The sequence below is a fragment of the Gossypium hirsutum genome, chromosome D01 (assembly GCF_007990345.1).
Source record: "Gossypium hirsutum isolate 1008001.06 chromosome D01, Gossypium_hirsutum_v2.1, whole genome shotgun sequence".
NCBI lineage: Eukaryota > Viridiplantae > Streptophyta > Magnoliopsida > Malvales > Malvaceae > Gossypium > Gossypium hirsutum.
In genome coordinates, this window is record NC_053437.1 from 59,347,706 (window position 1) to 59,491,884 (window position 144,179).

The window sequence follows — 144,179 nt, forward strand, 5'->3', positions numbered from 1 at the left end:
GCTTATTGTCGTGTAATGGAAACGAAACAAAGACTAAAAATAGCCAAATTTTTCCGGTTGTGCTAGACCTTGGTGCTCTTCTTCTTCCAGTGGCTCCATTCCATCCTACTCCATCTTTAGAGGTATAGGAATTGCTTCGATCCGCTCCACTGTAATATTAGGGAGATAGGATTTGTAACTCGTAACTTTTGGAAAGTAAGATTCACCATTATGGCTTTAATCTTTTTAACTTCAATATCGGGGAAGCAAGATTCACCGTTGTGGCTTTACTCTGTTCCACGGTATCGCCTAGGAGGTAAGGTCTGTAATTCTTCAGTCTATTCCACTGTAATCTCAGGGAGATAAGACCTGATGTGATCTACTCTACTGTAACTTCAGAGAGATAAGATCCTTTATTTTAATCCGCTCCACTGTAATCTCAGGGAGATAGGATTACTAGCTTCAATCTGCTCCGCTGTAATCTCAGGGAGATAAGATTTCTGGTTTCAATCTGATGCGATCTACTCTACTGTAACTTCAGAGAGATAAGATCCTTTATTTTAATCCGCTCCACTGTAATCTCAGGGAGATAGGATTACTAGCTTCAATCTGCTCCACTGTAATCTCAGGGAGATAAGATTTCTGGCTTCAATCTGATGCGATCTACTCTACTGTAACTTCAGAGAGATAAGATCCTTTATTTTAATCTGCTCTACTATAATCTCAAGGAGATAGGATTACTAGCTTCAATCTGCTCCGCTGTAATCTCAGGGAGATAAGATTTCTAGCTTCAATCTGCTCCACTGTTGCTTAGGGAGACAAGATCTGCAATTTCTAACCTATTCCACTACTGGTCAGGGACATAAGACGTGTGGCTTAAATCTGTTTCCCTACTCCCGGGGAAGATAAGATTCGCCATCTTCAATCTGCTCCGCTACTACTTAGGGAGACAAGATCTGTAATTTTCAACCTATTCCACTACTGGTCAGGGACATAGGACTTGTGGCTTAAATCTGTTTCCGTACTCTTGGGGAAGATAAGATTCGCCGTCTTTGATCTACTCCGCTACTGCTTAGGGAGACAAGATCTGTAATTTCTAACCTATTCCACTGCTGGTCAGGGACATAAGACGTGTGGCTTAAATCTGTTTCCCTACTCCCGGAGAAGATAAGATTCACCATCTTCGATCTGCTCCGCTACTGCTTAGGGAGACAAGATCTGCCATTTCCAACCTATTCCACTGCTGGTCAGGGACATAGGACTTGTGGCTTAAATCTATTTCCCTACTCTTGGGGAAGATAAGATTCGCCGTCTTCGATCTGCTCCGCTATTGCTTAGGGAGACAAGATCTGCAATTTCTAACCTATTCCACTGCTGGTCAGGGACATAGGACTTGTGGCTTAAATCTGTTTCCCTACTCCTAGGGAAGATAAGATTCGCCGTCTTCGATCTGCTCCACTACTGCTTAGGGAGACAAGATCTGCAATTTCTAACCTATTCCACTGCTGGTCAGGGACATAGGACTTGTGGCTTAAATCTGTTTCCCTACTCTTGGGGAAGATAAGATTCGCCGTCTTCGATCTGCTCCGCTACTGCTTAGGGAGACAAGATCTGTCATTTCCAACCTATTCCACTGCTGGTCAAGGACATAGGACTTGTGATTTCACCGATCTGTTCTCTGGGGAACATGACCTGTATAATTCATTTATGAACTTAATTATGCTTAGTGATTAGGATGTCATGATCAGAATGAATCAAATGGTCCTAACTAGACATGTGTGAATGGTGTTTGCATGTGTTGACACCATTTTTTGGATGAAAAACGGGGTCGACTTGGGTTTTAAAAAAATGAAAATAGGAGTCGCCACCAATCTTTTTTTTGATGAGGTGTGATCGGATCACCTCAAAAAGTGGTTGTTTTTAATAAACGGTTTGATTTTATTAAAACAACAAGTTTGGTCACGAAATTCAGAAAAATGGGTTCGGGAGTCGGTTACGCACGAGGAAGGATTAGCACCCTCGATACGCCCAAAATTGGTACCTAGTTGATTACTTTATGCCTTAATGTCGAAAATTGAAAACTTTGAAGAATTTTAAAAATACGATCCTTGTATTAAAATGTTGAAAATTTTGGGAAAAGGGGGCACGTTCCACATTAATCGAGAAAGAAAGCATCATATCCAGTAAGTTAGGACACAATGTCTCGAATTCCCGATACGCGAATGAATGTCAAAAATTACTTATTTAAAAGATGTTTAACTATCTCGAATATAAAAAAGGGGATCAAGTCCCGTAAGTTAGGACTCAATCTTTTCTTAATTTCCGAGATCATTTAAAACTTTGGTTAAAAAAAACTCGCGTATTTAGATTTATCGTGAAAATCGAAACCCAGTAAGTTAGGGTACGACCTTCTCGAGTCTAAACATGAAATTTTGTTTATTCAAAAGTCATAATTTATACATTGAATGAAAAATAATTTAACGCGTAATAGTAGAAATAAAACACGATGTTAATGCTCGTAACAAAACAATAATGAATTCGATAATGTAAGTATGAATAATACGAGTAACAACAAATAAAAGATAAATAAATAAAAAACGAATTAAACATGCAAAAGAATAAGCAAATAAACTATTCGAATGAAAGTGGGCATAAATAAATAAAAGAAAGTAAACACCACGCGAAATAACGAAACCACAAAAGAAATAAAAATATATAAATACATGTATATATATAATTTAGAATTATGAAAATATAGAAAATATTTAAAAATATGTATACATATATCTATGTGTAATAAAATACGTAGAAATAGATATAGGTATGTGTAAGTATGAAAAATGAAATATAAAAATATATTTATAATAACTTTAAAATGTATGTGTATATGTATTAGGAAAATGTATATATTCACACAAAAAAAAAAATATGTACACATATATATTATAAAAAGTATGCGTTTGTATATGTAAATATATAACAAGAATTTTAAAATTAAAAGAGTATAATAATAATAATAATAATAATTTGAAAACATGAAAAGCTAGAAGTAAATAATAAATAATAAAAGATACAGTAAGATAAAATATATATATAAAAACTAAAAAACTAAAAAATATATATAATATAATATAATATATAAAAAGGTAATGCAAAATTAGTTTATATAATAATGATGAATAAATAAATAAATATAAGGGAAAATAAAAACTAATAATAAATAACAATAATAATAATAACATCACATTTATTTATTTAATAATAAAACAAACAAAATAACAAAAAAATGGGCTAAATTAGATATTAAAACAAAATTCGGGGCCAAATCTATAAATAAATAAAAGAGGAAGGACAAAGTTAAACGCGCGAACAACAAGAAGGGATCAAGAGAGCAATTTTTCCTTCTTTCCCAAAACGCACAGCATCATAGGACCAAATTGTAAAGAAAAATAAACTAATGTGCGAATTTAAAAAAACAAAAGGGCCTTGATTGTAAAATTATTTAAAAGCGGAAGGGCTAAAGTGGCAAATATACCATTGAACGAAAACACGCGGATCCCCCTGGAGCGGGTCGGGTCGCGCGCGAGTCTAAGGCAAAACGGCGCCGTTTTGGTTCTTGAGAAGGCTGCTCAAAACGACGTCGTTTTGGAAGCTTATTTAAGCTAAATTCTTTTCAAAATTTTCATTCTTCCCTTCTTTTCTCCAAAAAATTTCTGAAAATGCTCTCAATTCCCCTCCCCCATTCCGGGCACTGCCCAGAATCCGGTGAACAACGCCGCCGCGCCGGCCACCGTGTAATTCAAAAGGTATGTTTTTTTTGTTTTTTTTATATGTTATAAATATATAGTTTTAAAAAATAAAAGAAACAAAATAGAATACAAATAGTTTCGAAAAGAGAAAAAAAATAAAGAAAGAAAAATAGAAAAAGAAAATAGATATACCGAAAAAGGGTTTTTGAATTTGCTTTTTTTTTAATTTCTTCCAATCGTGAAAGAGGGGTCGAACCCCTCACATTCCTTTGGTTTCGGCTTTTATAGCCGATTTTAACATTTTTTATCTATGTCTACTGTTTGTTGTTACGTGTTGGTTTCTCTTCTTGCAGGTGCAAGTGGCCGACGTGACAGTGGCGGGTGGAGCAGGTGGCGCTAGTCAGACGCGTCTGAAGGCTTGCTAGGGGCAGCGGCAGTACTAGGGTTTCAGAAAAGCTGAAACCCTAGTTTGACAAATTGGTTTTGGGCCTGTGCATTTTGTGTAACACCCCTTACCCGTATCCAACACCGGAATAGGGTACGAGGCATTACCAAAACACATACACTTGTAAACGTATTTAACCGAGTTATAAAATTTCATCAAAATTAAAACTTTCAAAAATAATTAACATGTTTCTATAACTTTTCACAATATATCCTTAAAATATTATAATCATAATAATTAGGGCCTGCGAGACCCGATACATACTCATGCAATTTAATGCTTCATTTCCATTTCATTCAATTCGCAATTTCTCATGCTCATAATTTAAATCATATCACTAGAAATTTCCATTTAATTCACGTACAATTCAATGACATCAAATTCAAAACTAATACGTATTTACCATTTAACTCAATGTTTATTGATTATACCATTCAATAACACATTTATGAAATTCTCAATTTAGCAATGAAAATATCACTTTAGTTTGAATAACAACATCGTCCTGATATAAATACACTACCACTTATCCATTTACTTTAATTCTTTTGGGCCCATTTGTCACTTACCATCTTTAATCAAATTAGGGAACGGTCACGGAAAATTGAGTACTTCACTTTCACTTTGCCATAGTATAACTATGGTCTTACGTATGATCACTTATCACTTGTCCCTGATCAGATAAGTGTAGCCACCTATCACTTTGTTTCTTGATCACATAAGTGTAGCCACTTATCACTTTGTTTCTTGATCAGATAAGTGTAGCCACTTATCACTTTGTCTCTTGATCAGATAAGTGTAGCTAAAGCTATCACTTATCACTTTGTCTCTTGATCAGATAAGTATAGCCGAAGCTATCACTTATCACTTTTCACTTGTCACTTGATCAGATAAGTGTAGCCGAAGCTATCACTTATCACTTTCCACTTGTCACTTGATCAGATAAGTGTAGCTAAAGCTACCACTTATCACTTTATCACTTGATCAGAAGTACTCAAATCCGGCGTTCCGCTCAATTTGATCATTTATTCATATATCAGGCTTACCAACATGTGTAAATTCATAAACCATTCATGGTATTATTTCATGCCAAATCATATACTGAATATACCATACACACATACTATGAAACTTTATTTTCACACATGAGCTTAAACCATGACCAATAATGCACAAAAATAAGCATCATTCATATTTCATCGTTTATGAGTTATAATCAAACATATGACCATTTATACACGAATCATTCATATATTTCCCAATTTTCCTCCTCCTCCTCTCCATTCCACATCCTTAATGTGTATAACACACTTAAACAACATTAACCATAATTTCAATATTCACTAACATGTATATTCAAAGCTGTTTATCCGAGTCAGAGTCACTAAATTATTTTTATCCGGAGCTACAGAGCTCCAAATTAAGATCCGTTAATTTTCCCTGAAACTAGACTCACATATCTTCATACCATAAAATTTTCATAATTTTTGGTTCAGCCAAATAGTACAGTTTATTCTTTAAAGTTTCCCCTGTTTCACTGTCTGACAGTTCCGACCACTCTTCACTAAAAATTAATTATCTCATTGTACAGAATTCGGATGATGTTTTAGCTTGTTTCTTCTAAAAATAGACTCATTAAGGATTCTAACCATATAAACTATAACTCATAATAATTTCTGTACAATTTTTAATGATTTTCCAAAGTCAGAAAAGGGGAACCCGAATTCATTCTGACCTTGTCTCACAAAATCTATTATATCTCATTATTTACAATTCCATTGCTCACATAATTTCTTTTATAAGAAACTAGACTCAATAAGCTTTAATTTCATATTTTATTCATCCTCTAATTCAATCTCTACAATTTTTGGTGATTTTTCAAAGTTACACTACTGCTGCTGTCCAAAACTGCTTTAGTGCAAAATGTTGATTTCCATTTTGCCCCAAATTTCACAGTTTATACAATTCGGTCCTTTCTCAATTAACCCCTCAATTAATCTAATTTTCTCAATTAGTATTTTACTAGACATTATAAGTTGTTACACAACTATTGAAATTCAGAATTTCCACATATAACTCTATCTTCAAACTCTTTTACTATTAGGTCCCAAACATTCACTTTCTATTCAATTCTTTCAATAAAATCAGCATATGAACAATTTAAAGCTCTAATTTCATGCTAAATCATCATATACTTCCAGCACATATTCATATCAACTTTCAACTTCTTTCATAAAATCAAAAACTAATGAATTTAACAAGTGGGCCTAGTTGTAAAAGTCATAAAAATACAAAAATTTCAAGAAATAGTCAAGAATTGAACTTACTTGTAATAAAAATATGAAGAACCAGCTTGAAAAAGCCCTTCCATGGTGTTTTAGCTGATGAGAATTCAGAAAAATGAAGAGAAATCTAGATAATTCCACTTGGGTCCTAACTTTATTAAGCAAATTTTGCAATTTTCCAATTTTGCCCTTAATTCTCCTTACTTTCTTGCTGATTTCATGCCTCTGCCGTACAGCCCAAATAGACCTTGGGTCTATTTGCTTTTTAAGCCCTCTTCCTTTTATCATTTAAGCTATTTAATCATTTCCCAAAATTTTGCATTTGTTACAATTTAGTCCTTTTTGTTCAATTAATTATCGGAACTTTAAAATTTCTTAACGAAACTTTAATACTAACTTTTTAACACTCCATAAATATTTATAAAATATTTATGGCTCAGTTTAAAATCCCCGAGGTCTTGATACCTCATTTCGATTCTAATTATTTTAATATTTATTTCTAGTGCACTATTCACTATTTCAAAAATTTTCCTAACTTCATATTTAACTTATACTTACTAAATTAATAATATTTTCTACCCATTTGTCGAATTTAGTGATCTCGAATCACCGTTCCGACACCTCTGAAAATTCAAGCCATTACATTTTTTTTCGTCGGATTTGTGGTCCCGAAACCACTGTTCCGACTAATCCTAAAATCGGGCTCTTACATTTTGGGCTTTGGGTTTTGGGCTGTATTTGGGTTAGTTTTAGGTAGGTTTGGGTTTAATTTGTTTAAGGTCTGTTGTTTATGTTTTGGGTATTGGGTTTTGTAATTGGGCTTGGGTAGGTTAATTGCGTTTATGGTTTGGGTTGTAATTGGGTTTTGCTCAAAATGGGTCTGTACAGCTGCCCCTCTTTTCTCGTTGTCGTGTAACTATAAAAGAGCAAAGACTAAAAAATGCCCATTTTACCAGGCCTCGTCGATTCTTGACTTTGTTCTGGTGCTTCTCTTCTTCAAGTAGCTTCATTCCAGTCCACCGTGTCTTGTTGCGTTAATCCATTCCACTACAACTTCGGGAGGATAGAATCTACAGTCTTCGATCTATTCCACTGCCAACTAGGGAGAAAGAATTACTGGCTTCAATGTACTCCACTGTAATCACAGAGAGGTAAAATATGTCATCTTCAATCTACTCCACTTTGGGAAATAAGATCTAAAATCTTCAATCTATTCCACTGCCAACCAGGGAGATAGAATTATTGGCTTTAATGTACTCCACTGTAGTCACAGGGAGGTAAAATCTGCCATCTTCGATCTTCAATCTATTCTTCTGCCAATCAGGGAGATAGAATTATCAGTTTCACTGTACTCCACTGTAGTCACAGGGAGGTAAAATCTGCCATCTTCGATCTGCTTCGCTGCTAGTACAGGAAGGCAAGACTAGCTTCTTCGATTTTCTTTGCTGCCAGTGCAGGAAGGCAAGATCTGTTGTCTTCAACCAGCTCCGCTACAACTGAGAAAGGCAAGGTTTGTGTCTTCGACCTGCTTCACTGTCAATACAAGAAGGCAAAATCTATTGTCTTCAACTAGCTCCACCACAACCGAGAGAGGCAAGGTTTGTGTCTTCGACCTGCTTCGCTGTCAATACAGGAAGGAAAGATCTATTGTCTTCAACCAACTCCACCACAACCGAGAGAGGCAAGGTTTGTGTCTTCGACCTGCTTCGCTGTCAATACAAGAAGGCAAGATCTATTGTCTTCAACCAGCTCCACCACAACCGAGAGAGGCAAGGTTTGTGTCTTCGACCTACTTCGTTGTCAATACAAGAAGGCAAGATCTATTATCTTCAACCAGCTCCACCACAGCCGAGAGAGGCAAGGTTTGTGTCTTCGACCTATTTCGCTGTCAATACAGGAAGGCAAGATCTATTGTCTTCAACCAGCTCCACCACAACCGAGAGAGGCAAGGTTTGTGTTTTCGACCTGCTTCGCTGTCAATACAAGAAGGTAAGATCTATTGTCTTCAACCAGCTCCACCACAACCGAGAGAGGTAAGGTTTGTGTCTTCGACCTGCTTCGTTGTAAATACAGGAAGGCAAGATCTATTATCTTCAACCAGCTCCACCACAACCGAGAGAGGCAAGGTTTGTGTATTCGACCTGCTTTGCTGTCAATACAGGAATGCAAGATCTATTGTCTTCAACCAACTCCATCACAACCGAGAGAGGCAAGGTTTGTGTCTTCGACCTACTTCGCTGTCAATGCAGTAAGGCAAGATCTGTTGTCTTCAACCAGCTCTGCTACAACCGAGAGAGGCAAGGTTTGTGTCTTCGACCTGCTTCGTTGTCAATGCAGGAAGGCAAAATCTATTGTCTTCAACCAGCTCCACCACAACCGAGAGAGGCAAGGTTTGTGTCTTCGACCTGCTTCGCTGTCAATGTAGGAAGGCAAGATCTATTATCTTCAACCAGCTCCACCACAACCGAGAGAGGTAAGGTTTGTGTCTTCGACCTACTTCGCTGTCAATACAGGAAGACAAGATCTTTTGTCTTCAACCAGCTCCATCACAACCGAGAGAGGCAAGGTTTGTGTCTTCGATCTGCTTCGCTGTCAATGCAGGAAGGCAAGATCTATTATCTTCAACCAGCTCCATCACAACCGAGAGAGGCAAGGTTTGTGCCTTCGACCTGCTTCGCAGTCAATGCTGGAAGACAAGATCTTTTGTCTTCAACTAGCTCCACCACAACCGAGAGAGGCAAGGTTTGTGCCTTCGACCTGCTTCGCTGTCAATGCAGGAAAGCAAGATCTTTTGTCTTCAACCAGCTCCACCACAACCGAGAGAGGCAAGGTTTGTGTCTTCGACTTTCTTCGTTGTCAATGCAGGAAGACAAGATCTTTTTTCTTCAACCAGCTCCATCACAACCGAGAGAGACAAGGTTTGTGTCTTCGACCTGCTTCGCTGTCAATGCAGGAAGGCAAGATCTGTTGTCTTCAACCAGCTCCACCAAAACCGAGAGAGGCAAGGTTTGTGTCTTCGACCTGCTTCGCTTTCAATGCAAGAAGGCAAGATCTTGTGTCTTCAACCAGCTCCATCACAACTGAGAGAGGCAAGGTTTGTGTCTTCGACCTGCTTCACTGTCAATGCAGGAAGACAAGATCTTTTGTCTTCAACCAGCTCCATCACAACCGAGAGAGGCAAGGTTTGTGTATTCGACTTACTTCGCTGTCAATGCAGCAAGGCAAGATCTTTTGTCTTCAACCAACTCCATCACAACCGAGAGAGGCAAGGTTTGTGTCTTTAACCTGCTTCGCTGTCAATGCAGGAAGGCAAGATCTTTTGTCTTCAACCAGCTCCATCACAACCGAGAGAGGCAAGGTTTGTGTCTTCGACCTGCTTCGCTGTCAATGTAGGAAGGCAAGATCTTTTGTCTTCAACCAGCTCCATCACAACCGAGAGAGGCAAGATTTGTGTCTTCGACCTGCTTCACTGTCAATGTAGGAAGGCAAGATCTTTTGTCTTCAACCAGCACCATCACAACCGAGAGAGGCAAGGTTTGTGTCTTTGACCTGCTTCGCTGTCAATGCAGGAAGGCAAGATCTTTTTTCTTCAACCAGCTCCATCACAACCGAGAAAGGCAAGGTTTGTGTCTTCGAGCTGCTTCGCTATCAATGCAGGAAGGCAAGATCTTTTGTCTTCAACCAGTTCCATCACAACCGAGAGAGGCAAGGTTTGTGTCTTCGAGCTGCTTCGCCGTCAATGTAGAAAGGCAAGATCTTTTGTCTTCAACCAGCTCCATTACAACCGAGAGGGGCAAGGTTTGTGTCTTCGACCTGCTTCGCTTTCAATGCAGGAAGACAAGATCTTTTGTCTTCACTGATCTGTTCTCTAGGGAACATGACCTGTATGTTCTATTTTATGAACTTATTTATGCCTAGTGATTAGGATGACATGATCAGAATGAATCAAATGGTCCTAACTAGATGTGTATGAATGCAAAATGTCATGAAAATGATTCATTAATGCTTAGGTTATCATCATGCAAAAGCATATTAAGGCTTTATCACTGACGTGCTACAACGCCTTCTTGCTCGGCAGATGTATCCAAAGAAACACTTAATCTGATTGCCCTCCATTGTGGACGTCAAAGTTCAATCCACTTGATGCAAAATTTGAACCATCTTTCTCTCGCTGTAACCCAAGGGTAGAAAGATATGACTTTTCTCAATCTTCTTCTATCGTAATTTAAGGATACAAAATGTGAAGCTCTTTGGTCCTTTACCCCATTCCCAAGGTGTCATACCAAATGCTCATGCACAATTGCAAAATTTATTCTCCAAGAAAACCTTTACTTATCACTCGGTGATTATTGCTTGTTTGTTCATTGAAGCTTTGTCACTAACACAGCATCTTGTCATTTTGTTCAATCAATGTTTTGACGACAAAATCCAAAAGGATGGTCTTAATTTAGACTCTTCCTTCTTAGATATTTCAACCTTTAAACTTGGTGTGTTCTAAACAATAGTCCTGTTTTAGGTTCCTGTATTATTTAAAAACTTTTAGAGTAATATGCAAAACTTCCATTGTGAAAGTTTTATTAGTCCATTAATAATTATTCCAATACAACATGCTTGCAAAAAAGAACATAACGATGGATAAGATAGAATTAATTTTAGAGCATAGCCTGAAGTGGATAAATTATCAAGGATAGTAAGCATAAAAAAGAAATTAATTGGGAACACGTATCTTGAAAAAGAATGAAGTATTCAAAAAAAAATTGAAAAAAATTCAATACAAATAGTATGAAGGTTAGGTGCCCCATATATCGCAGCTTGAACTTCTCTGTACAAACTCTTTGAAAGACCATTCTGAGTTTGACATGTGTTTAGGAGATCTACAAGACTTTGTCGATGCCCCAAGATGTTGCCTACCCTTTCCTATTGATTCAGGTATAGCAAGATCATCACATGCCCAGATCTGATCAAAATTTGAGCTGCTCTGATCACCTCATGCCCCAATTTGATCCAAAATTTGAATCGTCCTTTTCGGGTTTTCAACTCAAGCCCCTTTGGTCTTAAGGCGCCCTTTGCGGGTTTTCGCCTTGGCCTCTCCTTTTTCTTTTTCTTTTTTCTTCTTTTTTTTTTGAAATATTCTTTGATTGCAGCTAAACTCATAAGATTAGATATGTCCTTGTTATCCTTTCTGATCAAGATTGATGTTTTTCCAGGTAAGGCCATCCACACAAGGTTATTTCCAGCTTAGCATGAAGTTCTTTTTGTATGGGAATGATCTTCCTCAATACCAGGTCTCTTTTCATGGAATTCTCTAGGGTGAACCTTTTTTGTGAGCTCGCATCATTTACTTTTAGCGCATTTGACCGTGATGGATAACTTTGAACACTCCTCTTCAATTGGGATTGAATCCAAAAACTCAAAGAGAAGAAAATCTCGACCTCAATAGGTGAAACCGTGATAAGCCAAAAAGAGGGCGTTGCCCCGACAAAGAGTTTTTTTTTGGCGATATGGTGTTAATCTTGAACAGACTGCAAACTTCTGATATAGTGCTCTTGTTTAAATTTAGTGCATTGTCAGATATGATCCTTTTCGGCTTTTCATGTTGACATGATTTTTCCAAAAATTTACTGTCGACTTTGTGACATTGGCATATGAAGCAGCTTCTTCCTGCGAAGATAAACTGATGACCGCCAGAATCTTTTGGCGAGATCGACCCAACAACTTTCATGCCCCACATAGGGAGAAGTCATGGATTTCATTGATTCTTTGTAGGGTAGGTTCTGTTTTTTCATCTTGTTCTATCATCCTCAATAAGTCCGGAGATAGGCTACAATCTATGTCATCTTCAAAGTTGTGGGATCCCTCTAAACACATGTCTCGCTCAAAAGGAGATTCTGAGTCTGTAGCAGTGTCATTTATGTCATTGATATTTAGAGACCTATTGTAGGTACCAAAGAATATATAAAGTTATGTACAATATGATTATGAATGCAATAATGATTTGGAAGAAAGAATAAAAGAATAATCATTCATAAGAAATGAAAGAATATTGGTTCAAAAAGATCGCAAAGATGCATTTCCATTAAAATAATGATGTTCAGACATGAGCCTATTTCATAAAAAGGTTCTTGTTGCCTCTTGGCTAAAAGCAACAAGTGTATTCTGAACATTACTCTAAACAAGCCCTAAATACTACAGGGATTACTTAGAACACTCCCAAATTTATAAGGGTAGACATCTAACAAGGTCCCTTCTTCATACATGTCACTGATGTGAACACTTCCCAACATCTTTTCGTACATCGCATTCACTTTATTGTCAATCATGATTGGGTAGCGAATTTTCTGTGCTGAGTGAATCCTTAAATTTGACAATGCCAATATTGATAAACCTTTCGACCAGCTTTTTAAAGGCAGTGCAATTTTCTATAGAATACCCCGTAATTCCTGCATGATAGTCACATTGCGCATTTGTGTCGTACCATTTAGGGTACGGAGGTTGTAAAGGCTTCAAATAGAAAGGGGAGACAACACGTGCGTCAAATAATCTCTGATACAGTTCCTGGTATGTCATTGGGATTGGTGTAAATTGAGACTTCTTACTGCTTTGCTTTGTGCTGGATTCTTGTTTTGGGGATATCTGATGGCTAGTAGCAACCAACCTTTACTGACTTGCGGTAATCAGCTTTGAATAGCCCTCATTATGCCTACCCGCATTGTTCACCTCATTTTTCCTCTTCCTCGAGACCTTTGAAGTATTGTTTTAGGAGTTCCATTCTTGCCCTTTCTGTTTGTAACGATCTTCGAATTGTCTTGAGAACTCTACCCTTGCCTGTTTTGTTCCCGCTAGATCATCAAGGACAACAGGATTAGTTAGATTACCCCTCAGATTGGAACCTGAACCTGTCGCGAAATTCACCGGTGTCGAGGTATTGGTCTGGTATTGTGGTCGGATGTTAACAATTACCCTTTGTGGATATGTGTTTGGTTGTGCTTGGATGTTGGTTGGGGTAAAGTCTGTAAGATATGCAGGACCTTCATTATCATTCCCAAAGTGGACCACTGGGTTTTTCTTTTTTTCTAACTCTCCAGCTAGCAAACGGTTGAACTGGCTCATCATGGTTCTCCGTAATTCTAGCATCTGATCTCTCATCTCCTGTTGAAATTTAGTCAATTGCTCCTGCATCTGCATTTGCATTCGCTCTAATTTTTCTAACCTTCGTTCCATTTCTCTAGTCTTTGCTTGGATATCGTAAGGGTATTTGGTTGGTTGGTTTTCCAGGTTAGCTAAAATAAATTTACTCGTTTAGACTCTTTCAATGGATTTTAATGCATGTAATGCAATGTAATGCAAATGCATGAAATGAATGCCTAAAGAGACGTTGATTCTGATTCAATTACATTTAGGAAACTTTTCTAGAAAGTAAATTCCCTTACATAAAACGGATACATGTACGGCCTCACCCTTATATTCTAAGAAACAACATCGGTCTTTTTCTTCATACGCATGTTTGAGGTAATCTCGCCAATAGATGCCATTGCTAGCTCATTCTCTTGATCTTGGTCGCGATCCATCATCTGCCCATCTTCATAAGGCTCGTCAGCTTGTCGAAGGCTTTTGGACAATCGTCTCGAACCCTTAGGCCACGAAGTAAAGATCACGAACTCTTCCATCGCCCTTCTTGTGTTTCTTGGAATGTATTTGGGAAGTTGTATTATTTTCCACTTTATCAAGGAATCCATATTCCACGACAAGCTTTATAATTTAGTAATCGGACTTAAATCAATATCTCTTTCCTAAGATGCAGATGCGATGCAATCATTATCAAAGCACAATAAGAGGGGTTAGTACAAACACAAACAAGGAAAACAGAAAGTACTTAATCGGGTGACTACTAAGAGTTTGAAGTGGTTCTACCTAGGGTGGGCTCCTAAAGTTTACTACATGAGGTTTGGATCTACAGTAAGGGTACCCAAACCAGCAGATTCCTCGATCCTTACCCATTATAGGTTCATACGGGCCGAGTTCGATTCAAGGGAATACATTTCCCTATGGCTGCACAGAGATGAAAATCTCACGAAGACATAGGTACGAATGTATCCCGAAAGTGATCCACTATCCTGCACGGAGGTGAAAACCTCACGAAGGAGTAGCTTCTCACTCCCACCTAAAAGGGTGTGACCAAAGGTCATGCAATGCAATGCAAAAAGATACCAAAACTTAAACTAACATAACAATTATAAACCACAACAATGAAAATTGTATACAGACAAATGAAATGCAATGAAAGGATCGTAAATTTAAACCAAATTTTCAATTTTTGACAAAAAGATAAAAAGTAATCAACTCGTGGCTTAACTCTCTTATTTTGGGTCCCCAGTGGAGTCGCCAAGTCGTTGACACCATTTTTTGGATGAAAAACGGGGTCGACTTGGGTTTTAAAAAAAATGAGAATGGGAGTCGCCACCAATCTTTTTTTGATGAGGTGTGATCGGATCACCTCGAAAAGTGGTTGTTTTTAATAAACGGTTTGATTTTATTAAAACAACAAGTTTGGTCCACGAAATTCAGAAAAACGGGTTCGGGAGTCGGTTACGCACGAGGAAGGATTAGCACCCTCGATACGCCCAAAATTGATACCTAGTTGATTACTTTATGTCTTAATGTCGAAAATTGAAAACTTTGAAGAATTTTAAAAATACGATCCTTGTATTAAAATGTTGAAAACTTTGGGAAAAGGGGGCACGTTCCACGTTAATCGAGAAAGAAAGTATCATATCCAGTAAGTTAGGACACAATGTCTCGAATTCCCGATACGCGAATGAATGTCAAAAATTACTTATTTAAAAGATGTTTAACTATCTCGAATTTAAAAAAGGGGATCAAGTCCCGTAAGTTAGGACTCGATCTTTTCTTAATTTCCGAGATCATTTAAAACTTTGGTTAAAAAAAACTCGCGTATTTAGATTTATCGTGAAAATCGAAACCCAGTAAGTTAGGGTACGACCTTCTCGAGTCTAAACATGAAATTTTGTTTATTCAAAAGTCATAATTTATACATTGAATTAAAAATAATTTAACGCGTAATAGTAGAAATAAAACACGATGTTAATGCTCGTAACAAAACAATAATGAATTCGATAATATAAGTATGAATAATACGAGTAACAAAAAATAAAAGATGAATAAATAAAAAACGAATTAAACATGCAAAAGAATAAGCAAATAAACTATTCGAATGAAAGTGGGCATAAATAAATAAAAGAAAGTAAACACCACGCGAAATAACGAAACCACAAAAGAAATAAAAATATATAAATACATGTATATATATAATTTAGAATTATGAAAATATAGAAAATATTTAAAAATATGTATACGTATATCTATGTGTAATAAAATACGTAGAAATAGATATAGGTATGTGTAAGTATGAAAAATGAAATATAAAAATATATTTATAATAACTTTAAAATGTATGTGTATATGTATTAGGAAAATGTATATATTCACACACAAAAAAAATAAAATAAAATATGTACACATATATATTATAAAAAGTATGCGTTTGTATATGTAAATATATAACAAGAATTTTAAAATTAAAAGAGTATAATAATAATAATAATAATTTGAAAACATGAAAAGCTAGAAGTAAATAATAAATAATAAAAGATACAGTAAGATAAAATATATATATAAAAACTAAAAAACTAAAAAATATATATAATATAATATAATATATAAAAAGGTAATGCAAAACTAATTTATATAATAATGATGAATAAATAAATAAATATAAGGGAAAATAAAAAGTAATAATAAATAATAATAATAATAACATCACATTTATTGATTTAATAATAAAACAAACAAAATAACAAAAAAATGGGCTAAATTAGATATTAAAACAAAATTCGGGGCTAAATCTATAAATAAATAAAAGAGGAAAGACAAAGTTGAACGCGCGAACAACAAGAAGGGATCAAGAGAGCAATTTTTCCTTTTTCCCAAAACGCACAGCATCATAGGACCAAATTGTAAAGAAAAATAAACTAATGTGCGAATTTAAAAAAAACAAAAGGATCTTGATTGTAAAATTATTTAAAAGCGGAAGGGCTAAAGTGGCAAATATACCATTGAACGAAAACACGCGGATCCCCCTGGAGCGGGTCGGGTCGCGCGCGGGTCTAAGGCAAAACGGCGCCGTTTTGGTTCCTGAGAAGGCTGCTCAAAACGACGTCGTTTTGGAAGCTTATTTAAGCTAATTTTTTTTCAAAATTTTCATTCTTCCCTTCTTTATCCAAAAAATTTCTGAAAATGCTCTCAATTCCCCTCCCCCATTCCGGGCACTGCCCAGAATCCGGTGAACAGCGCCGCCACGCCACTGCCATGCCGGCCACCATACACAGTGGCCGAAAAATTCAAAAGGTATGTTTTTTTTTTGCTTTTTTTTATATGTTATAAATATATAGTTTTAAAAAATAAAAGAAACAAAATAGAATACAAATAGTTTCGAAAAGAGAAAAAATAAAGAAAGAAAAATAGAAAAAGAAAATAGATATACCAAAAAAGGGTTTTTGAATTTACTTTTTTTTAATTTCTTCCAATCGTGAAAGAGGGGCCGAACCCCTCACATTCCTTTGGTTTCGGCTTTTATAGCCGATTTTAACATTTTTTTATCTATGTCTACTGTTTGTTGTTGCGTGTTGGTTTCTCTTCTTGCAGGTGCAAGTGGCCGACGTGACAGTGGCACGTGGAGCAGGTGACGCTGGTCAGAGGCGTCTGAAGGCTTGCTAGGGGCAGCGGCAGTACTAGGGTTTCAGAAAAGCTGAAACCCTAGTTTGACAAATTGGTTGGGCCTGTGCATTTTGGGCTTCGGGTTTTGGGCTGTATTTGGGTTAGTTTTAGGTGGGTTTGGGTTTAATTTGTTTAAGGTCTGTTGTTTATGTTTTGGGTATTGGGTTTTGTAATTGGGCTTGGGTAGGTTAATTTGGTTTATGGTTTGGGTTGTAATTGGGTTTTGCTCAAAATTGGCCTGTACAGCATGAATGCAGAATTTTATTTTTCTGAGAATGATCCCGCTTAGGTTGTCATTACTCGAAGTTTGTTAAGACTTTGTGACTGACGTGCTATAATGCCTTCTTGCTTGACTGACTTTTCTGAAGAAACATTTAGCCAAGTTGCCCCTACTGTAGACCTCAAAGTTTAATCCATTGGGGCGCAAAATTTGTACCATCATTCTCCCACTGTAATCCAAGGGTAAAAATATGGATTTTCCTAAATCCTCTCTTATCCAATTCAAGGATACAGGATCTACATCGTTCTGGTTCCTTACACCACTCGTAGGGTGTCGTACTCATGTGCAAATGAAGTTTCTCTTCTCCAAGGTAACCTCTTCATATTGCCTGATGATCATTACTTGCTTGTTTGTAAGATTTGTCACCAATATGGCGTATCGTCAATCAACGCATTTGACAACAAAAATCCAAAGAGAAAGTCTAAATTTAGACATTCCTTCTCAAATTTCCAACCTTTAAACTTGGTCTGTTCTAAACAATAGTCCTACTTCAGGCTCCTATATTATTTAGAAACTTTTCAGAGTAATATGCAAAACTTCCTTTGTGAAAGTTTTATTAGTCCATTAATCATTATTCCAATGCAACATGTTTGCAAAAAAAAGGTCATAACAATGGATAAGAATAACGTTGATTCTGAGCATAACTCGAAAGAACAAATTATCGAAAATAGTAAAGAAGGATGACAAAGGAATTAATTGGGAATGTTTATCTTGGAAAAGAAAAAGGTATTCCAAGAACAGCAAATAATATGATAATTGAGTGCCCCAGATATCGCAGCTTGAACTTCTCTGTACAAACTTTCTGAAGACCATTCTGAGTTTGACATGTGTTTAGGAGATCTACAGTGCTTTGTCGATGCCCTAAGATGTCGCCTATCCTTTCCTGTTGATTCAGGCATAGCAAGATCACCACATGCCCCATCTGGTCAAGATTCGAGTTGCTTTGATTACCTCATACCCCACTTTAATCAATATTTGAGCCACCCTTTTCGGGTTTTCAACTCAAATCCCCTTTGGCCTAAGGTGCCCTTTGCGGGTTTTCCCTTTAGCCTCTTCGTCATTACTTTTCATTTTCATTTTTCATCTTTTTTCTTTTTTTTTCTTTTTTTTTCTTTTTTTTTTTTTTGAAATCAAGGCACCCTTTTAAGGTTTTCACCTTGGTCCTTTCTCCTTCTTCAGGTGAGGTAATGCTCGACTGAATCATAGTTTGCAGGATTTGGCGAGTTTTTACCATCTATCCTACTCAAGATCAGAACTCCTCTGGAAAAGGCCTTTGGTGTCCATTTTCCTCTAAAATCCTTTTGTATAAGAAAAATCTTTTTTTTAGCACCAAGTCTCCTTCGCAAAATTCTTTGGGGCGAACATTTTTATCATAGGCTCGCACCATTCATTTCTGGTACATTTGACTGTACTGAATAGCTTTTAGCCTTTTCTTTTGATCAGATTGGATTCAGTCTGCTCAACTAAAACCCAGAGAATAGGGATTTCTACTTCAATTGGTAGAACTACTTCCATCTTGTAAACTGGAGAAACAGTGTTGCCCCAGTCAATGCTCCGATAAACGTTCTAAAAAACAAAGAAGGCAGATGGTAACTTCACATGCAAACCCTTGTAAGTCTCAGTCATTTTTGCAATTCATTGTTTTGCAATACAGTGACAAACCGTGGTATCTGATTTTGAATTGATTTCAGCCCTCGGCTATCGTGCTGTCATTCAAGTTCAATGCATTTTCCAATACCATCTTCTCTGGAATAAGCATATGATGACGTTGGCTTATGAAACAGCCTCGAATTATCTCAAAAATGAGGTAATGCCCATTAGAAGTCTTCGATAATGGTGATGTCCATGCCCCATTTGCCTAAAATTTGAGTTGCCCTTTTCAGTTTTTCAACTCAAAACCACCTTTGGTTACAAAGCGCCCTTTGCAGGTTTTCGCCTTAGCCTCTCCTTTTCTTTTCTTTTTTCATACTTTTATTTTGACTTTGATTGATTTTTATTTTTGCTTTTGACTTTGATTTTTCCTTTTCTTTTTGATCTTGATTTTGATTTTGATTATTTTTTTTATAGATAAGATTTCTCACTTTCATCTTGTATGCGAAAAACCTTCATTTATTTCATAGAGCCTTTTGGGGCGCAACTACGATAGAAGACATCTTGAAAGGATGGAAACTCGACTTCAAATGGGCAAAGCTATGCTGACTCAACGAGAAAGGCATTACTCCGACAAAGAATTGTATCGTTCATACAAATTTTGTCATCATGCTGTTGTACAGATTTCCTATTCAGAGGTAACTCAACAAGGTCTTGCTTCGTTTTTGTGGTCAGGTCAATTCTAATATTCACCAAGCCCACAATTCCTAATGATTCCTTGTGAGGCAGGATCTGTCTATCCTCTTGTTCAACCATCCTCAACAAGTCCGGAGATAAGCTGCAATCTTTGTCATTTTCAAAATCATGAAATCCCTCTAAGCACATGCCTCGCTCAAAAGGAAAATCTGAGTCTGTAGCAGCGTCATTCACGTAATTGATACCTGAGGACCCATAATAAGTACCAAAGAATATACAAAAGAATGTATAAATTTAAGAACAATTATTTATACAATATGATTATGAATGAATGAATGATGTAGAAGAAAATCCTAAAGAATAAAATTATCAGTATAATTATTCAAAAAGAATGAAATAACATTGGCTCAAAAGTGATCGCAAAATGTATTTCACTAGAATAATAACGTTCAGACATGAGCCTTTTCCACAAAGGAATTTCTATCATCTTTAGGCTAAAAATAATAAATGTTCTGAACATTACTCTAGATAAGCTCTAAAAACTACAGGGATTTCTTCCACAGGCCAATTACTTAGAACGCTCCCAAATTTATAAGAGCGGACATCTAACAAAGTCCCTCCTTCAGTTGCTTTTCATCGATGTGAATATTTCTCACTCTTCTTCATGCATTGCATTCACTCCATTATCAATTATAATTGGGTAACGGATTTTCTGCACAGGAGTCATCAAACTTGACAACACCCATGTTAATGAGTCATTCAACAAGCTTTTTAAAGACAGTGCAATTTTTTATCGAATGTCCCCCAATTCCCGCATGGTAATCACACTGTGCATTCGCATCATACCACTTGGGGTACGGAGGTTGCAGGGGCTTTGAGTAAAAAGGGGCGACAATGCGCGCATCGAATAAGCGTTGATACAGCTCTTTGTATGACATCGAAATTGGTGTGAACTGGAGCTTCTCAATACTTGGCTTCACTCCAGACTCTTGTCTCAATGAACCTTGTTGACTAGTGACCCCTTTACCTGGATGACTTGCTGACCTTGAATAACCTATGTTATTCACCTCATTTTCTCTTCTCCTTGGGGTTGACCTCTTATCACTCTCTTCCGCGTCAATTTTTTCGGCTCTTATAGCATTCTTAATTATTTCCCAATTCATAACTATGTCAGAAAAGCTTTTTGTTGCGCTTCCTAACATATGCATAATGAACGAGGCCTTCAGTGTATTGATGACTGCAACCTCCCTCTACCTCTGTGCATACTGCCTAAAACTTTCGCTCGATTTCTTTTCCAAATTTTGCAAGGTGATTCTATCGGGAACCATATCCGTTACATGACCGTATTGTTTCATGAATGTCTGTGCTAGGTCCCTCCATGAACCAATCTCAGTACGGCTCAACTGATTGTACCATTTCGACGTTGCTCCAATGAGGCTATCCTGAAAACAATGTATTAATAGCTGGTCATTGTTAATATACCCAGTCATTCTCCTATAGAACATGGTGATATGGGCTTCTGGGCAACTGGTCTCACTATATTTCTCAAATTCAGGCATCTTGAACTTGTGAGGGAGTACTAAGTCTGGAACCAAGCTCAGATTTTTTGCATCAATTCCATGGTGACTATCAGCGCTTTCCAGGGCTTTGAATTTTTCCTCCAACCATTTACACCTATCCTCCCATTGTTTCGACAGTTCAACGTTTGCCTTCTCTTTTTCAACCATTTCATCGAAATTAGGAATAACAAGATTCACTGGGTTTCCTCTTAGATTAGAACCTGATCTAGCCTGAAAGTTCATCGGCATTGAAACATCAGTTTGAAACCGCTGAGGCTCAATTGAAACAGAGGATCTGCGCGGAGGTACCTCGGTCTGAATCTGCGCATACAGAGGCGTAAGGCCTAGAGGATAGATAGGTCTATCCTTGTCTTCTCCTTCATCATTTACCATAGGGCCTTTCCCCTTATTTATTCCTTTTAGTAATTGCGTCAGCTCAGTCATCATGTCTTTTTGAGACTCCCGCATCTTTTCTGTCATGTCATGTTGAATTTTTTCCAATTGCTCCTTCATTTGTTTCTATAGCTGATCTTGCATTTCTTTTTTGCATTTGCTCCAATTTCTATAATATTTGATCCATTTCTTTGGCTTTGCGACGAGTACCGTAAGGATGTTTGGTTGACTGGTTTTCCAGATTAGCTGAAACAAATTTACTCGTTTAGACTCTTTCAATGGATTTTAATGCATACGATGCAGATGTATGAAATGCATGCCTAAAGAGACGTTGATTCTGATTCAATTACATTTAGGAAACTTTTCTAGAAAGCAAATTCCTTTACATAAAACGGATACATGTATGGCCTCACCCTCATATTCCAAGAAACAACATCGATCTTTATCTTCATGCGCATGTTTGAGATAATCTCACCAATTTTCAATAGACGCCATTGCTAGCTCCTTTTCTTGATCTTGGTCGCGATCCATCACTTGCCCATCTTCATAAAGCTCGTCAGCTTCTTTAAGGGAGTTGGAACGTCAAAGGCTCCTAGACAATCACCTTGAATCCTCAGGCTACGAAGCAAGGTCGCGAACTCTTCCATGTGTTTTTCAGAATATATTAAGGTAGCCGTATTGTTTTCCACTTTATCAAGGAATCCGTATTCCATGACAAGCTTTCTAATTTAGTAATTGGACTTGAATAAATATCTCTTTCCTAAGATGCAAATGCAATGCAATCACAATCAAGACACATCAAAAGGGGTTAGTACAAAACAGAAGTAAACAAGGAAAACAGAAAGTACCTAATCAGGTAACCACTGGGGATTTGGAGTGACTCTACCTAGGTTAAGTTCCTAAGTCCACTATATGAGGTTTGGTTCTAAGGTCAAGGTACACGAACCAGCAGATTCCTCGATCTTCACCCATTATAGGCTCATACAGACCAAGTTCGATTCAAGGGAATACATTTCCCTATGGCTGCACGGAGATGAAAATCTCACGAAGACATAGGTACGGATGCATCTAGAAAGTGATTCACTATCCTGTACGGCGGTGAAAACCTCACGAAGGAGTAGCTTCTCACTCCCACTTAAAAAGACAAGACTCAATAGTCTTATGCAATATGATGCAAAAATATTCAACTCAATAATTATACAAACAAATGCAAAGAAAAGATCGTAATTTTTCAAATCAAATTTTCAATTTTTTACAATAAGACAGAAAACAATCAATTTTACGGCTTGACTCTCTAAAGTCCCCAGTGGAGTCGCCAAGCCGTCGAAACCATTTTTTTGAAAAGGGGAATCGACTTTTAAAAATGAAAAGTAGGAGTCGCCACCGATCTTTAATTAAGGTGTGACCGGTTCACCATTAAAATGATTTTAGGTCTGCGAATTTTGAGAAAACAGGTTCGGGAGTCGGTTACACACGAGGAAAGGTTAGCACCCTCGTGACGCCCAAAATTGGTACCGAATTGATTGTTTAATGTCTTAATGTCAAAATTTTGAAAAGGTTTTAAAATGCGATCCTTTGAAAAGAAAATTTTGGTAAAATGAATTGGATGGTAAGGATTACTTATTTCGAAGATATAAATTGTCACATTTAGTGAGATAGAGTGCGACATTTTAAATCCCCAAAATTAAGTTTATTTTTTGACCTTTAAAACTTATGCATTTTGAGAAGGGTATTTGACTATTTGGGTCAAATGAGAAAATCAAAACCCAGTAAGTTAGGGCTCAATTTCACAAAATTCCTAAATATCGAATATTGCCTTTATTTTCATTTATTAGAAAAATTCTCGTCTCGAGAGAACAATATGTCATATCCAATACGTTAGTACACCACATATCGAATTCTCGAGAATGAGCATTTTATTTATGTTAATTAAAAGGAATATTCGGTCTCTTAGATCCCGAAGAAGATTGGAATCCAATGAGTTAGGACACAATCTTTCGAGGATCACAAATCTCGAGTGTCGCGTTATTATTTTATTTTAAAACTTTTTGAATAAAAAAGCTCTCGATACTTGAATGATATTAAACGTAATCTTTTAAACAAATAAAACAATCAAATAATAACATACCACGCGGAATGGTGATTCGTAAATTAAAATGTACGCGAATGAACGACAAAAAAGCGATAGATGTGAGCAAACAATACAATACACGTAAGAGCAATTATCTCACATCACATACAAATAATAGCTTTAATATTCAAAAGCTAATGAACTAAAAACTAATCTTAAACGAAGCTCCAAGCAAATTAATACAAAAAATTTGCAACAAGTTTTGAAAAATAAACAATAACATGAAAGAAAGGAAATTATATATTAGAATAAATTTAAAATAAATAATATATATAAAAATTTGAAATAAATTTTTAATACGGTTCAAAATAAATACTACATAAAATAATAGTATCCAAATAAATTTTAAAGTAAATATTATATAAAAATAAATCAAAACACATTAAATAATATACATATATTAATTTAAATGAGTAATGCATAAGGATTGAAAAACTTCATATAATGGTATATGTATAATAGTACGTATAAAAGGTTGGAATAAATAAAGTATAATAGAGTATTTCAAATGAAATAAATTATGTATGAAATAAGTGGAAATAATATAATAACATGTAATCGATAATATATTATGTCGAATAAAATAACACATTATAAAATTATAATAATAATATAACTAAAACTCAAAATGATAATATATGTAATAAAATAATGCACAAAAACATAAATGAAAATATGATCGAATGTACTAATAATAATAATAATATAATTAATGAATTAATAAATAAATAAAACAAATGTCAAAAAGGTTAAATCGCAATTAAGTCTAAATTAACAAGAAATTAATGTAATTAAAACAAAGCCGGGGACTATATCGCAACGCGCGAATTATATGGGGGCGAGTGGGAAATATTCCCTCCCTTCCAAAACGCAACGTTTTATGCGAAGGACTAAAGTGAAACAAAAATACTAAAAAGCGGGGCAAAATTTAAAGGAAATAAAAAGATCTATTTAAACACGCTATAAAAATCAAGGGACCATTTGCGCAAATATCCCTCTCTATGCCATAACACGCGGATCTATCAGTGTCTAGGTCGGGTCATCGATTTTGGTCCAATACGACACCGTTTTGGTGCCATCGAAGCAAGGCCCAAATGGTGCCGTTTCACTAATATAAATGCCATAAAAAACCCTAAATCATTAGTCCCCCTAGCCACTTTAGACCCGAATCATTCCTCTCTGTCGCCTCCGAATGTGAAACCCCTCCTACCTCGATTTGAACGGAGCAAACAGGGCTTCATCGGCATCCATGCGAAGGTGAGATCCTCGCCTTTTCCTTTTTTATTTCAGGTATATCCCAAAAAGAAACCAGAACAGAACGATAGATAAAGAAAAAAACTTTAAAAAGAAATCACCTTCCAAAAACTCAGCTTTTGTTTTTCTGATTTTTCTATTGATATTCTGTGTGTGTATAACCCTTTTACAGTGTTGAAAAAATGGCTTTATATCACCAAAAATAAAAATGAAAGTTACAAAAGAAAGTCTTTTTTTTTCTTCTATTTTTTTTGTTATTTTCTGCTACTTTTTTTTCTTTCTATTAGCTGGCCCCTTTTGTTTTCTGCTTTGCTGTTCCTTTGTTGCAGGTACACGCTCAGATGGGGCGTAATTCGATTGTAGAGCCTTTTTTGCACAGTTGACTTTTTGTTAGGTTATGTTGTAATCATTTGTATTTTGTTCAGCTAAGGTTTAATTGTGTGCTTAGATGATTTGGTAGTCACTTAGGTTGTCATTATGTTGATGTAATACTTTAGATACTTGAACAAGCAAGCCATGTTTTCTTTCTATGTAATTTGAACTACTTATGTACGTAACCAAGTACTTATTCAAGTAATGATGTTAATCTTTGTTCATTCTCATCAAAAACCTTTTTTTGCTTCTATTTTAATCTTTCAAACACAAAATATTTATTTTGTTCATGTGCTGTTGATCGAATAACCAGACAAATGGTATCGAGAGCCTGTTATCTTTGAGGGCCTCTTATTGTGTGATGTGCTTGTGGGTGACTCATGCTTGAAAGAGAAGAAACAGAAGCTACCTTTGTTGACTTGTTTGGAAGCTGCGTGAATATGAGTTTTTCACCATCACCTCCACCTATTTTTGTAGGTGAAAGCTACAATATTTGGGTTGTGAAAATGAAAACATATCTACAGGCTCATGACCTGTGAAACGTTGTTCAAAAATGACACAGAGCCACCACCTTTGAGATATAATCCAACAATAGCTCAAATCATGCAGCACAATGAAGACTGTGCCAAGAAGTATAAGGCTATGTCATGCATTCAACATGGAGTTTCAGATGTGATTTTCATAAGGATACTGGCTTGTGACACTCCAAAGCAGGCCTGGGACAAACTCAAAGAAGAGTTTCAATGGTCAAATAAGACCAGGCAACAACAGTTGATCAACTTGAGAAAGGACTTTGAGAATTTGAGAATGAAAGACTCAGAAACCATCAGCAGTATGCTGACAGAATTATGGCCACTGCCAACGACATAAGACTTTTTGGGGATGAGTTTAGTGACCAAAGGGTAGTTGAGAAAGTCATAACAACTTTACCAGAGAAGTATGAATCAAAGATTTATTCTTTGGAGGACTCGAGGGACCTATCAGTCATTCCCTTGACAGAGCTGATAAATGTTCTCTACGCTCAAGAGTAGAGAATAACAAACAGAATGGAAGAGCATTCTGAGGGAGCTTTCCAGGCCAGAAGCAGAGAAAGCTAAAGCTCGAGCTCAAATTACAAAGGCAAGAAGCCTTGGACAGAGAAGAAAGAAAAAGAGAAGAAGGAAGCTGCCAAGAAGAAGTTTCCACCTTGTGCTCATTGCAAGAAGATCACTCACCTTGAAAATACTGCTAGTACAGGTCGGATATTCAGTGCAGATGCTGTAAACAGCTTGGCCACATTGAAAAGGTGTGCAAAAATAAGCCAAAAGCACAGTAACAGAACCTGAATCAAGCTCAGGCTGCTTTGGATATTGAGGGACAAGAAGAGCATGTCTTTACAGCTTCTTGTTTTGCAAGCTTGAGCAAGGTCAGCAAGATTTGGTTGATTGACAATGGATGTACAGACCACATGGCCTCAGATGAAAGCATGTTCAATGAGCTAGATATCACTTTTGTGTCCAAAGTCAGAATTGGGAATGGTTAGCTTCTCATGGCCAAAGGCAAGGGCAAAGCTGTGATTGCCACCAAGTTAGGTAACAAAACCATTTCTGAGGTTCTTTATGTATCTAACATTGATCAAAATTTGCTGAGTGTTGGTCAGCTACTGGAAAAGGGTTACTCTCTCTTTTTTGAAGGGAAAACCTGTATGATTAAAGATGCTACTGACCAAGTGTTGATAATAGTAGATATGCACGATAGAACTTTCATTGTAGATGTGAATCAGCTGCAAGCAAAGGCACATGTAGCTCAAGCTATGGGAGCAAGCTTGTGGCATAGGAGGCTGGGGCATGTGAACTATAATTCACTTAGCCAGTTGCAAAAAATGAATTTGGTTGAAGACATGTCCAAGTTTGAGCCAAAGAAGAAAGTATGTGAGGTCTGTCAGCTTGGCAAGCAGACCAGACTGCCTTTTCCAGTCAACAAAGCATGGAGAGCCCAAGAGAGGCTCCAACTAGTTCATACAGACATTTGTGGACCTATGAAGACCTCCTCCTTAAATGGCAGCAAGTATTTTGCTCTATTCATTGATGACTGCACCAGGTTCTGCTGGGTAAGCTTCTTGAAACAAAAGTCAGATGTTGCTAACTTCTTTTGCAAATTCAAGGCTTTGGCTAAGAACCAAGCTAGTTGTAAGCTTAAATGCTTAAGGTCAGATAATGGAACTGAGTATGTGTCTTAGAGGTTCCAAAAGATCTGTGATGAAGCTGGGATTCTACACCAACTGACTACCATTTACACACCACAGCAAAACAGTGTTTGTGAAAGGAAGACTAGGACTGTCCTCGATATGGCCAGGTCTTCTGTTTGAGGCCAAAATGCCCAACAACTTTCGGGCTAAAGTAGTAAACACATCGGTTTACTTGCTGAATAGACTGCCAACTAATGCAGTTAAGGGCAAAACACCCTTTGAAGCCTGGTTTGGATCGAAATCAATTGTGTCACACTTGAAGGTGTTTGGTTGTTTGTGCTATGTACTGGTACCAGCAGAGAAAAGAACTAAGCTGGAAAGGAAGTCCATGCTAGGAGTTCTTGTTGGCTATAGCAATGTGAAAAAAGGATATAGGATCTTTGATCCATCTACCAAGAATGTTGTTGTGAGCAGAGATGTGAAGTTCAATGAAGGGAGCTGTTGGAAATGGGATGGAACATATGCAAGCTTAACTGAGCAAGAATAGCATGATATTGATCTTCGGCATGCTGAAATTGAAGATGTAACTGAAGATGACTATGATGATATACCTGTTAAAGGCACTAAGACACTGGCAAACATCTATGAAAGGTGTGTTGTGACCATGGTTGAGCCTTCCTGCTATGATGAAGCTGCAAAAGAAAGCTACTAGCAAGCTATGGAAGCTGAGCTAAGAATGATCCATAGGAACAACACTTGGGAGCTGGTTGATAGGCCAGAGAATAGAAAGATCATTGGTGTCAAATGGGTGTTCAGGACCAAAAATAATGCAGATGGGTCACAGAACAAACACAAGGCCAGATTGGTTGTGAAGGGGTACAGTCAGCAGCAAGGAGTCGATTTCTTTGCAACCTTTACACCTGTTGCAAGGCTGGATACCATTAGGCTGCTATTTGCTTTGGCAGCTCAAAAACAATAGAAGGTGCATCAATTGGATGTCAAATCAGCATTTCTGAATGGATTTCTAAAAGAAGAAATCTTCATAGAACAGCCTGAAGGTTTCAAAATTCCTAGTAAGGAACAGAAAGTCTACAAGCTCAAGAAGGCCTTGTATGGCCTAAAACAGGCTCTAAGGGCTTGGTATGATCGAATAGATGCCTATTTAACAACGCTCGGGTTCACAAGGAGAACTAGTGAGTCCACTCTTTATGTCAAGAAGGCTGGAGAGGAGACTTTGCTGATTGTGTCACTGTATGTTGATGATTTGTTAGTCACTGGTTGCAAAAGTGAGCTAATTGTGAATTTTAAGAAGCAAATGCAAAGTGTGTTCGAAATGACTAATCTTGGCTTGATGACATACTTCCTTGGTATGGAAGTGAATCAAAGTGAGCTTGGTATTTTCACAAGCCAGAAAGCTTTTGCATTGAAGGTCTTGAGCAAGTTTTGCATGACAAACTGCAAGTCTGTTAGCACTCCTGTGGAATTAGAAGAAAAGTGATCAAGCTATGGTGATCAAGATCGAGTGGATGAAAAGAGCTACAGAAGCCTGGTTGGTTGCCTACTCTACTTGACAGCAACAAGGCCAGACATCATGTATGTTGTTGGCCTTCTATCGAGATTCATGCACTACTGTAATGCTGCACATTTTAAAGCTGCTAAAAGGGACCTAAGGTATGTCAAAAGGACTTTAAACTATGGAGTGAAGTTTGAAAGAGCTGAGGAACAAAAGCTGGTTGGATATTCAGACAGTGACTGGGGTGGCTCAACTGATGACATGAAGAGCACATCAGGCTACTTCTTCACTCCTGGCTCAAGTGTTTTTTGCTAAAGTTCGAAGAGACAACAGACAGTAGCTCAATCCACTACTGAGGCAGAGTATATTGTTGCTGCCTCTGCTGTGAATCAGGCCATTTGGCTTAGGAAGATGCTATGTGACTTGAATGTTTATCAGAAGGATGCAACAAAAATTAAGGTGGACAATCAACCAGTTGTTGCCATTGCCAAAAATTTGATTTTTCATGGCAAGACTAAGCATTTCAAGATCAAATATTACTTTGTGAGGGAAGAAAAAATGTCAAAGGAAGTGAACTTGATTCACTATTGCTCAAAAGATCAGCTTGCTGACATACTGACCAAACCATTAGCTGCTACAAGATTCGAGCATTTGAAGAAGAAAATTGGAGTTTGCTGCTCTGTAGCCAAAGAGGTGTGTTCAAAGGTGGCAACATAGTAGCAACATGGAAGAAACCATGCAAGACAGTTTCAGCATGCAAAGGACTAGGAACACAGCTGAAGCATGCTAATGTCCATGGTGTAATTCGACTGTAGAGCCTTTTTTGCACAGTTGACTTTTTACTAGTTTATGTTGTAATCATTTGTATTTTGTTCAGCTAAGGTTTAATTGTGTGCTTAGCTGATTTGGTAGTCACTTAGGTTGTCATTATGTTGATGTAATAGTTTAGATACTTGAACAAGCAAGCCTTGTTTTCTTTCTATGTAATTTGAACTACTTATGTACGTAACCAAGTACTTATTCAAGTAATGAAGTTAATCTTTGTTCATTCTCATCAAAAACCTTTTTTTCTTCTGTTTTAATATTTTAAATACAACATATTTGTTTTGTTCCTGTGCTATTGATCGAATAACCCAATAATCATCAACTCCACAGAAAATAGCATTTAAGGCCTTGAAATTTGGATTGGTCAACTTCTCTTCCTCAATGGCCCAAGTAAGTCTAGATTTGGGAGTTTTAACTCCAAAGACATCAACTACAGTGGTGGCTTCATAATGAGCAAAGTCAACACTATGATCACCACTTACTATGCCAAGTGTGTCAGATCCCAAAATTTGGTTTAATGGTTTTAGGTTAGTGGTTCGAATAGTCAATTTGGGTCCCGAAATTAAATTCAGAGTGAATAATAAGTATAAAATAATAATAGTGGCCTAAATTTAAGTTAGGGAAATTAAAATTAAGAGTTTGGAAATCAATTGCCTTAAAACTCTTTTTTAAAAAATAAAATCAGATTTTAAAAAAATTAAGGGAAAGGGTTTTTAATTGAAAGGGGGCTAATTTGTAAAATGGTCAAACTTGAGAGTTTCCCAAAAGCAATTAATCCGAGTTTTGAAATCAATTTTTTCCTATTCCACTATAAAAACCCCTTCCAAGTTTCTTCACTCCTTCATCCTTCTCATTTGAAATTTTTGCCAAACATAAATCACACAATTTTCTCTCCAAACAACTAAACCATTTTGATTTTCTCACCAACCAAACACTTAATTTTCTCTCAATTTCCTCATCAATTTTCTCATTCTTCTTCAAAGGATTTTCAAGGAATTCAAGCTTTAACTCATTTTTCTTCTTCAATCAAGGTTAGAATCTGATTCTTGATGATGTTTTCATGCTTGTTGATTTTTCAAATCAAGATTTGATCACTTATAATGAATTTCCTATGAATCTAAAGTTTTAAGCCAAAATTGAGCTTAAAAATGGTGAAATTCAGATTTCTAAGTTAAATTACTCTTTCTAAATGATTTTAAACTTTTTTTGACATGATTAAAAGGTTTTTAAACTCAATGTAACAAATCATTGAAGGAGTTTAAAGAATTGATGATTTTTCCCACTTGAATGCCCATGTACGATGATTTTTTTTGAAAAATTGATATTTGAATTTGTAGGTATTTAAATTGATTTAGATCTATTCTAAATTTATATATAAGATATTTAGAATAATTTTTAAGTAATAGAAACAAGAATTGATTAATAAAATCGATTATTTCGATAAACTAGTCAAATTTTCTATTTAAGAGGGGAGTGGATGGATCTGTGTTTTTATTGATGTTTAGATGTGTTTGTGACTGTTAGTGGTCAAATGACTTTGCGTTTAATGTGTTTGTAAAGCTCTGGATCCATTGAAGCCTTGTACGAGTAAGGCGAAAGGCAAAGAGAAGCTTGTTTAAGCTTTTGGCAATCAAGCGAAAGTTAAGCAGTGAGTGGACTAGAATGTTGCTTGTAGCATAATTACTTGACTTAATTGGGGGCTTAGGTTAGCCTAAAAGCCTATCCTAAGTTCTGAGTATAAGCTTTCCTACTCAATCTTATCTTATTTTACCAATAATGCATATATGATGTAATATGTGATACATGATAAGCCATTATAGCAAAGTGAGATGTGTTTATGTCAGAATGTGATATGTGATTTGTTTGTTTATGCACATATATGAGATCTATACTAATTGTGGCTCATTAAGCATTGTGTTGGCACTTGAAAGTGCATTAAAAGTGAATTTTATAGTGTCATGAACATGACAAGTGAAAGTGTGCATAAAACAATAAATAAGTGTGTATAAGTGAATATGTTGGCCTTGTGATCTATTGAAATCATTGGATATAGTTGGCATGCCATAATATTTGAGTACTCACACGTGTTTTGATTATGGACGTTGAGGCCGCGGGATATGTTAGAAAGATAAAGGAATGTTGAGTTTTGACTCCATTCAATTGGACATGTTGATGTGTTTGGAGAGTGTTAGCTTTGTGATGCACTTACATGGGACATGTTAGACTCTTTGAGTCTTTGGTGTGTTGGAGACCCTTTTATCCAATGATATATTTGCATATATGTTTTTCAAATCATAAGTAGCCAATATATCAATTGTGAATTGATTGAATTATGCTTAAGAGTGCCATGATTATTTGTCTTAGTATAATTTCGTTTAACCTCAGATATTGTGTTTTATCGTGGCATCCTTGAGTACTCATTGAGCTTTGTAAAGCTCACACTCGTGTTTCAATATTTTTCAGAGGAATAATGATCTTGAGGTGAGGGGAGTAGGCAATAAGGGTGATTTATACAAGGTATTGTGTTTGAGTATGTGCTGAGGTTTTTGATCTCTTTTGATAAAGACAATGTGGACTGGTTTTTTAGGACTAGACTATTCATTTTGGTATTGTAAAATGGACTCGATGGGCTGTTGTTAAAGACTTTGAACATTGGTTTGTGATGTTTTGATGATTGTGAATAATGATATTGATGCATGACATGTCTTGATAAATCCTAAGTGTTAGAATTGCATGAAGCTTGATATCTAAGTGTTATGAATGTTTAAATTGTATTTTGGAAGTTGTGGAATGCTTAAAATGACCAAATAGTTCAATATGAACATATAGGACCTTTAGAAATACATGATAGGCTGAGTTGATATGTTGAGTAAATGACTTAGAAGTTATCACTTGTATGATAGCATGATCATCTACTTTAAGGCTCAAATTTTGTTATTGGATGTCATATGTATTTGAACATGTTTTAAATGATATATGCATGTAATATGACTTGTCAGAATTGTGAAAAAAGCCTAAATGCACAAGGTGGTATGTTTGGTAGTGACAAAAACATGAAATTGCAGATTTTTGGGCTGCTATTGTAGAAAATGCAGCCCACGTTGTGACAACGTCTGAATGATGTCACGACAAGGAACTGACATCGGGACACCCTTTATTGTGTCATCATGACGAGATGCCTCCTCCAGTTCACGTCATGATGTAGGGACTGTGCCGTCATGACATGACACACTATTTGTTTTTGGAATGTTTCGCCAAATTTACAATTTAGTCCTAAGTTTTATGTAATGTAATTAGAGGTCTGAAATGCCATAAAACATTTAGAAAATTTGCATGACTAAGTTTTATATGTCTAATCTCATAAAACCATAACTAATTTTGAAAATTTTTATTTTTTTATATTATAAATTTCTTTCAATTTAGTCCTTAAGATCCTTGTTTTAACATTTGATATGAAATATTAATCAGTTTGAATCGAATCTTCAAATTATGATTTTAATAGAACCTTAGAACTAAAATTTATATCTAATTTGTTGTTCTATGGATCTTCTCGTATGTTGATAGTGAAATGATAATTTTGCCCTTAAATGTCGTTTGAATGATTTTGTTAGAAAAGCATGCTATTAGGGTTCGTATGATTAAACTTAATTGTTTGATTGATAGTTATGTATGATAATGTTGTGGTGTGGACACGTAAGTAACTAATGTGATGGTCCGGATTCGGGTCGGACCATCCCGGACGAGTTTGGGGCGCCACAGAGTGTTTTTTCTTTTATTCCAATTTGAAGTAACATTTGGTATGTGAGTAGATATACAAGCAATTATAATTAACACAACTAACAAGTGCATAATAGGAATACTAAAAGTTTGGTTACTGTTGGAAAAAATCTAGTTCGAAAATGGTTTTCTTGTACAGCAAAAAATAAAAATTTTGAAAACTGACACGATCTGTGATATTTATAGCAATAAACCTTAGACCAAATTTGTACTTGTGCTTTTGGATAAACGTATCCTTTTCGTTCTCAACTGATGGCGTTGAAACCACCAAATAAAAATTCCTACGACAAATTAACTCTAGATAGTAGTAAAGAGTAGTAGGGTCGAACCCACAATGATGGTTATTGTTATCCAATTTTGTTTTTTCTTTTGAACAGGATTTCTGTTGTGGCAATAGTCGTGCCCGCAACTTGAAAAGAACTCCCTGAAAAATAAACAAAAATAAATAAGTTAGGGGAGTTGAAAATGTTTAGAAATTAAATAAGTAAGATAGTAGAAATAAACAGTTATATTAATTGAAAATAATATAAAATAAGAAAGTGATTTGAATTTTGTAAATAGAAATATAAAGCCTTAGCCTTAGACTCGATGAATTTCAATTTCTGAATTGATCCTCGAAAATAGATTCTCTCTTCCAAACCATAAATTATTTATAACGATCAAAAACATCCTAATCGCCAATTCTTCCTTTCATAGCTGATTCTGATACGACCTGCAAATCAACCCTTACCAATTATCTAACTGCGATATACGCGTTCACAATCCAAGACCCCGATAGCCTTTTGTTTTGAAGAACACAACTTGCATTAACAGCCTCAACCACGCAGGATGTTTAAATCCAATCACTATCTCCCTTGACGAAAACCCCACTAGTATGACCCCTCCAGGATACGCCAATTTGTTCGCGGGAATCCAAATACAACACGGCTGACTAAACTTCCCAACTATACGCCAAACAACTTCAACCAACCTAACGTGGGATTTTTGAACTGAAATTGAATTGACTTTAAGGGACGAATTTATATCATCCCATATTTCGGACAGATGGTAAATATCGTTATGAAAGATTTTTAGTCTGGATTCATTTCTCACGATTCTTGACCGGAAAAAATATCGTCCTAAAGCTAAGTTAGAAGTTTAACTAAGCATGAAATTGGTCATACTTAGTCGATTTATGGAAGTGGATTTAATGGAATGGTGGAAGATGGAAAGGGAAGGGACTTGGAAAACAATTAAACCAAAAATGACTAAAATGAAAAAAGTTGGCAAAATGTCTGCAATTGGTTCTGACATTGAAAGAAAAAAAAAGAATAAATTTTATTCATTCAATTTCCAAGTGAGTTCAAGTATGTGTCTTTCAAAGGCCACCATACACCCTATTTATACACAAACCATATACTAAAATTAGGCTAACCCATCTACCCACTAATTATATGAAATAAAATATCATGTTTTCTTTTCTAAAAATGGCTTTTACAAAGTCAAAAATCTGATCAACTCTTAAATGTCTCCAAATTTCTAATTCGGCTCCTCTTCTATTGCTCATGTTCCAATTTAATCATTTTCTGCTTGTCTTTGAATTAAAGCATCCGAATTTCGTTCTTGACGAAATTTAAACATAAAATCACCAATTTAGCAAGAATTATTTTAAGAATTAATTGATTTGAACACGTAAAATATGCAAAATAAACATGTCATCACCGACTTTTAACCAAACGATCTTCTCCGCTATTCTTATACCACGAATTGCCTCGAGTGTGGACTCGATCAAATCAAATCAAACACAGAAATTAGAAATAGTTTTCTTTTCTTTTAGGGTGAAAATAAAAATTCTCTTCTCGAATAGAAACTGGTAGAGCCGTTATTCCAAAAAATATATTTAATACTTAGAGAATAAAAGTCTTTCTATTTTTTAGTAGTCTGAAAGTTGTGTAAATAGCCCTACTGGTGTCATATATTTATAGGGAGAGAAGGTAGAACCCTTATTGAATTATAGAAGTTTATTTCAACTAGAAAAATGAAGTCCCAATTCAACTAGGATATAGGGGCGGCAACCCTAGTTAATTATATTAGGGTTTGTCGTCCCCATTTATTACATAAGGAGCTTTTAGGCCTCTTCCATATCGAGTCCAATTATAAGTACATTTCAAGCTTTTAACCTAATACTTTATAATTTGATCCAACCCAATATTTGTTTTTCTATTTCTCAAAATAAACTTCAATATTTATATGAAATAATTTTCTCATCCCAATTTTATACCCGGTAAATATGACAATTTTACCCCTAATAAAAGTTTCAAGAAAATATATTTAATATTTCACCATTCAACTTGTTCACTATAATCATATGGTTTGTTTTCACTTTCAAGCTTTAAAATAGCTCAAAAATATAAACTTAATCTTACGATCAATTTTGAGAAATCCTTATTCATTTCTAAATGAATTCATTTCTTATTTTCATTTTCATTTTCAGTTCCATTTTGGAAAAAACCGCATTAACTTCCAAATAATTTCATTTCTCTATTTTCATTTTCATTTTCATTTTGGAGAAAACCTTAATCATTTCTAAATGTTTCATATTTCTACATTTCACCATTTCTATTCTTTTTGCTCATTTGATTTAACATGCAATTCATTTCTAATTTCAACGAGCTAGCGGAGGGACCGATTGGACATATGCAATTGAGGCTCAAATAATTTACCATTAAGTTTCAGCTTTTCTTCTATCAATTATAAACTCATTTAGTCACGAAGTCATTCCACTATCATTATCATGACTTAATTAGTGCTCGTCCAATGACCTTGTCATAAGTGTGTTACCCTCATAGAATATCATTAATCTCTTTAGAATAATATTCGTTCTCCCAATATGATCCTATTTTATCTCATGGTAATCATTACATCTTCCTTCATGAAAAGTCAATCATCATCAAATAGTGATCAAGTCATTCATCACAAAGACGAACGACCTGTGGTCATGTTTAGGTTTCATCAATCATGTAATGCCAATGATAGGATATGATTTATCCATGTCTTGAGCTATGAATTTCATTATTGTTAATGACGCTACATATTGTAGAAGTCGTACACCCAATGCACCAGCTTTCGATTCCTTATCTATTCGAACTAAGACTTTTACTTACATCAAAGTGTACGAGTTACGCATATATAGTCCATCATCCACTTAAGATTTAAGTATGTTACACTATGAACGTCACAAGTGAATAAATCCATAAACAGATTCAGGATCTATTCTTCTTGGGTCCAGTCCGATGTACTATCAGTCCAGTCAGTCACATCCATGTCTCTATCTTCTGAGAGTCATCCACTCCGATGCTTAAGACAAAGTATCTCCCAAATTGGATTTGATAGACAACATATTAGTCTTTCAATCAGTTTTCTCATTTTCGATTAGACTAATGACATGTTTAGGTTCGTCTATTAATAGAATTGTCTTTCCGTATTATGATCCAACCACATAATACTATTTAGTATTAATTTAAACATTATACAACCAATGAGCAACATTTACTTCTATTTTATTTTTCATGCAAAAATCATGTGAGGACAATATACAAAGTATTAATGTAATTCATTAATAATTTTATTAACCAATCTATTCAAAAAATTACAAGTGTACTTAGACGAAAATACTACACTTAGGGCACCAAATCCAACAGTTACACAGTTTAATTTCCACCTGTCTGCGGGCCTTACCTAGAAAGTTAATCCACTATGTTCAAAAAAGTACAAGTGATGATTTAAGTCTTGCCACTCACTGTGTAAGATGTAGTAACCTCACACCCAAACAAAATGCACTCACAAAATGGTTCCTAATAGAATAGTATAAATTGTTAATTCTTTCATACTTTTTACCTAGACAAGCTTAAACTATATGTAAGTTTAAGGCTTGCTAAAATATAGATCAAATACTATATCAATTCCCACCAAAGTAGCCTACAAAACTATACTACAATTATCCTAATAAAGACTAAGATAAAGGGAAAAAAAATCTTCAAGATATTCTTTTATGTCGCCTGATCCAATCTTCATAAAATAAGGATTTCCATTTGTATGATCTAGTTGGATCCAATCATTTGTGATTTGTTCCTCCATTAGATCAATCTTCAAATATAAGTTGAGAACACTTTCAACATATTACAAGTTCAAGATCCAAACAAATTTTGTTCAAAAGATAGTCTACTCTAAAAGAGACAAGTTATGATTTTAACTCATCAGAAATTGCAACTGCTCTTGTAATTTGAACTATAATTGCTCCAACACATTTTATGCATAATTTAATGTCTTTTTCCGTTATTATATGTGTTTTAAGGATAATTTAGTAAAAAAACTGTTACTAGATTATCTTCTATTCTCTCAACCTAAAAATATAATTCACATTCCAATCAATCAAATAATAAAATAAAATTTAATAGTGTCAGTAATATTTGTTTTTCTTTTCTAAATTCTACCAATAATATTTTAAGTAATATAAATAAAGAATAATCATATTACTAGAAGTAATCACACCTTCCTTAACTCAAATGTCCAAAGATTTGAACATTATATTATTACAATGATTTAACTTTTTAAGTCAATGATATATAGTTAAAATTGAATTATTATAATAATTTATGCAAAACATGAAAGAAAATTAAACATAACATAAGAAAAATTATTAAAATATGACAGAAATATATGACTATGTAAAATATAGGTAATGGTCTTATAATGCCTTGAATATGATAATTACACCAAAAAAAACATAAAAAATACAAGACTTTTTTTCTTTCTTCTTCCCTTTCCTTCCCTTTTTTTTTTCCTTATTCCTTTTGATTTTTTTTTAATCAACATATAGTCAAATAAAATTGTCGCATTTTTTATTGAAAAAAAGTTTCAACTATAACTTTTCATTTTTTATTTCTCAAAAAAAAACTTTTCATTAAAATGTCAACTATAGTTAGGTGTCTTAAGCAGCATTATATATATGTATATTTTTAGGCTGTTGCCATGTCCATGACTTAGTGGGCAGTAGGCCGGCCAGATGCATAAGCCCATCGAGGCTTTATTACTTTATTTGCTGTTTGATTTTATCTATTGTTTCGACGGTGTGAAGACGGGGTAGAAAAACGGACCATTTATGTAGCTTATCCAAATCGAAAGTACAAAGAAATGGCTCTCCTCACCTTTAATCCACTTACCTGTCTCTCTTCTTCTCCGGTTCGTTCTTGCTCAACGTCGTTGCCCATCGTTGTTTTACCAAGTAAGTTCGCTTTTCATTTAACGTCATCTTCTGTGTGGTTTTTCATCGAACACTTTGTTGTCATTGATGTAAACATTCTTTATCTTGTTTGAAATCTTTTGTATTCGTCGTCAGTTTCCAGGTTGCGGGTGAATAGAATCGATGACCATTGTTCAAAATGTTCAATTGGCACACAGTTTGTCCCCAGCAAGAAAAGATCGGTGATGACTGTGAAAGCATCTTCTGCAAGTACTGATGGCGAGGAACAGGTTCCGGCGGAAAGCAAGAAGGAAGATTTACCAGTAGGGCAACTTCCTTTAGAATCAAAGATGCAGCAGATGGCGGAGCAGAAGATGAAGATGAAGATGGCGAAGAAGATAAGGCTTCGTAGAAAGCGACTTGTCCGCAAGAGAAAGTTGAGGAAGAAGGGACGATGGCCGCCTTCTAAGATGAAAAAATTGAAGAATGTATGACCTTTTGCTTACTCGTTTCAACTTTCCTCTTCCTACTTTGTAGATCTTATATACTGTTATGCAGTGATGACCTTAATGAACTGAATCTGCTGTTATTCAATTTCATTATGAAAACTGAAAGATAAATGCCTAAAGTGCTTTCCTGATTTTGGCATCTCTTATGCGAAATGATGCTAGCTATACGTTCCTTTGATTCTTGAATGCATCTGATTCCGAAGCATATATATATGATAATCCTGTCATTCCATTTCACTACCCTGAAACTATTTTATGAGACAAAAGAAAATGAAGGAAGTTGATTCATTCTTTGTTATTAGGATTTGGGTGAAGAATATGGTAAGCTATGTTCTAATGCAGTTATCTTACAATCAAGTATGCCCAAAAGATGAGATGCTTGTAATAATATATTTATTTACCTTGTTTTTGTATTAATAATAAAAATTTTAAAATAATATAATTATTTTTAACTTATCCTCATCGGGTATTATTGTAGATTGAAACAACAGTAATAATACATAATTGATGGATAAAAAGATATTGTCACGAGTATGAAAAATATCAAATCAATACATGGGTACATTATTAGTAAAACAATGTAATGGACTAATCCATTATAAGAAGAATGCTTTTTGAATTATTATGTGTTAATCATAACAATTTTCATAGTGATAATAATGTAAGTGATTCTTGAACTTGAGGTCACTATAATTCCAAACATCAAGAGGCGTATACTTTGACACAGTGAAAAATCTTCTGTTATGTACTCTAAAAATTGTTGTTAGATATACTATAAATTATGTAATGGGAATTGAGTGACTGATAAGATTTGTTCCTCCTACATAATAAGAGCGATGTCTTGCACCTTCTTATAGAATTAGAATAAAAATGTATAATCATACTCAAATTAATCGATATAAGATATCAAACTCATTTGAATATTTTAATCTACTCAAAATTTAGTATATAAAATATTGGACTATTCAAATCAAATGTGATTGTTCCCATATATTTATCACGCTTTTAAATGCACTTACAATTAAAAAATTAAATAAATAATGTGAGTCTCTTTTTTTTAATGGAAAACCGAAAATGTGAAAATCTCTTAAATGCACTTAATCTCTTTTTTTTTTAATCAACTATTTTTAACTTTGTTTTTAATAACTCTACTTGAATAGATTCCAGTGATGTTTTTAAGAGACCCAAATAAGAATAAATAGAGGATAATAAGCTACTGAAAACCGTTGAAGTGATACGATATACCAATGATTCATTTCCTCCCATTTGTGAAAATTAAGGACTAAAATAAAAGGGGGAAAGTTATTTTATGATTCAGGGACATCGTCAAGGACAAAAGAACCAAGTTTACCTGACCTAAATAAAGTAAGAAACTTCTTTGATACCATCAAACGGGATTCAGATGACTTATGAGGTATCCTCAATACTTTCTGCAGCACTTCATATTGATGTTCAACAAGGCACTCCATATCATTCTCATCTTCGATATTACCACCAAATTCGGACAGAGTTACATAGAGTGCATGTCGAACTTCTGCTACAAGATCCTGAAATTGAGAAACAACAAAGAGTGAGAACATTGAAATAATGATAAATGAATAAGGTTTTGTAGTTGATCCTTTTCTCTGAAATCTGAAAGTCGTAGAACTTATAATATCAAATAGGACTTAGTAAAAAGAATGAGGATTCAATTATGGCAAGCAGACAGAATTAAACCCAAGCTGCCGACATGTCGTTATAAATCATACATAATGTTCAAATATTTTCTCAAGAACGTTCTTTAACCCTTGTAAATTTATGAAAAAACATAATTACAGGTAATATCTTTTTCAAAATAATGACGAATATATGCACACACAAACAGGATTCTGATTAAATGAAACCTTTTGTAGTCTCCAAACTTATAAAACCTATCCGACTCTCAACTTTTTTACCCTATGCGTGTATATTCATAAGCAATTGGACTGCACGAGATGAAAGTTCCATGACATTTTCTCTAAACTTCGCACAATCTTCATAAACATAGCTGGAACAACTCTGTAAATCTTTTGCTACGCAAATAAGAGACTAAGCAACTCAACCTAAGAATATAATTCGAACTTTACATGGAATGGAAGAGACAGGCAACTCACAAAATATTCTAGTTCGAACTTTGCAACCCTGCATACTGGAGACTAAGAAACTCGACCTAAAAATATGGTCCAGACTTTGCTTCACATGCAAGATACCAGCAACTCCCAAAAGAAATTAGTTCAAACTTTCCCCATGTTTTAAATACAGACAGAAAAGGACAGCAGCAGTTTCCATTAAAGACAAACTACCTCTTACAGCCTACGTCTATTGCATTATACTAAGACTGATACTTATGCAATCAATATATTACATATATAAATCACACCATTTTCCTGGTGAATGTATAAATCACATTCTTTTAGGACATATGTCTAACCCATTGTGGAATCCAATAGAGATAAAGCCTTATTATTACCTTTCATTTCAAAGTAATTTTTAAAGGATAATTTCAGCTACACTACTCTAGACTTTGTTAGATGCTATAATGAGTGCATCCAGAAGATCCTAGTCAAATCGAAGTGTTTCTTTTCTTTTTAATTATTTTTTCAAATGCTATTACTATAACTTGAGACTTCAAGTGCTAAATTCCAACGTACTTTTATTTGAGTTATAGACCAGATGATCTCTTACAGAGTCAACACTTATTGTTATCTATTGTCATGGGTTACTGCCTGTGACTATAAGCCTCAAGTATAATCCTTTCTTGGAGAGTCACAGTCTACTGTGTACAAGTGTTGATGCCTTGTGTAAGGAGATTTTTGTGTGAAGGATTCAAGCATAGTGGTTATTGAGCTCCGAACAATCACAGATTTGAACATCCAGATTCATAAGAGTAACTATGCAATTCCACTTAGCCTTATTATCAGATTTCAACCTATCTATAATTTTGTCTTAAGATTAGTCAAACTAGTAATGCTCACATAAGGATTTGCTAAATTTGAAAGATCTTAATGAAACCTAATGCTGACCAAACATAAAAACTCAAAACAGTGAAATATCTAACAAAAACAAAAAACAGTATCATATCTAAGCACCGTGGACTACAATTAGACTTGACGACAAAACTGTAAAAAGCTTCTCACAGACTTGAACATCCTGAATAAGAGAGGAGAGAGTGTTGACCCTTACTACCTTGACATACAGCAGATCAGATGCATCGGGCAGCTTCTTCATTTTGGGCCGTATATCTTTTGGATTGTAATCTGGTTTGTCCTCAGAAATTTGGGTGGTCTCTTCTATTGGGTTAGCTAAATGCTTCCAGTGAAGTGGAGTGCCTCGAGTATTCAGCACAGTCAGTAGATATTGTACAATGCGATCCTCACCAACTACTGAATCCTTTACAGACCCTGCAAGTGCATCGAGGTAGTTGAAATTCTTTCAATAGCTAGGGTCAAATGCAGAAAACTGAACTTACCACTTTTATATTAGCCAAAAGGATTGCACGCAAAAAAAGCATGCCTCACTAAATCACCATTCTATTCTCCTATTTACTTTATTTTGACTTTTAAAAGAAAAATATAATATAATATAATATAATATAATAAATGATTTTTTAATTAATTACTGACCTAATTTTATTATATAAAAACCTAGTTAACTCCTAAAAGTTCAAACTTTTTAAGAGAAGATGAAGGAAATTTAGAGATAGTTTCTGACGATGATATTTAATTTTGTTCTTATGGTGTTTTATTTTACAATATATTAAGTAACTTATTAAAATTAAACTATTGAACAATGTTTCGAATTTATAAATTGAACTATATTAAAATTTATCTTTCTTTTACTAACTAATTAATACTTATTAATTATATGCATTAGTTACATATGTTTTCAAATACATTTTACATATATATTTATATTTATATGCTTGCGCCTCGGTTTACTCGGGCGAGCGCCTCTTTTGCACCTTGCACATCAGGCTATATAGAAGTCCTAGTGCCACGAGTGCACCTGGCGCCCTTGACAACATTGATCCTATCTCTTAAGAAAATTTTGAATCAACAATATTCAGAAAAAAAATGGTGCAGAAAAAATTGTCATAACAACTTCCCACTTGCATAAATGCAGCAACTGTCCAAATTCCTTTTGCAAAATGAAGTCTAAAACAAGATAAACATTCAAGAAACAGCAGAAACACTCCATATTTTGAATCCACGTATCAGAACCCCCATTTGAGTATAGATCTATTACAAAAGGAGCACATGCTTATATGATCCATACAGTGCGATAAAGGAGAGTGCAAAATATGTACCTGCCAGAGCTAGCTTTAACCCTATCTCTATGTTTGGGATGTTTGGGACTAGTACACCTGGTGTATCAAGCACATAAATGCTTGGTTGATGAGCAATCTGTAAGTTTGTGAGGACAAGGTATATTAAAACATAAGTCCTTAATATTATGTTGAAGTTACTATTCATGAATAAGAATGGAAGACAAAGTACTTTAATTGCAAATTACTGAAAAGAGAGAAAATGGAAAGGGAAAAAAAGATGGAAATGATTGTAGCAGAAGTAATAGAGAAACACGGGAAAATCTAGATAGTTCTTTAGAGAAATCATCATTATTAACTGTACATAAATCAAAAATAAAAACCAAGAAATTTTCTAAATGACCAAAAAAATTATGTTTGTTCAACTTTAATGCTCAAGACATCACCAAATCAAACCAATAGCTAGAGAAAGGTGACAATTTCTGTTGGAAGGACATGACTGCATCATACCAATGACCAAAAATGAAATTGAGAAAAAAAGGATTTAGTCATTAATCACATTAATCCTCTACATAAAAAACGACTAATATTACAAAGGTTAACGTGGCTGATATATCCATTTAAACAAGTCATAATAAGTTGATACGCATATAATTTAAGATTAACATGCTCAATCAAACAATGCCATTGTAATAGGAAATCTATTTTATTCAACATAACGATTGTGACAACAATTGTTATAACTTAAAAAAATAATTAAAAATATTTTCACAATTGAATTTGTATCAATATATTTTAAAAACGAAAGATAAAGATTGAAGATTTAGTAAAACTTCATAATATAATTAAAAATATCTTATATTTCTGCTTTACTTGGTAGTTAAGTGGATCATAAATAGATATGTATCTAAACAAGTGAACCAGCCATTATCCTTCATTAGTTTCAACATGGAGTCAATTTCACATTAACTGGGCCCAATATGACAAGTTCATTAATTGTCTTGAACAGTGACCTAATTTTACTAAATGCGCCAAAACCCACAAGGTATCTTAACTGGGAGTCGTGTTTGCAGGCCATGTTGGGCACTACGGTTCAAAGGCTAGACTTACTAGTTACAACCAGATTAAAAAGAACACGACGAAATGAAGTTCACTAAGATGACAAATCTTAGCCATGGCTTGGATGCCATAAAATACCTAAGTCCAGCTTGTATCTGGATTCATCAGGCACATGTATGTACAAAAGAGAGAGGGAAGTAGAACACTTGACCTTGTAACCAGCAATATCTTGAGTAACACCAGGCAATGGACCAACAGTAGCTCGTTTCATCTTCTCCTGCACTATGCATAAAACTCTATACTATTATTAATCAAGTCAATGTATCTGGATTAATCAATTTCCATGCTCAAAGATATTCTGTCTTAATATCAGATCTAAAAAGTAACTTCTTACGAGGAAAGCGAGTTGATGCAATTTGATGGATTGAATTTATCAAAGCTGATTTCCCCACATTAGGAACGCCAACTACCATAACAAGAAGGGTAGGCTCTCTTGAAATCACTTCCTTCAATTTCAACTCCACAAGATCAAGAAGCTAGAGCACATGAACCATCAAAGGGGAAAAAAGGAAAATGATAAAGAACAACATAAGTAATGGATGAAGCTGGAGAGCAATGTGAAGAAATAATATTTCAAGATCATGCAAATACTGCATGAATAAGTACATAAGCAACCAATCATAAGGAGATACAATACAGCAAGGTTTATTGACTGACAAGCATAGTCAAATATATTTAGCTCATGATTCAGATCATTCTAAATCAACATTAATAGAAAGTCTAGAAAAATAAAGTACTCGTATCTATTTAATAAACCCATGCGAAAAGAAAAAAATCATATTGAACAATCAATATCATAGGGTGGAATAGTAGAAGTGAGAACGTAAAACCACAGCTTTTATCTTGTCTAATCTAATCAGATACCAGTTCTTGGATAATAGCATACTACATTACCTGAAATGGCATTATCCAATGGAGACAATGTGCATAGAACCTGATCTTTCCAGTATAGACTTCAACCAGACATCAGCTTAAGTTCTGAATGCCCCAGAAATTAGGTTTACATTTTTAGTCCTCTTTTAATTCTAACAAATAAGAAGAAATATTTGTAACTTAAAATCAAGATACACGCATTTCATTGTTTATTTTATAATACTTCTTCCCTTGGAAATCTCTTCGTCCTAATGTCTCCTTCCCCAGCTCCCACAAATTGAAGGGAAATTTTCTAAGCATGCAGAGATAGCCCCCATTATCCAATGTAGAATGAAAAGGATAATCCCTGCACTTTAGGGCTTAGTTTCTCTAGTTTCCTAGTTTAAATAAAGAGATTAAGAAGGCTTTTCCTAGAATATATCTTGTTTTAATTTGATTGTCAGAAGCGATTTTTTGTTTTGTCGCTGCGCCTAGGCATGCATCTTGACATCATTATCTACATCTTTTTTCCATTGTTATATAAATTTCAAGTCTAAAAGATCCAATAGAAAAAATCATTTTATAAATTATAATCATGTCGGAAAAGAAACAACCTTCAGAAAAGCCATGGACGTTGACAATCATGTAATTATACGACCCTATCCAAAGACTAACTTCAAAGTGAAGATTTCAAGAAAAGAAATTGAATTGGTTCTCTTCTATATCAATTTGATCAATTTACATGGGTATTTGATACAAAATCAAGGGCAAGGATGTGCATCAAGAATTAACTTTTCTGAATGGTCCCATTACAAGGTCTAAAGCAAAGCAATTGAAGATAAAGTTACAAACTTTCGTGCAAGAATTTCTCTTTAAACAACTTGTAGAAGCTTGTGAAACTTCAAGAGACATCAAAGACAAGCATTGGATCACTTATCAAAATTTGGAGAAGAGCCCCAACTGAAGTGGGATTTCTGAAGGTCCCAATTGGAGTAGGAGAGTTTCAGTTGAAGTAGGGCTCTTCATTTTTAGAGTTTTAGTTGTTTTAGAATTTTTTTTAATTTAGGAAGCATTGAAAATTCGGTTGACATGAATAAAATATATTCTTAAACCGAGTTTAGAAGAGTTTTAGTTTGAGTAGAACTCTAGGACTTCTAGTTAAAGTACGATTCTATTATTTGAAAGAGTTAATATTTTATTAAAGTTTTGATGTAATTAGTACTCCTCCATGTCATGGCTGGTCAGAAATGGTAGTTTCTAGAATAGTCCAAGTCATACTAGGATTCGTGTAAAGGGTGACCAAAGTTCTTTATTAATCTTATTCACCCACGGCCCGCCCTTAATTATGGTTTCTGGATGTTTCTTTGGGATAATTGATGAGGTTCTCAGCACATATTTAGTACGTAAAGGTTGTAAATGAGATGTTTAGTGCGTTCCAAAATTGCCTATAAGGATACAGAGCCACTAAAGTTCATAGTGGAGCTGATTAGCTAATCTAAAAGGCTAAGAGAAGCTTACATGATGCAATTATGATTGTAAAAAGAGCTTTAGAAAAGTCTACTGGTGTTACTAGAAGTGGTGAGGTAATAATACTAGAGGCAGCATGAAGGTGCAATAGATGGGAAGTCTAAACTTTTTATTAGTTTTATGGCAAAGTTATTGAGGTTTTCACACAACAGGTGACTAACAATGCTGGGTTTCATTCAACTGATGTGCTAAACAAATTGAAATTGCATACTCACTCATTCTTCTTCACTTCAAGTTTGTAGCTCATGTAAGATGTTTGTAGGTGTCAATGCCTCTCAAGTGATGATCTTTTCAAGAAGGCAGAGGAGTAATCTCTTCAGTTACATCCTTGAGGACAAGGATGTTGTTAAGGGGAGGCTCCTTATACGTGCCTAATATTCTATTGTGCTGTTTTTAGTTTATGGTCATCGTTTTAGTCTAACACTGCATTAGTTTCTTTTAATTAGTTGTTAGCTTGTAATTAGTTACAACTTAGCAATTGCAAAATGCCATTCAAAGCATGTAACTTTGGAAGGGCGGTACACAAAATAAATATTCCTCTTTCCTGAAAACTCCCTAACAAATTCTTCTATTCTCTCATTCTTCCCTTCTTTCTCTTTCTTTTCTTCTCTGTTGGTCAGCCTAACCTCAGATGGCCCATATCATCCACAAGGGAAAGGAATCAAATCAACTAACCTTTCTGACAGAACTTCTGCTATGTGCACTTATAGGAAGGCAATCTTGCTTACACGAATCAAAATAACGGACCCATTTCTGCAGAAAATAATAATATCCCAATAAGCATCATATTCGCATCATATTCCAAAGACATAAGCTAACTGAGTTCATTTACACAAAACACCACATAATCTCAATACTGAAGTTTTCATTCGAAATAGAAATACAAAGAATTAGTAAAAACTATGTTCGGTTATTACTTCTGCTACAACTTTCTCACTGGTAGCTAAATAGCAAAACAAAGTTCGAGTAACTAAATGAATGCTTTTGTATCTTAGGGGGGTTTTTTTTTCTTTCTTTCTTGTAAAAACAAAAGGCAAATCAGCAAAAGCAACAATCAGACACAGCCAAAGGCTAAACAAAAAAAGGGAAAAGAAATAAAGGAAAGAATTGAATGCAAATATGTACGAACATTGAGGACATTGGAGTTGGCTAAATCTTTCTTGTTGAGAGCAATGACAAGTCTTTTAGCTGAGAGCTGAGGCTGCAAGTCTTGATTAGCAGACGAAAATGGAATCTGCAAATAACTATTTCTTTTTAACTAAAAACAACAGTAGAAAGAATTTTTGAAAACTTGAGGAGGAGTAATTGAAGCAAAATGAATAAAGAGAAAGGACTAACACGGGCATCACGAACTTCGATGACGAGGTCAGAGAGCTTGAGGCGGCTACGGATGGCGCGAGTGGCGGCGGCCATGTGGCCTGGGAACCAGTTAATGGCTCCACCATCTTTGCTGAATCCAATTTCTCCCACCTCCATTGCTTTCTTTATTATTCCTTTTTTTCCCATTTATTTCCTCAAAGTTGTCCCTCTTCTTCTTCTCTGCTCTTTTCGAATTTCGACAGAGATTATCACCGGCGAACTTCAAGTGAGATGAGAAAAACGAAACACTACTCTTTTTCTTTATTCTATTTTAGATGTTGAGCCCAAGTTTGACCCTAAATGAATTGGGTCTAAGCCCATTTTATCTAATATTAAGCCCAGAAATACTCCACACCTTTTTAGGCAGCTGCTGCGTTTGTTATTAATAAATCAAAATTAGGTATAATTTGAACTAGTGATTAATTTCTTTAATTGCTTTTTTTTAAAATTAATTAAAATTAAATAGTTGCAATTTTTTAAAAAGGTTTAATTAATTCATTTAAAAAAATGGCAGGATTGGTACAGAAAAAATTGCAATTACTCTGATTAAATAAATACATGCGTATTTGAACTTAATTAATTAAAATTGATTACAGATATATAGCTAGAATTAAGATTATTTGGGATTAAGTTATGAATTTGTCTATTAATAAAGGATATCATTTACTCTTTTATGCAAGTTATGATTCTGTTGTTGTGAATAAAGTCATGTCATGCACGAGACATGTATCTAACCTACCAACTTTTGACCCACTATCCTAAGAGTACACATTTTCAATATATTAAAGCATGCGAGTTATACTCATATGGCCATTCACTTATTCGGAATTTAGGTAAGTTACATCATTAACACCACAAATAGATAAATCGACAAACGAATATAAGATAAATTAAAATTAGGTATTGTCTGATGTATTGTTAATCTAAACAATTACATTTGTCTCTATTTTATGGAGTCAATCGAACTTTGATACCCATGCAAGTTATCTCCCCAATTAAACTTATAGGCAACGTAATAATCCTAACATGAATAATTTGTTCAAACTAATTTCATTGACCATGGATAATTTGGATTACCTATTGATATAAGTTATCTTATTGCATTATAACTCGATCATATATAACACAACTTCATATGAGTTAAACCATGTGTAATCGCTAAACCAATATCTGCTTATTCATTTTGCTTTATATGCAAAAACAAAAAACAAAACAAAACCATTGAGGACAATCATACAAAGAATATTACATAATCACGTGGTGATTTTATAATTTATTCAATCAATTTAGACAATTACAAGTAGGCTATGACAAAAGCATTGCAGTAAGGGCACAAATCTTAACAATCTCCCACTTGCTTGATTGAAGTAATTGAGTTATATTTTGCATTCTCATACCTTCATGTTTCTTAAATCTACTAGCCACAAGATTCAATGTAAACACATCCACATGATTGTTTTCAAATGCGATTTTGATTACATTTTACTATTCCATCACCTACCGCATTTGGTATGATATGATATTTGCAATTTATGTGTTGTCTTTTTATGATTTTTTTTCCCTTAGTATTTGTTATGGTCGCATTGTTATTGCAATACAATGCCTACGCTTTTAGAAAAAAATCTCATAAATATAAGTATATGTTATTTGATCGAAGTTTTAAGCATTTGCTTAAAGTTCATTAAGTTGGTGATTAAACCAGGATAGTTTGTTTGAAGAATAGTTTGGCGTTCGAACATGAATTCCCTGTTATAGTGCGATAGCTTTTACGTTACTAATTTTATAAAATGTTGCTAACACTTGTAAAGTTGCAATTATTTTATTAGAGAATTTTTTTTCAATGGAATCTGACTTCACGTACGTTGAGATTTAAGAGGACATGTTTCATAAACAATTTTCCAACAAAAATTTCTAAGTGCTGAAATTTCATTAAGAATCGAAGAAATTTGACAAAATAAGTCTACTAGTGCCATAAGAAGGAGCTAAGATATTGACAATTGAAAATGAGGCTTGATAAACCGTAGAATTAACTTATAACTTTTTTAAGAAGCCATTGCAACTTTGAATGTGGTGGTTGAAGAAAGATTATCCCATCAGGTATGCCATAAATTTATATAAACAAATTTCAAGTCGACTAATAACTTGAAAATTTGAAGACGAATGTTAGTTATCAACTTTAGAAGTTAAAATATTTGAATACTTCTTTAATTTAATATTACATTAAAGCAGTTAGCTTCCAAAGTGATTGAAATTTAATAGTAAAAATGGGTTTAAAGAGTTGCTTTCTTGAAGAGATTGATTCAAAGCTTGATCTTGAGTTGACAGGATCCACATAAAGGGTCTACGGCATTAGACTTTGAAAACAAGATTTTATCTTCCTTCTTTGAAGAATTAAGATCAAGAAGTAGTTTTTGATAATTTCTTGATCCAGCAAACTTAGAGTTCTTCTAATTCCTTCAAATTTATCCTAGAGTTTTTGAATCTTGCTCTTCTAAACTTCTAAAATTATTTATCACTTAATTTAATTTAATTAATATAGTTCCTCACCTTCGCTTAGGAAACTTAAATTTGAAATTTAGTTATTGTACTTTTATTTTTATAAATTTAATCTCTTCGTCTTTTAGATTTCAAATTTTAGGTCAAATTCTTAACACTATTAAACTTATTTTGTTAAATTTAAATTCATTACAAAATCATTTCTTTTAGTTACATTACCATCAAGTGAGTATTTTTTTTTATTTCAAAATTTCACATCAACAAATTTAACAAAAAAAATATATTATTACCAATGGAACCAGAATTTTGAAATTTGAATATAAAGGAATGAATTTCCTAAAATTAAAAGTATATGGATCAAATTCTAAATTTACGAAAAATATGAGAAATTATGAGATATTTTAACCAAAATTCTATAAATGATAAATGATGTGTGTCGACACCATTTTTTTGGTAAAACGGGGTCGACTTGGATTTTGAAAATGAAAACGAAAATGGGAGTCGCTACCAATCTTTTTTGATGAGGTGTGATCGGGTCACCTCATAAAACTGTTGTTTTTAATAAACGGTTTAGATTTATTAAAACAATGATTTTGGTCTGTGAAATTCAAAGAAACAAGTTTAGGAGTCGGATACGTACGAGAAAGGATTAGCACCCTCGTAACGCCCAAAAATTGGTACCTAGTTGATTAATTAGTGTCTTAATGTCGAAGATTGAAAACTTTCAAGAGTTTTAAAAAATACGATCCTTAAAAAAAACTTGAATAACATGGATTGAAATTTAAGATTCTCTTGTTCTGAAGGAATATCACATCTAGCACGTTAGGATACGATACTTTAAACCCTCGAAACTAAGATCACCTTATGGTTTCAGAAACCCATACTTTGAAGTTTTAAGAGGATATTTGGCTATTTGGTCAAACGAGAAATCGAAACCCAACACATTAGGGCACGTTTTCTCGAATTTCTAAATGCAAAATATTGCCTTTATTATTTTTTTGAGAACTCCTCATATCGAGGAAACAACATGTCATATCCAATGCGTTAGGACACAACGTATCAAATTCTCAATTTGAGAATAAATGCCAAAAAATTTGTTTATTTGAAAGATATTCGATTCGATTATCTCGGGTTTGGTAAAGAAATCATGTCCCGTAAGTTAGAACACGATCTTTTATTAATTCCCGAGACCGCTTAAAAACTTAAATTTGAAAAGATTCATGTATTTAGATTTATTGTGAAAATCGAAACTCCGTAAGTTAGGGTACGACCTTCTCGAATCTAAACACGAGATTTTGCTTATTCAAAAAATCATAATCTATACATTGAAATTAATCTAACTCGGAATAGTAGAGCATGGCGTTAATGTGCGTAGCAAACAATGATGAACACGATAATGGAAGCGTAAAAAATAGGTGCGTCATAGTAAACGAGATAAATAATAGGAGAGACAAATCGATCATATCACAACAAATAAATAAATGAATAGCTAAGACATTCTTTTAAAATAATAACGAACATATACGAAAATAAATAAATAAATATCGAGTGAAACAAAAATGCAATAAATAAAATTAATAAAACCATAAAAATTATAAGAATATGTGTGCATATATATATTAAAAATTGTCAAAAATATAACAAATATATATGTATATAAATTATAAAATATATGTACATATATGTATTATAAAATGTATATAAGTATACGTATATTTTAAGATAGTATATACAAAAAAAAAGAATATATGTATGTATATATATAGGAGTTATAAAATGTAAAACACATATATATTATAAGAATGCATGTATATATATTTTTTAAAGTTATAGAATATAAAACACATATGTATGTATAAATATATAAAACATAAAATATGTGCGTATGTATATTATAAAAATGTGTGTATGTACGTGTATAACAAAGTTTTAAATAAAGATGTAAATAAGCAAACAAATAACTAACTAAATAAATAAAGAATTAAGATAGAAAGGGCTTAATTGTAGCTTAAATTAAATTAGCAGGATAGATTAAAAAAATAAAAAATAAAGGGACCAATTTCAAATGCGCAAAGTAAAGCGGGGATTAATTGGGAAAATATCCCATTGACCTCCTGTGCTGCGTTTCAATGGACGAAAATGAAACGAGCGGTAAATCTTATGGCCCAAATCAAAAATAAAAAAGAATTAGATTACACTATGTTGCAAAAGCAGAGGGGCTGAACATGCAATTAGCCCCTCCCAACAAAACACGCGGATCCTGGTTATTGGGCAGGGTCAATTTTAGGTCTAAGACAAAACGGCGTCGTTTTGGCCACTGATGCAAGGGCTCAAAATGGCGCCGTATTTACCCCGTATAAAAGCCAAAAAAATAGATAAACAAATCAGTTTAGCCACCCCTTTAAAAAAAGAAACAGAGAGTTTGAAAACTCTCTCTTGTCCTCCCCAAGTCTGGCCAACAGGGCCGTAACTCGTGCCGTCGTGGCCGAGGGCTGGTGACGCACGAGGGCGCTCCTGATCAACGCGTTGAAGCGCATTCAAAGACCAAAGTGTTAGAATGGGGAAACAAGGAGGGAAAAAAAGTCTTGGTCCTTCCCTAAACCCGAATCCGACGGTGACGAAGGACCGATAACGACGGATCTAAAAGCCGATTCAGGTATGTTTCTTTCTACTTTTCCTCCCTTTTTATTATCTTTCGTATTTTAAAGAAAATAAACAAATAAATAAAATGGAATCAAAATAAAACAAAACAAACAGAGAAACTCTAAAATAAGAGGTAATCCTTTCTTCTTCTTTTTTGTATTTCTTTTTATGTGTTTGTAGCCGAAAAAGAGAAAATACAAAATGGCTCTTGTTGTTTTTTTATAGGCCATTACAAACTGTTTATTTTCTATCTTTTGTTTGTTTCTCCGTTGTATGCTTCTGCTGTTTACATTGATTTCTCTTTGTAGGTGTCAGGCGCGCGTGGGGGAGGCGTGCGGCGGTGGCGACAGAGGCAGTGGCAGTGGCAGGCCTAAAGGCGACAGAAGACCTAGGTGCGACGCACCTAGGGATTTTGCTTGCTGAGATTTTTTAGTTTGTAGGCTTAGGGTTTTTTTACTATTGGGTTGTTCTGATTGGATCTGTTACTGGGCTTGTAATTGGGTTACATGGACTGCTAGCCTTTTTTTTTAATTTTAATTTGGTCTGGTTTGGGTTTTGGGCCGGGCAAAATTTGGGTTTTACAGTTGCCCCTCTTTGCTCATTACCATATAACGGGAATGAAGCAAAGACTTTTAATAAAGACAAATTTTGCCCGGTCTCGCCGAGTCTTGACTTGCTTTGGTGTTTTTCCTCTTCAAGTAGCTTCGTTCTAGTCCACTGCATCTTATTGCTTCGATCCATTTCACAGCATCTTCAGAGAGATATAACTTCAATCTATTCTGCTGCAACTCTATAGAGATGGTTTTGGTCTACTTCATTACAACGTCAATGAGATAAGACTTGTTGCTGCAACCTGCTCCATTGCGGCTTCAGGGAGATAAGGTTTGACATGATAAGATCTGCTATCTTACAGTTTGCCCCACTGCAACTTCAAGGAGATAAGACTTGGAACTTCAATAGATTTGATCTGACCAACTGCAACTTCAGAGGTATATGATTCATCCTTTTAATCCGCTCCACTGCAACTTCAGAGAGATAGGATTAGTAGCTTCAATCTGCTCCACTGCAACTTCAGGGAGATAAAACTTGTATCTACAACTTGCTTCACTGCGGCTTTAGGGAGATAAGGTTGGTGGCTTAAATATGCTTCCCTACTACCTTGGGAAGATAAGATTTGTCGTCTTCGATCTGCTCCACTACTGCTTAGAGAGACAGGACCAGCTTTCGATCTACTTCACTGTCAGTACAGGAAGACAAGATCTGCTATCTTCGATCTACTTCGCTACCGATACTGGAAGACAAGATCTACAATCTTCGACCTATTCCACTACTGCTGAAGGAGACAATATATACTATCTTCAGTATACTTTGCTGCCAATACAGGAAGATAAGGTTTGCTATCTTCGATCCACTTTGCTGCCAATACCGGAAGACAAGATCTGCTATCTTCAGTCTACTTCGTTGTCAATACAAGAAGACAAGACTTGCTATCTTTGATCTACTTCGCTACCAATACAGGAAGACAAGATCTGCTATCTTCAGTCTACTTCACTGTCAATACAGGAAGACAAGACTTGCTATCTTCAATCTACTTCGCTGCCAATACAAGAAGACAATATCTGCAATCTTCAACCTACTCCATTGCTGCTCAGGGGGACAAGATCTGCTATCTTCAGTCTACTTCGCTGATAATACAGGAAGATAAGACTTGCTATCTTTGATCTACTTCACTGCCAATACAGGAAGACAAGATCTGTAATCTTTGACCTACTCCACTCCTGCTCAAGGAGACAAGATCTACTATCTTCAGTCTACTTCGCTGCCAATACAGGAAGACAAGGCTTGCTATCTTCAATTTACTTTGCTGCCAATACAGAAAGACAAGATCTGCTATCTTTGATCCACTTTGCTGCCAATACAGGAAGATAAGATCTGCTATCTTTGACCTACTTCGCTGCCAATACAGGAAAATAAGATCTGTAATTTTTAGTCTACTCCGCTGTAATTCAAGGATATAAGACTTGATATGATGATTTCAATCCATCCCACTACAACTTCAGGGGTATGGGCAACTTCATTGATCTGTTCTCTAGGGAACATGACCTGCAAAATCCATTTTATTGACCTATTTATGCCTAGTGTTTAGGATGTCATGATTAGAATGAATCAAATGCTCCTAACTAGATTTGAATGATTACATATTTGTATGAATGCAGAATGCCATTTTTAGAGAATGATCCCTCTTTATCGCTTAGGTCGTCATTGCTCAAAATTTATTAAGGTTCTATCACTGATGCCTTCTTATTCAGTCGGTGTCTTTGACAGAAAAACCAAAGAAATAGTCGTAATTTAGACTATTCTTTCTCCAATGCTTCTAACCTTTAAGTTGGTTAGTTCTAAACAATAGCCCTATTTCAGGTCCTCGTACTATTTAGAAGCTTTCAGAGTAATATGCAAAACTTCTTTTGCTTGAATATTATCAGTCCAGTAATCGTTATTTCAACAAAAAATGCTTGAAAAAGATTATCAAAATGGACAAGATTAAATTTTGTTGAGAACAAAGCTCAAATGAATGAATCAATCAAGATAGCAAATTTTGCTAGAATACAAAATGAGAATAAATTAATCAAGATGACGTATTTTGTCAAAAATACAAAAAATGAAAAAAATGGAAATAGGTGCCCCAAATATCGTAGCATGAGCTTCTCTGCCCCAAACTTCTTCAGGATCCTTTTGAACTTGATATGTGTTTAGAAGTCGTAGAAGACTTTGTTGATGCCCCCAAGATGTAGCATCTCTCCTTTTTATTAATTCGGAGAGGACAAGACTACCGCATGCCCCACCTTCAATCAAAATTTGAACTGCCCATTCCTGGGTTTTCAATTCAAAACCTCTTTGGTCTCAAGGTGCCCTTTGCGGGTTTTCACCTTGGCCTCTCATTTTTCTTTTTATTTTTTCGTTTTTATTTTATTTTTTTCTTTTTGTTTCTTTTTCAAATGAAAATTTATTGTTTGAGTCAGAATTCACAGGACTAAGCAGGTTCTTGCCGTCCATCTTGGTCAATATCGACGCTTTTTCAGATAAGGTATTCCACATAAGGTCCTTTCCAGTTTGGCATCCACTTTCTTCTAAAGTCCTTTTGTATGGGAAGGATATTCTTTGCTATTAGGTTCTCCTCATGAAATTCTTTGGGCGAACCCTTTTTTTTGTGAGCTCGCATCATTTGCTTTTGGTGTATTTGATCATAACGGATAGTTTTCAACATTTTCTCTTTAATCAACTTTAACTAATCATATCGGGCTTGGATCCATTCTGCTTCATCCAACTTCAGCTCTGACAAGACTCGAATGGTAGGAATATCAACTTCGATGGGTAAAACTGTCCCTATTCCATATATCAATGAGTTACCCCGGTTGAGGTTTTTTTCTTTTTGTTATTTTTTTATTTTTTATTTTTTATTTTTTTCCACTTGTACCGTTCATTTTGGGGTGACATGATGTTAATCTTGAACAGACTGCAAACTTCTGATATCGTGTCGTTGTTCAAATTTAGTGCATTGTCAGATATGATCCTTTTTGGCATTCCATACCGACATATGATTTCTTTTTTTCAAGAATTTACAGATTGCCAGCTTTGTGACATTGGTATATGAAGCAACTTCCACCCACTTAGCGAAGTAATCGATGGCCACAAAGATGAACCGATGACCACCAGAAGCTTTTGGCGAGGTCGGCCCAATGACATCCATGCCCTTCATAGAGAAAGTCTATAGAAAAGTCATAACATTAAGAGATGAATGAGGCATATGAATCTTGTCTCCATAAATTGGCACTTATGGCATTTCCTGGTATAACTGATGCAATCCCCTTTTATAGTGGACCAACAGTACTTAAATCTCATGATTTGCTTAGCCATTGCAAAACCATTAGCATATGTTCCTCAGACACCCTTATAGACCTCTTCCAATATCTTCTCAGCCTCAAGAGCATCCATACATCTTAGTAGCTCAGGCATATCTTGGTACGACCATGCGAAAACATTTTTGAATTGTTGGAGTAGCTTAATGGCATCTCGCTTTGTAAAGTAGGATATGTTTTTCGACTTGCTCTACCATCCTTAATAAATCAGGAGATAAGCTACAGTCTCGATCATCTTCGAAGTCTTGAGGTTCCTCTAAACATATAACTTGCTCAAAAGAAAGTTCTGAGTCACTAGCAGTGTCGCTCATATCATTGATATTTGGAGACCTGTTATAGGGACAAAACCAGATCCAAAGAATCTAAGAATATTTATCTGTATAGTATGATTATGAATGAAATGGAAACAATAAAAGAATATTTGCTCGAAGTGAGAAACAAAGATGCATTTTATTGAAATAAAAATATTGACCATAAGCCTATCTCACAAAAGGATTATTATTGCTCCTAAGCTTAGAGCAATAAGCATGTTTTGGACATTACTCCGAATTAGGTCTAAAAAATACAGGGATCTCCTCCACAGCCTCATTGTTCAGAACGCCTCTGGGGATATAGAAATAAATTCCTGATAAGTTTTTTATTTATTTTTTAGTTCCTTCTTCAAAGGCACAAACACCTTTCTTTTCCATACCATCGATATCTTTAAAGAATTCCAATTCTTTATCATTTATCTGGCTCTGTACTAGAGTTCTGAACTCAATGCACGTTTGGATTTTAGGAAATTTATTGTATGCAATGAAATGTAATGTTAATGAATGAAAAGATGCATGCAATGAATTGTAATGCAGATGCATAAATGCAAAAAAAAACGTTAATCTTGATTCAATTCTATTAGAACAACTTTTCTAGAAAATAAATCTCTTTACATAAAATAGATATTTACATATACGACATTGTCCTAATACTCGAAGTAAAGACATCGATCCTTTTCTTCAAATCCATATGTAAGATTGAATCTCGAAAACTCTTCAAAGGGGCACCTCCTCTATCTCCTTTTTGCTTGATCCGAGCTGCGACCCATTGTTCACTCATCCTCTTGATACTCATTGGCTTCTTTAAAAAAGTTGGCGTCAGTAGCTCTCGAATAGTCTTCGTCAGCTTGAGTCATCGGGCAACGAGGCATAGTCGTGTACTCATTCGCCAGACTATCACATTTCCCTCGTTAAGTTTTCTCGGACCATATTCAGACAACCGCATTGTCTTCTATTTTATCAAGAAACTCATTTTCTTATGAAAAGCTCTCTATTTAGATATTTGAATGTGAATCAACACCTCTTTTCTATTTGATGAAAATGCAAAGCAATTATTAACAAAACAAAACAAAATACGTCAGTACAGAAGAAATAAACAACATAATAGAACACCTATCTGGGTGACCACTAAGGTTTGGCGCGGCTTTACCTAGGGTAGGTTTTCAGGATTTACTATATGCGGCTCGGTTCTAAAGAAAGGGTACCCGAACTTGCAGATTCCTTGATCCTCACCCATTATAGGCTCATATGGGCCAAGTTCAGTTTAGGGGAATACATTTCCCTATGGCTGCACGGGGATGAAAATCTCACGAAGACATAGGCTCAGATGTATCCCGAAAGCGATCCGTTATCTTGCACGGAGGTGAAGACCTCACGAAGGAAATAGCTTCTCACTCTCACTTAAGACGGTATAATCGAGCGGTTATGTAATGCAATATGCAGAAACATATCAAAAAATCAAACCAATAAAGTGATTATAAACCAAAGTAATAACAACAAAACAGACAAAATGTTACAAAATGATCGTAGATTTACCGAATTTTCGGGTGACCTTTAGGGATTCGGTGTGGTTCTACCTAGGGTAAGCTCTTAGGGCTTATTATATGCGGTTCGGTTCTAAAGTAAGGGTACCCGAACCAGTAGATTCCTCGATCCTCACTCATTATAGGCTCATACGGACTGAGTTCAGTTCAGGGGAATACATTTCCCTATGGCCATGCGGAGATGAAAATCTCACGAAGACATAGGTACGGATGTATCCCGAAAGCGATTCACTATCCCATGCGGAGGTGAAAACCTCACGAAGGCGTAGTTTCTCACTCTCACTTAAAAAGGTAAGATCGAATGATCATGTAAATGCAATATGCAAAAACTATATCGAGACTTAAACAAATAAAGCAGATATAACAAAACGATGCAGACTATGTGCAGCAAAAGGATCGTAAATTTGAACCAAATTTTCCATTTTCGACAAAAAGACAAAAAATAATCAACTTGTGGCTTGACTCTCTTATTTATTCCCCAGTGGAGTCGTCAAGCTGTCGACACCATTTTTTTGGTAAAACGGGGTCGACTTGGATTTTGAAAATGAAAACAAAAATGGGAGTCGCCACCAATCTTTTTTGATGAGGTGTGATCGGGTCACCTCATAAAACGGTTGTTTTTAATAAACAGTTTAGATTTATTAAAACAATGCTTTTGGTCTGTGAAATTCAAAGAAACAAGTTCGGGAGTCAGTTACGTACGAGGAAGGATTAGCACCCTCGTAATGCCCAAAACTTGGTACCTAGTTGATTAATTAGTGTCTTAATGTCGAAGATTGAAAACTTTGAAGAGTTTTAAAAAATACGATCCTTAAAAAAACCTGAATAACATGGATTGAAATTTAAGATTCTCTTGTTCTGAAGGAATATCACATCCAGCACGTTAGGATACGATACTTTAAACCCTCGAAACCAAGATCACCTTATGGTTTCAGAAACCCATACTTTGAAGTTTTAAGAGGATATTTGGCTATTTGGTCAAACGAGAAATCGAAACCCAACACGTTAGGGCACGTTTTCTCGAATTTCCAAATGCAAAATATTGCCTTTATTATTTTTTGAGAACTCCTCATATCGAGAAAACAACATGTCATATCCAATGCGTTAGGACACAACGTATCAAATTCTCGATTTGAGAATAAATGCCGAAAGATTTGTTTATTTGAAAGATATTCGATTCGATTATCTCGGGTTTGGTAAAGAAATCATGTCCCGTAAGTTAGAACACGATTTTTTATTAATTCCCGAGACTGCTTAAAAACTTAAATTTGAAAAGATTCGTGTATTTAGATTTATTGTGAAAATCGAAACCCTGTAACACCCCTTACCCATATCCGTCGCCAGAATAGGGTGCGAGGCATTACCAGAACACATACACTTGTAAATGTATTTAACCGTATTATAAAATTTGATCTAAATTAAAACTTTCAAATTTTTAACATGCTTTTGTAATTCTTCACAATATATCCTCTAAATATTATATTCATAATAAATAGGGCCTACGAGACCCGATTTATATTCATGTAAGTCACAAGTCTTAACAATTCAATGCTTCATTTCCATTTCATTCAATTCATAATTTCTCATGTTCACAATTCAAATCAATTTCTCAATCCAATATACATTTCAATATCACAACAATTCTTTTAATTCAAATCATATCACTAGCAATAGGAATTTCTATTTACTTCTCATACAATTCAATATCATTAAGTTCAATACTAATACGTATTTACCATTTAACTTAACATTTATCGATTATGCCATTCATTAACACATTTATGAAATTCTTAATTTTGCAATGAAAACATCGCTTTAGCTTTTAATTTAGCTAAAATTAGATCATCATCAATCTCATAGTAACTATTTGAAATAAAACATTACATCATTTCTAATTCAACATTTATCGATTATGATTGAATATATGACCGATTTATACACAAGTCATTCATATATTTTCCAATTTTCTGCCTCATCATCTCCATTCCACATCCTTAATGTATATAACACGCTTAAATAACATTAACTATATTTTCACTATTTAATTATAAGTAAATTTAAATCTGTCTATCCGAGTCAAAGTCACTAAATTATTTATATCTTGAGTTACGAAACTTCAAATTAAGATTCGTTAATTATATCTGAAACTAGACTCACATATCTTTTAACCATAAAATTTTTAGAATTTTTGGCTTAGCCAATAAGTACAGTTTATTCTTTAAAGTCTCCCCTGTTTCACTGCTAGACAATTCCGACCCTTATTCACTAAAAATTAATTATCTCATTGTACAGGATTCAGATGATGTTTCCGTTTATTTCTCTTGAAAATAGACTCATTCAAGATTTTAAATATATAAATTTAAGCCCCTAATTATTTTTCTTCAATTTTTTTATGATTTTCCAAATTGGGAACCCGAAATCATTCTGACTGTGTCTCACAAAATTTATTATATCTCATAATTTACAATTCTATTACTTACACCGTTTCTTCTATGAGAAACTAGACTCAATAATATTTAATTTCATATTTTATTCATTCTCTAATTCGATTCCCACAATTTTTGGTGATTTTTCAAAGTTAAACTACTGCTGCTGTCCAAAACTGTTTTAGTGCAAAATGTTGATTTCCATTTTGCCCCAAATTTCACAGTTCATACAATTCAGTCCTTGCTCAATTAACCCCTCAATTAAGCTAATTTTTCTCAATTAGTACTTTACCTAGACATTATAAGTTATTCATAATTATTGAAATTCAGAATTTCCTCACAAAACCCTAACTTGTTTTACTATTAGGTCCAAACATTCACTTTCTATTCAATTCTTTCAATAAAATCAGCATATAAACAATTTAAAGCTCTAATTCCATGCTAAATCATCATATACTTCCAGCACATATTCATAGCAACTTTCAACTTCTTTCATAGAATCAAAAACTAATGAATTCAACAAGTGGGTCTAGTTGTAAAAGTCACAAAAATATAAAATTTTCAAGAAATAATCAAGAATTGAACTTACCTGCAGTAAAAATGGGAAGAACCAGCTTAAGGAAACCCTTATATGGTGTTTTTGCTGATGAGAATGCAGAAAAATAAAGAGAAATCTAGATAATTCCACATTGGTCCTAATTTTATTAAGTAAATTTTGCAATATTCCAATTTTTCCATTAATTCTCCTTACTTTGTTGCTGATTTCATGCCTTTGCCGTCCAGCCCAAATAGACCTTGGGTATATTTGCCTTTTAAGCCCTCTTCCTTTTATCATTTAAGCTATTTAATCATTTCTCATAATTTTGCATTTGTTACAATTTAGTCCTTTTTGTTCAATTAATTATCGGAACTTTAAAATTTCTTAACAAAACTTTAATACTAACTTTTAACACTCCATAAATATTTATAAAAATATTTATGGCTCGATTTAAAATCTCCGAGGTCTCGATACCTCATTTTTTCTAATTATTTTAATATTTATTTCTAGTGCACTATTCACTATTTCAAAAATTTTCTTAACTTCACATTTAACTTATACTCACTAAATTAATAATATTTTCTACTCATTTGTAGGATTTAGTGATCTCGAATCATCGTTCCGACACCCCTGAAAATTCAGGCCATTTTATTTTTCCTCGTCGGATTTGTGGTCCCGAAACCACTGTTCCGACTAGACCTAAAATCGGGCTTTTACAAACCCCGTAAGTTAGGGTACGACTTTCTCGAATCTAAACATGAGATTTTTCTTATTCAAAAAATCATAATTTATGCATTGAAATTAATCTAACTCGGAATAGTAGAGCATGACGTTAATGTGGGTAGCAAACAATGATGAACACGATAATGGAAGCGTAAATAATAGGCGCGTCATAGTAAACGAGATAAATAATAGGAGAGACAAATCGATCATATCACAACAAATAAATAAATGAATAACTAAGACATTCTTTGAAAACAATAACGAACATATACGCAAATAAATAAATTAACATCGAGTGAAACAAAAATGCAATAAATAAAATTAATAAAACCATAAAAATTATAAGAATATGTGTGCATATATATATTAAAAATTGTCAAAAATATAACAAATATATATGTATATAAATTATAAAATATATGTACATATATGTATTATAAAATGTATATAAGTATACGTATATTTTAAGATAGTATATACAAAAAAAAAGAATATATGTATGTATATATATAGGAGTTATAAAATGTAAAACACATATATATTATAAGAATGCATGTATATATATATTTTAAAGTTATAGAATATAAAACACATATGTATGTATAAATATATAAAACATAAAATATGTGCGTATGTATATTATAAAAATGTGTGTATGTACGTGTATGACAAAGTTTTAAATAAAGATGTAAATAAGCAAACAAATAACTAACTAAATAAATAAAGAATTAAGATAGAAAGGGCTTAATTGTAGCTTAAATTAAATTAGCAGGATAGATTAAAAAAATAAAAAATAAAGGGACCAATTTCAAATGCGCAAAGTAAAGCGGGGATTAATTGGGAAAATATCCCATTGACCTCCTGTGCTGCGTTTCAATGGACGAAAATGAAACGAGCGGTAAATCTTATGGCCCAAATCAAAAATAAAAAAGAATCAGATTACACTATGTTGTAAAAGTGGAGGGGCTGAACATGCAATTAGCCCCTCCCAACAAAACACGCGGATCCTGGTTATTGGGTCGGGTCAATTTCGGGTCTAAGACAAAACGGCGTCGTTTTGGCCACTGATGCAAGGGCTCAAAACGGCGCCGTATTTACCCCTTATAAAAGCCAAAAAAACAGAGAAACAAATCAGTTTAGCCACCCCTTTAAAAAAAGAAACAGAGTTTGAAAACTCTCTCTCGTCCTCTCCAAGTCCGGCCAACAGGGCCGTTGCTCGGGCCGTCGTGGCCAACGGTCGGCGACGCAGGAGGGCGCTCCTGATCAGCGCTTTGAAGCGCGTTCAAAGACCAAAGCCTTAGAATGGGGAAACAATGAGGGAAAAAAATCTTGGTCCTTCCCTAAACTCGAATCCGACGGCGACGAAGGACCGATAACGACGGATCTAAGGGCCGATTCAGGTATGTTTCTTTCTACTTTTCCTCCCTTTTTATTATCTTTCGTATTTTAAAGAAAATAAACAAATAAATAAAATGGAATCAAAATAAAACAAAACAAACAGATAAACTCTAAAATAAGAGGTAATCCCTTCTTCTTCTTCTTTTTTTGTATTTCTTTTTATGTGTTTGTAGCCGAAGAAGAGAAAATACAAAATAGCTCTTGTTGTTTTTTTTATAGGCCATTACAAACTATTTATTTTCTATATTTTGTTTGTTTCTCCGTTGTCTGCTTCTACTGTTTGCATTGATTTCTCTCTGCAGGTGTCAGGCGTGCGTGGGGGAAGCATGTGGCGGTGGCGACAAAGGCAGTGGCAGTGGCAGGCCTAAGGGCAACAGAAGACCTAGGTGCAGCGCACCTAGGGTTTTTGCTTGCTGAGATTTTTTAGTTTGTAGGCTTAGGGTTTTTTTACTATTGAGCTGTTCTGATTGGGTTTGTTATTGGGTTTGTAATTTGGTTACATGGACTACTAGCCTTTTTTTAAAAAAATTTTAGTTTGGTCTGGTTTGGGTTTTGGGCCGGACAAAATTTGGGTTTTATAATGTGAAGAAAACAATTAATACCAATAATGAAATATGAATAATTTTCATTCAAGCATACTTTTTTATTACTTGTAAGGCATATATATTAGTAAATATTAGTTTGTTATCTCCCACTTATTTCAGATAACTATATAATAACTTATACCAATTAAATTAAATTATTATTATTTAAATATTAATAGATATGTGGCAAAATTTTAATCCCACTTTTATAGTTAAAATTTTTCACCTTCTAAATAATTACCCTTTTATTAAATAAAAAACTATTAATTGTGTTAAACATAGATTGTTTTAGATCAAATTACGGTTATGATCTCTCTACTATACTAAAATTTAGAATTTAGTATCTATTCTTTAATTTTATATAATTTGGTTCTTCTACATAATATAATTAGTTAGTTGAAATAGTTGATACCCTTAATTATTTTGGTTAAAATGTTTATGTCAAATTTTTTTAAAAAATACCCAATCCAACTTCACCTAGAAATATATATTGTGTTAAGAAGGTGTTTTTAAGAGAAATTCACGTAATCATTTTAATCAATATAGCTAAGGATGTTAATTTTTTAGAATAACTAATGTCATCATAAAAGTAGATGATTAATTAAAATATAAAGACTAAATCTCAAATGTGAGCATAGCAGAGATCAAAACTAAAAATTTATCATTATATTATAATGATTAAAATATAAAAAAAGAGTCATGTTATTAGTTAATCCAAATAATTAGCACAGTTAATATTTTTAGTAGCTAATATGAATTTTTTTAATGACACTTGTTCCAATTCATTATGCCAAAATAAATTTTTTGATTGAATAGGATTTTTTAAATGGACAGAAAAATTTAACCAGAATAGCTAAATATGTTAATTATTTGGACTACCTAATATCATTGTAAAAATAGAGAACTAAATTATGTCAAATAAAAATATAAAGATTAAATCTTAAATTTTAGTTTACCAGAGGGATCAAAACTGAATTTTTACCATTATAATTGAAATGGCAAGCAAAAGCATGTAAAAATATAAAGATTAGATCTTAAATTTGAGTTTAATAGAAGGATCAAAACTAAAATTTTATCATTATAATTGAAATGGCAAAAAAAGAAGAAGATAAAAATATAAAGATTAAACATTATATTTGAGTTTAACTATCAAAACTGAAATTTTATCATTGTAATTGAAATGAAAAAAAAAAGAACTTGTGTTACAAGAAAAGGGCTTCCTTTTATATATAGTCTATGGATTTCTAATAATATAATTATTATTATTATTTATCTATTGATTAATTTAAATTATTTAGAGAAAAATAATAATAATGTAACATGCAATGTTATCATTTTTTAATACATAATAATTTATGTTTGACACATGACGCTTTATAATTAATTTTTTCACTAAAAAACAATAAGTCGATGCCTAATAGGGGCTACCACATGGCAAAGCATAAGGCATTTTAGTAAAAATAATCATATGTTTTTTTGGTAAAAAAATGAAAATTATTTAGAAATTTGTCAAAAAAAATTTAAAACTTAGAATTTTAAGGGTAACACATGTCTCATTTAAGTTAGGGTAAAAAATTCCAAAAATTGAAAAAAGAGCACATGCAACCATAATTGAATTTTGCTTATGAATTAAAATATTTCACTAACAATGTGTAATTTAAAAAAAAATAAAATCAAATGTTACTTTTTTTCTATACAAAATTTACTTCTACCCATTATTTGCAAACCGGAAGAAAATACATGTTTATGCCTATTCAAACCCACATCATTATTATTGTTGTAATAGTAATAATGTCAATTGAGTTAAAACTTAATCCATAAATGATATTATTTATATCTCAAGGTTTTAATATTTTAAATTTATGTTTTTTTAACATTTTATCTTTTATATTTTAAAATTAATAAAAATATCAACATTATTTATATTTTTAAGTGTTTTACTGAGTTGTTATCATTAGTCAACTAAATAGTCATCCAGTTAGAAAATTACTAAAAATATTTTTTTATACAAATTAAATTATATTTTTTACGAAGATATTTTTATTTATTTTTATAATAAATCAATAAAAAATTGATCATATACATAATGAAATTTGAAATAAATAATTAACTTTACCCTTATATTTAAAACATCAATTAATTTTTTTGTGAATTTTTATATGTTTAGTACAAATTTTAATAAATATTTTTTAAATTCCGTGAAAATTAGTGCAACACCAATGATTGTTGTACTGGAGAGAGTAAAATCCTAAGTTTTTTTACTTATCTTTGTAAGAATGCACATACCACAAACCTCACGCGCATATGTTGTACGTGCTATGCACGTACATTAATTCTCAAGGATGTGCCCACCACGCCCTATTCAAATCATCGCCAAAACATTTCTCCAACGATAAATCTCATCCGTAGGTTCAGGTATTCCACGTGGCATAAACAACGGATAGGATTATCCCCCGCGTGGACCTACGTATTTGAATTCAAATTTCTGCTCAAAAAAGTTAACGTTACGATTTTGAAGGCCTGAGCTTCGGATCCAAGCCAAACACCGAAGCCAAGGCCATAGGAAGAAACAAAATTACAAGATTGCAAAATATCAAGGCAGACACAAAGAAGAGAGGGATCCCACAAAAAAGAATTAAACATCCTTTGATTTTTTTATCCTCATTTGACTGCGACAACACCATTTTTGCTCCTTAAGTTCCTTTTCTTTTTTCTGGGTTAACTTTAGTTTTTTTGTTTTTGGTTTTGGTTAAAAAAGGATACCTAGAAAAGATTATCAAAGTATGTTCCTTTTCCTCAATTTTTTGGTCCAAGTTATAGTTTTTAATATATAGGGAGATAAATGAATTAATGGGTATTTATTGGTTTTTATATGATATGATTTAAAGTTTGGGATATATTTTTTTCTTTATTTTCAACTTGTTCTGATGAGTTTGATTTGATATGTGAAAGGAAGAATAGAAAAAAGGGATTTGAAATGGAGTATGTTACAAGAACTGGGTTCCATGACCTCAATTTGGCTTCAAGAAAAGCTGAAGAAGCTGGTTGGTTTCCTTTACTCATTTCTTTCTACGTTAGCAAAGAGATTGAAAAGAAACAAGAAAGTGAAGTTTTCATACATATATTTTTCCATTGCAAATAAAGTTTCCTTTTTGTTATGAAAAAAGTTTGATACTATTCAACCCTTTAGTTCTTTTATTATTTTAATCAAAGAAGTTGATGAACATTACCATTTTGTTCACTGGTTTTCGTAGCTTTGAGAAGATATGTGGCTGTTGCTTGGTTAGAAACCTTAGTTGGTCCACTGGGGATATCAAGCCAGCCATCAGAAAAAGAGTTCATTTCTTGCTTGAGAAATGGTTTGATTCTTTGCAATGTAATTAACAAGATCCATCCTGGTGCAGTACCCAAGGTATCACCAGATTTACTATCTTTTGTTTAACGTATAGTTAAGTTAAGCTAAGCCTCATCCTTATCTTTTAAAATTGCACTCTTCCCACGAATTTCAAGGTCGTGGAGAGTAATTCACATGCACAATCACTCAATCGGGAGTTTCAGCCTCCAGCAGCCTATCAATACTTTGAAAATGTTAGGAATTTTCTTGTTGCCATTGAAGACCTTAAATTGCCAGCCTTTGGAGCTTGTGATCTCGAAAGGGTAAATTCGGTTTCCACATTGAATAACTGTTGTAGTTTCTGGTTGCAAATTTACGTTGAAACTTTGGAACAGGATAACTTGGACGCAGGGTCTTCAGCTAAGGTTGTAGACTGCATATTAGCCCTCAAGTCATATCATGAATGTAAGCAGATTAATTGCGGAACTGCAAATGGATATTATAAGCTTACAAGGTCCCCCATGGTAATGCATTCTTCCACTAAGATCAACTCGCGAGCCTCATCAGAATCTTGTAGGCGCTTGGACATGCCTGCTGCTTGTGATAAACGACCGCCTGCCAATGGCGAAGTCTATAAACTTGAAGGTTCTGATTCATTTTGTTTGAGTTGCCCTTAAAAACTTTTAAACTTTCTACAGCAACATTGTTTGTTCAAGCTGTTGGCAAATAGTGCATTTGACGCGGTCAATATAGGAATCCTCTTAATAAAAGTTATTGGTCCTGTAGTGTAAACGCTAAATAAAAGGGAGGCACATTTATTTCTGGCTACTTGTTTTTTTTTTGTTGTTGTCTTTTTACCTTAACATATGTATTATCCGAAGCAAACATTGTTGTTTTAGAGAGAATGTTAATCAAGTTCCTTATTAATTGACGTTTATGTGATGCATGTGCTTGTAGATACAATTGTGAAGTTACTAGCCGACTACATGGTTGACACAAAGGAAAACTTTGATGACAACTTTTTGGGTTCTTTCCATAGTAGAAATCCGGTAATATACAGATATATATGTTTTGTATATGGACCTTGTTCTTATTCAACAAAATGAATGTATAGACTTCAGTTTCTGTATTTAATTCTCCTCTGATACAGGATTCAGTCAAAGTATTGAGCAAGATGATTTCAAGTTGCCTGGAGGAGCAACTTGTAAATAAGATCCCAGAGGTGAGCTCAGAGCAGCCAAGAAAAAATTCTTATCTTCTCCAAATGAAAATTCAATATAATCTATATTTCTGAAAGAACACCTATAAGAGTGCTTTATGTGGACTAAATTCTGAAATTATGGATTTGAAACTTATAATAGAGTACCAGCTGATTCCTTTCTGTTTTCCCCCTCTTTCCTTATTAGTGAAGTGTTTAAGTGAGTGTAGTCATGCCCTTTATGTTCTAAAACAGCTGAAATCCATGTTTAAAGAATTGGTGAGGCCTGTATATAATTTATAAAGAATTGATGAGGCCTAGAAATTTAAATGTCAGTCTGCCAGAAAATTAACATTTTGACCTATGTTAGGATATAAGTATGTGCCTCAAATGTGTAAGTGTTTTAAGAAAAATGATGAATAGGATGATATAGATTTTGTCACCGCATAAGTTAGTAATTACCTTAAATAACATTAACCTCAATTTAGCTATCAATTTCAGCATTAAAATGCAAAATCTTAGGGATAAATAGTAATTTTTAAAACCCATCATTTAAGTATCTGGCAAATACTGCAGCTTCTAAGTTAAACATTGTTTGTAAAATAATGAACACTTGAGAATCTGAAATTATTCATTAAAAGACTGTTGGTAGTTTTGGTTCAGTATCATAATATGGAGATATTTAGGTCTCCATATGATTTGTGTCAGTCTGTATAACAAGTTTTTCTGTTGCTTTGGCATTGATTACCATGTCTGATGTAGCAAAATCTGATGAGACCTTCATCGTTTTTACAGGGATCAAGGGCTTGCACGAAGAAGGCTAATCAAAACCACATAAATTTATTGAAAATGCAGGAAAAGGAACTTTCAGTATGTATTTCGTTTTCTTCATCTATCCTGTATTAGTTGCAAAAACATTATGGAAAACTATGTTACCTGCTGGCTGAGTCTAATACATGCATGTGTCAAATACGGGTATGCTCAACTTTTTAAAATATCGTTTATTTGGTGGATCATATCCATATTTATGTCCAAACATGTCTTGTGGACACAATTTTTGGTTACGGGTTCGCTAGGAAAAATGGAGAGTCCGTCTATGTTGCATTCTACCACTTGGATATTCCAGACGGCAAAAAGTGCAAGGATTCCTTCTCATTTTTAGACTATTCTAACATATGAGGTGTCTAACAGTGATGGAGTAATCCAAATATATTGAATCATTTCTCTATTTTAGCTGAAAGATCAGGTCTGAAATCTTTAACCAACCTGATAACAAGAAATGCTCATATTGTTGTTAATCATATATTTTTTTAAAATTTTATTGTCAGGACCTCAAGGATTTGTTGTTAACAGCAAAAAGAGAGTTTGAAGACTTACAATCACAACTGCAAATAGATTTGAAAAATATAGGTATATTACGTTAGCAATCATCTTGTAGCTAAATTGAGTAACCCTTGTTGAGATTATTTGCTCCATTTCCTACATGCTTTGTCATTTAGATTTTTCTTCTAAACTTTTTAACTTCAAATGCATATGTTTTAGTTTGTTCTTAGATTTTATGGCTTCTCCATAGACATCTTTTTCTCATGATGAATTCAGCTAAACTGTATAAATGCAAAAAATAGTTGTATCATAAATTGTACTTCCCAATTTTACACATGGAGCTTACCGGAGTAAATGCATGAATTCTTCTTCTGAGAATTTTTCCCATCATTACTTGCACGGTCTCAGGAAGTCAAGTAGAAGAGATGTCCACTGCTGCAGTTCAGTATCACAAGGTGGTGGAAGAGAACAGAAAGTTATACAATATGGTACAAGATTTGAAAGGTACAAGTTCAATGTTCATCATACTTTTGTTTTAATTTGGAGCTGCACAATCATCATGTCCTGATAAAAAGTTTTACCTTCTAGGAAATATCCGGGTTTTCTGCAGAATTAGACCTGCTTTCTGTGCTGGAACTAGAAATGTAATAGATTTTATTGGAGAGGATGGTTCACTTGTGATTTCGGACCCATTGAAACCCAAAAAGGATGGAAGAAAAGTCTTTCAGTTTAATCGTGTTTTTGGTCCAAGTGCAACACAAGGTAAATTGTAACAAAATTCAGTCTAGTGTGTGTTGGTTATGATGTCTTGTCTTGTACATGGATTTGATTTCTTTACACAATCTTATTTCAGATGATGTGTTTAATGACACTCAACCTTTGATTCGATCTGTCATGGATGGTTATAATGTTTGTATCTTTGCATATGGCCAAACTGGATCAGGCAAAACTTATACTATGGTAAGACCTTTGATTTGCTTCGTATCATCTTGGTCTAATTATCTGAGTTAGACTTAGTTTGGTTCATATTCATATGGTGACAGAGTGGTCCATCAGGTGGATCAACCAAGGATTTGGGGATTAATTATCTAGCTCTCAATGATCTCTTTGAAATTTCTAATCAAAGGAAAGATATCATAAGTTACGAGATTCAAGTTCAAATGGTGGAGATATATAATGAACAAATCAGAGACCTTCTTTCAGAAGATTCATCATCCACCAAATATCCTTTCTTACTGAATTCTGTCTTGGAAAATGATAATTTGCTTATTCTTGCAATTTCTAAAGCATTCATGTAAATGGTATCCTTAATGTGCACAAGTTAGAGATTCGTAGCTGCAGTAATGATAATGGCTTAAGCCTTCCAGATGCTACATTGCATACAGTGAAGTCCACAAGTGATGTGCTAAATCTAATGAAATATGGAGAGGTGAATCGTGTTGTCTGTTCCACTGCAATCAACAACAGAAGTAGCCGCTCCCACAGGTCAGTTTCAAAGGTTCAATTTCTTTATATAAAAAATTACCTTATATTTTCTATGTTATAGCAATGTTACCTGGTCTTGAGAGTGATTGTCAGATAATGAGCATGTGTCCGAGACAGATATCACGAGGATTGTGTGTTTCACTTTGCAGTATCCTGACAGTACACGTGCATGGGAAATATACATCTGGAAACATGCTTCGTAGTTGCTTGCATTTGGTTGACCTTGCGGGAAGTGAAAGGGTGGACAAATCGGAAGTTACTGGAGATAGGCTAAAGGAGGCTCAACATATTAATAAGTCTCTTTCTTGTCTTGGAGATGTGGTCACCGCTTTGGCTCAGAAGAACTCTCACATACCCTACAGAAACAGCAAACTCACGCTTCTCTTGCAAGACTCATTAGGTTGTTATCAAAACCTCCAGTTTATTAGTTTCAGAATGGCACACATTGTTCTTCATTTAGATTATGTTTTTTGTTTTTCTTTTCTACTGATATTTTTTATATGGAAAATGTCTAGGTGGACATGCTAAGACATTGATGTTTGCTCATGTGAGTCCGGAAGAAGACTCTTTTGGAGAAACATTAAGTACCTTGAAGTTTGCTAGGAGAGTTTCAACAGTGGAACTTGGTGCTGCTCGTTTAAATAAAGAAAGCAGTGAGGTTATGCAGCTCAAAGAGCAGGTAAGCATATAATTAATTGTGCCATTTACTTGAGCGATTCAACACTGGACGTTTTGGTTTGGGTTACTCAAATCTACTACTCTGCCTGCATGTAAATTATATTCAATTGACCCTGCTTTTGTAACTATTGAATAAATTCTTGTAGATTGAGAACCTCAAGAAGGCATTGGCAAATAAGGAAGCACCGAGCACACCTTCATACAAAATGAAAGAACCTAAATCTCCATTTGAGAAACAAATGGCAGCGATTGAGAAAACTCCCCCACGTACTCGAAGGTTGAGCATTGAGAATGGTAGCACCATGAAGTCTGAGAAGGCAATGAAAGCAGAAGACAGGAGAGGACCAAAAATTCCATCTTCTATAACTCGGGCAAGGAGGTTGAGCTCGGAAGGCTCAAGAAATGAGGACAATAGTCAGATAAAAGTATCAGCAGATGTTAGTAGGTCTTTACATGCTAGCACAGTATCCGTACAGAAATACAGACAGTTTCAAGATGAAGAGGCAGTTACAAAACAGTTTGGGAATCTCAGCAACGGCAGCTCAGTGATGGAGGCTTATCATTCTAAGCCTCCTCGAAGCCCTACTAGTTCATCCTTCCAAAAGCAAGCACTAAAGACTGATTGTCGAACACAAATTCCTAGACTTGAGCTACCAAGTACTCCTGAGCCTAAAGTATACACTAGAAATGACATACAGAATCTCATGCAAACAGTAATTTCTACAGAGTCCAGAACGGCAAATGGTAAAGGATCTCAAGTAAGAAAATCGCTGCGAACAACCATCGGGAAACTGATTAGTGGCTCTGAGAAAAGGTAGGCAAAATTCAGTTCTTATTAACTTAAGACTATAGTTGTTGGCCCATGCAACATGGATCATAATGAAGAATACTGACATATACATTCTTTTAGAAACGTCTAATATTGTATGCAGTTGTGTCAAGATGTGAAAAACCTTAATAGGATAAGCGTTCTTGACTGTAATTCAATGTGAACATCTCTGCATAAAAATTACAGGAACCTACAGAAGACATTAGAACTAAAGTCACCTGTCAGGGGGGTGGGCAATGTGCATGATCTCAAGTCACCACCTGTCATGGCTCATGCAAAAGCAGCACGTAGGGAATCACTTACCGGTGTCCAAACATCAGGGTCAAACAGGTCCCGCAGATCTTCCCTTGGAGAGAAGCCAATCGAGTTGAGTAAGTACAATTATTGGCATCATTCTGGTCTGTTTTTGTGTTCCCAACACATTTTTTCTGTGATGATGATGGAAATTTGTTTTGGTATTTTCATATGTAGGTACACCTATGAGCAATAACAGGAATGCCAGGACACCGCCTCCTGTCCACCCATCATCAGCAAAGACAACAAAGCGGTGGTTGTAATCTTGTAATGGTTGAATGCTAGGCTCCATTGATGCCTTGACTTCAAGCAATATCGAGTTGCTGACATTTATAAAAACGGCTAGAACAAGTTAACTACTAGAATGAGTTGATGTGTACATAGGAAATAATAGGATGTCAGTTGAAGCAGGTTGATATAGATCAGCCAATCTCTCTACTTCATATATCCACTTCGCTATTCTTCTATTTCTCACAATTTTTCCACACCCAAGTTGGCTTATACTTTAATTTAATCCCTGTCAAGATCTGGTCGCCTCAACTTGTTAATATCTTTCATGTTTCTGATTAATAAGCAGCAGTTTAGGGACCCTTTTGGCCTTTCTCCCTCTTGACAGCCTTACATTTTGGGATGCGGGGCAACTCCCTTGCTTGTCTTTTAACAGTAACGACTCCATGTCCTGTGGAGGAGAGTAAAGAATATTCAGCCAGTGCAGTGTGCCAGATTGAAGCCTTGCCATGAAGTCTGCTGCCGAGTTTGCTTCTCGAAACACGTGCTTAAAACTAAAAAGCAATGATTTCTTACATAACTGTTGGTGTTCAAAACTTGCCACCAAAGTAATCAACACTATCACATTCAACCTCAAGTCTTTCAGTTCCACCCCTATACTCCACGCCACAGTAAGGCCATCTAAAAAGAAAGAAGTCAGCCAAAAGCTATCTGGTATGGTCGAGTAAGGGTCCCTTGGTGCTTTGCTTACGTGATTGCCAGGAGCTACGTGAGAACCTCACCATCACAAAATCTTATATATATGGTCATTTAGTTTTGGTGCCTTTATACCGTACTTTTGAATACTGAAATGATGAATATAAATTAGGGTATAAAAGAGTACTGTCATGAAATAGAATAGCCACTAATGGAATCAACGATGTGCTAGCTGGGTGCTCAAGGGTAACCATGTCCAGAAATTCAGATGAACTTGGACGATGTTCATATGTCGAGGTTCACCCTGAACTTGTAATTTTTTATTTTTTAAATATACATAACGCGGTACTGTACAGTCTACATATATCGTCAGGCGAATTAATTTTCTTTTATCACACAATTGATTTTCTTTTTGAATTTTTTATTGAGTATTTATTTTTATTCCTAGGCCTAAATTTATGGTTAAATTAATTAAACTCAACAACCCAAACTTCTAACACCATACACGTGTTCCATTGTTGTAAATATTATAGGTAGCACTAACACTAAATCCATCCTTAAATTTTATGTATTTATGGTTGTTTTTTTCAAAAATATATTTAAACTATCATCTTATTCTTTTTTCTCAAAAATATATGATGTCATATTTAAACTACGGCTCAAAAAAATGAGGATTTGAATAAAAATATAAGCTTGAAAAATATGTTTAGGCAAAAAAACAATGATTATTTTCTAAACGGGCGGGTCTTAGGTAAGCTTTTTTGATCTAGGCTTGGTTCGAATTTGCAAAAAAAAAAAAATCTTACTGTTGTTTCCATGGTTTTGTTGCTATCATTTCTTTATAATATTGTTATTATTGTTTGGATATTATATAATTATTATTTTATTGTTAATTTTACTACTATTTTAGAGATATTTGTTTGCTAAGTTGCACCTATCTTAATGTTATTTAAGCATAAATATTAAATACTTTTTAATTTATTTTTAATTTGTTGGAAAACTTTTTTTTTGATGTTTTCAGTATACTTTTAAATTTGTTTTTATGTAAAAATAAAAAAATAAAAAAATTTAATACGAGTGAATTGGGCTGGACTTAAAACAAAATTTAAGGTCCACTTTTTAGGTGGACTTGGTCCCTAGCCTAAAAAATGTATCTAAAATTATATTAAAACCAAACTCAAACCTGACCCGACCTATAATTACCTCTACTGATCTCTTTATTTGCTAGTATTTTTTTAAAAACTAAGATAAACTTGATAATTATGATAAAAAAAACTTTAAGACAAAACTAGAAATTGAATGTAGTTTTAGGTCCATTTGCTACTGGAGCTTATTAATATATATACGGGAAACAGAGTAACGCTAACCGAAAATTTCGGCCTTGGGTTTTTAGGGTTTAAGGCTGGCAAGTCCTGGCTGCTGAGAGTTTTGGGGGTTTCTAAGACTGAAGAGTGTTTGCTTTCGGCATTTTCTGCTTCGTATATTCATCATGTGGGCACTACGCCGAGTTCCTAAGCCGCTCAGGTACCTTTTTCTTTCTCTCCTTTTATGCTCTGCATTTTACTTGTATTTCTCTTTTTCGTCTCTGTTTGTTTACCGAGAAAACCTGCAAGGAGAAAAAGAAGGAAAGGCAAAATGTTGTTGGGTCGTTATATATGTATCTGTTTTATTTGGTAGAGATTAATTAACCTAAGCTGAATCCAACTAGCCCTGCCCTTACTTTCCTGACTATTTCTTCCATAGCTAAACAGCCTGTGCTACAGTTTGACATGAAAAAAATGTTTACTTTCCAGTAATACAAATCCGCTGAAAATTGCATGATATCATTTAGTTGAGTTGATCCTACGTTGTTCAATTTCCTTATTACCAGTTGAAGACTCTGCATTTGTTCGCACACGTAACTATCAAACAATTATAATAATCCCTTTTTCATATATCATTTTGTCACTATATTGAATTCTAAAATACCCTGGAAGCCAAATATGTGTATTTGCTATGTTTGGTTGTGCTCTCGATTTTATTTAACCGTGCATTTACAAAATATCTATAAAAAGTTCATCAATAGTCATTTCTCTTGTCTCTCTTTGTTAGTTCTACATTTAGCTTTTTGAAATTAGAAAATTAATTTTCTTTTTCATGTTTTTTGGTTTGAGATAATGATCCATGAATGTTTTTTGCCTGGTTTCCAGAGATACAAGTATCAGAACTGGAGCTTCTTTTTCTGCTTCTGCTAGATTACAAACTTCAAATACTTCCATTGAAAAAAATGCTATTTTTTCTGGTTCATGTCCATCTTTATTGAGATTTTACCGATCAACACATGCTTCCTCTAATTTCTCTGTTTGGAGATGTGGCCTTTCTTCCCAAGCTGGTGCTGAAAGCAGTGGGGAGGAAGATGACTTGGAAGATGGTTTTTCTGAACTTGAAACAGCTGGTAATTCTGAGAAAAAAAGAGATCATATTGCTAAGGATGAAACTGAAGATGGACTGGATTCTGATCAAGAATTTTCTGTTGATGTCGAAGAAACTGCCTCAAATGAGCTAGAATTGTTTGGGGCTGAGACTGATGTCAGTGATAAAAAGTCATCTGGAAGGAGGACTACCTCAGGATTATTCAAAGCTCTTATCTCTGCTCCAGGTCTTTCTACTCATAAGGTTCTTGATAAGTGGCTTGAGGAAGGAAAAAATCTAAGCAGAGCTGAGATTTCATCAGCAACGCTTAATCTTCGCAAGCGCCGAATGTATGGGAGGGCATTGCAGGTGATTTGAATTATCATTGTATCTATTTTGAGAATTTATGTTGATTAAACTAAGGTCAACTTATTGGGTATGAAATTACCTTCTCTGCATATAAGTGTATATGCAATGCGATTTCATGATTCAAGTAATTTTATCCATTAAAAAATTATTTAAATAATTTCTTATGAAAATATTAAATAAATTGTAAGCACTATTCTTGTATTGTTTGTAAGTGCATGACGATAAAATACATATGGTTTAGGCAAATCTGTTTCTCCTTTTCCCTAATGTTTTGTTTTAAAATTTTCTATTTTAGGAAGGGCTTTTGATTTTTTGGTAAGTAGTACTAGTAGCTGCAGATTGGAACTTCCAATATCATTCCATCATAGGGTAACTGGGAAATATAAGATTTTCTGGTTTTCTTTGTTTTTCCTTTTCTTCAATATAGCAAGGAAGAGAACTTTTCTTATTTTCTTCTAATTGTGTATCTTATTTGTCACTGTAAAACCAAACAGTACTTGATTGTTTAAAGTTCCTTGGTATTAAGTTAAATAGAAAAGTATACAAATTGAGTTTTCTGTCAGAAAAATGAGCTAAACAAGAAATCAACTTTGTGCTGATAGTATGTCATAAATGTGCAAGCAATCAATCACTGGATTTTGTAAGCATATGTGTAAAACTTCTTGTTTGGATTTTAACTCGATTACAGACCATTTCAAATAAAATATTTGATAAGTACCCACCTCACTTTTTGATGCATGTTGCAGGAGTATATCAAAACTTTGGTTTCTTTCTATCGTTTATTTTACCTGATGTATTAGTATATTTCTTTGTCAAAGGAGTACTCATTGTGCTTTCATCAATCATGCCTGCAGGATGCATTGTTTGTTTGTGCATTTGTCAATCTTTTGCTCTCAATTAAAAAATATAACTGATCCTTAGAATCTTTAGATGCTCATCTAGTTGTCTAGTTGGAGATGTCCTTGCAATAATCTGACATCCTATGATAATCTGGTAGTTTTTGTAATTAGAAATTTGGTCTCACAAATTTGGCACAAAAAAAGTTCTAAAATTTCTTCCTTTAGTTTAATGTTATTTCTCCTTGGAATTGGCTCACCTTTCATTTTCCTTTAGTCAGGAGACAGTTGGATACCCTCTTGCGAAAAAAGTGATTTTTTCCTTTTTGTGCCGTGCTTGCTATTACCAAAGGCTCAAAGATTTGATTGCAGCTTCCTTTAGCTTTCTTTGGCTTCTAGTTTTTACACTGCATGTTTAGCATTCTCACACAATGTCAACTGCAGAAATGGTATGGATTTTCTAGGTCGGTTGATAAAATGATTTCTAATATTAGAATATTACCAATACCCTGCTTAGGCACTTTTTTCCTTAATCCATTTTGCTAAACTACTTGATATATATATAAATGCCTAAATTGGAATGATATTCTATTGTGTATGATTTTAGTCATGGAAGTTGTAGGTTTTTGGAAGTCGTAGGTTTTTACTTTGCATTTGTTCTTTCCTTTCTGTTTGCTTATGGATTGATTGTTTGCAGCTCTCTGAGTGGCTGGAGATGAAGCAGCAGCTTGAATTTAATGAGAAAGATTATGCTTCTCGTCTTGATTTGATTGCCAAAATACGAGGTCTCCAGAAGGCAGAAGACTACATTCAGACTATCCCAAAATCTTTCAGAGGAGAGATAATCTACAGAACCCTGCTGGCTAACTGTGTTGTATCTAACAATCTGAAGAAAGCAGAAGAGGTCTTCAACAAAATGAAGGACCTAGAATTCCCAAGTACTGCTTTTGCTTGCAACCAGCTGTTGCTCCTCTATAAGAGGCTTGACAAGAAAAAAATAGCTGATGTGCTGTTGTTAATGGAGAAAGAAAATGTCAAACCTACGCTCTTTACTTATAGAATCTTAATTGACACGAAAGGTTTATGTAATGACATATCTGGGATGGAGCAAATTGTTGAGACAATGAAGGCTGAAGGTATTGAACCAGACATCCAGATACAATCTGTCCTGGCTAAGCACTATGCCTCAGCAGGCCTAATGGAAAAAGCTGAGGAAGTTCTGAAGGCAATGGAAGGGGACAACATAAAAGAGAATCGTTGGGTTTACAGGTTTTTGCTTCCTCTGTATGCTGGTCTTGGAAAGGCTGATGAAGTAGAAAGAATTTGGAAGATCTGTGATTCAAAACCCCGCTTTGAAGAGTTTCTGGCTGGTATTGAAGCCTGGGGAAAGTTAGGTAAAATTGAAAAATCAGAGGAAATTTTCGAAAGGCTGTTAAAAACATCAAAAAAGCTTCCTGCAAGGTATTATACCCATCTCTTGAAGGTCTACTCAAACCATAAGATGCTGGAAAAAGGGAAGGATCTTGTTAAGCGAATGGCTGGTAATGGGTGCCAGATTGGCCCATTCACTTGGGATGCTCTTGTGAAGCTTCATGTGGAAGCAGGGGATGTGGAAAAGGCTGACTCAATCTTGCAGAAGGCATGCCAGCAAAATGAAATTAAGCCCATGTTTACTACTTTCATGGTTGTGATGGAGCAGTATGCTAGGAGGGGTGATATCCATAACGCAGAAAAAATGTTACATAGAATGAGACAGGCCGGATATGTAGCTCGAGTTAGTCAATTCCAAACTCTAGTCAGAGCGTATATAAATGCCAAAGCTCCAGCTTATGGGATCAGGGAGAGAATGAAAGCAGATAACATATTCCCTAATAAGTCCTTAGCTGCTCTGTTGCCTCAAGTTGATGCATTCAGGAGGACTTCAGTGTCTGATTTGCTCGACTAAGGATTTCAATGGTTACTTCAGGTATCCATTTTAATGGCAACCTCTATTTCTATGCACAGTTCTTATATGTTTCATGTGGTCAAATATTGGTTGTCTACTTCTAGACATTCTGTTCTGTTCAAACTTCAAACCGTACTAAGCTTTTGAGAAATATGTTATTAAATTTTCTTTTATTTGTGCTCACATCACTAAAGTTGATATATGATTGTAGCAGTTAGTTCTCAAAAGCTTGTTAAGCCTTTCCAGCAGTTAAGAGCCTACTTTTTTTTTTTTTTCTGAACAAGTTAAGAGTGTACTTCTGGTTCATGGGTACTTGATCTCAATGCATATTTGATTTGGAAAATATGAGAATACAAGTTTTCTACCAAATTATATGTTAGGATCCGTAATCTCAAATACAGTATCGAATATATAGCTATATAAACTATTGTCTCTTGAGAAGTGAGAATTTGAGTTTTCATGTTCTTGGTGGAAATAGGATTTTGACAGATTTGTGTTAAGAAAAACTATTTTCTTCAAAGAAGAAAAAATGTTCACTAGAAAAATTTACAGAAAAATAGAAATGTTATTATATAATATTCATGTTATCCTTCACAGAGCTATATATGTATTATTTGGTGTTCAGTTACTATGGTGGAAAGATTATAAAATCCAGTTTTATTGTTAGTCATCTTATTTGTGAATTTTTTATTGGTTTGGATAATACGGTTTATTTAAATTTTAATATTTTAACTAGCAGATTCAGATATTACTTGACTTGGATAATAATATCCACATTTAAAGCTGGATTTCAAAACGAATATATTAAATAAAATTCATTTAAAAGCTATAACAAATTTGATTTAAACTCATTTAATTAAATTTAGTAAAATCGTTTTTACAGTTAAGTAAACCCTTACAACATATTTTACATGATTTAATGTGTCAAATAGACATTAATGTTAATGTCAAATACATATTAAAATATATTGTATCAACATTTCATATAATTAATATATGCAACAAGTTGAATCCCACGTGTTGGCTTAATGGTCAGAGTGTTTACGTGATCTAGGATCGAGTCGCACTAATCGTGTTGTTGTTAGGGATTTGCCCTCATTTTAATTTCACCAAAAGAAAATGTATTTTGCATTTAAAAAAAAAAACCACGAATGGTGAATAGAGGTTAGTTCCATTTTTCTTTGTCTATCTATTATTATGAGTTTCTCTATTTTTGCATGAAACTGTCAAGGATGTGCAGGTCGTAAATTCCCGTGTATTTTTCGTGAATATAATAAGGAGTTTAAGCTGAACATTATTGGACTTTAAGAAATGAGAGTTAGTTGGTGTAAAGCAGATTTAATCATGCAAAAACTTGGTTTTGAGTTTTCACATCAGGCTAAATCTATTGATTTTTCGGGAGGAATTTGGATTGATTAGAAGGATTCTGTTTGTGTAGAGGTTATTAAAAGTCAACCCCAGTTTATTTTAACGAGGGTATCAGATAATTCTCCTAGACATCCAGCTTTAATTGCCTTTGTTTATGGTAGTCCTGATAAACAAAACCGAAGATTTCTTTGGAAAGTGTTGAGTTTGACCATACAAAGTGAAAGGATCCCTTGGTTAGCAATTGGAGATTTAATGCTATTCTCTCAACTGATGAAAAAAAGGGTGGGCGGGGCATTGGAAGGAGATGTTCATTATTTGGTGATTTTATGGATTTATCTAATCTTCATTACTTAGGTTTGATGGGTCCAGAGTTCACTTGGGCAAGAGGAGGAATTGTAGAAATGTTGGATAAGGCAATGTGTAATAAAGCTTGGTTTTCTGCTTTTCCTAACAGCTTGGTAACCCACCTTCTGAGACTCAAGTCTGATCACAGGCCTCTACTTCTTTCTCCTAAACTAAAGTTTTGAATTGAATATAGTACACTTTGATCATCTTTTGCAATTAAAAATGGAGGTGCGTGAAGAGTTGGAAAGCGTCTTGTATCATGAAGAGCTTTTTTGGGAACAGAAGGCGAGGTGTGATTGGTTGAACTTGGGAGATTGTAATACCAAGTTTTTTTGTAGGCGCATTTTGCAAAAAAGGAAGGTTAATAAGATCAATGCTTTGGAAAATGATAAAGGGGATTGGATGTATGAGGAAGAGGAGCTCAAACATGAGGCTGTTACTTTTTCTCAAAAACTTTATGGTGAGCAACCAAGTCCGATGAGAGGCCTTCCCCCAAGTGCTTTCCCTAAGCTTGATGAATTTGATATCTAGTTTTTGAGACAACTGATTATGGATGAGGAAATTAAGAGGGCAATGTTCGATATGGCCCCCTGAAAGCGCCAAATAGTGATGGTTTTCATGCCTCTGTTTTCCAAGATCAACGGGATCAAATAGGGGGCTTTGTGTGTGAATGGGTTAAGGGGATATTTGTTGGGAATCCTATTGAATTGAATTTAAATAACACCTTAATTGTTGTTATTCCCAAGGTTAAAAGTCCTAAAATTTTTCTCAATTCTGATCAATCAGTTTGTGTTCAGTTCTTTATAATCTGGTTATGAAAATCATCGTCAATTGATTCAAAGTGGTCTTCCCGAAAATAATAGCTTAGGAATAGGTAGGCTTCATAACTAGTAGAAACCTCACTGATAACATCATCATTACGCAGTAGGTTGTTCATTCTATGAAGAGTCGACAAAAGAATAAAAGATTGCTGGCCGTTAAAATAGATTTGGAAAAGGCATATGATCGGGTTCGATGAGTCACCAAAGAGCATGATTTTCTCATTAATGTAATTGTGTCTACTATTACGAACTCTACTTTGTAGATTTTATGGAATGTCGTTCCTATACAAACTTAAACTGACTAGAGGTGTTCATCAAGACTGTCCTTTATCTCCGTGCTTATTTGTCTTATGTATGGAGTGGCTTGGTCACAACATTCATGCTCACATTGATTGCAATCTTTGGGATCCGATTAATTGACCCATTTGGGTCCACCTCTTTTTCACTTATTTTTTACAGATGATCTCATGCTCTTTGGTCAGGCCAACGTTCAACAAACCCAAATTCTGAAAGGCATATTGGATAGGTTTTGTAAGTTTTCTGGACATCGGATAAATTCGCAAAAGACCAACATCTTTTTCTCAAAAGAGGTTGATGAGAATCTAACGTGGAGGATTAGTAATTTCTTGGGCTTTCATAGAGTGAATAATCTAGGATCTTACTTGGGCATGCCACTTTTTCATGAGCGAGTTACCAATAGCACCTTAAGGTTTGTGGTAGACAAAATTCAAAGTAAGTTGAATAGTTGGGATGCACGTAAGTTTTCACTAGTGGGAAGAGTCACACTTGCTCAATTGGTTCTTTTAACAATCCTAAGTTTTTTTTATGTAGCCTATGATGATTCCTAAGGGTATTTGTGATGAAATTGAATGTTTGATAAGGCAGTTTATCTGGGGATCTTCAACTAGTGGCAAAAAATGACATTAGTTTGCTGGGAGGTTATTTGTCAACCACGACCCAATGGTGGTTTGGGATTAAGGCGGATACGAGATCATAATATGACCTTCATGATGAAAATCGGGTTTAAGATTGTTTCAGACCCAAAAGCCCTTTAGGTTCGTGTTCTTAAAACAAAATATAGGATCCAAAATGGTTTACCGGAAACCTTGATTCAAAGTAGTGGTTCTTTTCTTTGGAAAAATCTATCAAATTTATGACCATTCATTTGAGAAAATTTAATTTGGTCGGTGGGAGATGGTAGAAGTATTAATTGTTGCAAAGATTCTTAGATTCCTACTGTTGGCCTTCTTTGTAATCGTATGCCTTCTTATTTTAACTTGATGATGGATTGCCCACTTAGAGAAATGGTTACTGAGGAAGGTTATTGGAATTTTGATTTTTTTCGACTCTAACTCCTAGACGAGATCATTTGGAGGATTGTGGGAATCCTCCCGCCGCATCCAGTAGTCGGTTCAGACAGTCATATGGAGTGGCTCAACATCAGGTTCCTTTATGCTCAAAAGTGCCTATGGAAGAATCCGAGGTAGGTCATGGAACCCAAAAGAGATAGTTTGGCAGCTTTCGTGGAAATTTTCGAGGCCTCAGAGGGTTAAATTCTTCTTTTGGCTTGCCCTTCAACATCTAGTAGTCGGTTCGAACAGTCATACGGAGTGGCTCAACAACAGGGTCCTTTATGCTCAAAAGTGCCTATGGAAGAATCCGAGGTAGGTTATGGAACCCAAAAGAGATAGTTTGGCAGCTTCCGTGGTAATTTTTGAGGCCTTAGAGGGTTAAATTCTTCTTTTGGCTTGCCCTTCAACAGCGTATGCGTACTAACGTGAAGAATGAGGAGATGTATTAGTCTGGATAGTTTGTGGATTCTGCCATTATGAGTTGGAGATGTGACTCACGTTTTAAAAGATTGCCCTGCAACTAGAGACATTTGGGAGCTCGTTGTCCCTGCTGATAAGTTGTCCCTATTCTTCTCAGGAGATCTTCTAGAGTGGCTAGTGACAAACCTACAAAACCATCATCAGATTCACTTGGGAGATGTTGATTGACAATGTTTCTTTGGTCTCATTGTGTGGCGGATCTGGAAAAATCGCAATCTCCTTTTATTTCAGGGTATCCCATGATTACATCAAGTAGACAGCCCCATAATTTGCAGGGTGTAAGTGGGGTATTACTTGATGCAAATGTAGCAACAAGTTCAGTTGGTCAAGGTAGTTATTCAGCTGGCCAAGGAAGCCCACCTGCCAACCGTTGAGTCACCTTCAACAATACAAGGGCATACTAGGAATTCACCATTAGTAAACGTTGCTGCTGTTGGAGCTGACGCATCTTGGTGCCCAGATTCCGGTGCTACACATCACTTGATCAACAATGCCTCGGCTGTTTCAGTTTTTCCTCTTCATACACGGGATTAGGTAAAATTCTTGATGGTCATGGTTGTGGTTTATCCATTTCTCGTGTTTGTATACATTGCTCACTGGCTCTTAAGGTTTTGATGTTTAGCAATGTAATTGGAAATATGAGATTATAAAGGTGATCAAAATGTTAAAACCCAAACACATAATTTTATTCAGGGATGTGAGATTACGGAATGTTATGTTATATTTGATGAACCCTAAAATGAAAACCAAATGGCAGAGGAGACTTTATATACATAGCTGATTGAATGCAAAGACTTGATATCCACCAGAGCGCTGGTGAACTATCATTATTTTAATATATATAGACCCACGCATCTTTTACGTTTTGCATATTACTACTTCCCATTAATTTATTTCAGATGGAAGATACGAGAGAAGAATCATCTTCTGTAATTCTAAGATTCACAGACTCTTTTAACAAATCAAATGAAGTGAAAGAATGTGGTCGCAGTAGCGCACTCATCTCTTGCGCATCTTCCAGCAGTGTTTGATTAGGAGCGACCTGCATGTATCAACCATGAAAATTTAGTCTTAATGTTTTTATGATCTAAATTTTAAGTATCAACAAAGGTGAGAATGAGGACCAGAACATATGCAAACCAAGCAGTAGGGTTGCATTAACATGAACATATGCAAAGACTTCAAGGACTTTTTTGCAAAAACAGAAGATGAAAAGTAATAAAAATGGCTGTTTAACCTTCTTTGGCTCCTTGAAGGAATTCTCATCCATCAGATTAGCAGACGTGAGAGTGGTCTTTGTTGATCCAGACAGCTTTACAGAATTTGGATCCAATCCATCAACAGAAATTTGGAGGTTGACTGAATTGCTCCCAAAGTTTACAACCTGGATTCATCATATATATATTTGAATGTAAGAGGAATATATGCCAAAAGATAAAAGGCAATCAATAACTTTTCAATTAATAAGATGATGGTAGAATTAAGCAAGTGGCAGAGACTTTTTAGATTTAAGGATTTTAATTTATGTTAGGTTTGATCCAAGAATGCCTAACTTGCATTCTTTTTTAACTTGAGAAGTAGCTTTTTGTGTTCTCTAAGGATATTTTGATGTAGCCAAGTTCAAAATTTAAGCTACCAACTTTACTTCCATCTTTTGATAATGAGAAATCATCTGTTAAATCTTTATTATCAATTCCATCTGAGAGCCAAATAGCCATAAGAAACATAAGGTCAATATATATGCAAACACATGTATGTGAAAATACATGCAAACAATGCAGTCATTTAATGCATGCCTATTTACCAAGAGGCCATATATATATATAACCAACAAAGTTCTTCTAGGTCCTGCACATTCAGGGAAATCAAGCAATAATCCTTTTTTAAATATGTTTAAATGTATCTATATCGATACCTATGCTGTGGGTTGATTGATAAGCATCACAGGCCCTAGATAACTAATGAGATCTTGAAGCACATGGACTTCTTGTTAGGCAAAAGGAAAAATGAACAAAAAGTAGCCATGGGAAAACAGTTGGAGAAAAAAGTCAAGATCTCCATGTTACAGACCTTTATCCTTACGTAGGTTTGACCATCCTCTGAATTTTTCCAAGTAATTGCAGATGCAACAAGGGAATTAGATGAATCTTTTTGCAGTGTTGCATTAAGAAGAGTTGCTCCACTTGATTCTGTGAAAAAACGTTGCACCCAGTAGCTAGGAGTTCCATACACCTGAAAGGAGTTGAAGACGATTGCATCTGGGTTCCACCTTAATAACAATTTTTTATCAAAATCAGATTTACAACATATTTAAGAGAGAGATTACATTTTAAAAAAATAGTGAGAAAAATACCGTCTGTCATTGGAATTCACAAAAAGTGGTGCATAGCTAGCCATATGCACAACATCGCTGCAGTATAACAAACATAGATTCAGTAGCTTACACTGAGGAGGATTATATAATGATATTTAAGCATAGTTTAGGTATATAAACAATTGTGAGTCAGAATCACTTCTAATAGTTATACAAAAACCATCAAAATCACAGCACAGCAATTTTTTGCCAATTTCCCATTTCAATGAACAAATTTAAAGAGTCCTCGGTGAAGAGTCAAATGTTTTAAAACTTCCCAAGATCAGTAAAACAAACACTTAAAAACAATTAATAATGAGCCAGCCAATAGGGCTTTTCATGAAGATACTAGGGTAAGCCTATTATAAAGAATTAAATGAAAGAGACCAAATAGAATATGTTGAAGAGAAAGATTAACAAAAAAAAAAAAAAAGAAACAAAACCTGTTCTTTTCCAGACCAATAAGGAATGCAGCCTCAGCAAGTGCTGCTAAAAGACTTCCAGTGCCAGCATCTTTCCCAGTCACAGCATATTCACTAACAAAGGCCTGGAATGTGTTGAAGAAAAAAAAAATAAGAAAACAAACAAATCCAAATATCACTCATTACCACCTTCACATACCTTTGGACCCTGTCGTGTTGTACGATCAAATTTATGGGACATAGAAAACAAGTTGTTGGCAGATGTATAAACCTATTAAGATATCAAGGAAAAAAATTCATCCTGCCATCCATATTCTTAACAGAAAATGAAAATGAGAAAACAAAAGAAACAAGGAGATAAACTAAAAAGTCATTCTAGTGTCATTATGCTAGCTTTCAAGAACTTTACATGAAAATCATAAAGATCAGTTGGGTGGTCAAGCGGGAGAGAAGATCCATCACAGTTTGTAATGATTTTGATATCTGGGTAGGTCCGCTTTATAGCATCATAGAACTTGAGGTAATTTCCTGTTCAATCCAAAATAGGAAAAGAAAATTAAGCAAAAAAAAGTGTCTCCATACTCTGATATTTCTAAATGAAATAACAATTCACTAATAATACTCCGGTAACTAATCAAATAAAAACAGTGGTAGAGTGATATGACCAGCAATACTTGAGCGAAGGATAAAACTTTTCCATGTCTCCCAGAAAAGCTCTTTTTCCAAAATTTTGCAACCAAAAAACTCGAGGACTCTTTTTCCAAAATTTCGCAACAAAAAAACTCAAGGGCTGGACTCTACATCCACCTTCTTATGGACAATACAAAGAGAATTTGCCTTCAATAACTAAATAACTTTTGACAAAAGGGATATTAATGAAATGCATTAAAATGTTACAGAAGCTATAAAAGATTCCCATTTATAACTGCCATGCCACTACCAAATTCACATGCATATGCATGTGCAAGCATGATTTTGCTGACCTCGATAATTCTTCTTCCCACAATCCTCATTCCCAATAGCAACATATTTCAAATCGAAAGGTTCAGGGTGTCCCATTGCAGCTCGAACAGCACCCCATGTAGAACTAGCATCACCTCTAGCAAACTCAATGCCATCAAGGGCCTCCTGCAATCAGCACATTATAAAGAATATCATAAAAAACAAAACATAAAGAATGACTCAGTAAAAAACCAAAGTATTCACATATAATAAGATCAAAATTTATTTTTTTCTTATAATCTAATTAAAGCTCTCATTGGAAAGTTCTCAAAATACATAATTAATTTTTTTTTAAATGTATATGAAGCATATAAAATTTAGTTTCTAGGAAAAGAAGAGAAAAAAAAGAAAAAGAAATTTTTTGAGCTATTTGTAAACTCTAAAATCCCAACCCAGCTACCTCTTCCCACCAATTAGATTTAGATACCTTAAATTTCCAGCAAATCAAGTACAGATCCTCACCCTTTTCCAGTTAAGCTTAAGCTAAGGTATCTCTAGATATCAAGTTTTAGAAACAAAATAGATTCAGGTTATCTTAAACAAACACTAAACCCATGTGGGATTAAACCAACTTCAGTCATATCATCAGACAACAGTTATTAACCAATATCATTGGCAAAAGGAAGAATTGCATAGACATACTTGCACAAAAGGCAGAACACTGGATGTATCAACTTGATCATTATGACTAATTCCTGTAAATTTTGATAAAGCCCAAGGCAAAAGGTAAAGTGACCGGAAGCATTAGCCACTAGTATATTAGTTATAACTCTAAAAAAATAAAAATTAAATCATGAACAGAATGGTGTACATGCACAGTACCATTGTTGAACACCCATATTGGCAATGCACCAAGATCCTCTGCTAACTGCAAGAAGATAGTACTAATTTAGAATGCCAAGAGTTAAACAGCATAAATTGAAGTACTCCATGTTCAGGAGAAATCTATAAAACCCTACAAATGAATAAGATACCCACTTGAAGAAACTCAAAGTAACCAAGTCCATCATCAGTCCAGTACATCCAAACGTCACCAAAGTGCCCTGGTCTTTCTTCCCAAGGTCCAACACTTGCTTTCCAGCGAAAAGCATTTCTTAACCATTCACCTTCCACAAAACAGCCACCTAATGCAGTACAATTAAGAAAATACATCATTTTTATGTTTATAACTCATGATATATATGTATATATGTGTGTATATATGACGCTAGTGCTTAAAAACAAAACCAGGACAGCAAGTGTCAGATAAAACTTACAAGACAAACAATCAGCAGAGTATAATTCAATGATCTACTAACATACAAAAACAAATTTTGTATGGTAACCTGGTACAAGAGACACCGTATAATATGTTATTGAGAGAGTTCCATACTGAAATAGATCAGAGGTTGTATCTCAGCAAAGGTTTCTGAGATTTTAAACAGGCATTCTGAGATTCTAAACAGCCATCTAATAAAATTTTACATCAAGACCAAGTGAAACATTTAAGCAAACAGTGCAGAAAAAGTAAAAAAATAGCAAGTACAGATAAAAGTAACAAGACAGATAATGCATTAGGGAATTAGGCTAGTGGTTGAACTCAATCATTCTAAAATTTCCATGATTCTAAGCATCCACAACTATGGTTCGTTATATACTGTTGCATCCGTGAGTTTGGGATTGAGTTCCAAGCAATGGACAGAAAATCACTCAAGTTAGGGAGCCTGAAACCTTTAGGACTCCTTAGAGACAAACCTAGATATCCTTTTAGGGTTTTGATAAAATTCAACTTGCATTTGTTTTATTCATTGTCCCTTTAAATAGAGATTACAATAATTAAAGGAAGTATATCAAACTAAATGAAGTCCTACCAAACACATTCTATTTTAAGAGTCCTAAAACCACTTCATCTGAGAGTCCTACGTAACAACTACTAAGCGTCCACAACAATACTTTCCTCCTGGAAAAAGAGATTGTCATCAAGCTCAGAGTTGGAATAAACTTGGCAAAAGATACCTTCCTCAATAGTAATCGACATTTGCCCGACGCTCATACATCCATCGATCATCAATGTAGTCAAAGGAAATTTTATTAAATAAATCGAACACTACCACACCATTATTCCTTCTCTTTACTAACAATCAAAACGATAGGTGTCACAGACCTCACAAACTGATAGGTGTTTGCCCTAGAGAGGTACTAGAATGTGCATTTGTTACCTCCACCAAAGCGGAAAAACCAAACAAAATCACCAAATCAATATGAAAAAACTATTACTTGCTAACTTGGCTCAAATAAATAAAGCACTCTATGTTACATGTATTATCACTTTACCCTGGTAGAGCTGTCTGACAATTCATGGACAGTAAACTACTCTATGGATATTGCACTTAAACCATCAAGCTCAGTGCATAAATTGCTAAGAACATGGTCTGCCATCTCAAAGACATACCCTTCTCAACCTATCCAAAGTCCTTGTAGCTAGAAGGCATAGAGGGGAAAAATAATGAGATGGATATAGAGCTAGCAAGCTAAATGAACTCGAAAAGAAACACCCAAACCTTACCTTGAGCCAACCTGCTTTAGAAAAGAAATCAACTTGAACCCACCTAACCCCAGCCTTATCCAAATTTACATTAGCTATAATTCCATTTCCCTTTCAAACATTAATTTGGTTACAACTAATAAATTTAACAAACTTTTAGCAAGATTAGTAAACCAAATCATATAAACCAATGCATCAAAGATGAATATTAAAAATCAATAAATAATTAATGATTTTTAGGAGAAATCTGTCAATATCCAACGTAGTATAACTCTAAATTAGTAAATGGCTTTCAAGTTACTGCTTTTTGTTCTTTGATATGATCTAATGATATTTTAAAAGAACTTATCTTCTGATATTAAAAAAGGAAAAAAAGTGTTTAAGGACTGCTACCAATTGAAAACAAAAACGCCGGCTTAATTAAGGTTGATAAATTCTAACTCAACTTCAATGACTTGCCTAATCCAACTGAATTTGCCTTTTAAAATTCAATAACTTTGACCAAAAATGGTTTGAAAAATTACTCAAACCCAAAATGGAACTAACCTGAACCCACCCGCCCAATTGCCACCTCTAGGAGGTAGCGACTATTAAGGAAGGTCTAACCAAAAGAAAATTATCACAGATGGAGCAGTCTTAGTATAACAAAATTAGATAACCAAGACACTGAAGTTTAGAAATCATCACCAGATTGAAAAATAAAACAACGCGCCACCCCCCCCCCAAAAAAAAAAAAGAAAAAAAAAAAACCTCAGCATAGTGACTATATACAAAACAATTTGACCTAAGCTGTCAAGGTGCATAACATAGCACACACCTGGAAATCTAATAAAGCGAGGTTTGATATCTGCAAGCATTTCAGCAAGCTCATTTCGGAAACCATGCCCCTGTTGCAAAATCATTACAACACAAAAAATTAGATTATATAATATATGTATTGCAGTTTGAAATTGTGAAACAAGTTCATGCAATAGCAAACCCGCAAAAATATAAACTAATGTTTTTGCAAATCACTCGCTGTAATCAAAGAAAATAGAGAAGCTAGTATTCCATCAAGTTAGAGTAGTTTCCTACTTCTGTTTCTATTTTTGAAACTAAAAAATTGTTCGGTAATGACTATATTTTTTCTGAAAAAAAATCCAAAAGGTGCTTTTGGTGTTGTTAACATGCAGATGAACAGTGCCTACAGATGAGAAGTGCCACTTATTTACTCAAATGTATGACAAGTTGAGAAATGGCATCTAAAACTTTGAAGAACTATTCTGATCATATTAGGCTTTGATTGGTATGTACAAGTTGCTTGCTGATCAAAATTATTTTAGACATGGATTTTCATTAAATGTACATGCTTCTTCAATTATATTTATAGAGTTTTGAAGCCATTAACTACATATTTTAATTTAGAAATCCTCATCATCATTTTAGAAGACATATACAAACATATGCCTGACAGGACAGCCAATTTAAACATGCAAAGCAATTGTCATACTCTAAATCTCATAATAATCAGTTTCTATATAATCAAGGAATGTTGGCAGTTTAACCAATCAAAAACATAAATTAGTCACTTTTCAGTATGTCATGATTAAGAAAGAAACACAAACCTTGTAAGTGTCCAAAGGCATAGCTGAAACTTGATCAAACCATACCACACCATTTTTCGATGTTGTTAGTTGCAGCCTTGAATTGTGATTTGTTTCCTTGGCTTCCAACAGAACCTCCATCTTTGTCCAGTTTGAAACATCAGAAGCAGAAGCTCTGCGAGGACAAGAAGATGAACTCCACGGCATCTCAAACGATAATTCTTGTATGAAGGAATCATTAAGTGGACAATATCTTTCAGAGTATGAGAATATTAATTAGGTTCTTACTTTATGTTGGTGGAGGATAGTGTCTGCAAGCCATCTGAGCTCGTAAAAGATACAGAAATGTCAATTGCTCCTGTTGAGCGAACATAAAATACGATCTTGTAGCTCTTCCCTTGCTCAATATTCTGCATGAGAAACAAGGTAGAAACTATATAAATTGTAGAACAGCAGACAATGTAAAAGACTAAAATTTGCAGATAAGCTGCTTGAGATTTTGCAATCTTGTTGTTTAAACAACTAGGGAAAAATAGAGTATGGACTAAGAAAGCATTTGGCAGAGAAAAGTTTCTTCAGCAAGAGGGATAGAGAGAGAGGGGAAACACACACACTACATAATATATTTGATATAATGCCAGTTTATCCTCACCATGCCCCAGAACCCTGGGTTATATATACCAACTCCTCCAGATGGACAGATATGAGTGCCCTCACTATTACAGAGCACCTCCATTTTGAGAGCCACCTTGTTACGTTCAAAACATGACGACCGGTCAGTTGACACAATTATAGATGACTCGTCCCCAATTATGGACCATGGGTCAATGTTTGAAGGAATATTGGCACCCCCAGCTTCAAACCCTGGAGGAAGAAAAAAACAGGAGAAAGATATCATTATGATAAGTCTAAGCATTAGCAACTGCAGATGGTTTACTGATAATTTATATTTTTAGAGTGGGACTACAAGGGCCTATCCCAGAAGTTTTTTTCTGTGACTCGATCATTTGTAGTCAACCAAATCTGTTGAAGCGAGCTAGCTCATGGCCATCAAACTTGAGGGAGAAAAAAACAAACAACTTGAGCAGAATACCAAAAAAACAAGAACTTGAGCAAGAACGTAAACAAAAAGACAAACGTGCATATCATATTGAAACTTCAGCCTAATAGGAATTACACTAGGCATCTAGTTATGAATTGAGTTCTCCCAAATGACTGAACAGATCAGGTACCTTAAAAGCCAATCAAACCAACAAGTTCAGAGAAGTCACATCAATAACAAGAGGGGAGAACTTCATTGCGTAAGAGAGATTAAAGAGAACGCAATAGAAAAATCAAACAGCCTAAATGGGGAAAAGAATAATTTCTAGACAAAATCCACCCAAAAGGTAAATATCTCTTCCATGAAAATGGAGTATGACCCATCAAGTGATTAAAATTTTTTATTTGCTCACCATCTCCTACACACCCTCCAATGTCTAATCCCCTCCCAAAGGGCACACATTTGGACCCTAAATTTATTAGTCAGAACAAGTACTTTAGACAAGAAAAAAAAACCAAATATATCCTTGAAAATTTTGCAATCTAAAGATTCTGAACCTCATACTTCTCTTCAATAGTAGGGTTTCCACCAATTATGTAATTTAAACACAGAAAGAAAGAATATCCTCTTATATTATTTCTCTCTACTTCTTATGATTATAAGGTTCTCAAACAAACCTCTGTTGCTTACAAGCTCTGCCCACAGCCCACCAGCACCAGCATGGTTGATCTCCTGTAGGGCAAGGAATTCAAAAGGATCATTTGCTCGGCAATAAATGAAAATGTTACAACATCGCTAAATGAGGTAAGTAATCAAGCACTGCAGAAATGCAGAAAGCTGTAAACTGAAAGTAATTCAAATTGTTAGTTTTCTCATTAATGGCATCTTTTTGGTAAGTAAAACTATGTATCATTAGATGACATCTTAGTATGTCATGGATTGATATGTTGAAGGCCTTTTCCTTTTAAGAAGAAAACATTCTAGAGCAATCAAGTGATTTATGTAACCGTCTGTAATTTTAGTCAAATATTAATTGAACTAACCTCAAAGAATATTCCAAACAGTGTTTGAGGTATTGGACGGCTTGACTGTTCGGAAGCATCTATAAACAGCTGAGCTGTCAGGTTTTTGTCAACCTCATCAGCCAACAATTGACGGGGAAGGCAGAAACTGATGAAGAGGCATAGTAAAAACACACAAGGAGCCTTGCAATAACCCATTGCCTACACCACATCCAGCATGAGGAAACAGCATTCAGAGCACTGATATAAAAATACAATGCGTGACTCAAACACTTGTTTGTATAGAGGATTTTGGTGTAAACAGTAAAAGAACATAAATCGGTATAAAGGGAATATTAAATCATTTGACGATAATTGGAAGTTAAACGAAAACAAGTAAAATAAAAATATCAGCTCAGCAATCATGAAAAAAGTAGCTAATTCCTATTATTGATTGACAGCTATTCGATTCAAATCCGAGGTAAAGATTCACTAATATCAGACACTATACTTGCTTGCAGGTACCACGATTGACCGTCGAAAAGAGATATGGTCAAAGCAAAACAAAAACTGCACTTGATTCAATTAAACTCTTAGGTCAAAGCAATGAACAGGGAAACAAAAACAAAAAGAAGAGCATAAAAACAGTCTGTTATTATGCCACTATCGAAAACCCATCATTGGGCAAACCTTAGAAACTGCACAGACAGATTGAGAACGAAAAAGAAAAAGAAGTGAAACCCAGATAAGATGAAAGTATTGGGAGTGATGGGATGAAGCAATCAGAATTTTATAGTGAAGAAATCAAAACAAATGATCCAATGCAATTTCAGAATCAGTGATAGAGTAGAGATAAGAGTGTTGAGGAAGGAAAAGATCTACCTCCAACGAAGCTGACGCGAGGACAGTAAAGTGTTAGCGGAAAAGACAGGACAAGTGTTTTGCTTCCACGGTTCGGTATGCGGGTTGCCTTGCTTTCACGACAGCAAAAAAATGTACTTTACACTTTGTAAGTTCCAGCCTTTGTAATGTCCGCCTCTTCTAGCAATCCTACAATAGTAAAAGATGACGATTTTGCGACTTAGAAGCAACTCACTCAATAAAGGAAAAAGTCCACTTCGAGTTTCCGCTCTATCTCCCCCTTTGCTTACTTTAACAATTTCTTGTGGTCCCTCTCCTCGAACTTATCCATTTCCAAGACCGGCAATTAATTATTATTATCATGCTTAACACAATAATTAGGTTCGGTTAACTATATCATGTTTAATTCTCTTTAAAGTGTAACTATACCAAAAACAGTAAAGAGCAAAAAGAAATCTTAACCCCCTTTCCCAAGTACTTTTCGCTTTATTTGATACATGGATTTTTAATTTGTTATGGCATTGATATATGTTTTTTCTTTTTGGTGGTGAACAAACTCTCTGGCCAACTATAAGATACTCTATAACGAGATTCCATGGTTGTCATCTTGTTCAATCGTGATTGTGTCGTATTGCTATTGTGCACGCTCGCTATATGAACTTCTGAAAGGAGTGACCTTATGTCCCTTTCTTTCGTGAGGCATCCTTGGAAATATTGCCTCTCACCTGCACATTCCTAAGCCTAATCAAAACCAATTCGAGAAAGAGAATTCTACAGTATAATTTTGATGCTCCTTTCACTGTTCTCCAGAATATGAACTGGTTCTCCTTAGTAACTTGTGCAATAGCAACAACACTATGCATCCTTGTATTTCAATTGGTGGCAAATTCATGATGAACTTGGATCTCCATAATTTCTTCTTAACGGATAGATCTTCCCTCACTACCTCTAAAGTGAGTTCAAAAGGCATTCCATATCTTTGCCACCATTGTATGAATCTAGGCAAGAGCCTGTAATGGTGGTTGTTTACATCCTCAAAATATTTTCATTCCAATTTTTCTAAATGATTTTGTAACAGCCCTTACTCGACTCGATCACCGGATTCAAGTCACCGAATCCTAGAATCATTGTTAGAGTAACTACATCAATCATACAATTTCCGACCATTTAAACATGTAATTCAATATGAAATGTATTCACAACATGACACAATCATTTTTGGGTCTCACACAAACTTATCAAAGCTTTTTGCTACCGCGAGTAAGAATTAGGACCAAAAGGTAAAGTTTTTAAAAGTCTCAAGCCGACCTCGCGACTTTAAAGCTTCCTCGCCACGGCGACGTCATCTCAATGAGTCACGTTGCGACGACATGCGCCCCATGTCGCAATGTCACTCACTGTCAAATGACATTGCGACGTCAAATACTTCTCTTCGCAACATTGCCTTTGTTTTTACCAAAATGCACATTTGATATCTAATTCAAATAATTCCAAATCATTTCATACATGTTTTCATCCAATCTTCACAAAAATAAAATCATTAAATCAAACCAATTGACAACCAACTCAAGTATAAAACCAAATAATCATTTTAGTGTTCTTTCTGCATATCCTGGTTGTTCAGTTAAGTCTACTATGGGCCAAAAGAAAAGTGTTAAGTGAAAATTAATATTGATTAAGAGTAAGTGAAATATAGTAAAATTGTAAGTGAAAATGAGCATTTAATGATCTTTTAATTAAATTCATTGGGTTATATTTAAAGTATTGACATGTTAAATTTAATTAAGGTAATAGTAAGTTTAATTCTTAATGTACTTACTAAACTTTTATAAGCTTAACACGTTATTTTTCAATACATAAGTGATAGAGACTCGAATTAAAGCTTTAGAGTGAAGATATAATTTCAATTCATCACATCTCAAATATTGGAAAAGGGTATGATTTTGATCTTTTAACAATAGATCATGACATGTACATAAGTTAAAATAAAGCATCTGCACAAGATTCCTAGTGAAAATTGTAATAGCCCATTTTGCCCAGGCCAAAGCACAAATAAATAAAATCCAAAATAACAAAAATATTCATAAAGTCCAAATTACAAACAGGCCCAATATGACCCAAATTAGAAAAACCTTGCAGCCCAAAATGGCCCAAAGCTTAAGCTGTTTCAGAAAAAAAAAAAACCCTAGGGCACCATGTGCGCCGCACTGCTTCTTCGTGCCCTTGCAGCGCACTCGTCGCCCGAAGCATGATAGATATCAGCGGCCTTGCACCAAAATGGCCAGGGTTATCCCTCCAACGCTCGTTGACCTTGCCAAAACCTGCAAACAGGGCAAAAAGGAGACAAACACGGAAGCAAAGCAAAAGCAAACAAAAACAGCGTGTAAATCGGCTATAAATGGCCTGAGAAAATATTGTAAAAAGGGGAGGGGGATTTTTGTATGAAAAAAAAGATTGAAAAAATAAAATACAAAAACAGAGGTGATTCTAAAAGCTTTTTTCAATTTTTTCCTTTCTGTTCTTATATATTTTTTCTTGATCTATTCTTTTCTTCTGATATACATTCGAAAATAAAATAAAAAAACAAATAAGGTAGAAGCGATTTTCGATTTCTTTTGGGGTGTTCTTCGATTATGTTTTATGCATAAGATAAAATAAAGAGAGGGAGGGGAGCGTACCTTGTCGTCGGAGCCGTCGAACTCCATCGTAATCAAAGCCTTGGTGAGCCCGAAAGCAGAAGAGCGGGGTAGAGGAGAACTTTAGGGCTATTATGTTTTTTTAAAAGGGGGAGTGTCTGCTGAGGCTTAGGGATTTGTTAGAATCATTGTTTCTTATTGAAACAGTGCCGTTTAGACTCTGTTTCAATGGTCTAAGACGGCGCCATTTAAGTTATTCAATATCAGCAACCCGCATGACCCGACCAGCACGCGTAGGATCCGCGTATTTCTAGTGGAGGGGATATTTACCCTTATGGTCCCTCTGATTCTCAAATATTTTTCAATTTGTCTTCTCTGTGCTTCACTTTATTTCCAGATTTAATCGCACTTTTTAAATTTGTTTCAATCTGATCCGTACTAAAACTCAGCGTTTTGAGGGACGGGAATATTTCCCTTTGATCCCCCTGTTATTCGCGTATCTCGTTTTAGCCCCGCATTTTGATTCATTTCCATTCGTTACCTTTAATTCTGCTTTAAATTCAAATTTGGCCCTTATTAAGTTGTTTTATATATATATATTAAATATTCATTATCCCATTATTATTTAAATATAGTTAACTTTAAATCTAATATTATTTTTAATATTTATACTTCATATTACTTTAAAGTTATTATACATAAGATTTATCGTATAATATTATTATGTACTATATTTTAAATTTACTACATATTATTATTTTAAACCTATCATGCATTATTTTTTTTAGGTTCATCATGTATTATGTATTCATATTTTTTTTTAAAAAAGAGTTATTGTGCATTATCATTCTAAAATTATTATGTATTATTACTTAAAAGTTATACTTTTTTTTTAATTCGTACACATTTTTAACGTATTTCATTTTATTTATAAAATTTTCCTTTACATTTTGTTGTGCTTTTTTAACTGTTCTTCATACAAATAAAACTCTCAATTCATTTTTTAATATCGTTGTTAATATTTGTATAATATGTGATATCAAATCATGGAATTCATGTGTTTTGTCTTGCTCACTTGTACTTATTGATTGTTTGTCGTTCGTTAGTATACGTTTTAGCTTGCGAATTATCACATCGTGGTCTAATTTATCATTCATTTACATTTTATTTCGTTTAAAGGGTTGTATTTGGCTTAAATATCGGAATCGATTTATCCATAAGTTTTCAAATACTCGGTATCCAATATTCACGAGAGGATTGTGCCCTAACTTACTGGGCTTCAATTCTCCTCGTTGAATTTAAATAACCGAATATCCCTTTTTCAATTTAAATGTAGAAATTCCAAAATTAAAGCTTATCTCAGGAACTTGATAAGTTGTGTCCTAACGCATTGGATATGACATGTTGTTTTCCCGAGATGAGGATTTTCCTAAAAAATAATAAAGGCGATATTCCGTATTTGGGAAATTCGAATGATCGTGCCCTAACTCACTGAGTTTTGATTTTTCTCCTTTGATCCAAATAATCGAATATCCTTTTGAAATTTAAATGCACGAGTTTTGAAAATTAAAAGATAAGCTTGTTCTCGAAGATTTAAAATGTTGTGTCCTAACGTACTAGATGTGACATTTTATTACTCTGAGACAAGAAGGTCTTTAGCATCCACCTCGATTTATCCAAGCATCGTTTATAAATTTAACATTAATAAAAAGGAAGGATCGTATTTTAAATTATTTTCGAGTTTTCAACTTTCGACAATAAGACACTAATTAATCAACATGGTACCAATTTTGGGCATTACGAGGGTGCTAATCCTTCCTTGTATGTAACCGACTCCCGAACCTGTCTTTTCAAATTTTGTAGACCAAAAGCATTGTTTTAATAAATCTAAATCTTTTATTAAAAACAACCGTTTTACAAGGTGACCCGATCACATCTCATCAAAAAAAGATTGGTGGCGACTCCCATTTTTGTTTTATTTTCAAAATCCAAGTCGACCCCGTTTTATCAAAAAAAATGGTGTCAACAAAGATATTTGAAAAAGATTAATCATTTTGTTAACCTTACAAATTTAATTAAATTTTGAATTTAGTTATACGTGGAATTATATAACATTTTAATGGAGAATTATGTTGTATAATGCTTAGAAGTGATATGGAATGATTGGTGACATAGTATTGGAAATAGATGGAATAAAGGTGAACTGTTTTTAGTGTCGCGACATCAAAACTTAATGTCGTGACACAAGATGTCATTGGAGCAATTTGCTCCAAGAGTCGCAACTTCCATTCTCCGATGTCACAACATTGACCCTGCTTATCCTATTTTTTTACCCGAAAAGGCCCGAATGATTCCCATTTGTAACCAAACTTTAAAGGAAGCCTAGAAATGATTTGATTAGCTTCAAAAGAGTATTTATGTTAAACAAGTTTTGAAAATTGATTTTTCAAGTTAAGTAGTCTTAGTGACCAAATGTGACATCCTTTACTCGAGATGTATCGGTTCATTTGGGTGAGGAGTGTTACATATCAATCAATAAAAAATAAATAACTTTTCCCTCTTTATAATTTAATCCTTAGTTTCATAAAAATTCACTAGTCATTAAATTATCACTTTATCATATATTGCATAACTAACATACCTTTAATTACAAATTCACTACTAAATTCAAAAATCTTAATCATATATTATTTAATTATTTCATATTAAAATTTAAATACTCAAATATTCAAATTAAAATAAATTAACTTGAATTCAATTAAGTACTTACCTATTTCTTCTCTTTAAATTAACTATTCTCTTCACTTTCCCAAGCTTTCCCTTCCCTCTCTTCTTCATCTAAGTTGTTTCCATGATTAAAATATTTCCATAGCACTCTAGGATATGAAATTAAGCTATTGTTTTAAGGAAAAACTCAAGAAAAATGCAGGAGAGATTTTTTTTTCCTTTTCATTCTTTTCTCCCTTTCTTTCTTTCCTTTCCTTTCCTTTTATTTTTGTTGCCCCAAGCTGATGTTGTTCAGCCTTCCAATTGTGTAAAAAAATCTACATTTTTTTTCAATTTAGTCCATTTATTCCATCATCCAATCAAATTTCAACTCTTTTCAACCTTAATTTCCATAAATTCTCTCTCTCCTTTACATCTCATTGCTTAGAAATTTTAATCTCATCATTATGTCTCCAAATATCAATTAAAAATGAGATTAAAATTGCACTTTAGTCATTATACTTTTTCACTTTATTTAATTTAGTCATTATCTCGATTTCCAACTTCACATATCAATATACATATATATCTCCATGTCACATTCATAAAAAATATTTCTTGAATTTTCTCCCCTTTCTTCAAAATTTTGAATTTACACTTTTAGTCATTCAACTTTAAAATTTTACAATCTAATCCTTAGTAAATTTCATTATTCATACTTTCTCTCCAAATATTTACCTTTAAAATACTTGTCCTTTCTTAGAAACCAAAATTTTAGGGTATTAAAATTATCTCATGATTGGTACACCAACAAACATCTCTCTCTCTCTCTCAATGATTGTAGATCCTTTCACTAGCAAAAGGCACTATTCAACGCTTTCACGCCTCGTCCAGGAGCCTCATCGCAGATGCAACTTAAGCTTAAATAATCTACATTGCTATCGTACTTGGTTTATTTATATTTGCTTTACTTATTCTTGTCACATAGATTGACTTGACTATTAGAGTGCGCCCTAGAAGACAACCTCAAACATTTCCTTACAATTGTTTCCTCTTCATAAGTGTTTGAGGAACGCTCATCAGGAAGGAAGGGCTTAACTTTCACTTATACTCTTCTGAAGATCTTGTTGCAACTATTGTCCACTTCCTTGATGTTTTGTTAATGCCCCACATCCATCCGAGGACTTTACCTTGACTACTGCACACTCCTTTGTCGTCATACCTTGTTTGAAGGTTTCACTTCAACCGCAGTTCACTCTCTTGAAGCACTATTGACATTCACCACCCTCCAAAGGCTTTGCCATGATCACCGCTCTTCCTTTGAAGCACCCACGACGCTTATACTTGTTCAAGACATCATCGCAACAATCCGTAGCCTCTCTCTCTCAGTCGGGCGTAGTTGTGAGTCTCTATCCGCTCCACCTTCACCTATGGTGCACTTTGTTCGTGAACCCTCACAATCACAAGTCTCCATCCACAACACTAGGTTAAGTTTGTAATTGTACTATTGACTTATTAAGAGATTATTCTATTAGCAAAGCCTCACATACATAAATATATTCACCGATCTACTTAAACAATTTATATATATGTGTATTTGTGATTTTATTCTTCTATCTACAAGGTGTCATACATGATATTACAACACGTCATCCAACAATACGAACAACACTTCAATAAATTAATATACTGGCCTTAAGAGAGTGTCTTCAATTGATTTGATTTTTCTATATTAAAATCCAAATAAATTGACTAAATTATACAAACCCAATAAATTGAACCGATTATAATCCTAAAATCAACTAAACTGAATAAAAAATCTTTAGTTCAATTCAATCGATTTTTCAAAAAACAAAATTCTACTTTTAGTGATTGTGAATGGTGATAGTGAAAATGAAATATCACATGGCGCAACACCGAATTAGGCACCTTCTTACATAAATAATTGTAATTAATAATTGTTTTGTAGTTTTCCCTTTTCATAACGTGTTAAGAATTTCCTTTCAAATCACTCTAAATTATGATTTGTCTTATTTTTTGTTTTTTTTTTAATTTAGACATTTTAATTAAAATAATTGTGCAAATTAATTACAAATTGTTTACGTGATACATTAGTTCAATAGATTGGCATGTGGAATTTTTAACAATAGTAACTTGTGACTAATTCGCATAATTATTTTAATTAAAATAACTAAATTGAGGAAAAAAAGAAAAATATTTTGATTAATTATAGAGAGGTACCTAAGCTTTAGTAAAAAAAAAAAAAGAATTGCCACCTGTCAGTCACTAATATGCCATGTCAGCAGTCTGTTAATGGCAAATAAAATTTTTAACGACAATAACTAATTCATACAATTATTTTAATTAGGATAACTAAATTAAAAAAATATTTTAAAATAACCAAAATAAAACCAATCTTATTTTAGAGTCACCTTGTACCCCAATTTTATTTTATAAAACTACTCTTCATTTAATATATGCCCCTTAAGCTTAAATTAAAGCCAATGATACATGTTTTTGCAATCAATTTAATTTGGGATAAATATAAAAAAATATACATAAATTTTGATTTAATGTAAAATATCATACAAAAAATTTAATTTTGTACAATTTTATATATGAAAATTTAATTTGATTTAATTTTCACAAATTATTGACAACATTATAGAATTAATACCATTTTACATTACTATATGACATACATAAACAATTATATTAATAATTATGAAAATAAATGAATGTATTCTTTGTTTTGAACAAAAAAAATATATGTATTCATTTATTTAAATGTGTATAATTGAACCAAAATAAAAGTTTCATGTATATATATAAATCGCAATTCAAGTTCTATATATAATTGTACCAAATCAAAATTCATGCATCAAATTGTAAATTGAATCAAAGTTTATATATAAATTTGATATTTATCCCATTTAATTTAAATTAATTGTAATTTTTATATTTAGTTATCTATTTGTTGGTGTAATTAGTTCTATTTATTTATTTGAGTAATTAAGCTTACTTTGAAGTAAGGTTTGACTTTATACGAGTATTGTTGGGTGTTAAGATATTGAGTATTAAATATTTATTTTATTTTGGGCTTTGTTATGAATAGAGATTTTGGATTTAATAATTAAAATTTTATTTAATTTATTTGATTAAAATTGAAAATTGATGGAACAAATTAATTAAGATTAAATTGATTTGGATTTAATGGGTTTAAGAAAGTGGGTAGACTTTAAAATAGTTACTTTTACATTTTCGTCACTTATTTACCTCAGGTTATATTTTAGTCACTTATGTTTGAAATATTACATTTTCGTCACTTACGTTAATGCGTCATAACATTTTAGTTACTGAGCTGTTAATTGTCGTTAACGGTGTAACGATAAGCTGACGTGGCACGCTAAATCATAATTTCAAGTAAAAATATTAGGTTAAATTATATAATTAGCCCCCATATTTTTTTATTTAAAGCTAAAATTTAATCTAAAATTTTCATTTGAAATGATGATTTAACATGCCACATCAACTTACCATTACACTGTTAACAGTAATAAACGTCCAGTGACTAAAATGTTACAACAAAATAACGTAATTAAAATATAACAATTCAAGCGTAAATAATTAAAATATAATATAAAACAAATAAAAATAACTATTTTAATAATAAATTTTACTCCCTCCTCCCACCGGGAGTGGTGGGGGTTGAGAAGAAGAGGAAGGATAGGGAGAGATATTTGGGCTATGGAGTAAAATCAAGCGGCGTGAAAGGTAGACCACAAATCCTTAGCCATACAGCCCATAATCAGAAACAAACAGAGTAATCAAGAACAGCTATGGGATATCACACGTGTCAGGTTTCGATTCACAGACACAGATTTCGTTGGATGAGATACAATCAACTGTTATTCCACTATAAAACAAAATAGCTTAACCCACTGTCCTCTGCTCTGTTTCTTCTGTCTCTACCACTGAAAGCAAAGAAAAAATGGCAACGGAGATGGCCCTTGTAAAGCCTATCTCCAAATTCAGTACAAGCAGTCCAATTTTTAGCAACTCCCGATATGGGAAGTTCACGACCGTCAGAATGTCATCTACTTCCCAATCAACAGCAAAGGCCGCCGCGAAGGGTGGCAAGAAAGCTGCCAAAACCGCCATCAAAGAGACCCTTTTGACACCAAGGTTTTACACCACCGACTTTGATGAAATGGAGGCGCTTTTCAACACTGAGATTAACAAGAACCTTAACCAGTCCGAGTTTGAGGCACTGCTGCAAGAGTTCAAGACTGATTACAATCAGACTCACTTTGTAAGGAACAAGGAGTTTAAAGAAGCTGCTGATAAGATTGATGGTCCTTTGAGACAAATCTTCGTTGAGTTCTTGGAGAGGTCTTGTACTGCTGAGTTCTCTGGTTTTCTCCTCTACAAAGAACTTGGAAGGAGGCTCAAGGTAATATTCATTTTAGTCTTTCACAACCCTCTTTTTCTCCCCTCATATTCATTTGTTTCCCCTAATATTTGATACTACAGAAAACCAATCCAGTTGTGGCTGAGATTTTCTCTCTTATGTCAAGGGATGAAGCCAGGCATGCCGGGTAAGCAAAGTCATACTTTTCCCTTTATTTATGGCCAATCCATTAACAAAAAACCCAAGTAACTTTACCATTTGATTGACTACAGGTTTCTTAACAAGGGTTTATCCGATTTCAATTTGGCATTAGACCTTGGCTTCTTGACAAAAGCTAGGAAGTACACTTTTTTCAAGCCAAAGTTCATTTTCTATGCCACTTATTTATCTGAGAAAATTGGGTACTGGAGATACATTACTATCTACAGGCATCTGAAAGAAAACCCAGAGTACCAATGTTATCCTATTTTCAAGTATTTTGAGAACTGGTGCCAGGATGAAAACCGTCACGGCGACTTCTTCTCTGCATTGCTCAAGGCACAACCTCAATTCCTTAATGATTGGAAGGCTAAGCTATGGTCTAGATTTTTCTGCCTCTCGGTAATCCATTTGTTTCCATATCACCTTTGATCGCATACAGCTTTTTTGTTATTTATACCAATACTACATAGCCTTCAAATTTAACAAATTTGTCCTGCAGGTGTATGTTACTATGTACCTCAACGACTGCCAGCGCACTGCTTTCTATGAGGGCATTGGACTCGACACCAAAGAATTTGACATGCATGTCATCATTGAGGTTAGATTCTGGTTCCACTGTTATTCTATAAGACCTTGGCATATAACTTTTAATGAACTCTAGAGTTTTGGGCATCATTTACTTGTTAATAATGAAATTTCTTGCATACAGACAAACCGCACAACAGCCAGGATTTTCCCTGCTGTGCTGGATGTGGAGAATCCAGAGTTCAAGAGGAGGTTGGACAAAATGGTTGAGATCAATGAACAGTTGCTTGCTGTTGGGGAGACCTCTGATATTCCATTGGTGAAGAACTTGAAGAGGATTCCATTAATTGCAGCATTGGCTTCAGAGCTCCTAGCTACGTATCTGATGCCGCCGATCGAATCTGGATCTGTTGATTTTGCTGAATTTGAACCACAACTTGTGTACTAGAATGTTTCTTTTGTAGGATTTCCATTTTTTGGTGTGGTACATTTTCAGCTTTAGTCATGCTGCCTGTCAAGTTATATGATCTCAAGTTTTAGCAAATGAAACTGAAACAATTTTAGTGCCGAATGACACCCTTATATATGTTTTGTAAATGTCAAAGTTTATGCCATTTTGCATTAGCTTTCTCACTTGCATGCTTTTTTTCCTTGGTTAATGTTGGGAATGGTATAGTCTATATAACCTATGAAGTTTCGCATCAACAGATTTTATAAGTTGTTTATAAATTCTTATATATGATAATCTTATTTGTATATACATAAACATAAATATGAAGTGCTTTTCTAGTGAAATGATTAATCTTAGATTATGCTTGGTTTTATGCAAATGTGTATATATCTTGTTTATATATATATATCAATCAATTTGTGAAATTGTTGTATCTACACTTGGTTTTAAAAATCTTCTATATAAGTCGATAAAGTCTTAATTCGACTGGTATGAGCATTGTTGCCAATACAAGAGGACGTGGGGTCAAGTGCGTTGGAGTGCATTTTTTCCTATTTATGGGTTGAGGAGGGGCTATGTGTAGTTCTAATCATTGTGTCAAAAAGAGTAGATATGGTCTGAACTTATAACGAATTCATTATAGAAGAGATAATTGTTTTAACTTTTAAGAATATAATAGAATTCATATAATGAATTTTCATCAAATAAATATCTTTTAAATCATTTTATTGAAATAATACTTTAATTGAGATAATTTTCATTTAATAAATGATAATTAATAGGCTTGCTTATATAAATAACTATAATTGCACTTAAAAATTTAGACAATATGTTGTTATAGAGAACAAATTTAATAAAGAATATACTTCATAAATATGAATGTTATTGTTATAAGTGAAAAGTTGTTATTAAGGGTTAAAATAAAATATAAAAATTGATTCTTCTAAAAACTTAATTGTTATAACGAAATATTGTTATAATGGATAATTATTTTAGCGATATGTTGTTCTAGAAACTTTAATGGGTATTAGTAACAAAGTACGGTACTTGATGTAGAATAATCCAAAATTCACTTATAAAAAATAATACTCAACTATTATAAAGCTAATTGCTAACCAAAATACCATTCAACATGCCATAAAATTTACCATATAATCTTATGCCATATGAAACACATATGCATACTTAATCATAAATGTCATAATTAAACATAACTTCTCCCACTAATAACAAGTATTGAGTGAAATACAAAACATCCCTAAGTACGTACCAACTAATATCCATAACTTTGTACATAATCAAAAGAATTTGAAAGCACAAATGTACTTTAGTGTGATGTAATTTGGGATTAGTGCAGAGCTTTGCTACTTCTTCTCGTGTCTGATCCTCAACTTATGTGTGAAAAACGAATTCAACGCACTGATCATACCCCTATGCTTAGTGGTGCTCAATATGACTTCAATATTATCTTACTTTTTGTTATACAATTAAGGCAACTAAAACATATTATAAGCAAACAATCAATAAGCATAGCATATATGAATATTAGACACAATTTTAATTCTTACCATTTAGAACCTAAATGATATCTTAAGTATATTAAGAGAACTATGCACGCATTCAATCTCTTACTTACAAAAGCTTAACCATTACTTGTTAACATTACTATCTAATCAACTCCATTACATTTCATATCTACTATGCATACAATGACAATTCATTTCATCTTTATGAAATGTTGTGATAAAGCTTGAACTTCCTGTAGGGAAATGTATTATTTTATGAAAGCAATCATATCTTTAGCTATAGACCTCAAAATTAGGTGATTCAAAACCATTTTGAAGATAACTTGAACCTATATGATTTGGACACTAGAATCACACCAAAAGATTGTCAAAAAGACTTGAAAAGTCCAATCAAAGTTGGCACTATGGAATCCTACTAGATTTATTTCAGATTTTCAACATAACTTTAATTTTTGCTTTTAACTATTTGGATCTTCTCTACAATTCTCAAACTCATGGATTGCATGACTACTGGGTATCATTCCAAACACAAGTATAAGTACTTATTTGGCCCTCGCGTGCTCTTGCATAAGTTGCAACATGGTAAGCCATAAAAGTAACATATTTTTAATCTCATTCTTAATGCGTTTTTGGATGATTAATTATGTAAATTAGTGAATTTGATGCTCCTAATCCTTTAAATTCATGTCTTTATACTTAGAAGAGCATTTGAGAGCAAAAAGAGCGAAAAACGAGCCAAAATCGGACAAATAGGGCTATTTCTAGGATCCACACGGCCTGGGCATTTCCAAACAGGCTGGCCACATGCTCGTGTGAGCCACACGAGCTGGCCACAAGCCCATGTGCCAGCCCATGTCGGTATCGCACATTGTTTCCCAAATACGCGAAAAAACCTGATTTTTAGGCTTTCTGAGCATTCTAAAGTCTATAAATACCAATTAGAAGATGACCTAAAAGGGGCACTCAGAGAAGATTGAAGAAAGCACTCGAAGAACGCCATCAGAATCAACTCAGAAGCAGATTTCCCTCAAGATCAAAGATCTCCATTTAATTTATTTCGAAGTTTTAGTGAGTTTCTTTATGTCTTGTGGTTATTCTGACTTTGAGATATTTTCATTCAAGATTATGAACTAAATTCTCTAGATACCTAGGGAAGATGAAACCAATGATGAATCTTATTATTTGATTTTTGGTTTACGTGATAAATACTTGATTCTTGTTCTCAATTATGTATGCTTATTTCTTGTTTTAATATTTCTAAGATATTAATTCAAGTTCAATGTGCTTATTTCAGTGGATCAAAAATCCCTATTTAAGAGTAGATCTAGGATAATTGAATGGAGTTGCATGTAATCCTCGAAATAAGACGACATAAATCTATCGGATTAGAGTCAAATCTAATAGAGGAATCCATAGATCGAGTTAATGCGACAATAAGGGTTTTAATTAAAAAGAGATTTCAATTAATCAACCTAGAGTCAATTGTTCTTACTCTCGAAAAAGATATTAACATAATTTAGGGATTTCTACGGATCAAGACACAAGTGAATAAATCGTTTAATTCAAATTCATAATAATAGGTGAAGTCTAGGTGGATTCTTTCCCAGGCATTGTCTATCTTATTGGTTATCTTCGATTATTTTCCTATTTCATTCTCTGTTGCGTTCTTACTTAGATTAGTTTAGTAGTTTTAGATTAAAAACAACCACTCCAATTTATCGGCTAAATAATAGAAAAATGGTAATTACTAGTACTTTTAGTCATCGTGGATACGATATTCCCTACTTACCGTAACTATACTATTGTTCGATAGGTGCGCTTGCCTTAGTCGTATTTATAGTTAGTTTAGTGACCATCACAACAACTATGTCAGATTTTGCAAAAGAAGTTTCAACAATTAAAGAAGGCCGAACCATACCCCTATCAACCCTATCAGTGACACCTGTGAGTATCAACTAGCTAACAACAACTAAGACCTGGTCAAATGAGCATTTGTGCTCATGGTAATCAACAAACGTCACTAAGAAATTTCGAGGCTCTTGCTTTGACTCAAAAGAATCTTCACGAAGAAGTTGTCATGGTTAACATGGATGTGCCACATGCTCTTAAGAGATAATCAATTAATTTGTAAATTAATATTTACAACAAATCAATTAATTTGACAAGTTTAAAAACAATCATCGCAATGTAAAATGAAAAATAAATGGTAATGCAATTTTAATATTTATATATATATTTTACAAGATTTGAACTTATGTTATTTTTGGGAAGGTTGACTAATAAATCACAGCTAGGGGTTCATATTTATATACTTTTTCTCATAAATCTTTGTGGTGAGTGTAAGGCCTCCTTGACTTTACTAAAGTTTTGCATCTAGTTGAAGATCTCTTAGTGTAGTCATATTGGCAACGACTATTTCAAAGTTATATCGAGTTGGACAAAGAATTTTTTTTTAATATCTATTTTTTCCATTCACAAGATTCAAAATCAAGACCTTATTTAAAAAGTATCAGACTCCTTAATTATCATTCAATCAAATTGAATTAATTTGTGTATGAAAGTTAAGCTAACGAGGATGTGTCTTTGATTATGTCAATGGGTACCTTATGTCACAAGAGCTTCATGCCATGGCCATATACATGTGCCTTTCATCATATATGAGATTCATCAAGATCATCATTCCTTTTTTAGGATTTGTAGTAGGTTCAACAAAATGTTTTTCCTTTAGTTTGCCTTTCTTTGGGGAACTTCATATCATTGTTTTGAATAGATAAGAAGATTCCCCAATTGCTTTGACTTCGTAAAAAAATAGGTATAAAGGAATTAGAGCAAGGAGATTATATGTCATTTAGACATTGAATCTAGTACACTTCCCATGACAAAACCAGTGAACTAATAATTAATTTCAGATGTTCATGTTTCTTACACAAGTTGGTTGAAAAAGTTGGCTTAATTACATTGGTAGAAGTGTAACAACTCTAAGTATAACTTTAACAAATGATAAAGCTACTGATCCCAAATTAACCTAATATATTAATCAAAGTGGATAAGCATTCATCTACCAGCTGTCTCAATGAAAGTGATCATACAATTCTGGAAATTTGCACTGGATTTTTTTCTTCTATTCCTACAAAGGAGGGCCTGTCACCACAAATTTGAGGGAAGAATAGGAGTAAGCACCCCACATTCTTATCATGTATACAATTCTCCAAACACAAAATATATAAGAGGTGAAAAGTTTTACTAGGATATAAAATTAACAAAAAAAAAAAGGATTATTAGCAAATAATTAAGAAAACCCTTCACATGCTTCTAGCCAACATTTCCTGGAATCTCCTATAAGACTCTTGCTTTTCCAACCTGAACTTTTCATGGCAATTAGCTATAAACATTTCTGCTAGCTTATCAATCTCATTGATATCTGTCTCAACAGTAGAATTACCATTACCCTTCTTTTCTTCTAGCCATTGAAGGTAACCTGAAAGCTCAGACTCCACAGTGTCCTCATCACATTGCTGATCAGTTGAAACCACTGAATTCCAGGTTGAATGAGTTGCTTCTAGAACTGGAGCTGGAACTGGTGTTACATGAGAAGAGCACCAATTATAGTGTAGCCTGAATGAACCAAAGAAGAGTTTCTTGTGCTTGTACTTCTTTCTTGTGGTCTTTGAGTTGGAAATCAAATATTGAATAGGCTTGCTTTGTTTACAAATTAGAATGAAAGTAGATTTTGCTTTGGAAAATGCTCGAATTAGACGATAAAACTGAGCATAGACAAGGGTGTGAATTAGAGTTTTGATTTTCATGAAGCCTAAGGTTGAAGATGGTGATTTCAATGAAAAGGCTTGAAGGGGGTGCAAGGTTTTTAGGTAAGAAGGACCAACCACCATTTTTATTGTATAAGGGGAATCCAGAACCATGTTCTCAAATGGAGTTTATAAAGGGTGTTGATTAGGAATTTACCACTCAACTTTTGAGTTATTTAAAACATTGCCATCGACTTTGCAGATTTAGGAATACTCTTTGCCTACTTTTTCCTTTTTTCTATGGATTTTAGAATTTGATAAGACATTGTTTGGTTCCAGCAACCATATGTGATTGATAAGTGATCCTATATTACTCTTTCTTGAATACCCTTAGACTGTATTACAGTACTATAAAATTATATTGTGTTTATTTGCTGCTTAACATCAATCAGCTCAGTAATTTCTTTATCAATTTGCTTCATAAGCACATATGGCTTAGAATCTTAGGCCATGGCCGGTAAATTTTTGGATTTTGGTAGCAAGCAAATTTCAAGGCTTTTCTTTTCTAATCCCCCTCAAGACCCGCTTACATAGTTTGAAATTGTGTCACTTTTTTTCACTGTTTAAAAAGTGTAACTGGGGCCATTCAGGCATTAACCCAAGACTAGTAAAGTAACTTGGGACGAGGTCTATCATCTATCGTAGGTTTTAGCATCTAAAAATCTTTAAAAACAGTGTACAAGAAACTCAACATCGGCTATGTTTAAGGCTTATTATCAGCCAAAATTACCACTCCAAGGAATAACATAATCTACATATTGGGTTATTTGTTTGCACTCAAACCTTGAAAGTATCATACTTACGTGCATCTTATCCACTTTACAATTTGAGATTAGTCATGTTCACCAACTTGCGAGCACTTATTTAGCTATATTAGACAGTCTTGCTCTTATTATTGTAGATATAGGAAGTGAATTACGTATAATATTGGGGAGTTGTTGTAGACTTTTGGGGAAAAACTAGATTGACTATATACAGTTGAAGATGATAGGGGTTTTGGCTTTGCTAATAATTGAGAAATAAAATCTAAACTTAATAAAATCCAAACTTGTCACTTTCCTCCAAAATCTTGAAAAAGGAAAAGAAGAGCAATAGTGAGAGCTTTGGTAGACTTAGAGGGAGGGTTTAGATGGGCAATTGGGTGCAGTACGGTACGTTTAGCTTACTTTTTATCTCACGTTATAGTATTATTACAATATTTAATCTTACCGTCACCACTATTTTTATACTAATCGCATGTAAATGTACCGCCCATCCAAACCTATCCTTATTGTGGTAAAAACAACTTGATTGACCCATTATAGCAAATGAAGGTTAAATATAATGATTCTAAAAATAGATGTTATGGGGCTTGAATTCTACCATAAAAAAAAAAAAGTTCAAAGATTTTTTTAGAATGTGATATAGATATCTTAGTGTTGGTTCAAAATTAAATTAAATTAAATTAAAGTTAATTTATCTGAATAATAAGATTATCAAGCGTGATGAATTGTAATATATTAATTGTAAGCGTGCATGACTCAAAATAATATTTAAGATTTGTTAAATTTGAGTTTTCGTCTCGGAATTAAATAAAATCTTAATAAAATAATATATTAGGACTAAAAATATACTTTTTAATGGCATTATTGATTATATATAAATGAATGAATAAATAGAATGAATTTTTATTTATTTATTTTGGTAAAGTAATATTTATTAATTAATAAAAGATTATAGGAAAAGTTATTTTCCTCAATCTTTTTTACTATGATCCATAAATGCCTTATAAATGAAAATTATTAGCTGAAGTGAACCATTAATATTTACAAAGAACCTCAAAAGTTAGTATCTACACATACATTAATGTACATATAATAGTTAAAGAAAAAAAAAGACATTTCAAGCAATGATCACTGTAATAGGTCAATTTAGCCCTGGCTCATAAAAAAATAATAAACCCAAAATAATAAAACAAAGTCCAAATTTATATCATTTGGCCCGATTGGGATGGCCCATTACTTGAAAAGGTTGAAGGTCTATCTACAAGCTTGATGCATATGGAAACATAATCTTCAAGGATATGCAATCTTAGATATGATATGCAATCTTAGAAGATATGATTTTGTAATCTTAGAGATTTAATTTGTAGATGCCTTTTAATCTTAGCCATTGATGTAATTAATTTGTACCGTTAGATTTGGGGAGGCTCAACTATAAATAAATGTCTCTCCCTTCATTGTAAAGGTTGGAAGTGGGGAGTAATAATAATTCTTAAGAGTATTTACTCAAATTTCCCTCTTTCTTAAGTTCTTATTTTGTTGATTTGTGTATAATTTATTTATTGATTTGTATATTGTTGATTTCAAATCTCTTTTTCCCTTATTATTCATTTTCAAATTCATTATTTTCAAATTTGTTTACATTTTATTTGGCCTTATATATTTTTTTTAATTTTATACTCTTTGTTTTAAATTCATTGGTCTTTGATTATTGATGCTATTTAATCATCTATTTGTTATTTTAGTTTTTTTATCATTAAATTAATTATTTTAATATTATTAATACTATTATGTGGAATCATTAATCTTGTATCATCATCATCATCATTATTTTTAATTTTATTTTTATATTCATGCACATGCATCGTTTTTATGTAATATATATATTGTTTTATATATAATATACGTATGCTTATATATATATTTTATACATATGTTTTTATTTTTATTTTACTTCCTAACTTTTATATACATATATATACTTTTATATTTAGTTTCAATTTTTTTTTACTTTTGTATATATGTACATGTATGTGTTTATACATTTTATAATGAATATTTTTATATATATATACGCACATGCCTATGTTTTTTATTTGCTTAAATACAAACTTATATTTTCAACACATATGTTATAATATATATATGTATATTTATATATTTTTCTTTATTTTCATAAATGCGTTATATATTTTGTTATAAATTTTCTAGTCCAAAATTTTATATGTAAACCCATGTATATGTCTTTTATTCTTTATAATTTCATGTATATATTTTGTACCTTTTTTTCTCTTTATATTTTTTTTGTTTATTTCCTTCATTTGCTTATTGATTTATGTTTTCATTTATATTTTGTTCATTTGATACTTTACATGTCGTTTTTTATGTACATTAATTTCGTTTATTTCTATGCCATTGTTGTATTTATTATTGTATTTTAAACTTAATGTAGCATTACATCATTTTTTACTCGATTTTAAAATTTTCAAAATTGAGATAATACTCGTATTTAGGATTTTCAAGGAAATTGAGCCCTAACGTATTGGGTTCCAATTTTCTTCGTTAAATCTAACAATCGAGAATTGCTCATTAATCAAAAAATAAAATGAAAAGCTTGTTGTCGGGAATTTAATATGTTGTATCCTAACGTATTGGATGTGACGTAATTGATTTCTCGAGACAGATTTTTTAAAAAAATAATAATAACAAAGGAAATATTCCAAGTTTAGGATTTTGAGAAATTGTGTCCTAACGTATTGGGCCGCGATTTCTTTATAAATCTTAAACAAATGAATATTCTTTTAAATTTTATTACACGAGTATTTTGGACTAATTCATTTTTGAGGAATTAGAATGTCGTGCCCTAACGCATTGGGTGTGACATTTTTTAATAAGTAACGTTTTTTAAGTTTTTATTAAGGATTATATTTTTAAATTTTCGACATTAAGACACTAATTAATTAACTAGGTACCAATTTTGGGCGTTACGAGGGTGCTAATCCTTCCTCGTACGTAACCGACTCCCGGATCCATTTTTCTAAAACTCGTAGACCAAAGCTATTTTTTAGGTGATCCAATCACACCTCAATAAAAGATTGGCGGCAACTTCAATTTTTATCGACAACTAATTTTTGTTTTTTCAAAATAAAAGTTGGTTTCTACAATGGAAAACTACTTTCTACAGTATGAAAAGGATGCACCTAATGCCGTATGTGCATGCAAAAATGAAGAATGAGTTTCTATATCTGTTCAAGTATAATAAAAACAAGCTTATTGCTTGGAAAGAAATTGTCTCATTCAAGCTAATAGACTTACAGTGTTCTAATCTACCAAAACGGTCATTCCTTCCTATTTTATGCAATGTCGATTGCTTCTTATAAATATTTTGACAAAGTTTGATAAAATAAATAGAAATTTCCTTTGAGGAGGGATGAAAGATGCAAGGAAAATCCTTCTTTGACCAACAATGGATGATGATCAATCAGAGGTAGACTATGATGATCTTGTAACCTAGTTGACCAACAATGTGAAAACTAAAGCTTTTGAGCTTGAGCTTATATATGCAACATTCCAAGCCATAGCAACAAGGAATTCGTTACTAAGAAGCTGGTTGTGTTCCTTCAAAAGGTTGTTTCTCCTGCTCATGCTGAGCTTGGCGAGATGATATTTAATGAAATTATTAAGCACGTAGAGACCAAGACTACAAGGCTGGCATCGCCTTTCTCCTCCCTCACATTCTAGATTCTTATGAAGCAAAGGTCATAGAGAGTTGACCTAGAAGAAGCCTATGCTACCTAAATTGAAGTATTCTTTCAAGTGGCAGGAAAACATGTAGTAGATTTTGAGGAGATAATTCCAAATGAAGATACTGATAGTATTGGTTGCTAGCTAGGTGATTGCCGGTTCTTTTTAAAGAAATTTTTTTTAAAATTTTTTTCCTTGAAGAAGTTCTTGTTTGATGTCGATGAAGTTTTTTTTTTTTTGGAGAAATTTTTTGACAACGATACTAATAATATTTCGATATGTATTTGGTGGTGAAATGTCGCCAATATATTATTTGATGATTCCTCATTGTTAATGCTTTTGTTACTTTGCATTAATGGATTAAGGGTAAGGAGAAATGTTGAGTTGATTATATTTTTTGATATATTATTAAAGTTTTAGCCGGAAAATGTCAAAAGAAGAAGAGATTGTTAGTGCTATTTATAAAGCTTAAAGAAAAAACTGGTATAACTTGACTTACTTGATTGACATATTTTAATTAAATTGTTTTGGTTCCGTTGGGTAGCAACTCATTTGTGAAGACTTTATGTGTGCAAGAATTAAGGTATTTTTAATATTATCAAAGTTCTCTTGTATTTTCAAAGGATTTTGATATCGAGAATATTTTTGCCAACATGTTAATTATTAGAAAATCTTTTTAAGTGACTATTTTAGTGAAATAAGTGAATGTGTTGATTATATTTCAACAAGTCTTTTTACCGTTATACATTGACAACTTAGGTTATTTGGACAGATTGAAGAGCACATTTATTGTTTAAATAGGAACTTTTTTACTACTGTAAGTAAATAAAATTGAAGCAATCAATTTACACTATCTTTGAGAAGAAACGATTTAGATTTAAGTACAAAAGTGAGATACAATTTAGTGAGTGAAGTGAATATGGTATTAACAGTTGATTAGTTCAATTAATTGGATGTGAAGAAAAACTATATTATGGTGTGGTTCTATCAAACTTAAACATTGAAATAAGTCATTTCTTCTGACAGACAAAGATCATGTTTTCTTTAATTTCCTTTGAAGGTGCTGGGATTTTAACATTTCATCAGTTTAAATCCCTGTAATCCATTGTTGAATGTGAGGAATCTAATCCACAAATAACAAAATGAGATGCCCATTGCCATGAGAAAGGCATCCTTTGGAACATTTCAACTAAGCTGTCACTTCAAACATAATCTTAGGCAAATAATCAAGATTTGTATCTCAAAAAACAACAGATTTATAAAAGCTCCTCACAAAACATGAACAGCTAAACCCATATAAAAAACGGTCACAAGTTCGTTAAACCAAGATCTGTCAATGAATTGTAAAGCTATTACAAGATAAGATTTTGTATTTTTTTTTCCTCCTGACATTACCAGGGATGTTTCAAGAGAATCTATGGAACACAGTGAAATAAAGCAAAGGGCTTTGCTTGGTGACAGGTGAGGGGGAAAAAAAAACCAAACCAACTTTAATATGTTAGATAAAGATAAAATCAATGACATTGGAAGATTGCAATACATCATCTTTTCTTTATTTGATTCCCTCAGAATAACTTGTGCTAACCATAAAATGTCCCTTGTAATTCAACATTTCAACTTTCAGCTTTCCATCCCCTGCCCTACCTTGTCTTGGTCCTCTTCTGTTTTCAGTTTTCTGTTCTGTTTGGTTTTGGATCAACACTGCCTTCAAAAAAAGCATGAAAATTTGGGTAAAAGAAGGTCTATAGTACGGAATTCATTTTTGGTCCATCTACATTTTTGCTAATTTTGTGTATCTGTCTTCTTTCCACCTCATGTACCTTAAAATCATTGCATTTAACTCGACTTTATTTCATACGTATAGGTTAACTTCAAGGGTCCGGGTTATCTTATAATTAGTTGACTGAATATGCCATATCCCTCACTTAAAAATACTACTCCACCTAGTAAAATAACAGTTTTTTTCCCATTTGTCACAAAATCTAGGACCAAACTGCACTTCACACTATGGTACATGGACATATAATTAAAGTTGGGAAAATTTGCTACCAACATGCCAAAATCTAGGCAGAAGCAATAGAACATCAAAGGAAAGAAGAGAAAATTGCAGAAATAGATTGAAAAAAAAAAGAAAGAAAAAAACAGTAGAGCTAATCTCCAGCATTGACAGATTTTAAAATCATCCTTTGTTTTCACTTTTGGTTGGTACATTTTAAAATCAGTGGGGGCTTCAAACAACAGCAAGTCTTTGCCAGTTCCCAAAGATGCACTCAACTTTCAGCTTCTGCAACCTGCAGTGATTGTCATCTCTTCCTCACTTTATCAGTCTTCTGACACTTGCACTTTCACTAGTGCCATGGATTTCTGGTAACTGTTTTTATTTCAAACGAGGTCGATTTCTATTCTATGAATAAGAAAACTAGTTATAAATATTAAAATTCTTATAATTTGAGTTAAGTTTTGGGCTTGAATGAGAGATTTTAGTGCCCTTTTCTTCGTTTCAATAATGGTACTTTAAACGATAAGTTTTTCATCCAGATTTAAATTTTGAAAACATTATTGTTAAGAGACATAGTCACAAATCTAAACATGAACAATAAAATAGAGAAGATAAAAAAAATACTTTTTCCTGTACTATGACCCAATGGGGCCCGGAATATCATGCCGATATCTTTTACTTTTCTCTGTTCTTTTCTTTATGCAAAGTTTTATTCTAATCTCTAAGATTAAAAACATGAAACTTCTTTATGCAAAGTTATTATGATTTCACTAAGCTGAATAACATACATTAAATTTAACAAAGCTTTATATGTATATAGATATATATACAAATCTTACTTCTACTCGTAACTCCATTTAACTCTCAATAATTTCATATGCTTGATTCTTCATCATATATAATTACGAAATATTATAGTTTACTCACTTTCGAGTGACATGATTAGATGGCAAACGATGAATATAAGTCTAAAATAGATGTTAGTTGAATCTAGATTTAGTTAAATTGATTCATACATACAATATCAAGAAATTTATTTTTGAAATATATATTTTTTTATTTCCGGGCTAAAACATCTTTTGTAACAAATATATGCACATGCACATGCACATGCAAATGCATATATATATATATATATATATACATGCATATATAATCTAAGGGGTACAAAAATTCTGGCCCCCAAAAAGAAAGGGTCCAGAATTATTATATATAAATAGATTGCTTCCATGCCATTTTTACAGGTGCAGAAAAGTTAATTATTTCTTTAACCTTCATCAATATACTTTGAAATTGTGTTTGAAATTTAAACAAAAGGGAAATCGATCGGATTCTTGTGGGAAAATACCCAGAAAGATGACACTTCTTTTAATCTTATTAATTTGGAAATGCTTATTCCATTTTCAAACTAACTCTTGTGTTCGGTGAGTGAAAACAAATCACTCTTTCAATACCTATGAGAATAAATACCAATAAAAATTTAACCGGTTACACCAATGGTAGTTCCAACCAAACTCCCTAGCGTGTAAAGGGCTAATGGTACTTCAGGGTTGCAAAGTGCTAACGATAATCATTCAAAATACAATACGTGAAACATAAACGATATTCTCAGATGTGAAATGTAACCTACACACTATATATCTTATAATTATGCAGTACTATTATCTATATTTTATGACATGTCATTTATACCTGACTAGTTTTACACCTGATTTACAATGGCTATAAACAATTGTAATGATGATTCGTTTCTTTCTTTATTCATACAAAATTATAATTTAGCATCGCTAAAATAAAGTTAATCATACCTTTAACTTACCATTCAACATGTTTATGATCACTATAAAGCCATGCTTGTTTACTACCTCTTCAATCAAACAACAATAACACCATTATATAAATTCTATATTCAAGATAGTTCAGAAGGTCTTTAGTTCATCATTTAATAATTCTTTTCACATCCTTATTCATCAATCACATAATTTTAAACATAATAATTTTTTAGCTTTTTTGAACAACTATTAAGCTCTTTAAACAATACTCTCTTCTTCATGTAGATATCACATCTTATCAATCAATTTATTCCATACTCAAGTTAATTCATTCCATACTAAAGTTAGGGTTAATGTAAGTAATCAAACTTTAAAAAAAAAATTAAATCCCTTAAAATTTTTTTTTCACCCAATTGAACTTTTGAATTAAAAAAATTGTCCCTTTGACTAAGATGGACCTAATGGCATCAGCAAAAATAAAAAACTCAAAAATAAATATTTTAAAATAAGTACACAATGAATTTGGACAAGTTTTTGTACAATTCATTTGAATTTGGACACCAGTTTGTCCAATACATTCTAAAATTATAAAAATCATAAAATTTATTATAAATTAATTTTAAAATAATATTTTATAAAATTTATAAAAATAGTTTATTTTTTTATATTTTAAATATGAAAACGAGCATCAACAACTTATATCATAAAATCAAGATTAACAAAATTTTTTGTTATATTTTTCAATTTAACAAGTTTGTATTAGTCAAATAATTTGATCAAAATGAGGAAATTTTTTTTTAAAAATTTTTTATGGTTTTTAATAAATTATTTCTATAAATTTTTATAAAAATTTTATAATTTTTAATCAATATCTAATTTATTTTATAATTTTAATAAATTTTTTCAAATTTTATAAAAAAATTATGTTTCTCTTATAATTATAGAATGAATCTAGACAAATGGGTGTCTTAACCAAATGAACCTTCTAAACAATAATTTGTCTAGATTTATTGTGTACTTATTTTAAAAATCTTTTTATTTTTTGTTGATGTGATAATGTTAAGTCAACAATCGATGCTAACATGTCATTTGTTAACGGTCACATCAACAAATTGATGTTAACATGACATATGTTAACGGCCACGTTAATGTTGTCATTAATGCTAGCAGTCAATGTTAATCAAAGGGTGTATTTAGCTAATTGAGTTAGTTCAGGGTTTAACTATTACCTCACATTTTAGCCACATTAATAATCAATAATAAACACACTAGAAATCATGGAGCACTAACCTTGATTAAGCTTCCAAAATACCAATTCCCATCTTTCAAGCTATCAATCTACCACTTTAGTCTTTCCTTTACTAGCTCCTTCTCCAAGAGTTTCCTTAGCTTAAAAATATACACATATACAACATTAAGACCTTAATTACTATAAGATAACACAATGACAAATTCCAAAATTTCAATTCAAAGTTTATGAATGTATGAATGGCACAACTTCTTACCTTTCTCCATCCAAAACCCAGCCTTGACGACAATCAAGTCTTCAAATTAACCTCTCTTGACATGGTTAATAAGGCTACTTAAACTTAGCATCATCCTTTTAATCAAAATAACACTGAAATTCATAAGAATGAAGAGATGGACTTAGTTTGGCTAGGTTCTCCCTCTTTTCCTCTATTTCCTCTAAATATTTCCTTAGTGGTTTCTCATCAGATTCCACTAACATAAACCAAGTACAAGATTCATTCAAGCTTAAATTTAGTGGAGATTAACGGTCTAGATGGAGTTCCTCCACTAATGGCTTACCCATGGTCTTATTATAACTTTAGTCCTTGGAAAAATCTTAATATTAGTCCTCCTCATTCCACTTTAATGACAATTCTCTATATCTCACATTCATACCTTATGCTTTAAACTTTTTACAAGTTAGTCTATATCCCGATTCAGTATTTCATGTTTAGATTCGATTAACGATATTTATCAGTGTCTAATTTAATCTGGCAATATAATATGAATAATGAAATGCATGTTCTCGGGAGTTTAATTAATTATATCCTAAAATGGTGAAAATTATAAATGTCAAAAATTTTGAGGCATTACATTGCAATTGTGTTCTTTACCAAGAACAACAAAAGTGAAAGTAAAAACATCAAGTACTTATCCTTGGAACTGCTCATTGAAACACATATACAAAACTAATGATTGTTGATCCTCTAAAAAGAGACATACTTCAGGATTACGTGGTTGAAATGAAATTATCCCTAGAACTGTCACTAATGTCTTATTTAGTTTTTCTTTTCTTTTCAATTTGGTTTAAATCACTCGATCCAACCTAAAAGTCCATCTGAAAAGAACCCAAAAATCCATTTGAAAGTTAGAATTTAGGTAAAAATATGACCTCAAAAAAATAGGGAGAATAGCATGGCTTAACAGGTTGCCCTTTTTTCTTTTCCTGATTTCCTCAACCGGCCCTCCCAATAGTCCCTAACATTAACGCCTTTAAGTCCCTTCTCCACTCCAACACCCACCGGCCACCGCCATCATCGTTACCACTCCGGCCACCACCGACCACCACACACCCACTGGTCCATCATCGTTCACCAATCACCACTATTGCTTCTTGACTGAGAAACCGAAGGTAACAACCCTTATGGCGATTGATATAGCTTGAAGCCTTGGGTCTCCTTTTAAGTCCATTCTCAGTCGCAAACATTTCCACCATTTTTGAACTTTTTTTTCTTTCAACTCTATTTGTTTTAAAGCTCTGCCTTTGATTTATAGGAGGAGGAATAAAAAAAAAGGGTTCTCTTTTCCCTCCTAAAAATTGAACTAAAAAGATGAAATCTTGTGTTAGTTGCAATTGTTTAATGTTTATGCTTGAGATATATATACACACAGAGATAGAAACTATTCACCCTGGTTTTTGCCCATATATATATATACACCAGCCATGGATTTCGTCTCTAAGCTTCTCCTTATAGTGCCTAATGATACTTATTTTCTCTCCACTATAGTTGCGATTTCTAAGTGGGATTTCAGATGTATTATCTTATCTTCAGATCTATTTTGTTTATGGGTTGTTCTGATTTGAATTTTATCATGCTCTAAAACAATTATGATTTTCGGGATTGATTACCTTTTGTGGGTATCTCTTGGATTTTTGCATCTTTCCCTATGAAATTCTAGAAAAATTGTTTCATTTTTGTTTGGGATTATAATTCCTTTGTTGCATCTTCAACAATTCTATGAAGCCATATTGTGGTTTTTGTTATTTAGGAGTTAAAAATTTCGACATTATTGGTTTTTCTTGAACCAAAATTTAAGTTAATTATTCGTGCCGAACCAAACTCAAGTCTGTTAATTAGGCTTAAAATTTTGATTGGACTCCTCATGATACCTCTATTTTAACTATATACATTTATCATTATGAACATAGAAACTCTTCTGAGTTGACTTTTTGTTTTTGTTCTTTTTGCAGGATCGCTTAATATCTTCATCAAGATCTTCAAAAATTGCGTCTTGGCATCCTTCGCATGAACAATTAATATCTTAAGGACAGTGTCCTTTAGGATCTTTAAAAGAATACAAAGGCTTTCCATTAGGTTGAAAGCTTTGTATGAGAGGAGCTTCAGGGCCGGGGCCTGGACCATCAAGTGGTTGTAACATCATCTGTGTAGAGAAAATTGGAGGAGTTGGTAATTGCTTTAAGTGACTGTGATCAAACTTGATTTCACTGGTGCCATCAGCTTTAGTAATAATCTGGCTTTTTGTAAAGCGAATTGGCTGATCATGCTGGTGGATTTGCTCATAATTTGTCACCCACTTTTCAGGCAAAAGCTTTAAAAGTTCTTGCTTTGGTATTTGCTTTGGAACATGTACACAGTGGGGCTCTTCCTTAGTGTTAACTGAAATAAGGAGAGAGTCTTCAGATCCTTGGTTTGATAATTTGAATGCATGGTCTTGTACCCGATACACTATTTGATAGTGAAGGGTTCCTGTAACAGCAGATTCAATCATTTCTGCCCCAATGATCTGAATCTGAACTTTGAGGGCATCCATCAGATTAGGATCTTGCAATGACATGATAAAGTTTGGAAACAGAGTTACCATAGCCATTCCTGAGCTAAGTGTTGCTTCAACTGTACCAATACAGGCATCTTGGTACCGCTTGTATCTTGAGTCTAATAGGGCGATTCTTGACACAACTGGTTTCCCAGATGTTCCATGGTAATTTAGCGCCAATCTTACTTCTCCAAAATGGATGTGAGAGTATCCATGATGGATCCATTCTTGGGGAAAGTTTGAAGGGATTTCAAGAGTAACAAATTGTTCCTCCTGACCTCCATAAATAAGATGCTTATCAAACTTTGATGACTGCACATATTCACGTACATTTTTCCTACTAGTAGTAAGAAGAGACTTGATACTTTTAATAGGAGAAAAAGAATGTTTTTGATAAGTAGAATAATGATTTACAAGAGGTAAGTCTGTAGCTTGGACTTTTTCTTCTTCTGTGAAATATTCAACTTCATACAAAGAAGAAATTTTTCTAGCAGAATGGGATTTTAAAGGAAATTTAGGTAAGGATATGGGTGCTTTAGATCTAGACATTCTAGGGGAATTTATTTATAAGGTTTCCCTTCCTTTCTGAATCTGGTTTCTCGTATGAAAGAAAATCTAGGAGTTGCTGGCTCTGATACCAAGGCGACGCAGGTGAGTAAGAAGCCGGGATATCTGAAATTAATAGGTCATAACAGTAGGTATGCTATGCCAAAACATCGGCCTTTCCTCTTTGGCCTTTTAAACAGGCGCTGCCTTTTAGCAGGCAACATAGGTGAGTAATAAGTCGGGGTATCTGAAATTAATAGATCATAACAGCATGTATGCTATGCCAAAACATCGGTCTCTCCTCTTCGGCCCTTTAAACAGGCACTGTCTTTTAGCTGTTAATCTCCATTAATTTAGACTACTTTAAACTCATTTGGACTTTAATGATATATTTAGTCTAAGTTTAATTTCTGATGTACAGGATCCATAGTTATGGCAAGCACAGAGCATACTATTAAACTCAAGGGAGATTTTCTTTCACAGATATCCTATTTCCAAGCAGGAAGAGATTTGAGAAAGTTTAGTAAGACATAGTTTAGAAAACACACTGGAATTTTATTTCCGAAACTTGTTCTTCTACAACTGAACTTCTAAATCCCTTATATAGAAGGGGAAAACCTGATGAGCAGTTAAGAAAGAATCTGCCTTTTCTTTTAGTACAGTGATATGATAAAGCAGACATGACTCAGCAAAATAATTTACATAAAGGTAAAACAGATAAGAAGAAATCTGCTTTTTAATTATTATCATCACTATCATAGTCTGTACTTATGTCGGACGTGATATTCAGCTCTTCTGCTTTTCTTTTCTTTTTTCACGTGCTCGATGATACTTTAGCTCCAACTGTTCAATCCTTATTTCAAGATCATCAGGTGGTATCATATCATGAATTGGTATGATTGATGTCTTTGTTGTTTTGTAAATGTCCTTCTCTTTCCAGCTTGTTGTGTCTTCTTGTATATCTCGCCATGCTGATGTGTCTTGAACTGCTTGGCTACAATATATCGGATACTCCTGAGACCATTCTTTTGGGTCTGGGATATTTGATATTCCACTAAGGCTTGTCTCAACTGTTCTTGATAAAGTGTTAGTGGTACGTCTTTATCCCCTAGGGCAAGTATGTCTTCTGAGGGCCATATTTCTTTAGAAATGATTCTATTTATCTGATAGAGATATTTCTGTAAGCTTCTGTAGCGACATTGGCTAGTGCTTATTTCCGAGTGATAGGTTTTGTGAATCCATGCACTAGGAAATGCTCCAAGTTGTGTTGCTGGACCATTTTGGACGAAGTATTGTGGCTTGTAAAAGATAATTACCATCCATTGAGCTTTCATATTTTTGAGATATTCTAGCCCAATCATCTCATGCCATTGTTCAAGTAGATAAAACCATTTGAGAAAGGTTGCAAAATTCTTCATCTCTGGACTCAGTTCTTCTTGTGTAGCCGTAGTCACATAATATTGGAGATCTTCAATGTGGAACTCAATCCCAATATGAAACAAATGTGTTAAGTACCAAAACATCCATTTAAGTTCTTCAGGAAATTCTCCAAATTGGAATTTTATGGGAGGGATAAAAGGATATTTGGGGTGAAGTCCTAAAGGTTTTAGGAATAAACCTCCAAAATCTCTGAAAACACTTTTTTTGGTAAGAAAGCATCATGTTTATGGCTTCTCTATGGAATCTTTTTTCTAGTATAAGGCTTAACACTTCTGGTGGATGATCAGGGTGAGAATTTGGTTGATAAGGTAGTGAAAATGGTGAAGGTGGTTGTTGGGTTTTCTTTTTACCCTTTCCTTTGAAGGGGGAAGGTTGGAACATAAAAACTTCAACTGGATGATGGGCTTGAGTTGAAAATTTTGGTGGTCTTGAGAGGATATCAGCAAAGACATTATGTTTTCCTTTTATATGAACAACATCAAAAGAAAATTTAGAAAACTATTTTGTCCAACAGAGGAGTTGAGGATGTGGTACCTCTTTTTGCTTGAATTGTAACATTTTTGGGAAGGAAGACATATCCATTTCAACAAGGAAACGATAACCAGTCAAGTGAAATTGGAATTTAGAGATTCCATTCTTGACAGCAAGGATTTCTTTGAATGTTGAATGGTAATGGATTTCAGCATCATTGAATCTTCCACTTTTGTATCCACAAAGATGTCTTTTTCCATTATCTTCTTCGAACAATATAGCTCCTCAATATTTGTCACTAGGATCAGTTTGCAAAATTCTTTTTCCTTCTGAAGGAATCTGTAATGGAGGCAGATGGGTAGTTTTTTCTTTTAATTTTAGGATTGCTTTCATCTGATTGGAACTCCAGGGTGGTGGATCTTTTTTCAACATTTTTCTTAAAGGATTTGTTCATTTTGAGATTTTCGAAACAAAATCTCTGAGATAATTAACAATTCCTAAGAATTGTTGAACTTGCTTCTGAGAAAGATTACTATCTGGAAATTTCTTTAATTCTTTAGCAATGCTTGGATGAGGCTGATATCTCCCATCTTTGATTGTCATTCCAAGGAACTCAATTTCTTCCTTGTTGGTTTGTATTTTTCTTTTAGAAAGCATGATTCTCTTCTCTAGAATAATCTGCATGAATCTTTCAAGGAGAATAGCATGACTTTCTTGGTCTGGACTGTAGAGCAATATGTCATCAATGTAGATCAGGGCCTGATCCATAATGGGCTGGAAAATCTTGATCATGGCTTTTTGGAACACTGGTGGGGCAGTCTTTAATCCAAAAGGCATGATTGTCCATTAAAAATGTTTGTTTGGGATACAGAATCCCGTTTTGGGCCTTTCTTCAAGACTAATCCCCCAATTGCCAAAATTCTGCTTTAAGATCAAACTTGGAGAAAACTCGCGCCTTTGCAAGGCTTGAAAACATACAATTCTTGTTGGGCAAATGAAACTTGTCATCTTGTAGGAAATGATTAAGAGGTTGATAGTTAATTACCAGTCTTAATTTTCCTCTAGCTTTTTTATGCACTTGGTTCAGAATCCAGCCTTAAACAAGCGGTGATTACCAGTCTTTTTTTAATCCAGCTTTTTATGCTAAAAGGCAGTGCCTGTTTAAAAGGCCAAAGAGGAGAGACCGATGTTTTGGCATATCATACATGTTGTTATGATCTATTAATTTCAGATACCCCGGCTTATTACTCACTTGCGTCGCCTGCTAAAAGGCTGCGCTTGTTTAAAGGGCCAAAGAGGAGAGGCCGATGTTTTGGCATAGCATACCTGCTGTTATGATATATTAATTTCAGATATCCTAGCTTCTTACTCACCTGTGTTGCCTTGGTATCAGAGCCAGTAACTTCTAGATTTTCCTTCATACGAAAAACCAGATTCAAAAAGGAAGGGAAACCTTATAAATAAATTCTCCTAGAATGTCTAGATCTAAAGCACCCATATCCTTAGCTAGCTTTCCTTTAAAATCCCATTCTGCTAGAAAAATTTCTTCTTTGTATGAAGTTGAATATTTCACAAAAGAAGAAAAAGTCCAAGCTATAAACTTACCTCTTGTAAATCCTTATTCTACTTATCAAAAACCTTCTTTTTCTGTTATTAAAAGTATCAAGTCTCTTATTACTACTAGTGAGACAGCTGCACCAGGTCAAGATTTCTTTTCTCATCTTGCACAGAGAAAAAGAAATTCAAAATCTTAAAGAGCAGATCAAGTATCTCAAAGAAAATGAAAAACTGCCACCTCCTCAACCAGCAAGAAATGTGATTGAACTTTTCCCATCTATAAGGCAGTTTGACAAGCCAAAATCATCTGGAACAATCAGATTGCAATTTCCTCCACCAGAAAAAAAGAAGAAACCCAGCACTTATGATTTGTATTTACTAATCAAGGCGCAAAAGGAAGAAGAAAAAAGACAGAAAGAAAAGGCTCTAGGAAAAAGACCAGTGGAGAAACAAGAAGAAAAATAACAAAAAAGTCCGTTCTCATCCCCACCTTCATCTCCACCAAAACAAATATCAAAGTCTTTAATGATGCAAAATGAAGAACAATCTCCTTATCCTTTAACAAGTTTTTTAAAGGATTATAGTAGAGAAATTCTTTCAAAAATATCTGTCTTTCATGAGCCTGAAGTAACTCTAGAATCCTCGCCATCTTCATCTGAATCAGAATCTATTTCAGAAGATTTAGAGCCATCTAATTCAGAAACATCAGAAAAAGATTTAGAAGATCCCCCTAAAATAATAGCCACAATATCCCTTGGAGTAAAAGTTGAAGAAGTATCAGAAGAAGAAATGACTGAAGTAGGTGAACCATCAAGTTCAAATACAAGAACAACATCCCATGTCTCTACAGGGAAAATAATCTTCACTCTTGACGATATTCCAACCAGTAGATGGCCAGAGAGATTACAAGAGTTCCATGCATGGCTGGAAACCAGAAAATTAGCAGAAGAAAACCATTACAACGTTCTCGTCTAATTTGTTTCAAGATTCACAAGGATGTTGAAAGATTGGTGGAATTTTATTCCTCAAGCAGATCAATTACAATTTTTAGTGTTGACAGATTTATCCCAGGCAATTAGGATTATCCATCATTATTTTATTGGAAATCTTGATGATCTGTTAACTCTGAAAAGACGAGAGTTTTTCAAAAGAAAGTGTTGTTCCTATAAGAAGAAAGATTTGTCTAAGCATTTTTATGCGATGACAAAACTTTTTTATGCACTTGGTTCAGAATCCAGCCTTAAACAAGCGGTGATTTCCTCTATTCCAGATCCTCTCCAGGTGGTGATCAATCAAAATCTCTATAGGCAAAACAAGAACATTCTCAATCTAACCATGGGAGAAATTCAGCAAGAAACATACATTGCTCTTGAAGATCTGTGCAATAGAAGAAAAGTCTTCAAAGATTATCTTCATGGTGACAGGAGATTGGACAAAGCCTGTAGTGATTCCCATCTCAAAATTAAATGTGGGAATGACAAGTCATGTTACTGTCCCACAAAGAAGAAAAAGCATTTTCGGAAGATGAAGAAATTCTCTCCAACAATTCCTAGAAAAAGGTATAAATGGAGATACCTGAAGAAGAAAAAAAGATCATCTAAGGGAACCAAATCAACCCGATGCTACATCTACAACCAGAAAGGACATTTTGCAAAATCCTGTCCTAAAAATAAGAAAGCAGCCAAGATGATCCAACAGATACAACAAAAATCGGGTGTAAAAATCACAGAAGATGATGATATTGAGTCACTATTTTCCATTGATGATGAGCCAAATGATAAATCGGTATGTGCCATTTAGAGTATAGAATACAGTGATTCGGAATCCTCATCCAGTGAAGAGTCCAGTGAAGCATTTATGATTCAAACTCAAATACATTACCCTCCTTTTCCACCAGATTCGCTAAGCTTGCAAATTTCCCAGATTTCTCAAAATCTACCAGTTCCTGAAGTTATGGTACAAAAAAATGTTCAAACCTTATGTACCTATTCCCAGATTATTCATGATACATGCTGAGAAGATCCAGATGATCGTGGAAGAACTAAAGTAGAGATCATGTGCAGAATCTCATTCAGATTTCCTTGATAAATGCAACCATCCTTTATGGAGAAACTCTGAATTCTTTATCAAACTTCATTTCAAGAAAAATGAAGACATCAATCCAACTAAAGCCAGCCATGTGGGAATGAATCCGGAGCACTTAAAGTTAGCTGAAAAAGAATGCCAACAGCTACAAGAAGAAGGATTGATTGAAGCCTTAGATTCACAATGGGCTTGTAAAGCGTTTTATGTCAACAAAAGATCTGAACAAGCTAGAGGAAAATTAAGACTGGTAATTAACTATCAGCCTCTTAATCATTTCCTACAAGATGACAAGTTTTCTGTACCCAACAAGAATTGTATGTTTTCAAGCCTTGCAGAGGCCCGAGTTTTCTTCAAGTTTGATCTTAAAGCAGGATTTTGGCAATTAGGGATTAGTCCTAAAGAAAGGCCCAAAACGAGATTCTGTATCCCAAACAAACATTTTCAATGGACAGTCATGCCTTTTGGATTAAAGACTGCCCCATCACTGTTCTAAAAAGTCATGATCAAGGTTTTCCAGCCCATTATGGATCAGGCCCTGATCTATATTGATGACATATTGCTCTACAATCCAGACCAAGAAAGTCATGCTATTCTCCTTGAAAGATTCATGCAGAATATTCCAGAGAAGAGAATCATACTTTCTGAAAGAAAAATGCAAACCAACAAGGAAGAAATTGAGTTCCTTGGAATGACAATCAAAGATGGGAGATATCAGCCTCATCTAAGCATTGCTGAAGAATTAAAGAAAATTCCAAATAGTAATCTTTCTCAGAAGTAAGTTTAACAGTTCTTAAGAATTATTAATTATATCAGAGATTTTGTTTCGAAAATCTCAAAATTAACAAATCCTTTAAGAAAAATGTTGAAGAAAGATCCACCACCTTGGAGTTCCAATCAGACGAAAGCAATCCAGAAATTAAAAGAAAAAACTGCTTATCTGCCTCCATTACAGATTCTTTCAGAAGGAAAAAGAATTTTGCAAACTGATGCTAGTGACAAATATTGGGGAGCTATCTTGTTCGAAAAAGATAATGGAAAAAGACATCTTTGTGGATACAAAAGTGGAAGATTCAATGATGCTGAAATCCATTACCATTCAACATTCAAAGAAATCCTTGCTGTCAAGAATGGAATCTCTAAATTCCAATTTCACTTGACTTGCTATCGTTTCCTTGTTGAAATGGACATGTCTTCCTTCATAAAAATGTTACAATTCAAGCAAAAAGAGGTACCACATCCTCAACTCCTCCGTTGGGCAAAATGGTTTTTTAAATTTGCTTTTGATGTTGTTCATATAAAAGGAAAACATAATGTCTTTGCTGATATCCTCTTAAGACCACCAAAATTTTCAGCTCAAGTCCATCATCCAGTTGAAGTTTTTATGTTCCAACCTTCTTCCTCCAAAAAAAGGGTAAAAAGAAAACCCAACAACCACCTTCACCATTTTCACTACCTTATCAACCAAATTCTCACCCTGATCATCCACCAGAAGTGTTAAGCCTTATACTAGAAAAAAGATTCCATAGAGAAGCCATGAACATGATGCTTTCTTACCAAAAAAGTGTTTTCAGAAATTTTGGAGGTTTATTCCTAAAACTTTTAGGACTTCACCCCAAATATCCTTTTATCCATCCCATAAAATTCCAATTTGGAGAATTTCTTGAAGAACTTAAATGGATGTTTTGGTATTTAACCCATTTGTTTCATATTAGGATTGAGTTCCACATTGAAGATCTCCAATATTATGTGACTATGGCTACACAAGAAGAACTGAGTCCAGAGATGAAGAATTTTGCAACCTTTCTCAAATGGTTTTATCCACTTGAACAATGGCATGAGATGATTGGGCTAGAATATCTCAAAAATATGAAAGCCCAATGGATGGTAATTATCTTTTACAAGCTATAATACTTTGTCCAAAATGGTCCAGCAACACAACTTGGAGCATTTCCTAGTGCATGAATTCACAAAACCTATCACTCGGAGATAAGCACTAGCCAATGTCGCTACAGAAGCTTACAGAAATATCTCTGTCAGATAAACAGAATCATTCCTGAAGAAATATGGCCCTCAGAAGACATACTTGCCCCAGGGGATAAAGACGTACCACTAACACTTTATCAAGAATAGTTGAGACAAGCCTTACTGGAATTTCAAACCAATATCCCATACCCAAAAGAATGGTCTCAGGAATATCCGATATTGTAGCCAAGCAGTTCAAGACACATCAACATGGCGAGATATACAAGAAGACACATCAAGCTGGAAAGAGAAAAATCAGAAGATAATAATTAAAAAGCAGATTCCTTTTTTATCTGAAAGTAGAAGAGCTGAATATCACGTCCGACATAAGTACAGACTATGATATGATGGTAATAATTAAAAAGCAGATTCCTTTTTATCTGTTTTACCTTTATGTAAATTATTTTGCTGAGTCATGTCTTTTTGCTTTATCATTTCACTGTACTAAAAGAAAAAGCAGATTCCTTCTTATCTGCTCATCAGGTTTTCCCCTTCTATATAAGGGATTTAAAAGTTCAGTTGTAGAAGAAAAAGTTTCGGAAATAAAATTCCAGTGTGTTTTCTAAACTATGTCTTGCTAAACTTTCTCAAATCTCTTTCTGCCTGGAAATGGTATATCTGTGAAAGAAAATCTCTCGTGAGTTTAATAGTATGCTCTTTGCTTGCCATAACCATAGATCCTGCACATCAGAAATTAAACTTAGACTAAAGATATCATTAAAGTCCAGATGAGTTTGAAGAAGTAGTATAAATTAATGGAGATTAACAGCTAAAAGGCAGTGCCTGTTTAAAAGGCCAAAGAGGAGAGGCCGATGTTTTGGCATAGCATACCTACTTTTATGATCTATTAATTTCAGATATCCCGGCTTCTTACTCGCCTACGTCGCCTAAAATATATTCTTCTACTTAAACATATGATGTATATAAATATTAATAAAGATAGAGATAAATACTAAAATTATACATCAATTATGATTTAATATGCAATTGTATACATTAATTTTGATATTCAAATTTTGTAAATGTTTAACACAATTATTGATATAGCATCATCATTTTATGTTTATATATTGCACACATGAATAATTATATTTATCTAATATATAAATAAATTAATGTATTTATTTCTTTAAATATGTATAATTAAATCAAAATTAAATTTTTATGTATACATTTGAACCACAATTAAAGTTTCACATGCATAATTACACCAAATTAAAGTTTATGTATACAATTATATATTAAATCAAAGTTTATGTATAATTTTAAGATTTATCCTTAAAAATATTGTTATAAAGTTCGGATGAAGTGAAAGAATGTTAGAATATTTATTTATTAAATAAAAATGTTAACATATACGAGTGATCCTTAATTTTATAATACAAATTAAATAGTTTTATATATTTATAGTAATTACCATTAAGTAAAAATTTTGACTTGGTAAGTGTCATATTTTATTGAGATTAAATACAGTGAGAGGGAGAGTTTGATGGTAGCTACTAGACCTGATCATAGGTTGGGTCAACCGTTCAAAAAGTGAGAGAGTTTAGGTAAAAATATGGGTTCAAAAAATAGGTTTGGACAAAAATCATGTTTTTTAAATGGATCGAGTCTTGGGAAATTTTTTTTTATCCGAGCTTGGTCCAAATCACATGCCTATGCTTTATTTTAATTTTCAATTTGTTAAAAAAATATTTATTTTAATTTTTCAGTGTATTTGATGTATTATAATTTTTAAATTTATTTTTATATAAAAAATTTATTACGGTCGGGTCGGATCAAGCTCGAATTTAGCATTTTTAATATGAGTCAAGTTTAGACAAAATTTTAAGCCAAATTTTTGACTAAAACCTAAAAGGTGGATCTAAAATTATGTATCGACCCGACCCATGATCAAGTCTAGTAACTACCCTACCTTATATCTTTTACTCTCTCAGAATTTTTTCACCTATATAAATTTTCATAAGCCTTATTAGATACAATCCTTCAATCAGTTTCATCTATATGGTGGTTATGATTTATGGGTAGCTCTTTGAGGTTAAATTATTATTATTATTATTATTTTATTTATTTCTGATTGTTTAAAATAATTATTTTATTTTGGAATCTAGCTTATAAATTCCAGTTGTTAGACCCTTTTTCTTCCAAGCAACAGAGTGGCTCATATTTCTCACATTTTTAGATGGGAGTGTGAAGTTTACGAAACAAAATAAATCAAAATCTCCGCCAAAACATTCTTTGCTGGAGGCATAGGTAAGGTAGTCCAACATTGCCACCAAATTGGCATCCAAGCAGTCCTATCAATTGTACTTCCCTTGTTCCTTTTAATTATATAATTAACCCCCCATTAATTATGAACCACTATCACTAGGATTATCAACAGGAAAAACTCATTATAATAGAAAAGTATTATCACGAGAATTGTTATTCCATGAAGCATGAAATCATGCTATATATGGATAAATTGCCATCTAAGTGTAGTCTCCCAAAAATAAAACATTTTTCATATCATTTTCTTGTTGGAATTTGTGGCTTTCTTGATCATTTATTTAAATGTATTGACCAAAGTTATGTATTTTTAATGTTCAAAGTAAAATTAAAATACATATATTAAAATTTTGCAGGTCCATTAATCAAATTAAGTTTGGTTAACGTTAATCTTCCCAATTTAATTGTATCACATTAAAATGATTCATATAATTGTACATTTATATATAAGAGGAGGAAGAATAAGGCATGTATATTGACACTATAATGAGTTGTTTCTTATAAAAGTACTGTATATAAAGCCCTTGATCTGTTTCTCTACCCAGCCAAATTTGAGAGTTTTCCCAATACTTAAAATCAAACATCAAAGTGAGTAAGAAGATAAGAGATCATGCGTGAATCATAATATAAATCAAGTTTCTGTTGAAACAAATAGTTAGTTTGTTAGTTTCAATTAGTTAGGGTTAATTAGCATATGACTTTTTTTTTCTTTTTCTTGGGTGATGGTTTGACAACTATATATATTTTTGTAAATCATCTTGTAAGATATATGAATGAAAAATCAAATGAATTTTTTAAGTTTCTCAATTTTTTAACATGGTATCAGAGTAAGTTTTTTTCCTTCAAATTTCCTGATCAGATTTCTAAAATCGTGTTCCTTTTTTTCATTGAGTTCGATTAGGGTTTCAGGTATGAAGCATGGAAGGCATTGTTGATTTCAATCATCCATTGTTTTTGCACCCCTCGGATAAGCCAAGAGTGCATCTGGTCTCTCATTAGCTTGTGGGTTTGGAAAACTATAGTATATGGAGCAAATCGATGCGGATTGCCCTTCTTGCAAAAAAACAAGCTGGGATTCATTGATGAAACTGTCACAAAGACGATTATGAGTAGGCATTGCATCCATAATGGGAGAGATGCAATGAAATCGTGTTATCCTAGATACTCAACACCGTTAATCAGGAGCTTTCGGTTGGGATTGTGTTTGCTTCGAGCACGGCGTTGCCGTGGCAAGATTTGAAGGAACGCTTTGACAAAGTTAATGGGTTAAGGATTTTCTTCCTTCATCGATCGATTGTAACTCTTAACCAGGGTGAGTCTACTTTTTCTATTTACTTCACACGTCTCAAACTTTTGTGGAACGAGTATGGTGCTTTGGTCCTGTTTACATCAGGCAATTGTGAGGTTTCTCAATTGAATCATGTGCATATGGTTCAGCAGAGTTAGATTTTTCTTATGCAACCACTTCGGTAAATCAAGCATATTCGATAATAGTACAAGAGGAATCACATGTGTGCACTTGTCTAGAGTTCCTATTGTGGAGAATACTATAATGTTTTCAAATGCCTCTAGAAGTTCAGATCACTGCCGATACAATGGGGTTTGCGACTGCTGCAAAATTAAAGGCCATCGTCATGATAATTGCTACCAACTGATTAGTTTCCCCTCAGATTTTAAGTTTACAAAGAAGAAAATTCCACAGGCAGCTATGGCCATCAATTCAGAGGTAATTGATCACTCAACTTCTGACCTTGGTTCGTCGGCTGCTTCTACTGCCTTGTCTTTACCGACATTCATTGCTGACCAATACAACAAAATTTTGAGTCTCATCAACAAGGCTCCTTCGAAGGATTTCATTGTAAATCTTACAGGTACTGTTTCTGGATGTTTACCTGCTACTAATGGATCTCTTCGTTGGATTTAGGATACAAGGAAGACAGATCATATCGTATCTAACTTTAAGAGTTTGTTGTTTCTTGTTTCATGTGCTACACATTGTTATGCTCATCTACCAAATGGTAAAACATATACTATTGCCCATATAGGTTCTTATAGGTTGACCCCTGATCACCTCATTACCAATGTCTTACTTGTTCCGAATTTTTCTCACAATCACCTTTCAGTGTCTAAACTTTCCAAAGAACTTAATTATTCCATCGTGTTCTATCCTGACTTTTGTCTGCTGTAGGATCTCTCGAATAACATGATTAAGAGGATTGGTAGAGAGTCTAGAGGGCTATATTTTTTTGAGTCTGCTAAAGGAGTTTCTGGTTTGTTATATTCAGTTCAATGTAGTGTTTTTCCTTTTTCCAATGTTGTTTCTCATGATGATTTAATGTCTACTGATCAGCAATCTATTGTTTTGCACAATAATAATCATGTATGGAATACTCGTTTAGGGCATGCTTCTATTATAATAATGCAAAAGTTACTTGTTTTTAATTCTTGCAAACTTGATACTGATACTGTGCATAATTGTAGTATATGTCTTTTAGCCAAACAGAATAGATTACCTTTTCCTCTTATTCATTCAAGGTCTGACATACCTTTTGAACTCATTCATGTTGATATTTGGGGTCCTTATCGTGTTTCAACACATAATGGACATAGGCTCTTTCTCACTATTGTAGATGACTGTACACACATGGCTTAGATTTATCTCTTGAGGGTTAAGAGTGACACAATTTTGTTTCTTAGACATTTCTTCTCCTTTTTTAAAACCTAGTTTTCTCTCTTAGTTAAGAATATCCATAGTGATATTGGGACCGAATTTTTCAATATGGAATGTCTACTCTTTTTTCCTCTCTTGGTATAATGCATCAAAGTTCATGTGTTCATATACATCAACAAAATGGGGTGGCTGAACGTAAACATAGACACATCCTAGAAGTATCCCGAGCCATTCATTTTCAATCCAAAGTACCTCTTAAATTTTGGGGTGAGTGTGTTACCACTGCTTATTACCTCATCAATAGATTGCCATATTCTCTTTTACAAGGGAAGACTCCTTATGAGTGTCTCTATAAAAAAACCTCCTAGTCTAGCTCATCTTAAGATTTTTTTGATGTCTTTTTTATGCTACACAACCTAACTATTATGATAAGTTTTCCCCAAAAGTAGTTCCTTCTATGCTTATGGGATACTCTACTACACAGAAAGGTTATATCTTGTTCAATCTTGAAACACATCAATTTTTTGTTAACATGGATGTGATCTTTCATGAGCATTCTTTTCCTTTTCACCTTCCCTTAGCTAAATATTCTCCTTTTTTTCCTTCTTCAGTTCCCTTCTCTGATTCAGAATTTCTTGTTTTAAATCCACCACAGCCTATTGTTTCCACCCTACACTCACCACAGTTGTTTTCACTACAACCTACTGTTTCAAGCTCTACACCCTCAACAAGTTATCCAGTATAGTCATCTTCAGGTCCTCTTAGTTTAAAAACTCTAGTTCCTAAAAAGCCTTCTCATGTTTCAAAACCACCTCAGTAGTTGAATGATTTCATTTGTAGTAATCAATCTACCTCATTTCCTTTTCAGTATCCTATTTCAAATGCCATTTCTTATGTCCATTTACATTATCATACTCAACACTATATTTCCTTGACTTCTTCATTGATTGAGCCTACCACCTATAATGAAGCCATTAAATATCCTCATTGGATTCATGCCATGAATGAGGAAAGTTAAGCTCTTGAGTCCAATAATACTTGGTCTGTTGTCTCTCTTCCAACTGGAAAGGTCCCTATTGGTTGTAAATGGGTTTACAAGATTAAGTATAAAACATCGGGTGAACTTAAGAGATTCAAAGCTTGGCTGGTGGCTAAGGGTTACAATTAAAAAAAAGGGATAAATTATGTTGACACTTTCTCCCCTATTCCCAAAATGGTTACTGTGAGGCTTTTACTTGCGTTGGCATCTATTTTCAGTTGGCTGCTGTTTCAGTTAGCTGTTTACAATGCTTTCCTTCAAGGTGATTTGGTAGAAGAAGTCTACATGGATTTGCCTACTGGTTTTTGCAGCTAGGGGGAGGGTAAGGTATGTAGACTGCAAAAATCATTATGAGGCCTGAAGCAGGCATCAAGGCAATGGAATCTAAAACTGACAGAGACTCTTATAGCAGCTGGATATGAACAGAGCATGCATGATTATTCTTTATTTACCAAGAAAAAAGGAATGAGATAGTAATCATGCTCATTTATATGGATAATTTACTGATTACTAGGAGCAGTAAAAGTATGATTGAAGAGCTGAAGGAAATTCTGCATCAGAACTTTAGAAGGAAGGATTTTAGAGAGTTAAAAAATTTCTTTGGTCTTGAAATACTAAGGACGAAGGAAGGAATTTTAATCAACCAAAGGAAGTATACATTAGAATTGATTAAAGAAACTGGGGTAGGGGGAGCAAAGCCAGCTACAACTCCTATAGAACTGAATAATAAGTTGACCTCAATAGAATATGATGAGAATCTACAGCAAGAGAATGGTGAAATGAATGGTGATAAGTTGCCAGATGACAAGTTAGTTTTTCAAAGGCTTGTGGGAATACTTATTTACTTAACTCATGCCAGACCAGATATAACCTTCTCAGTTCATCATTTGAGCCAATTCATGCAATAACCCAAAAAGGCACACTTGGATACAACATTAAGAGTGGTGAGATACTTAAAGAAAAATCCAAGACAATGAATATTTCTTGATGCCTTGAGTGAGTCTGAGTTGGTTGCAAATTGTGACTCTGACTGGGCATCCTGCCCAATAACAAGAAAGTTTGTATTAGGTTTTTGTGTAAAACTTGGCAAGTCGCTGATTTCTTGGAAATCAAAGAAGCAATCCACTATAGCCAGGTCTTCAGTAGAAGTAGAGTACAAGAGTATAGGAGTAGGTCACAACAACAGAGGTAGTTTGGCTAGATGGTTTACTGACTGAGATTGGAATCAGGAGAAAGCAATCAATAAAGCTTTTCTGTGATAGTAAAGTTACTTTAAAGATAACAGCAAATCTGGTTTACCATGAATGAACTAAGCACATAGAAGTGGACTGCCATTTCATAAGAGAGGAGATTCAGAATGGTCTTATAAAGACTGAGCATGTATCCTCCATAGAGCAGTTGGCATACATATTTACAAAGATTTTGGGGGTACAACAACATGAGCATTTAGTATCCAAGTTGGGGGTTAAATATGTATTTCAACCACCACCTTGAAGGGGAGTGTTGAAACAAATAGTTAGTTTGTTAGTTTCAATTAGTTAGAGTTAGTTAGCAGATGATAGTTTTTTCATTTTTTAGGTGATGGTTTGACAACTTTATGTATTTTGTAAATCTTCTTGTAAGATATATGAATGAAAAATCAGATGAATTTTTCAAGTTTCTCGATTTTTTAACAGTTTCCATCTCAGGTGTTACTATATTTGGAATTGAATTCCTACATGACTTATAGTCAATTGTAGATAAGTAGACTTAAGATGTGTATGCATTATTTAATTCATAAAAATATATTATACAAATTTTATTGTAAACACTATAGTTGACAAAATTAGCCAAAAGATAGTTAATTTTCTAATATTCATAACTATAATATCTTATCTAATTAAGATGATAAAATACAAGATTTTCGTAAAATATAATCGAGTATAAAGTTATGCTTGAATGAGCTTATTATGTTATGCATTAATTGTAAATCAAGCCAATCAAATCGATTGACCTTTTGAAAACTTTGCCCAAAACATAGGCCTGATAGTTTGATATTATAATTCTATGTAAAGATAACATATTTGTTTGTTTAATGTAGAATTTAGAACAAATTAGACATATTAAAAATATATGATAATATTTTAAATTTATCATCTTAAAGGTTCATCAAATTAAGATAGTGGTTAATTTTATTAGTAAGGGTTGAGTGCAATGATTAAGCATAATGAATTTTCAATAGTAAATGTAAGTTGGAACTTTGAAAATTATATTGTTAAAAGAGAAAGTCACAAATCTAAACATAAATTATAAGAATAAAAAAAACTGATAAAGAAGGTAGTGGGTACTCTTATATGATTTAAATTCAATAATAATTCTATTAATAATAGCATACCAACAATAACATCAAATTTGAAAATTTTACATTTTTATATGCGATAGAGATAATTGATTTTAAGAAATCTAGAAGATCTCCATTTCGTTTCCATAAAATATGGTTTGATCACTTTGAGTTCAAATCCATACTTCACCATTTTTTGTTAGATTCAAATAGCTCTTTCCCATCAACCATTTCTGATTTTACTTCTTATTTATCGGGTTGGAATATGTCTACTTTTGGTAATGTCTTTTGATCCAAGAAACATCTTTTAGCTAGAATTTTGAGAATTGAATGATCCCTAGCTGATGATCCTAATGACTTCTTAATTAACCTATATAAATTTTTGTCTAGTGACCTTAATGTGACCTTGTAGTAGGAAGAACTTATTTGGGCTCTTAAATCTAGAGTTAATTGCATTATCAATGGAGAACGAAATATCAGGTTTTTCCACCTATCCACTTTAGCTTGCAAAAACTTCGATCGTATTGTTAGGCTTTTTGATAATAATGGTAGGTGGATTACTGAGCAAACAAGTATTGAGAATTTGGTTTAGAATCATTTTGATAAACTTTTTACCACCTTTGAGAAAGTAGTGTCCTTTGGTTTTTTAGCGCGATTTGCTTATTTGGCTTCATCTTTCCAATATAGAAATCCAATCTCTCCTTGCGTAGATTTCCCACGTGGGCATTACTAAGGCAATTTGGTCTTTTAAACCTCTAAAGGCTCTAGGTTTGGATGATCTACACCCGTTTTTCTACCACCGTTGTTGGCTCAATGTGAAATAGAGAGTAATTCGAACTGCATCTGAGGTTTTTGCTAAGGCTTCTATCCCTCCGTCGCTAAATGAAACTCTTATCTCCAAATTGAGAGAAGCTACTTCCATTTCTCAATTTCATTTGATAAGTCTATGCAACACGATTTATAAGATCATTACCAAAGTTCTAGTCATGAAACTTATACCTATACTGCGCAGAATTATCTCCCCGTTTTAAGGTAGCTTTGTTTCTTGTAGGCATTTTATGGATAATGCCATAATTGTCCAAGAACTCATGCATTATCTTAAGAAGATGAAAGGAAAAAAAAGGGTTATTGTTATTAAACTTGATTTGGAAAAAAACATACGATAATCTAGAGTGAAGCTTTCTTCGAAAAGTCCTATACTTCTTTGGGTTTTCAACTCTTTGGGTCAATCTTATCATGAGTTGTGTCTCTTCTACTTCCACCACAGTCCTGTTGAATGACTCTAAGCTTAATTCTTTTTACCTTGCTCGAGAAATTAGATAGGGAGACCCATTGCCCCCTACCTATTTGTCTTATGTATGAAATTCCTCAATCTCCATATCTATCTGGCGGTTTAGCATAATAAGTGGAAATTGGTTCGAGATTTGAGGAGAGGTTCTAACTTCTAGCACCTTTTATTTGTTGATGATATTATTCTCTTTAGTAAGATGGATACTCTGACTGTGGATTCTATTGGGCAAGTTTTGAAGATGTTTATGAGGGAATTTAGCCAATGTATTAACTTTAGCAAATCTAAGATCATTTTCCCCCAATTGTCATAAAAGTATCAAATCCTAAATTGTGGAAAAGATACTCAGGATATAGGAAGGTATTTGGGCTTTCTAACTATGAGCAGTCTCTCTTTTCAAAGGGATTTTAATTTCATTGTAGAAAAGATCTGTAGCAAATTGAAAGCTTGGAAGACCAATCTTCTCTCTCATGTTGGTAGATTAGTCCTCATTCAATCTATAATTGCTTTTATCCCAAGTTACTTTATGTAGATTAGGTCATTGCTTGCCAGTGTTCTTAATCAACTAGATAAACTTAATAAAGACTTTTTATGGGGTGGTAAGAAAAGGGGCAAGGAAACTCCACCGAATTAGTTGGTATGGTATATCACCTCCTAAAAATTAGGTATCTCTATCGTGAAATATAGGAACCAATCTCTCCATATGAAGTTGGGATGAAGTTAATCCATGAGATGGATAGTCTATGGGCCAAATTGCTTTTCTTCAAATATGCCCAAGATCTAAGAAACCCTTTAGTGGTTGTCAATGTTTCCTTAACATGGAGTTCCCTTCATAAGTTTAGTTCGCTTTTGGATTCTAGATTTAGATGGGTGATAAAGGATGGCCAATCTGTCAAGTTTTGGTTCGATAATTGGTCTGGCTTAGGGCCTTTGAAAGAGCCGCTATTAAGGTGTGAAGAGCTCTTGTCATTCAAACAAGTTTGTGATAGATGGGAGGCTCAAATGTCTCTTAGCATCTCCTTAAGGTTACCTTAGTTTTTGATTGATACATTCTTGAGTACACCCATCCCTAATATCCCTAATAAGTCAGACACTTTATGTTAGGGTTGTTCTAATGATGAAAATTTCTTCTAGCTAACGTATATGCCCTTGCGGCTGAATTCGATTCCAAGTCTCCTTGTTCTAATGCATCCCTTTGGAAAATCATATAGAAAGCCAAACTTCCCCAAAGCTCAATTTTTTCTTATGAAAGTGTGGGCATAATGCTATTACTACGTGAACATTGCTTATAGGAAAATATATCATCTTGAAGGACCTCTGCCCTTGGTGTTCCTCAACCCTTGAAGAGGTTTTCCATATCCTTCGCGATTGTGCTATCTCCTAGGGCCTCTAAGAATCCTTGGCTACTAGGGTTCAGTGTAGACCGCACCCTCTTTCGTTATGGATAGACTGTTTCATGAATAATTTGTCCTTATCGAATGGACAACCTCCCTTAGCCTCCATTGGTACGCGATTTTGATTTGGCATTTGAGAACTATGGTTATCTAGAAATGTTGTTATCTTTGGAAACCATCGCCCCATCAAAAGTTTGGTTAATAGATTCATTTCTACAACTAGAGAATTTTTTGCTTCCTCAAACGTGGTAAGACACATTCCCCTCCCCTCATTTACTCCAGTTTCTTGAAAACCTCTTAGTAGGAACTTGTTTAAACTCAATATGGGTGATTCAGCTCTTGGAAACCTGGGAAAGGCGAGAGCGCATGTCCTCATCCAGGATGACTAAGGCAATTTAGTGATTGGATCTTATATACATATCCCTTGTGCAAATAGTGTTCAAGTTGAGTTGTAGGC

At 33.8% G+C, this 144,179-nt stretch overlaps 7 protein-coding genes and 3 long non-coding RNA genes across 14 annotated transcripts; 6 read left to right on the forward strand and 4 right to left on the reverse strand.

Moving 5' to 3' along the window:
• The first annotated feature begins 38,746 nt into the window (after positions 1-38,746).
• LOC107921058 (50S ribosomal protein 5 alpha, chloroplastic) lies at positions 38,747-39,670 on the forward strand. The gene is made up of 2 exons (XM_016850913.2): positions 38,747-39,072; positions 39,187-39,670. The coding sequence occupies exons 1-2, from the start codon at positions 38,982-38,984 to the stop codon at positions 39,522-39,524; spliced, it is 429 nt and encodes a 142-aa protein (XP_016706402.1). The 5' UTR covers positions 38,747-38,981; the 3' UTR covers positions 39,525-39,670.
• Positions 39,671-40,728: 1,058 nt separating this feature from the next.
• Positions 40,729-48,920, reverse strand: LOC107920926 (short integuments 2, mitochondrial). Of its 2 annotated transcripts, XM_016850759.2 has the most exons (8): positions 48,658-48,920; positions 48,449-48,553; positions 47,995-48,072; positions 45,275-45,416; positions 45,092-45,162; positions 43,864-43,960; positions 42,744-42,958; positions 40,729-41,086 (listed from the first exon to the last, which is right to left on the reverse strand). In XM_016850759.2, the coding sequence occupies exons 1-8, from the start codon at positions 48,823-48,825 to the stop codon at positions 40,847-40,849; spliced, it is 1,116 nt and encodes a 371-aa protein (XP_016706248.1). In that variant the 5' UTR covers positions 48,826-48,920; the 3' UTR covers positions 40,729-40,846. The 2 variants fall into 2 exon arrangements, with proteins under 2 accessions (XP_016706248.1, XP_040943456.1); XM_041087522.1 differs by lacking the exon at positions 48,658-48,920 and having other exon boundaries at positions 45,835-48,072.
• A 15,413-nt stretch (positions 48,921-64,333) lies between these two features.
• LOC107921792 (uncharacterized) lies at positions 64,334-65,307 on the forward strand. Its single transcript, XR_001691097.2, has 2 exons — positions 64,334-64,676; positions 64,977-65,307. It is a non-coding gene; the product is annotated as an uncharacterized lncRNA (long non-coding RNA).
• Positions 65,308-67,758: 2,451 nt separating this feature from the next.
• On the forward strand, positions 67,759-74,866 carry LOC107920903 (kinesin-like protein KIN-14L). Of its 2 annotated transcripts, none has more exons than XM_016850725.2 (19): positions 67,759-68,039; positions 68,211-68,302; positions 68,513-68,670; positions 68,769-68,915; positions 68,988-69,237; positions 69,550-69,641; positions 69,743-69,814; positions 70,586-70,660; positions 71,119-71,200; positions 71,522-71,617; positions 71,702-71,875; positions 71,967-72,073; positions 72,157-72,335; positions 72,434-72,598; positions 72,748-72,998; positions 73,114-73,277; positions 73,423-74,090; positions 74,292-74,476; positions 74,577-74,866. In XM_016850725.2, exons 2-19 carry the CDS (start codon positions 68,236-68,238, stop codon positions 74,660-74,662), a joined length of 3,018 nt encoding a protein of 1,005 aa, XP_016706214.2. In that variant the 5' UTR covers positions 67,759-68,039; positions 68,211-68,235; the 3' UTR covers positions 74,663-74,866. The 2 variants fall into 2 exon arrangements, with proteins under 2 accessions (XP_016706214.2, XP_016706217.2); XM_016850728.2 differs by having other exon boundaries at positions 67,793-68,039; positions 68,215-68,302.
• Positions 74,867-76,679: 1,813 nt separating this feature from the next.
• On the forward strand, positions 76,680-85,962 carry LOC107921976 (pentatricopeptide repeat-containing protein At1g80270, mitochondrial). Its single transcript, XM_016851774.2, has 4 exons — positions 76,680-76,847; positions 77,513-78,083; positions 79,617-80,885; positions 83,858-85,962. The coding sequence occupies exons 1-3, from the start codon at positions 76,813-76,815 to the stop codon at positions 80,862-80,864; spliced, it is 1,854 nt and encodes a 617-aa protein (XP_016707263.1). The 5' UTR covers positions 76,680-76,812; the 3' UTR covers positions 80,865-80,885; positions 83,858-85,962.
• Positions 85,895-96,304, reverse strand: LOC107921975 (alpha-L-arabinofuranosidase 1). Of its 3 annotated transcripts, none has more exons than XM_016851770.2 (18): positions 96,040-96,304; positions 95,200-95,379; positions 94,834-94,888; positions 93,767-93,978; positions 93,403-93,524; positions 93,136-93,289; positions 92,349-92,418; positions 89,986-90,131; positions 89,830-89,875; positions 89,650-89,702; positions 88,989-89,133; positions 88,415-88,533; positions 88,205-88,276; positions 88,027-88,130; positions 87,584-87,640; positions 87,301-87,499; positions 86,468-86,614; positions 85,895-86,272 (listed from the first exon to the last, which is right to left on the reverse strand). In XM_016851770.2, the coding sequence occupies exons 2-18, from the start codon at positions 95,374-95,376 to the stop codon at positions 86,126-86,128; spliced, it is 2,025 nt and encodes a 674-aa protein (XP_016707259.1). In that variant the 5' UTR covers positions 95,377-95,379; positions 96,040-96,304; the 3' UTR covers positions 85,895-86,125. The 3 variants fall into 3 exon arrangements, with proteins under 3 accessions (XP_016707259.1, XP_016707261.1, XP_016707260.1); XM_016851772.2 differs by having other exon boundaries at positions 95,200-95,418; positions 96,040-96,281; XM_016851771.2 differs by lacking the exon at positions 96,040-96,304 and adding an exon at positions 95,848-96,001.
• A 1,637-nt stretch (positions 96,305-97,941) lies between these two features.
• Positions 97,942-99,118, reverse strand: LOC107920990 (uncharacterized). Its single transcript, XR_001690885.2, has 2 exons — positions 98,697-99,118; positions 97,942-98,339 (listed from the first exon to the last, which is right to left on the reverse strand). It is a non-coding gene; the product is annotated as an uncharacterized lncRNA (long non-coding RNA).
• Positions 99,119-105,310: 6,192 nt separating this feature from the next.
• Positions 105,311-107,111, forward strand: LOC107922571 (magnesium-protoporphyrin IX monomethyl ester [oxidative] cyclase, chloroplastic-like). The gene is made up of 5 exons (NM_001405305.1): positions 105,311-105,813; positions 105,894-105,958; positions 106,044-106,371; positions 106,472-106,570; positions 106,682-107,111. The coding sequence occupies exons 1-5, from the start codon at positions 105,352-105,354 to the stop codon at positions 106,943-106,945; spliced, it is 1,218 nt and encodes a 405-aa protein (NP_001392234.1). The 5' UTR covers positions 105,311-105,351; the 3' UTR covers positions 106,946-107,111.
• Positions 107,112-111,565: 4,454 nt separating this feature from the next.
• LOC107921819 (uncharacterized) lies at positions 111,566-112,518 on the reverse strand. The gene has a single exon (XM_016851660.2). The coding sequence runs from the start codon at positions 112,392-112,394 to the stop codon at positions 111,777-111,779; it is 618 nt and encodes a 205-aa protein (XP_016707149.1). The 5' UTR covers positions 112,395-112,518; the 3' UTR covers positions 111,566-111,776.
• A 22,911-nt stretch (positions 112,519-135,429) lies between these two features.
• On the forward strand, positions 135,430-140,376 carry LOC121213977 (uncharacterized). The gene is made up of 2 exons (XR_005909569.1): positions 135,430-135,598; positions 135,912-140,376. It is a non-coding gene; the product is annotated as an uncharacterized lncRNA (long non-coding RNA).
• Positions 140,377-144,179: the final 3,803 nt, after the last annotated feature.

Coding starts and splice junctions, on each gene's coding strand:
- LOC107921819 (XM_016851660.2), bottom strand. CDS start 112,394: ATGGTTCTGGATTCCCCTTATACAATAAAAATGGTGGTTGGTCCTTCT.
- LOC107921976 (XM_016851774.2), top strand. CDS start 76,813: ATGTGGGCACTACGCCGAGTTCCTAAGCCGCTCAG. Junction 76,848..77,512: donor CGAGTTCCTAAGCCGCTCAG/GTACCTTTTTCT, acceptor CCTGGTTTCCAG/AGATACAAGTATCAGAACTG. Junction 78,084..79,616: donor TGTATGGGAGGGCATTGCAG/GTGATTTGAATT, acceptor GATTGTTTGCAG/CTCTCTGAGTGGCTGGAGAT.
- LOC107921975 (XM_016851770.2), bottom strand. CDS start 95,376: ATGGGTTATTGCAAGGCTCCTTGTGTGTTTTTACTATGCCTCTTCATC. Junction 93,525..93,766: donor ACCCAGGGTTCTGGGGCATG/GTGAGGATAAAC, acceptor TTTCTCATGCAG/AATATTGAGCAAGGGAAGAG. Junction 87,641..88,026: donor ATTGGTCTGGAAAAGAACAG/GTTTTGTTTCTT, acceptor GTTATACTGCAG/CGATGTTGTGCATATGGCTA.
- LOC107920903 (XM_016850725.2), top strand. CDS start 68,236: ATGGAGTATGTTACAAGAACTGGGTTCCATGACCTCAATTTGGCTTCA. Junction 68,671..68,768: donor ATCCTGGTGCAGTACCCAAG/GTATCACCAGAT, acceptor ACGAATTTCAAG/GTCGTGGAGAGTAATTCACA. Junction 74,477..74,576: donor AGAGAAGCCAATCGAGTTGA/GTAAGTACAATT, acceptor TTTCATATGTAG/GTACACCTATGAGCAATAAC.
- LOC107920926 (XM_016850759.2), bottom strand. CDS start 48,825: ATGGGAAAAAAAGGAATAATAAAGAAAGCAATGGAGGTGGGAGAAATT. Junction 43,961..45,091: donor AAGATATTGCTGGTTACAAG/GTCAAGTGTTCT, acceptor ACAAACTTACAG/ATTGCTCATCAACCAAGCAT. Junction 41,087..42,743: donor CTGATCTGCTGTATGTCAAG/GTAGTAAGGGTC, acceptor TCTCAATTTCAG/GATCTTGTAGCAGAAGTTCG.
- LOC107922571 (NM_001405305.1), top strand. CDS start 105,352: ATGGCAACGGAGATGGCCCTTGTAAAGCCTATCTCCAAATTCAGTACA. Junction 105,814..105,893: donor AACTTGGAAGGAGGCTCAAG/GTAATATTCATT, acceptor TTGATACTACAG/AAAACCAATCCAGTTGTGGC. Junction 105,959..106,043: donor GATGAAGCCAGGCATGCCGG/GTAAGCAAAGTC, acceptor GATTGACTACAG/GTTTCTTAACAAGGGTTTAT.
- LOC107921058 (XM_016850913.2), top strand. CDS start 38,982: ATGGCTCTCCTCACCTTTAATCCACTTACCTGTCTCTCTTCTTCTCCG. Junction 39,073..39,186: donor GCCCATCGTTGTTTTACCAA/GTAAGTTCGCTT, acceptor ATTCGTCGTCAG/TTTCCAGGTTGCGGGTGAAT.